This window comes from Salvelinus alpinus, chromosome 10 (assembly GCF_045679555.1).
Source record: "Salvelinus alpinus chromosome 10, SLU_Salpinus.1, whole genome shotgun sequence".
In the NCBI taxonomy this organism is placed as follows: domain Eukaryota; kingdom Metazoa; phylum Chordata; class Actinopteri; order Salmoniformes; family Salmonidae; genus Salvelinus; species Salvelinus alpinus.
In genome coordinates this window covers 69,905,779-70,049,957 of record NC_092095.1, presented here as the reverse complement: position 1 = coordinate 70,049,957, position 144,179 = coordinate 69,905,779, and the positions used below count along the sequence as shown (strand labels likewise).

At 44.3% G+C, this 144,179-nt stretch overlaps 6 protein-coding genes across 13 annotated transcripts in view; 4 read left to right on the top strand and 2 right to left on the bottom strand.

Annotated features, from left to right (window-relative positions):
- Positions 1–18,327, bottom strand: part of nhsb (Nance-Horan syndrome b (congenital cataracts and dental anomalies)) — a 177,711-nt gene extending 159,384 nt beyond the window's left edge. For both annotated transcript variants that reach the window (XM_071330791.1, XM_071330792.1), the window contains exon 1: positions 17,701–18,327. In XM_071330791.1, the coding sequence (XP_071186892.1) occupies positions 17,701–17,983 (283 nt within the window). In that variant the 5' untranslated portion in view covers positions 17,984–18,327. The remainder of the gene's footprint in view (positions 1–17,700) is intronic.
- Positions 18,328–23,525: 5,198 nt separating this feature from the next.
- Positions 23,526–48,001, top strand: ace2 (angiotensin I converting enzyme 2). Of its 2 annotated transcripts, none has more exons than XM_071330787.1 (18): positions 23,526–23,701; positions 29,785–29,943; positions 32,092–32,185; positions 32,826–32,972; positions 33,761–33,873; positions 40,252–40,357; positions 40,466–40,563; positions 40,711–40,883; positions 42,565–42,791; positions 43,126–43,270; positions 43,680–43,778; positions 44,853–44,975; positions 45,084–45,262; positions 45,518–45,576; positions 45,690–45,790; positions 45,989–46,105; positions 46,398–46,592; positions 47,336–48,001. In XM_071330787.1, exons 1-18 carry the CDS (start codon positions 23,648–23,650, stop codon positions 47,430–47,432), a joined length of 2,286 nt encoding a protein of 761 aa, XP_071186888.1. In that variant the 5' UTR covers positions 23,526–23,647; the 3' UTR covers positions 47,433–48,001. The 2 variants fall into 2 exon arrangements, with proteins under 2 accessions (XP_071186888.1, XP_071186887.1); XM_071330786.1 differs by lacking the exon at positions 23,526–23,701 and adding an exon at positions 29,257–29,483.
- On the bottom strand, positions 47,565–80,589 carry LOC139532771 (uncharacterized). Of its 3 annotated transcripts, none has more exons than XM_071330789.1 (8): positions 80,298–80,589; positions 79,973–80,085; positions 78,239–78,335; positions 64,340–64,497; positions 63,368–63,585; positions 60,488–60,625; positions 60,104–60,243; positions 47,565–48,236 (listed from the first exon to the last, which is right to left on the bottom strand). In XM_071330789.1, the coding sequence occupies exons 1-8, from the start codon at positions 80,307–80,309 to the stop codon at positions 48,018–48,020; spliced, it is 1,095 nt and encodes a 364-aa protein (XP_071186890.1). In that variant the 5' UTR covers positions 80,310–80,589; the 3' UTR covers positions 47,565–48,017. The 3 variants fall into 3 exon arrangements, with proteins under 3 accessions (XP_071186890.1, XP_071186889.1, XP_071186891.1); XM_071330788.1 differs by having other exon boundaries at positions 78,239–78,359; positions 80,298–80,522; XM_071330790.1 differs by lacking the exon at positions 60,488–60,625 and having other exon boundaries at positions 78,239–78,359; positions 80,298–80,575.
- An 8,142-nt stretch (positions 80,590–88,731) lies between these two features.
- On the top strand, positions 88,732–106,825 carry LOC139532768 (uncharacterized). 2 transcript variants are annotated; one of them, XM_071330783.1, is made up of 10 exons: positions 88,732–88,986; positions 91,290–91,477; positions 92,001–92,191; positions 93,772–93,987; positions 95,947–96,286; positions 98,695–98,828; positions 99,761–100,000; positions 102,862–103,032; positions 106,109–106,198; positions 106,649–106,825. In XM_071330783.1, exons 2-10 carry the CDS (start codon positions 91,297–91,299, stop codon positions 106,823–106,825), a joined length of 1,740 nt encoding a protein of 579 aa, XP_071186884.1. In that variant the 5' UTR covers positions 88,732–88,986; positions 91,290–91,296. The 2 variants fall into 2 exon arrangements, with proteins under 2 accessions (XP_071186884.1, XP_071186883.1); XM_071330782.1 differs by having other exon boundaries at positions 98,692–98,828.
- A 207-nt stretch (positions 106,826–107,032) lies between these two features.
- Positions 107,033–128,529, top strand: pir (pirin). 2 transcript variants are annotated; one of them, XM_071330784.1, is made up of 10 exons: positions 107,033–107,257; positions 107,754–107,910; positions 108,043–108,135; positions 114,197–114,277; positions 117,459–117,665; positions 124,048–124,132; positions 125,146–125,190; positions 127,831–127,913; positions 127,996–128,062; positions 128,161–128,529. In XM_071330784.1, the coding sequence occupies exons 2-10, from the start codon at positions 107,818–107,820 to the stop codon at positions 128,277–128,279; spliced, it is 873 nt and encodes a 290-aa protein (XP_071186885.1). In that variant the 5' UTR covers positions 107,033–107,257; positions 107,754–107,817; the 3' UTR covers positions 128,280–128,529. The 2 variants fall into 2 exon arrangements, with proteins under 2 accessions (XP_071186885.1, XP_071186886.1); XM_071330785.1 differs by lacking the exon at positions 125,146–125,190.
- Positions 128,530–130,222: 1,693 nt separating this feature from the next.
- Positions 130,223–143,051, top strand: vegfd (vascular endothelial growth factor D). Of its 2 annotated transcripts, XR_011666648.1 has the most exons (7): positions 130,224–131,445; positions 139,005–139,254; positions 139,684–139,874; positions 140,712–140,845; positions 140,956–141,074; positions 142,273–142,461; positions 142,696–143,051. XR_011666648.1 is itself a non-coding variant. In XM_071330781.1 (6 exons), exons 1-6 carry the CDS (start codon positions 131,344–131,346, stop codon positions 142,407–142,409), a joined length of 933 nt encoding a protein of 310 aa, XP_071186882.1. In that variant the 5' UTR covers positions 130,223–131,343; the 3' UTR covers positions 142,410–143,051. The 2 variants fall into 2 exon arrangements, 1 of the variants encoding a protein (XP_071186882.1); XM_071330781.1 differs by having other exon boundaries at positions 130,223–131,445; positions 142,273–143,051.
- The last annotated feature ends 1,128 nt before the right edge of the window (positions 143,052–144,179 follow it).

Here is a 144,179-nt window from a genome sequence, read left to right as displayed (position 1 = left end):
CCTATAGGTTATATTTAGGTTTTACTTACATTATTTTTATCTGGGGTAAGTGCCTAAGATTTAGGGCCTAATCTTTCCAGTTGAGTTTTTGTTGAGTTATTGCATTTTCTCTCCGGTCCCTAAACGTCTGCTGCGTGAGAAAAGCAGAGATGAAAGAGAAAACTTGACGTCAACTTGACTGATTCATTGATTCTATCGATGTATGACACATACACCACTATCCATATGAGTGGTATAGCCATCCCACTGGCACACACGTCAATTCAACATCTATTCCACGTTGGTGGAAACAAAGTTGAAGCTACTACTACTACTACTATACTATTACTATACTACTACTACTATAATATCACTATACTACTACTACTATACTATTACTATACTACTACTACTATACTATTACTATACTACTACTACTACTACTACTACTACTATTACTATACTACTACTACTACTACTACTACTATACTATTACTATACTACTACTACTATTACTATACTACTACTACTATACGACTACTACTACCATTAATACTACTATTACTATGATGTTGTAAGTTCAGTTCCAGCCTCAACATAGTAACGTGACACTCCTCTGGGTCTCCCTCCTCCTCTCCTCAGGCCAGACGACTGAGAAGAAACTAAACACAGACGTTCTCCAGACTGACTCCATCAATTACACCTTCCAGGCCCCTTGAAATACAGTATGATTAAAGAGTTGGAGAAAATGAAAACAGGTATCAGTTGAAAGTGTAAACCTCCCTCGTACCCCCTCCCCTTCCCATAGCCATCCAGCCATCCAAGCAGACCTAACTAACAGTGCCTTCAGAAAGTATTCATACCCCTTGACTTATTACACATTTTGTTGTTACAGCCTGTATTCTAAATGTATTAAATATATGTTTTTCTCACCCATCTACACACAATACCCCATAATGACATCACAATACCCCATAATGACATCACAATACCCCATAATGACATCACAATACCCCATCACAATACCCCATAATGACATCACAATACCCCATAATGAGAAAGTGAAAACATGTTTTATAAAAATGTTGCCAATTTATTTCAAATTAAATACAGAAATATCGAATTGACATAAGTATTCACACCCCTGAGTCAATACATGTTAGAATCACCTTTGGCAGCGATTACAGCTGTGAGTATTTGTGGGTAAGTCTCTAAGACCTTTGCACACCTGGATTGTACAATATTTGCCCATTGTTCTTTTAAAAATCCTTCAAAATTGTTGATCATTGACAGACAGCCATGTTCAAGTCTTGCCATAGATTTTCAAGCTGATTTAAGTCCAAACTGTAACTAGGCCACTCAGGAAAATTCAATGTTGTCTTCGTAAGCAACTCCAGTGTGTTTTAGGTTATTGTCCTGCTGAAATGTGAATTTGTCTTCCAGTGTCTGTTGGAAAGCAGACTGAACCAGGATTTTGCCTGTGTTTAGCTCTATTCTAGGCTGGGTTTCTGTACAGCACTTTGAGATATCAGCTGATGTAAGAAGGGCTAAATAAATACATTTGATTTGATTTGATATTCTGTTTCTTTTTATCCTAAAATACTCCCTAGTCCTTGCCGATGACAAGCATACCAATAACATGATGCAGCCACAACCATGCTTGAAATATGAAGTGGTACTCAGTGTTGTGCTGTGTTGGATTTGCCCCAAACATAACACTTTGTATATAACGTCAATATCTTTGCCACCTTTATTTGCAGTTTTACTTTAGTGCCTTTATTGCAAACCGGATGCCTGTTTTAGAATATGTTTATTCTGTACAGGTTTCCTTCTTTTCACTCTGTCATTTAGGTTAGTATTGTAGAGTAACTACAATGTTGTTAGTCCATCCTCAGGTTTTCTCCTGTCACAGTCATTAATCTCTGTAAGTGTTTTAAAGTAGCCATTGGCCTCATGGTGAAATCCCTGAGCGGTTTCCTTCCTCTCCGGCAACTGAGTTAGGAAGGATGCCTGTATCTTTGTAGTGACACCATCTAAAGTGTAATTAATAACTTCACCATGCTCAAAGGAATATTTAATGTCTTCTTTTTTCCCCATCTACCAATAGGTGCCCTTTCTGAGGCATTGAAAAACCTCCCTGGTCTTTGTGGTTGAATCTGTGTGTCACGATCGTCGTATTGTGGAAGAGAGGAGGACCAAGGCGCAGCGTGATAACAATACATCTTCTTTTAATTATAACGAAGACGAAAAATGAAGAACACTATACAAATTATACAAAACAATAAAACGACAAACGTGAAGCTATAGAACAAATAGTGCTGACACTAAACACTACACATAGACAATCACCCACGAACTACCTAATGAATATGGCTGCCTAAATATGGTTCCCAATCAGAGACAATGATAGACAGCTGTCTCTAATTGAGAACCAATCTAGGCAACCATAGACATACATACACCTAGACTAGACACTATAACCAACTAAACCACAGCACCCATAAACATACAAAAAACCCTAGACAATGCAAAACACATACATCCCTCATGTCACACCCTGACCTAACTAAAATAATAAAGAAAACAAAGATAACTAAGGCCAGGGTGTGACACTGTGATTGAAATTCACTGCTCAACTGTGTGGGGAACAGAAATGAGGCAGTCAGTCAAAACTATTATTGCACACAGAGTGAGTCCATGCAACTTAATATGTGACTTTTTACTCTTATTTAGACTTGCCCTAAAAAGGGGTTGAATACTTATTGATTGGAGAGATGTAAGCTTTTCATTTTTCATTAATTGGTCAAAATGAAGAAAAACCAACAACATAATTCTACTTTGACATTGTGGGGTATTGTGGGTAGGCCAGTGACTCAAATCTAAATGTAATCCATTTTAAATTCAGACTGTAATGCAACAAAATGTGGGAAAAGTCAAGGGGTGTGAATCTTTTCTGAAGGCCCTGTAAGCCTGGAATCCAACCTGAATATTGCACCCCTACACCATTTCAAGAGAAACAACAGTGAAACAGAGTGATATTCTGCTAGTAGTTCCATAGAATGAGATATTAGAACTAATTGAATAGGATCTATGTGAGTAGTTGTACAGTAGAGTTCTGAGGAAGGGAAGACAGTCAGGGCATAAGATCCTGGGTGTTAACATAACAGCGTTGTAATTCACCCTATTCACACAATAACACTGATGACATAGTAACACAGCGTTGTAATTCACCCTATTCACACAATAACACTGATGACATATTAACACTCAGCGTTGTAATTCACCCTATTCACACAATAACACTGATGACATATTAACACTCAGCGTTGTAATTCACCCTATTCACACAATAACACTGATGACATAGTAACACAGCGTTGTAATTCACCCTATTCACACAATAACACTGATGACATATTAACACTCAGCGTTGTAATTCACCCTATTCACACAATAACACTGATGACATATTAACACTCAGCGTTGTAATTCACCCTATTCACACAATAACACTGATGACATATTAACACTCAGCGTTGTAATTCACCCTATTCACACAATAACACTGATGAGATATTAACAGTCGGCTTTATTATCAGACTCTAGGCGTTCTCTAGTCTTATACAGATACGACAGATACGAGAGAAGAGGGGGGATCCAGAGAGAGAGAGAGAGAGAGAGAGAGAGAGAGAGAGGGAGAGAGAAAAGAGATGGGAGACAGAGAGAGAGAGAGAATGAAAGGAGAAACAGAGAAAGGACAACTATCTACCTGTTTAGCCAGGTGTAGAGTGTACAGAGAAAGGACAACTATCTACCTGTTTAGCCAGGTGTAGAGTGTACAGAGAAAGGACAACTATCTACCTGTTTAGCCAGGTGTAGAGTGTACAGAGAAAGGACAACTATCTACCTGTTTAGCCAGGTGTAGAGTGTACAGAGAAAGGACAACTATCTACCTGTTTAGCCAGGTGTAGAGTGTACAGAGAAAGGACAACTATCTACCTGTTTAGCCAGGTGTAGAGTGTACAGAGAAAGGACAACTATCTACCTGTTTAGCCAGGTGTAGAGTGTACAGAGAAAAGACAACTATCTACCTGTTTAGCCAGGTGTAGAGTGTACAGAGAAAGGACAACTATCTACCTGTTTAGCCAGGTGTAGAGTGTACAGAGAAAGGACAACTATCTACCTGTTTAGCCAGGTGTAGAGTGTACAGAGAAAGGACAACTATCTACCTGTTTAGCCAGGTGTAGAGTGTACAGAGAAAGGACAACTATCTACCTGTTTAGCCAGGTGTAGAGTGTACAGAGAAAGGACAACTATCTACCTGTTTAGCCAGGTGTAGAGTGTACAGAGAAAAGGACAACTATCTACCTGTTTAGCCAGGTGTAGAGTGTACAGAGAAAGGACAACTATCTACCTGTTTAGCCAGGTGTAGAGTGTACAGAGAAAGGACAACTATCTAGTACAGAGAAAGGACAACTATCTACCTGTTTAGCCAGGTGTAGAGTGTACAGAGAAAAGACAACTATCTACCTGTTTAGCCAGGTGTAGAGTGTACAGAGAAAGGACAACTATCTACCTGTTTAGCCAGGTGTAGAGTGTACAGAGAAAGGACAACTATCTACCTGTTTAGCCAGGTGTAGAGTGTACAGAGAAAGGACAACTATCTACCTGTTTAGCCAGGTGTAGAGTGTACAGAGAAAGGACAACTATCTACCTGTTTAGCCAGGTGTAGAGTGTACAGAGAAAGGACAACTATCTACCTGTTTAGCCAGGTGTAGAGTGTACAGAGAAAAGACAACTATCTACCTGTTTAGCCAGGTGTAGAGTGTACAGAGAAAGGACAACTATCTACCTGTTTAGCCAGGTGTAGAGTGTACAGAGAAAGGACAACTATCTACCTGTTTAGCCAGGTGTAGAGTGTACAGAGAAAAGACAACTATCTACCTGTTTAGCCAGGTGTAGAGTGTACAGAGAAAGGACAACTATCTACCTGTTTAGCCAGGTGTAGAGTGTACAGAGAAAGGACAACTATCTACCTGTTTAGCCAGGTGTAGAGTGTACAGAGAAAAGACAACTATCTACCTGTTTAGCCAGGTGTAGAGTGTACAGAGAAAGGACAACTATCTACCTGTTTAGCCAGGTGTAGAGTGTACAGAGAAAGGACAACTATCTACCTGTTTAGCCAGGTGTAGAGTGTACAGAGAAAGGACAACTATCTACCTGTTTAGCCAGGTGTAGAGTGTACAGAGAAAGGACAACTATCTACCTGTTTAGCCAGGTGTAGAGTGTACAGAGAAAAGACAACTATCTACCTGTTTAGCCAGGTGTAGAGTGTACAGAGAAAGCGAGGGAACGAGGGAGAGAGAGAGAAGAGATGCTGCAGTGCATGTCTATACTGTACTGTGCTGTGTGTCTGCTGAGGAGGGAGTGGTGTCATCGCTCTCTTTGCTCCCTCTCTCCGCTGCTGCTTCATGTGACCCACTTCCTCATCTAACCAACACCTAGGTAGCTGGCTGGCTTGTCAAGGCTACAACATGCTATTTAGGAGTTGAACAACGTGGCCACTCTGTAACAGACCTCTCATCTTAAAGGCACAATCTGCAATTTAAACAGCCTGACCCTGCTCCACATGATCGTTTTTTAAACGTATTTTGAAGCCATACAGATTTGGGGTTTTGATCGGGTAAGGCAGTTGTAGTAAGTTCGTAATAAGGGATCTATGAGTTCTATTCTTCAAGAAGAAATTTGTTAGTAAATGTGTGGCCTTCTTCAGGAAGCTGGGTGTATGACGAACGTCACTACTTCACAGGAGAGACATTTTCAAAATCAAAATGCATTTTCTTTTTTTCCAGAAATGCCTTCTTGAACATGTGAACTTTAATGTGCCTTAATAATAAACGGGTGTGTCATCTGTAAATATGAATACAATTGTTAAATTACAAGCCTAGTTGGTTTAGCCACAGAAAAAGACAGGAACCTTCCCGCTAGCCATGATTGGTTGAGACAATTGATGGGCTGGACATGCCAAGAGATGAGTTCTGATTGGTCTGCCATGTCACAGGCTTCTTTCTATAACATGAGCTGCTCAGAGAATCCTTGCTACCGGCTTTTAAAAACAAGCCATGGAGAACTGCAAGTGTTGCTACTGCTCTCAATGACATTGCTGCCCTGAATTTAGCAGGCGCCATTGACAAATGTCAGCGGGAAAAAGTTCTGATGGACTACTTTCCGGAGGACGATTGTCCCATGTTGACTGTCTCTGACTCTGTCATGATATCCAATTACGATCTTGTCTCATCACTGCAACTCCCCAAAGGGCTCAGGAGAGGTGAAGGTCAAATCATGTGTCCTCCGAAACATGACCCGCCAAAACGTGCTTTTTAACACCCGCCCAACCCGGAAGCCCAATGTGTCGGAGGAAACACCGTCCAACTGACAAACGGAGTCAGCCGGCAGGCGCCCGGCCCGCCACAAGGAGTCGCTAGAGTGCAATAAGCCAAGTAAAGCCCCGCCGGTCAAACCCTCCCTTAACCTGGACAACACGGGGCCAATTGCCAGTTGTGGCACAGCCTGGGATTGAACCCGGGTCTGTAGTGATGCCTCAAGCAGTGTGATGTATTGCCTTAAACCTCTGCGCCACTTGGGAGGCCAGGGTAAAACTGTGTTTCTTCTTCATTGAACGAGACATTGTAGAGTTTTCTGATGACAGTGATGGGGAAGAAACGGAGATCAACAGTGTTGTTGTCACGGAAGAAATCGACAGAGTTTTGAAATCAGTGGAATGCCCTGTGGAAACCGAGTTTGATTGCTAATGCAGGGGGAGTCAAAAAGAGAACGCAGAAGGCTGTTTTATAAAACACCTGTCTCTAGATTACATCTTCAAACTAAAGGGCAACCATGGCCGTGAAGCATTCATTCCGGTATGTGGGTTAGAGTCTAACTATATTTTCAGATATTACACGTTTCTAAAGACATTTTCATTGCAAGTTAAAGCGTACTGTTAGCTAGCTAGCTAATGTTAGCTGGCTGGCTCACTAGCTAGCTACGTGTATGATATGTGTAGTAATATTACTCAAATCTCAGAAAGCCGTTTCCATTGCTACACTGAACAAAAACATAAACGCAACATGCAACAATTTCAAAGATTTTACTGAGTTACAGTTCATATAAGCAAATCAGTCAATTCGATCCAGTCGATCCTGATCATCCCAAACAAGCTCAATGGGTGACATGGGTGTATGGGTGACATGGGTGACATGGGTGACATTGACGACATGGGTGTATGGGTGACATGGGTGACATTGATGACATGGGTGTATGGGTGACATGGGTGTATGGGTGACATGGGTGACATGGGTGACATTGATGACATGGGTGTATGGGTGACATGGGTGACATTGATGACATGGGTGTATGGGTGACATGGGTGTATGGGTGTATGGGTGACATGGGTGTATGGGTGACATGGGTGTATGGGTGACATGGGTGACATGGGTGACATGGGTGTATGGGTGACATGGGTGTATGGGTGACATGGGTGTATGGGTGACATGGGTGACATGGGTGACATGGGTGACATGGGTGTATGGGTGACATGGGTGTATGGGTGACATGGGTGTATGGGTGACATGGGTGACATGGGTGACATGGGTGTATGGGTGACATGGGTGTATGGGTGACATGGGTGTATGGGTGACATGGGTGACATGGGTGACATGGGTGACATGGGTGTATGGGTGACATGGGTGTATGCAGGTCATGGAGGTTTCCTTCTTTTCACTCTATCATCTAGGTTAGTAGGTTAGGTTATCATCTAGGTTAGTAGGTTAGGTTATCATCTAGGTTAGTAGGTTAGGTTATCATCTAGGTTAGTAGGTTAGGTTATCATCTAGGTTAGTAGGTTAGGTTATCATCTAGGTTAGTAGGTTAGGTTATCATCTAGGTTAGTAGGTTAGGTTATCATCTAGGTTAGTAGGTTAGGTTATCATCTAGGTTAGTAGGTTAGGTTATCATCTAGGTTAGTAGGTTAGGTTATCATCTAGGTTAGTAGGTTAGGTTATCATCTAGGTTAGTAGGTTAGGTTATCATCTAGGTTAGTAGGTTAGGTTATCATCTAGGTTAGTAGGTTAGGTTATCATCTAGGTTAGTAGGTTAGGTTATCATCTAGGTTAGTAGGTTAGGTTATCATCTAGGTTAGTAGGTTAGGTTATCATCTAGGTTAGTAGGTTAGGTTATCATCTAGGTTAGTAGGTTAGGTTATCATCTAGGTTAGTAGGTTAGGTTATCATCTAGGTTAGTAGGTTAGGTTATCATCTAGGTTGTGGAGTAACTACAATGTTGTTAGTCCATCCTCAGTTTTCTCCTGTTACAGCCATTGAACTCTGTAACTATTTTAAAGTCACCATTGGCATCCTGATGAAATCCCTGAGCGGTTTCCTTCCTCTCCGGCAACTGAGTTAGGAAGGACACCTGTATCTATGTAGTGACTGGGTGTATCGATACACCATGCAAAGTGTTAATAATATTTCACCATGCTCAAGGGGATATTCAACGTCTGCTTTTTTTTTTACCCATCTACCAATAGGTGCCCTTCTTTACAAGGAATTGGAAAACCTCCCTGGTCTTTCACGGCTTGACTGAGGGACCTTACAGATAATTGTGTGGGGTACAGAGATGAGGCAGTCATTCTAAAATCATGTTAAACACTGTTATTGCAAACAGTGTGAGTCCCTGCACATTATTATGAGACCAGTTAAGCCAATAATTTTTTGGGGCTTGCAAACTTATTTTGGCTTGCCATAACAAAGGGGTTGAATACTTATTTACTCAAGACATTTCATTTTAATTAATTTGTAAAAAAAAAAAAACATTATTCCACTTGGACATTACGGGTATTGTGTGTAAGCCAGTGACAAACAAAAATCTACATTTAATGCACTTGTAAATTCGGGCTGTAACACAACAAAATGTGGAAAAAGTCAAGTGGTGTGAATACTTTCTGAAGGCCCTGTAAAGTATAAACAACACATATTTTGTGAACAAGGAAGTATAAAAAACTGAGCCAAAACTTTTCAAGGGCCATTTCTCAAAAGTGGGTTTACAAGTTTATCAACTTTCACCGTAGCATTACTTTTCCATTGTTCCTCCAGACGGCAGTGAAGCTCAGAGCCTGAACTTCAACTCAACATCAAAAACACTGCTTCCAATGTGGAACATAGGACCGAAAAGAGATGAGGGGTCACATATGATTGAAATGACCATTGAACAGCAGGAACTCTTATAGACTGTGTCTTTGAGAAAGCCAATCAGATTCTCTACAGTGTATATATCAGTTACAGCAGGGCTCCTGAGCTGAGATCCCAAGTGCTTGTTGATTCTCATGGATTAGATTATCGCTGTGAAAAACGTGGTCATGTGTCATTCTGATTCACACAGGATAGCCAACGACATGACGGCCAGAGTAGAGAGGAGAAGTCATGGCTCTCCATGCTTCAGCATATTGCACTCCTGTTGACCAGATCAAACAGATCATAATGAAGGTAATCAACACCTCTCCTCAACTGTAGTTCAAATGTTGTAAAAAATCTAACACGAGAACAGTAATGTAGTTCAATGTAGCTTATTCATCAACACTCAAACATAGCACTGTAAAGGTATGACTTCGTGATTATAAAATGTATGACACTAACCCCTCTGGACTATGTATCAATCACTAGGGCACATATTGGAGAGAAAAACATAGTTTAGTGAATGAAAAAGTCCACACCTCCACCTCAGGGGCTGATTGACCCTTATGATGCAATGTTGTCAAGAGTACAACGGATCCCTGATTAATCTGTCCTTTCTGTCAACAGCACAACTGATTCCTGAACACTCTGTTCTTTCTGTCAACAGTACAACTGATTCCTGAACAATCTGTTCTTTCTGTCAACAGTACAACTGATTCCTGAACAATCTGTTCTTTCTGTCAACAGCACAACTGATTCCTGAACAATCTGTTCTTTCTGTCAACAGTACAACTGATCCCTGAACACTCTGTTCTTTCTGTCAACAGCACAACTGATTCCTGAACAATCTGTTCTTTCTGTCAACAGTACAACTGATCCCTGAACAATATGTTCTTTCTGTAAACAGCACAACTGATTCCTGAACAATCTGTTCTTTCTGTCAACAGTACAACTGATCCCTGAACAATCTGTCCTTTCTGTCAACAGTACAACTGATCCCTGAACATCCTGTCCTTTCTGTCAACAGTACAACTGATCCCTGAACAATCTGTCCTTTCTGTCAACCGTACAACGGATCCCTGAACATCCTGTCCTTTCTGTCAACAGTACAACTGATCCCTGAACAATCTGTCCTTTCTGTCAACAGCACAACAGATCCCTGAACAATCTGTTCTTTCTGTCAATAGTACAACTGATTCCTGAACACTCTGTTCTTTCTGTCAACAGCACAACTGATCCCTGAACAATCTGTCCTTTCTGTCAACAGTACAACTGATCCCTGAACAATCTGTCCTTTCTGTCAACAGTAAAACTGATCCCTGAACACGCTGTTCTTTCTGTCAACAGCACAACTGATTCCTGAACAATCTGTTCTTTCTGTCAACAGCACAACTGATCCCTGAACAATCTGTCCGTTCTGTCAACAGCACAAATGATCCCTGAACACGCTGTTCTTTCTGTCAACAGCACAACGGATCCCTGAACAATCTGTTCTTTCTGTCAATAGTACAACTGATTCCTGAACACTCTGTTCTTTCTGTCAACAGCACAACTGATTCCTGAACAATCTGTTCTTTCTGTCAACAGTACAACTGATCCCTGAACAATCTGTCCTTTCTGTCAACAGTACAACTGATCCCTGAACAATCTGATCTTTCTGTCAACAGCACAACTGATCCCTGAACAATCTGTTCTTTCTGTCAACAGTACAACTGATTCCTGAACAATCTGTCCTTTCTGTCAACAGTACAACTGATCCCTGAACAATCTGTTCTTTCTGTCAACAGTACAACGGATCCCTGAACAATCTGTTCTTTCTGTCAACAGTACAACTGATCCCTGAACAATCTGTTCTTTCTGTCAACAGTACAACGGATCCCTGAACAATCTGTCCTTTCTGTCAACAGTACAACTGATCCCTGAACAATCTGTTCTTTCTGTCAACAGTACAACTGATCCCTGAACAATCTGTCCTTTCTGTCAACAGTACAACTGATCCCTGAACATCCTGTCCTTTCTGTCAACAGTACAACTGATCCCTGAACAATCTGTTCTTTCTGTCAACAGCACAACGGATTCCTGAACAATCTGTTCTTTCTGTCAACAGCACAACGGATTCCTGAACAATCTGTCCTTTCTGTCAACAGTACAACTGATTCCTGAACAATCTGTTCTTTCTGTCAACAGTACAACTGATTCCTGAACACTCTGTTCTTTCTGTCAACAGCACAACTGATTCCTGAACAATCTGTTCTTTCTGTCAACAGTACAACTGATCCCTGAACAATATGTTATTTCTGTCAACAGCACAACTGATTCGTGAACAATCTGTTCTTTCTGTCAACAGTACAACTGATCCCTGAACAATCTGTCCTTTCTGTCAACAGTACAACTGATCCCTGAACAATCTGTCCTTTCTGTCAACCGTACAACGGATCCCTGAACATCCTGTCCTTTCTGTCAACAGTACAACTGATCCCTGAACAATCTGTCCTTTCTGTCAACAGTACAACTGATTCCTGAACAATCTGTTCTTTCTGTCAACAGCACAACGGATCCCTGAACAATCTGGCCTTTCTGTCAACAGTACAACTGATTCCTGAACAATCTGTCCTCTCTGTCAACAGTACAACTGATTTCTGAACAATCTGTTCCTTCTGTCAACAGCACAACTGATCCCTGAACAATCTGGCCTTTCTGTCAACAGTACAACTGATTCCTGAACAATCTGTCCTCTCTGTCAACAGTACAACTGATCCCTGAACAATCTGTCCTTTCTGTCAACAGTACAACTGATCCCTGAACATCCTGTCCTTTCTGTCAACAGTACAACTGATCCCTGAACAATCTGTCCTTTCTGTCAACCGTACAACTGATCCCTGAACAATCTGTCCTCTCTGTCAACAGTACAACTGATCCCTGAACATCCTGTCCTTTATGTCAACAGTACAACTGATCCCTGAACAATCTGTTCTTTCTGTCAACAGCACAACGGATTCCTGAACAATCTGTCCTTTCTGTCAACAGTACAACTGATTCCTGAACAATCTGTTCTTTCTGTCAACAGTACAACTGATTCCTGAACATCCTGTCCTTTCTGTCAACAGTACTTCCTGTTCTTTAGGATGTATTCCTCAGGGTGTCTTATTCACCTGGCAGACCTCTCAAATAGCACCAGGAGTTTCTGTGTGTGTGTGTGTGTGTGTGTGTGTGTGTGTGTGTGTGTGTGTGTGTGTGTGTGTGTGTGTGTGTGTGTGTGTGTGTGTGTGTGTGTGTGTGTGTGTGTGTGTGTGTGTGTGTGTGTGTGTGTGTGTGTGTGTGTGTGTGTGTGTGTGTGCGCGCGCGCATCCCTGTGTTAGTGTGTGTACCTATCCCCCCCTCAGGGTCAGTTGTCTTTAGTTAAGAAGGAGGAAATCATTAAGAAGCGTTTCAGTTCAGAGAACTAAGAACTGAGGAACATCAGCCACATCATGCCTGGTAGTGGATGGAACTAAGAACTGTGGAACATCAGACACAGCATGCCTGGTAGTGGATGGAACTAAGAACTGAGGAACATCAGCCACATCATGCCTGGTAGTGGATGGAACTAAGAACTGTGGAACATCAGACACAGCATTCCTGGTGGTGGATGGAACTAAGAACTGAGGAACACCAGCCACAGCATGCCTGATAGTGGATGGAACTAAGAACTGAGGAACATCAGACACAGCATGCATGATAGTGGATGGAACTAAGACCTGAGGAACATCAGACACAGCATGCCTGATAGTGGATGGAACTAAGACCTGAGGAACATCAGACACAGCATGCCTGGTAGTGGATGGAACTAAGAACTGAGGAACATCAGCCACAGCATGCCTGATAGTGGATGGAACTAAGAACTGAGGAACATCAGACACAGCATGCCTGATAGTGGATGGAACTAAGAACTGTGGAACATCAGCCACAGCATGCCTGATAGTGGATGGAACTAAGAACTGAGGAACATCAGACACAGCATGCCTGATAGTGGATGGAACTAAGACCTGAGGAACATCAGACACAGCATGCCTGGTAGTGGATGGAACTAAGAACTGAGGAACATCAGCCACAGCATGCCTGGTAGTGGATGGAACTAAGAACTGAGGAACATCAGACACAGCATGCCTGGTATTGGATGGAACTAAGAACTGAGGAACATCAGACACAGCATGCCTGGTAGTGGATGGAACTAAGAACTGAGGAACATCAGACACAGCATGCCTGGTAGTGGATGGAACTAAGAACTGAGGAACATCAGCCACAGCATGCCTGGTAGTGGATGGAACTAAGAACTGAGGAACATCAGCCACAGCATGCCTGGTAGTAGATAGAACTAAGACCTGAGGAACACCAGCCACAGCATGCCTGGTAGTAGATGGAACTAAGAACTGAGGAACATCAGACACAGCATGCCTGGTATTGGATGGAACTAAGAACTGAGGAACATCAGCCACAGCATGCCTGGTAGTGGATGGAACTAAGAACTGAGGAACATCAGCCACAGCATGCCTGGTAGTGGATGGAACTAAGAACTGAGGAACATCAGACACAGCATGCCTGGTAGTGGATGGAACTAAGACCTGAGGAACACCAGCCACAGCATGCCTGGTAGTAGATGGAACTAAGAACTGAGGAACATCAGACACAGCATGCCTGGTATTGGATGGAACTAAGAACTGAGGAACATCAGACACAGCATGCCTGGTAGTGGATGGAACTAAGAACTGAGGAACATCAGACACAGCATGCCTGGTAGTAGATGGAACTAAGAACTGAGGAACATCAGACACCGCATGCCTGGTATTGGATGGAACTAAGACCTGAGGAACACCAGCCACAGCATGCCTGGTAGTAGATGAAACTAAGAACTGAGGAACATCAGACACAGCATGCCTGGTATTGGATGGAACTAAGAACTGAGGAACATCAGCCACAGCATGCCTGGTAGTAGATGAAACTAAGAACTGAGGAACATCAGACACAGCATGCCTGGTATTGGATGGAACTAAGAACTGAGGAACATCAGCCACAGCATGCCTGGTAGTGGATGGAACTAAGAACTGAGGAACATCAGCCACAGCATGCCTAGTAGTGGATGGAACTAAGACCTGAGGAACATCAGCCACAGCATGCCTAGTAGTGGATGGAATTAAGAACTGAGGAACATCAGCCACAGCATGCCTAGTAGTGGATGGCACTAAGACCTGAGGAACATCAGCCACAGCATGCCTAGTAGTGGATGGAACTAAGACCTGAGGAACATCAGCCACAGCATGCCTGGTAGTGGATGGAACTAAGAACTGAGGAACATCAGCCACAGCATGCCTGGTAGTGGATGGAACACATGAATGAATGGCACACTGTAAACTACTGAAACGACTCTCTTCTGAGTTCTCCTTGAGTAGAGTTCATAGTGAAACTCTTCCCTTCTCAGGGCTACGAGGCCAGGGGGTCAGGGAGCCAGGAGGGGGCCAGGTCAGGCTTTGATGCCTTCACATGGCCCGCCCCTCCCCTGTGGAGAAGCAGAGAGACGGTCTGGTCTGTCTGGGTTGCTTGTGGAGAGGGGTAGAGGATTTGGGGATTCCCTGGCCATGTGTCTAGCTAACCCCAGCCTCATCACTCTCACCAACATCACCATTCAGCCTCAGCCTCCACTCCAGCCTCTTTCAAACTAAACTAAGATGACAAGCCAGGTTACCCACCATCTCTGTTGAGATGACATTATAGAAGGCCAGGCCATCACCAACGATAAGGGTAATCATTGTATGAAACTTCAACTGGCTATGACTAACTAAGTGTCAGTGTTAGCAAAGAGGGACACTTCAGGCCAGAGTAGCTGCATTTGAAAGTTCCCTGTCAGTGTTATCAAAGAGGGACACTTCAGGCCAGAGTAGCTGCATTTGAAAGTTCCCTGTCAGTGTTATCAAAGAGGGACACTTCAGGCCAGAGTAGCTACATTTCAAAGTTCCCTGTCAGTGTTAGCAAAGAGGGACACTTCAGGCCAGAGTAGCTGCATTTGAAAGTTCCCTGTCAGTGTTATCAAAGAGGGACACTTCAGGCCAGAGTAGCTACATTTCAAAGTTCCCTGTCAGTGTTAGCAAAGAGGGACACTTCAGGTCAGAGTAGCTACATTTCAAAGTTCCCTGTCAGTGTTAGCAAAGAGGGACACTTCAGGCCAGAGTAGCTACATTTGAAAGTTCCCTGTCAGTGTCAGCAAAGAGGGAGACTTCAGGCCAGAGTAGCTACATTTGAAAGTAATTTATTTTCAACACATTCAAGTTATTTTTAGCAAAAAGTTTGAGTATCTGCTATAACCAACAAATGATTAAATTCAAAACGTGCCAGATCAGATCAGTGGGCTGGAAATAGATCTAAATAAATAGTCTCTAGTCTAGATTCCCAACCTCATTCATTTGCATTGGACAGTAGTCACACCTACCTACAGTACATGTACAAATTACCTCAACTAACCTGTACCCCCGCACACTGACTCGGTATAGCCTCATTATTGTTATTTTATTGATTTTATTTTTTACTTTAGTTTATTTGGTAAATATTTTCTTAACTCTTCTTGAACTGCACTGTTGGTTAAGGGCTTGTAAGTAAGCATTTCACGGTAAGGTCTACACCTGTTGTATTCGGGTCATGTGACAAATAAAGTTTGATTTGATTTGATGCTTAACAGCCATAAACATAGAATTAGGCTTACTGGAACAGGAATCTCCATTCAAGCCAATTGCAATGGCCTGAGGCTTTTTCCTGTTCTAGCTATTATATTTCTTTGAACACAGCATCCCAGAGAGCCAGGGATTAAGTTTAACATCAACACTGGAGAGGAACGATCCTCATCCTCCTCGTCCCTCAAATCCAGCCATTGACAGTCCTCCCTTTCGCCCTTTCACTGGCTTAGTTTAGCCACGCTGCTGCCCAGTCTCGGCTAGCAGCATGGCTACCTACAGCCAAACCCAGACCACATCATCATCACTGCATCCATCCACACCAGAGTTGGCCTCTACCCCCCCCCCCCTCTCTCTCTTACTCTCTGTCTCTCTCACACTCTCTGTCTCTCTCACACTCTCTGTCTCTCTCAATACTCCATGATGATTCACAGTAACAGCAGTAGCACTACAATTTCTAGGCTACAACATCACCATCACATCTCAGCTAGGTGACTGTTAGAAATAGTGGACTATGTGAATGTGTCTCTTCTCCTTATGTAACTAAACCATGGCTTGCATTACACTGACTGCTGTGGCTCGAGGAAGGGAGAGGGAGAGAGGGAGAGAGGGAGGGAGGGAGAAGAGAGAGAAAAGGGAAGAGAGGGAAGAGAGAGGGGAAAAGCCAGGGTGGATGACTGAAATTAATTTTAAAGATGGAGTCTTGTTTTTTTTCCACCCTTCATTTCGCCTGAGGCTTAGAATGCTGTTTAGTTCACTGGAAATAGAAGGCTAGGCTACGGGAATGAATCCACATTATGTTGCTTATGCAGGAACCATTTTCAGACAGCCTATGAATGCATAAGGTCAGTGCAGGGTACCTACCATTCCCTATCTACTACACCATATGATGTGAAAAGGACATCAAACACATAGAACATCAATACATCCAAAACAACATCTAGTCTATTCATATCTATGGGCTTGCAGTCCCTCCAATTGAGGCCACTGGGTTTCTTCCCAAATGCATCCATCCATTGAACAATTGTCTGTGTTTAATCATCATCTTATCTGACATAATTACCAGTCATATACTATCTATCCATGACTTCATATTCGGACTGCAATGTCAATTTCCATATAAAGTCATTATTAATACTAGGACGAGCTGTGCTATCAAGGGTGGGTTTGCCCTAGCGGCAGATAATGTCAACAGTATTACCCTGCATTCTGAGAACGATATTCAACATTCCATATTTATTCCTTAACTTCCATGATAGAATGTTGCGAATTACGCATTCCCGTCACAGCTATATTAGATGCAGGCTACTACCAAGAGATGATGATGATGTGGAGGATACTGCCACTGGTACCACTGCCCATTCCAATGCAGACTACACGCCCCTCTGTGGCATGACTTCTCCGAAGCTCAGAAATTCTACATCAAATTACTTTTAAAAACCCGTCAAGGGAAAAATACGCACGGATGTGAAACTCCAAACAGCACATAATGGGTTTGTGTGGGCGTATATTCATATTTTCGATTCGTTATAACAAATTCACAATATCAGGGCCAGGTCAGTGCAATGCAGGTGTGCGCATGCATCCGTGTGACACATTTCAATGTGGAGAAGATTCTAGTGTGGGCTCGGGCGCCGCGAAAATCGAGGCGTGTGCGTCCTTACGACTTGAACGCACTGCGATGCCTCGGAATGAATGGAATATAAACACAAATCCCACACATTGCAGAAGCAGACGCAACTATATAACATAGCGTACAATTAGGACATTTTAGTCGTGGTGGGTAGGCTACTTACGCACTGCCTCCTTTTTGGGATCTAGACCGCTGATGTTCTGTTGGATCTTCCCTATTTTATTCTGCAGAACCCAGACCCTCTGGTTGGTGGACATGATCTCGTTCTCCAGCTCCTGAAATAGGGAGCAGGCGTGTTTGGCCAGGTCGGAGAGCTGCCGCAAGGTCCGCGAGAGCACCACATTATTGATGGAGCACAGATCCTCAATGTTGAGCGAGCATTCGTCATTTGGAATAGGTAACCTGCACAGTAACTGGGGTTCAACAATCCTTTTGGCAAATGGCATTTTGATCAACCGCAAAAATTATCCAAAATCCCCCCTAGAAAAAGCACACAGAAAATATCCAAGGAAAAAACTGTCGTTCATCGGGCGGTCTTCCGTCCCTCGTCCCCTCCTCTCCTCAATCCAAAGTTCCCCGTGTCTCCTTCAGACCCACCATCCTTTTCGTTGCTGAGATCTTACTCCGTCTGTTCTCCCGAAGCGTGGCGCAGCCTGCCTGCATATAAGGATCCGCGCTGCCCGAATGATCTTGGGTTGCCTCCGTGGCCTCCCCGGTTCTAGTTTTTCATTGCTCCAGAGTAGAGCGTGAGGGCTTTAAAGGAAGAGAACACAAAACCCCGGAGTGTTGTTCTCATGATCCGGATCAGGATTCAGGAATAGGGGAAGCTATACAAGCGGCAGGAGCCTGCCTAGTGTGTTGAGCGCCAAATCAACGGCGAAGCGCGTGCTGCATACTGTCTCTACTATTACAGTCATAACGGGAAGAGCAGCGAATGAAAAATAGAGGTCTGGAATATAGTCAGATCTTTGTCTTTGAGAAAATATTCAGCTTGATCTAATCTTTAGCTGCATTGCTGAGGTCAAGATCATATAAACTGTATAAACCAAAGAAAAGTCCAAAGGCATTGGGCCCGATAACTACAAAAGTCTATTGTTTAAAGAACTGACACACAACACCAATTAATCATTGACATTTATGATAAAAACACGGGTTCATTGTTCCTATGTCATAAAACAAGATATGCCACACCAGCTGTCAGTTCATAGGTCTTCTTTCAGAACCACTGTTTAAAGCCATGCAAGGGCTGACCATCCATGATATCAATATGATACATTTAACCAGGCTATATAGTGTTTATTTAAATGTGCTTTGTTTACAAACATTGGAGTAAAACAATCTTATATTTTGGGTTCTGATGGGTTATGACAGTTAAACTAAGCTCATGAGGCATTTATAAGTTATATTCTTCAAGAATCAATGGGTACATGTCATTCATTTCTGAGTCCAAAAGTGAATGCAGCATCTGCTGATTGCCCCTTTAACACAGCCCTGTTGACCCCTGTCAGGCCTGGTTCTGTATAGTAGTCATTTAACACAGCCCTGTTGACCCCTGTCAGGCCTGGTTCTGTATAGTAGTCATTTAACACAGCCCTGTTGACCCCTGTCAGGCCTGGTTCTGTATAGTAGTCATTTAACACAGCCCTGTTGACCCCTGTCAGGCCTGGTTCTGTATAGTGGTCATTTAACACAGCCCTGTTGACCCCTGGCAGGCCTGGTTCTGTATAGTGGTCATTTAACACAGCCCTGTTGACCCCTGTCAGGCCTGGTTCTGTATAGTAGTCATTTAACACAGCCCTGTTGACCACTGTCAGGCCTGGTTCTGTATAGTGGTAATTTAACACAGCCCTGTTGACCCCTGTCAGGCCTGGTTCTGTATAGTGGTCATTTAACACAGCCCTGTTGACCCCTGCCAGGCCTCGTTCTGTATAGTAGTCAGTTAACACAGCCCTGTTGACCCCTGTCAGGCCTGGTTCTGTATAGTAGTCATTTAACACAGCCCTGTTGACCCCTGTCAGGCCTGGTTCTGTATAGTGGTCATTTAACACAGCCCTGTTGACCCCTGTCAGGCCTGGTTCTGTATAGTGGTCATTTAACACAGCCCTCTTGACCCCTGTCAGGCCTGGTTCTGTATAGTGGTCATTTAACACAGCCCTGTTGACCCCTGTCAGGCCTGGTTCTGTATAGTGGTCATTTAACACAGCCCTGTTGACCCCTGTCAGGCCTGGTTCTGTATAGTGGTCATTTAACACAGCCCTGTTGACCCCTGTCAGGCCTCGTTCTGTATAGTAGTCAGTTAACACAGCCCTGTTGACCCCTGTCAGGCCTGGTTCTGTATAATGGTCAGTTAACACAGCCCTGTTGACCCCTGTCAGGCCTGGTTCTGTATAGTAGTCATTTAACACAGCCCTGTTGACCCCTGTCAGGCCTGGTTCTGTATAGTGGTCCTATCCGCAGACACATTCAAGTTGAATGAATGGATGTTATTCAAGTTCACTCAATAGGGGTTTCCTGGGCGTTCATTCATATTTTTGCTGAACGAGTGTTTCACTTAATCCATACTGTTGTTGTCAGAATCATTCAGAGGGCCTCAGTCTGAGCTCTGTCTATGGTGAGGGTCCCCACCTCTGTACTAGAACAGAACTGCTAATTTAGCAAAGCTGAAGGACAGGCTCTAGAGGTGATCTGCAGTGGTCTAGTGTCCGGTCTCCTACAAAGCTGAGGGACAGGCTGTAGAGGTGATCTGCAGTGGTCTAGTGTCCGGTCTCCTACAAAGCTGAGGGACAGGCTCTAGAGGTGATCTGCAGGGGTCTAGTATCCGGTCTCCTACAAAGCTGAGGGACAGGCTCTAGAGGTGATCTGCAGTGGTCCAGTGTCCGGTCTCCTACAAAGCTGAAGGACAGGCTCTAGAGGTGATCTGCAGTGGTCTAGTGTCCGGTCTCCTACAAAGCTGAGGGACAGGCTCTAGAGGTGATCTGCAGTGGTCTAGTGTCCGGTCTCCTACAAAGCTGAAGGACAGGCTCTAGAGGTGATCTGCAGTGGTCTAGTGTCCGGTCTCCTACAAAGCTGAAGGACAGGCTCTAGAGGTGATCTGCAGTGGTCTAGTGTCCGGTCTCCTACAAAGCTGAAGGACAGGCTCTAGAGGTGATCTGCAGTGGTCTAGTGTCCGGTCTCCTACAAAGCTGAGGGACAGGCTGTAGAGGTGATCTGCAGTGGTCTAGTGTCCAGTTTCCTACAAAGCTGAGGGACAGGCTCTAGAGGTGATCTGCAGTGGTCTAGTGTCCGGTCTCCTACAAAGCTGAGGGACAGGCTCTAGAGGTGATCTGCAGTGGTCTAGTGTCCGGTCTCCTACAAAGCTGAGGGACAGGCTCTAGAGGTGATCTGCAGTGGTTCAGTGTCCAGTCTCCTACAAAGCTGAGGGACAGGCTCTAGAGGTGATCTGCAGGGGTCTAGTGTCCGGTCTCCTACAAAGCTGAGGGACAGGCTCTAGAGGTGATCTGCAGTGGTCTAGTGTCCGGTCTCCTACAAAGCTGAGGGACAGGCTCTAGAGGTGATCTGCAGTGGTCTAGTGTCCGGTCTCCTACAAAGCTGAGGGACAGGCTGTAGAGGTGATCTGCAGTGGTCTAGTGTCCGGTCTCCTACAAAGCTGAGGGACAGGCTCTAGAGGTGATCTGCAGTGGATCAGTGTCCGGTCTCCTACAAAGCTGAGGGACAGGCTGTAGAGGTGATCTGCAGTGGTCTAGTGTCCGGTCTCCTACAAAGCTGAGGGACAGGCTCTAGAGGTGATCTGCAGTGGATCAGTGTCCGGTCTCCTACAAAGCTGAGGGACAGGCTGTAGAGGTGATCTGCAGTGGTCTAGTGTCCGGTCTCCTACAAAGCTGGGTTGAATTCTTTGGGAAATAGGAAGTTGCTTTCAGATATTACAGTCGTTGTTGTTCATGTTGAGATGTGGGATGTGAGCATCTTTCCACCGTCTTTATTAACCTTTTACTGCAGTGGGTTAAACCAGGGGCACACAGAGTGTTTCTTGGTCGTCTTAAACAAATCTACTTTGTAACAAAAGTATCCACCTCACACACATGGTTATGGGTTTAACAAAAGAAGACACCTGTATCATGTCAGATATAGAGTTGAAATGTATTGCAAAGTAACAATGTTTATTGTAACCACAGGAGCAGGCAAACGACAGGTCAAGGCAGGCAGGGGTCGATAATCCAGAGCAGAGACCAAGGTACAGGATGGCAGGCAGGCTCAGGGTCAGGTCAGGCAGTGTTCATGTAACGGATGTGAAATGGCTAGCTAGTTAGCGGGTACGCGCTACTAGCATTTCAATCAGTTACGTCACTTGCTCTGAGACTTAAGTAGGGTTTCCCCTTGCTCTGCAAGGGCCTTGGCCTTTGTGGAGCGATGGGTAACGATGCTTCGTGGGCGACCGTTGTTGATGTGTGCAGAGGGTCCCTGGTTCGCGCCCGTGTCGGGGCGAGGGGACGGTTTAAAGTTATACTGTTACATTGATGCTGTTGACCCGGATCACTGGTTGCTGCGGAAAAGGAGGAGGTTGAAAGGGGGGTGAGTGTAACGGATGTGAAATGGCTAGCTAGTTAGCGGGTACGCGCTACTAGCATTTCAATCAGTTACGTCACTTGCTCTGAGACTTAAGTAGGGTTTCCCCTTGCTCTGCAAGGGCCGTGGCTTTTGTGGAGCGATGGGTAACGATGCTTCGTGGGTGACCGTTGTCGATGTGTGCAGAAGGTCCCTGGTTCGCGCCCGGGTATGGGCGAGGGGACGGTTTAAAGTTATACTGTTACATTCAGGCGGGCGAGAACAGGGTCAGGACAGGCAAAGGTCAAAAACCAGGAAGACGAGAAAAAGAGAGACTAGGGGCAAACAGGAGCTGAGACAAACCACTGGTAGGCTTGAACAAACAAGACGAACTGGCAACAAACAGACAGAAAACACAGGTATAAATACACAGGGGATAATGGGGAAGATGGGCGACACCTGGAGGGGGCTGGAGACAAGCACAAGGACAGGTGAAACAGATCAGGGCGGGACGATTACACTTTATATACATCACAGAAGACTGAAATATAACAAAAATGTTTGACATAGAAACCCTGGATTTCAAATCAAATCAAATTGTATTTGTCACATGCGCCGAATACAACAGGTGTTTTAATTTTTTTTATTTAACCTTTATTTAACTAGGCAAGTCAGTTAAGAACAAATTATTATTTTCAATGACGGCCTAGGAACAGTGGGTTAACTGCCTGTTCAGGGGCAGAACGACAGATTTGTACCTTGTCAGCTCGGGGGACCTTACCGTGAAATGCTTACTTACAAGCCCTTAACCAACAATGCAGTTCAATAAATAGAGTTAAGAAAATATTTACTAAATAAACTAAAGTAAAAAATCTAATAAAAAGTAACACAATAAAATTAAATAACAATAACGAGGCTATATACAGAGGGTAGCGGTACTGAGTCAATGTGCGGGGATACAGGTTAGTCGAGGTAATTTGTACATGTAAGTAGGGGTGAAGTGACTATACATAGATAATAAACAGCGAGTAGCTCAATGTAAATAGTCAATGTAAATAGTCAATGTAAATAGTCCGGGTGGCCATTTGATTAATTGTTCAGCAGTCTTATGGCTTGGGGGTAGAAGCTGTTAAGAAGCCTTTTGGACCTAAACTTGGTGCTCCGGTACCGCTTGCCGTGCGGTAGCAGAGAGAACAGTCTATGACTTGGGTGCCTGGAGTCTTTGACAATTTTTGGGGCCTTCCTCTGACACTGCCTAGGATATTGTGTATAGGTCCTGGATGGCAGGATTTTCAGCTGGTTTAAAATATATATATATGTTACATAACAAACAAATCCCCATCAAAATCAGTCAGTTGAAGCTATAGAGATATGTGTTTTTACATGGGCTGCATCTCAAACCACCGCATCCACCACTTCCGCATCTGTGGTGAAAGGTGACAGAGCTAGAGCGGTGTTTGTCAGACCATGAGATATCCCGAAAATCGGTCTTCTCACGAAAAACGTCTGGAGCATCTGAACGGTTTGACCTAAAAAAACGATTATGACTACTCTAGCTCACGAACACGATGATGTTCTTCGTTTTGCTATACGACCCCCACAAGTGTCACGGGACTCTGAAGGTAACCGGTACCGGATTTTAAAAACTAATGGAAGTCGAAGGTAGTTTTGTGCCTACACCCGAAAAGGGGTTAAATACTGTATGTGATTTAGGACTGACACTTAAAAATCTTGTTTCTTATGATAGATTTTTTGACAGTACTTTTTGCCATGTCTGAATGTGTTATTCAATTAGTTTCTATAGGCTTTAGTACTAAAGGCAAAAATATACATTTCTGTCTGATAAAGCTTTTCTTGGAATACCTAATGTCAGCGCGCGCGCGAGAGAGAGAGGCTGATTCTTCTGTGACACGGCTGTGACTATAGAGCAGCCCCCTCTTGTGGCAGATCTCGGAACTTCATCTTCCTGGAATCAATCACATGCAGCATCACTAACGGAGGTCTCTCTCTCTCTCTCTCTCTCTCTCTCTCTCTCTCTCTCTCTCTCTCTCTCTCTCTCTCTCTCTCTCTCTCTCTCTCTCTCTCTCTCTCTCTCTCTCTCTCTCTCTCTCTCTCTCTCTCTCTCTCTCTCTCTCTCTCTGGGTGTTGTCTAAGTTGCAATGATATCAAGCAGCTACATAATGATAACAACTCAAAAACAGTCATTTCCTGAAAGGACATTAAAAGGGATGGTTTACGATGTTATTGTTTGGCCTGTCAGTCATGACACCAGAAGATGAATCTCTGGGTAACAGTGAGAAGTGAGGGAACTCCTCTGTGTTTTGGCCTGAAGTCACAGACACCAGAAGATGAATCTCTGGGTAACAGTGAGAAGTGAGGGAACTCCTCTGTGTTTTGGCCTGAAGTCACAGACACCAGAAGATGAATCTCTGGGTAACAGTGAGAAGTGAGGGAACTCCTCTGTGTTTTGGCCTGAAGTCACAGACACCAGAAGATGAATCTCTGGGTAACAGTGAGAAGTGAGGGAACTCCTCTGTGTTTTGGCCTGAAGTCACAGACACTAGAAGATGAATCTCTGGGTAACAGTGAGAAGTGAGGGAACTCCTCTGTGTTTTGGCCTGAAGTCACAGACACTAGAAGATGAATCTCTGGGTAACAGTGAGAAGTGAGGGAACTCCTCTGTGTTTTGGCCTGAAGTCACAGACACTAGAAGATGAATCTCTGGGTAACAGTGAGAAGTGAGGGAACTCCTCTGTGTTTTGGCCTGAAGTCACAGACACCAGAAGATGAATCTCTGGGTAACAGTGAGAAGTGAGGGAACTCCTCTGTGTTTTGGCCTGAAGTCACAGACACTAGAAGATGAATCTCTGGGTAACAGTGAGAAGTGAGGGAACTCCTCTGTGTTTTGGCCTGAAGTCACAGACACCAGAAGATGAATCTCTGGGTAACAGTGAGAAGTGAGGGAACTCCTCTGTGTTTTGGCCTGAAGTCACAGACACCAGAAGATGAATCTCTGGGTAACAGTGAGAAGTGAGGGAACTCCTCTGTGTTTTGGCCTGAAGTCACAGACACCAGAAGATGAATCTCTGGGTAACAGTGAGAAGTGAGGGAACTCCTCTGTGTTTTGGCCTGAAGTCACAGACACCAGAAGATGAATCTCTGGGTAACAGTGAGAAGTGAGGGAACTCCTCTGTGTTTTGGCCTGAAGTCACAGACACTTGATATTCGGGTAAACAGCCTGCGTCCCAAATGGCTTCTTATTCTCTATAGAGTGTACAGACGTTGACCAGGGTTCATAGTGCTCTGGTCAAAAGTAACCTAGTGCACTCAATAGGACATAGGGTGTCATTAGGAACGCAGACACTGTCACCTGATCCTCGGGCAGACATGGAGGGAGTGATACGGTTACGCGGTCGAAAAAGCCTGAACAGGTTGAACAGGTATCCTTCCACCACGGCCTAGGGGCCACACAGGAAGTGACTTTATAATGCTGGAGGTCAGTCAGGTAAACTTGCACACAGACAGAAGAAACACCCCATGTGACATTTTGGTCACTAGGCAACACCTTTTAGCTGTTTCATCTCTCTGGATACTCATGCAATACACATTCAGTCCAACATAAACACAACTGCCTTCTGAGGTAAAGAGATTTAAAAAAATATATATAGTGTACTGACAAAATACAAAAAAAGTCCATTAGATGTTTGGTTTCAGTAGACTAATAAAATGAAAGCCAAAGCGTATGATGATATAGTGATATACATCTAAAATGAATGAGTTCCACTAGATGGAACAAACCCCCAATCCCTTTATAGCCGTTCTCCTGCTGATTCAGTTACTGAGACAGAAATACAACACTGGGGACTGCAGCTACTGGGGTCCGATATCTGTTATCATATTGTTGTAATAACAAGTTTAATAATCAACTTTGCCTTGATCTGATCGATACTTATCTCCCTTTAGGGCCCAAAGGTGCATGTCTTGCAGTTTCCATCCTGCCTGTAATAGTCCCTGAGTCTGATAAGGTGTCAACTACAACCAAGAGGCCAATTAAGACCTGACGTTTCTATTTAAATCATGTTCCCCTGCTGAAGTACAGCTAAGGACACAGTACACCAAACAGATGGGAATTGATCTGTTAAAATTAGTTTCCTTCCCTGTGTTAATAAAGTAGTTCCTTATAAACGATCTACTAAAGGCTTATTGACGAACAATAAATATATTGTTATATAAATATTAAGTATTTTTGTTAAGTATTATAAAGTATCTATGTTTTGAAAAAGTTTGATAAACATTCGCAGTGGTGCATTTGAGATGACTAACTGTTAAAAATCCAAACATTTGTGCAGTCATTTTAATGCATTGAACAGAGCTAATACATTTGAAGTTTGGTTTGAGTTCCTTTTAGGTCATGTCCCAAATGGCACCATATTCCCTACATAGTGCACTATGGGCCATAGGGCCTTGGTCAAAAGTAGTGCACTACATAGGGAATAGGGTACCATTTGGGATAAAGCCTTAATGGATGTTTTTTTTAGGCCATACAGTAGTGATGTACTTTAGTGCAGCTGGACCAGGAGATCAGGGATATCAGACCTAGCTGCCATCAGCTGTCTCAATAACCTCTAGTAGTACTGGTAGCTGTGTGTATATTGTAGTATATCAGGAACCACTAGATTCAGCAGCGGGATGCTTTTTTCTTGAGCTGATGGTCAGGGGGCCAGAACATAATTACAAATCATTTGTACATTTTGAAGCCCAGATATAATATTTGAATACAACAAAATCATTTCAAACCTTGCTTATATTTGTACAGTATAAGATCACATATATCTCTCTCTATTATACGTGGCAATAAATTTCCAAAATTAAAATCACTTGGAGACATTTTGCTGGTGCTTTGACAGTATTTTATGAAAATAAAATAAATAATAATTGGCTGAGAAAACTTGGGGGGACATATAAAATCCCTGTGGGCCAAATTCGGCTAGCGTGCCACCAGTTGGGGAACCCTGCGGTATAGTTTTTGTATTTATTTATTGTCATGTGTTCAATGTGTTTTCACTATGTGTGTCACGTTCGTTGGTAGAGAAGGACCAAGGTGCAGCGTGATTACAGTTCCACATAATTTATTAAAGTGAAACTATAAAACAAAACAAGAAACAAACAACGAACCGTGACTACAGAGGTGCTACATACTGTCACGTTCGTCGTAGTGAGGAGACCAAAGCGCAGCGTGAAGTGAATACATATTTTAATACACGACGACTGAACACGAAGAACACTAACAAACTATACAAAATAACAAACGACCGTGAACGCTATAAACACGGAGTGCAGACATGCACCATCAACATAGACAATAACCCACAAACCAAACTGGAAAATGGTCACCTAAATAGGATCCCTAATCAGAGACAACGATAAACAGCTGCCTCTGATTGGGAACCAATCTAGGCCACCATAGACCTACATAATGCCTAGACTACACACACACACACCTAGACATACCAAAACCCTAGACAAGACAAAAACACACATTCCACCCTCGTCACACCCTGACCTGACCAAAATAATAAAGAAAACAAAGAATACTAAGGTCAGGGCGTGACACATACACTAACTCAAAATACAATATTCAATATCCCACAAAACACAGGTGGAAAAAAGGCTACCTAAATATGATCCCCAATTAGAGACAACGTTACCAGCTGCCTCTAATTGGGAACCATATCAAACACACCAACATAGAAATATGACAACTAGAACGCCAAATAGAAATAATAAACCAGAACACCACATAGAGATAATAGACTAGAACACCCCAGTCACGCCCTGACCTACTATACCATAGAGAAACAATGACAATGTGCTGCAAAATGAATTGCCCCCTGTGGATAATAAAGACTCTACTCTGTTCTATTCTACTCTATTCTACTCTGTTCTATTCTATTCTACTCTGTTCTATTCTACTGTACTCTGTTCTATTCTATTCTACTCTGTTATACTCTACTCTGTTCTATTCTGTTCTATTCTATTCTATTCTACTATATTCTGTTCTATTCTACTCTGTTCTATTCTGTTCTATTCTACTCTGTTCTACTCTACTCTACTCTGTTCTATTCTACTCTGTTCTATTCTATTCTACTGTACTCTGTTCTATTCTATTCTACTCTGTTCTACTCTACTCTGTTCTATTCTATTCTACTATATTCTGTTCTATTCTACTCTGTTCTATTCTGTTCTATTCTACTCTGTTCTATTCTACTCTACTTCTACTCTGTTCTATTCTACTCTATTCTGTTCTATTCTATTCTACTCTGTTCTATTCTACTCTGTTCTACTCTACTCTGTTCTATTCTATTCTACTATATTCTGTTCTATTCTATTCTGTTCTATTCTACTCTACTTCTACTCTGTTCTATTCTACTCTGTTCTATTCTATTCTACTCTGTTCTACTCTACTCTGTTCTATTCTGTTCTATTCTACTCTACTCTACTCTGTTCTATTCTATTCTACTATATTCTGTTCTATTCTATTCTGTTCTATTCTACTCTACTTCTACTCTGTTCTATTCTACTCTGTTCTATTCTATTCTACTCTGTTCTACTCTACTCTGTTCTATTCTATTCTGTTCTATTCTACTCTACTTCTACTCTGTTCTACTCTACTCTTTTCTATTCTATTCTGTTCTATTCTACTCTACTTCTACTCTGTTCTATTCTACTCTGTTCTATTCTATTCTACTCTGTTCTACTCTACTCTGTTCTATTCTATTCTGTTCTATTCTACTCTACTTCTACTCTGTTCTATTCTACTCTGTTCTGTTCTACTCTACTCTAGTGTGATGGGTTTGGCACAAACACACACACACACACACCTCAAACATGTACATGTTCACTGTCTCAGCGCAGAAGTTACAGCAAGACTGTCAGTAACTTCAAGACAATATTATAGTTGTAGAACAAAGACAATGTTATAGTTGTAGAACAAAGGCAATGTTATGTTTGAGATAGTAGCCCGTCCGCCGTGCGATAGCTGGCCCACTGACGTACACTGTACCCTTCTATCCACCAATCTGGGTATAAAGGACAAGATACACCCTGGAGTTATGACTCTGACCAAAGGTCGAGGACAGCCCTTAGAGTTAGATATACGTGAATAAGAAACTGAAGCGGTCTCAGTGTGGCCGTAGGGGATATTCATACAGGATGTCTATGACCAGGCTTCTTCTAGTGGGGCTGATTGCTGTGGCCTGTGTGGCAGCACAGTCGGACTTAGAGAGAAGGGCACAGGAGTTTCTGGACCAGTTTGATGGGAACGCTACTCATCTCATGTATCAGTATTCCCTGGCATCATGGGCGTACAACACAGATATTTCCCAGGAGAATTTAGACAAACTGGTGAGTTTTCTGGTCGATTTAAAGTGGCATTAATGAAAGACAGAGTTTCAAAGCCATCTTCAGAGACCCCTATGGCCTATAGCTGGGGTCCACAAGACTGGACTGACAAACACGGTGGATCTAGGGTTCTGGTTCTGAGCAATGTTAATAATGGTATATTGCTGTCAATTCTGGATTGGTAGGCTACATCTCAACACATAACTCCAGACAGACAACTATTTATTTTATATTGTCTAGTGTATGCTATTGTTAATATTATGAATCAAATGTAATTTCTGTCAATGTTTTGTTCTGGTTTCAGGGTGTACAGAGCGCAATCTGGGGAGAATACTACAGCAAAGTATCCAAGGAGTCGGGGAACTTTCCAATCGATCAGATCAGTAATCCATTGATCAAACTCCAGCTGACTTCCCTCCAGGACAAGGGCTCTGGGGTCCTGTCCGCAGACAAAGCGGCACATGTAAGAAACATTCTTTCACTGCTGTCTCTGATCTTTTTCTTCTTCTTGATTTTAATGATTTAACCTTTTAAAATCACAATTCACCTAAAATCATTGACTAGAGGACTTCTTTCCATTGTGGTCCTCTTTCAGTCCACATGTAAGATAGCTTTGTTTTCTGTCCTCATCTCTTCTATTAGTCTGACTGTCCTCATCTCTTCTATTAGTCTGACTGTCCTCATCTCTTCTATTAGTCTGACTGTCCTCATCTCTTCTATTAGTCTGACTGTCCTCATCTCTTCTATTAGTCTGACTGTCCTCATCTCTTCTATTAGTCTGACTGTCCTCATCTCTTCTATTAGTCTGACTGTCCTCATCTCTTCTATTAGTCTGAATGTCCTCATCTCTTCTATTAGTCTGACTGTCCTCATCTCTTCTATTAGTCTGACTGTCCTCATCTCTTCTATTAGTCTGACTGTCCTCATCTCTTCTATTAGTCTGACTGTCCTCATCTCTTCTATTAGTCTGACTGTCCTCATCTCTTCTATTAGTCTGACTGTCCTCATCTCTTCTACTAGTCTGACTGTCCTCATCTCTTCTATTAGTCTGACTGTCCTCATCTCTTCTATTAGTTTGACTGTCCTCATCTCTTCTATTAGTTTGACTGTCCTCATCTCTTCTATTAGTCTGACTCTCCTCATCTCTTCTATTAGTCTGAATGTCCGCATCTCTTCTATTAGTCTGACTGTCCTCATCTCTTCTATTAGTCTGACTGTCCTCATCTCTTCTATTAGTCTGACTGTCCTCATCTCTTCTATTAGTCTGACTGTCCTCATCTCTTCTACTAGTCTGACTGTCCTCATCTCTTCTACTAGTCTGACTGTCCTCATCTCTTCTATTAGTCTGACTGTCCTCATCTCTTCTATTAGTTTGACTGTCCTCATCTCTTCTATTAGTTTGACTGTCCTCATCTCTTCTATTAGTCTAACTGTCCTCATCTCTTCTATTAGTCTGAATGTCCGCATCTCTTCTATTAGTCTGACTGTCCTCATCTCTTCTATTAGTCTGACTGTCCTCATCTCTTCTATTAGTCTGACTGTCCTCATCTCTTCTATTAGTCTGACTGTCCTCATCTCTTCTACTAGTCTGACTGTCCTCATCTCTTCTATTAGTCTGACTGTCCTCATCTCTTCTATTAGTTTGACTGTCCTCATCTCTTCTATTAGTTTGACTGTCCTCATCTCTTCTATTAGTCTGACTGTCCTCATCTCTTCTATTCGTCTGACTGGTCTTCTGTTAATACAATCAATTTAACCAGGAAATCTGTACAAAGGCCAAATACTCACGGGAACAGGCTAGTCAAATACTCACGGGAACAGGCTAGTCAAATACTCAGGGGAACAGGCTAGTCAAATACTCACGGGAACAGGCTAGTCAAATACTCACGGGAACAGGCTAGTCAAATACTCATGGGAACAGGCTAGTCAAATACTCAGGGGAACAGGCTAGCCAAATACTCACGGGAACAGGCTAGTCAAATACTCACGGGAACAGGCTAGTCAAATAGTCACGGGAACAGGCCAGCCAAATACTCACGGGAACAGGCTAGTCAAATACTCACGGGAACAGGCTAGCCAAATACTCACGGGAACAGGCTAGTCAAATACTCACGGGAACAGGCTAGTCAAATAGTCACGGGAACAGGCCAGCCAAATACTCACGGGAACAGGCTAGTCAAATACTCACGGGAACAGGCTAGTCAAATAGTCACGGGAACAGGCCAGCCAAATACTCACGGGAACAGGCTAGTCAAATACTCACGGGAACAGGCTAGTCAAATACTAACGGGAACAGGCTAGTCAAATAGTCACGGGAACAGGCTAGTCAAATAGTCACGGGAACAGGCTAGTCAAATACTCACGGGAACAGGCTAGTCAAATAGTCACGGGAACAGGCTAGTCAAATAGTCACGGGAACAGGCTAGTCAAATACTAACGGGAACAGGCTAGTCAAATACTCACGGGAACAGGCTAGTCAAATACTAACGGGAACAGGCTAGTCAAATACTAACGGGAACAGGCTAGCCAAATCATTGTGATACCACAACATAGCATAACTTGTTTGTGTTGTTGTTGTTAATGTTGTTGTTGTTGTTGTATTTCATGTCAGCTGAACAAAGTGATGAATGAGATGAGCTCCATCTACAGTACAGGCACGGTGTGCAAGAGAGAAGACCCCTTCGACTGTCAAACTTTGGAACCAGGTAAAGGCCGGACTCCCACATGGATCTGGGTGAAAGTAGGACACTAAGTAATGAAGTGGGTGCCATTTGGTATGGGTACAAAGTACCAACTGTCAGCAGCTGTGGCAACCTGACTTTATGACCGACTGCCCTTTTACGGATGTCCAAGGTAATTGACTGAGTTCCAAATGGCACTCTATTCCCTATATAGTGCACTACTTTTGACCAGGGCCCTAGTAGTGTCAAACGTAGAGCAAAATATAGGCTCAAAAGTAGTGCACTATTTAGGGTCAAAAGTAGTGTACTAAATTGTGTACCAGTGGGATGCAGACCCTAGACTTCAACAACAAAAAGCCCTGCCGAAAAACTCCCCTAGTTTTGAAGGAATAGTATTTCTTGTAAAAGGTCTCTCCTCACTTCAGGTTTTGGTGCTTGGATGTCTTGGTGAGGGAGGTGGCTTCAGAAACCTGAGGTCGGATAGTGGTTTAATGTTGTGTATGAAAAAAGGAACCCCAGCTCAATGATATTCCTGTATGCGAGTACACATAAAAGAATAACAAAAATACAAGGGAATGGACAAGAATACTGGTGTGCTGGAGGTTCTATTTCAAATATGAACCATCCTTATTTCAACTGGTTTACTGCTGTGTCTAATGTCTAGGGCTGGAGAGTGTAATGGCCAACATGGACAGTGACTACTATGAGCGTCTGCATGTATGGGAGGGCTGGAGAGTGGAGGTAGGGAAGAAGATGAGGCCTCTATATGAAGACTATGTGGACCTTAAGAACGAAGCTGCCAAACTCAATGGTAGACCTACTAATACTACTACTACTACTACTACCACAGCACATCTACTATACTACTATTACTACTGCTATAATTACTACTACTATTATTACTATACTTATACTACTGTTACTACTACTACTACTACTACTACTACTACTACTACTACTACTATACTACAGCACATCTACTAAACTACTACAACTACTGCTATAATTACCACTACTACTACCACAGCACATCTATTATACTACTACTACTACTGCTATAATTACTACTACTATACTTATACTACTATTACTACTACTACTACAGCACATCTACTATACTGCTATAATTACTACTAATATTATTACTACTACTACTATACTTATACTACTATTACTACTACTACTACTATACTACAGCACATCTACTATACTACTACTACTATGCTTATACTACTAATAATATTATTACTACTATATCACTGCTACTACTACTACTACTATATTACTATTACTACTACTAAAACTACTACTACTACTGCTATAATTAGTACTACTACTATACTTATACTACTACTATGACTACTACTAATACTATTACTACTATATTACTGCTACTACTACTACTACTATATTACGACTACTAAAACTACTACTACAACTACTATATTACTATACTACTACTATCTTACTATACTACAAATAATATATTACCAATATACCACTACTATACTACTACTATATTACTACTATACTACTACTGCACAACTACTATACTACTACTACAAACCTGTCCAACTACTACTATATCTATCGCCACAGGTTATGAGGACTACGGAGATTATTGGAGGTCCAACTATGAAACTACCGATGACAGCCCGTACAACTACGCCAGGGGCCAACTGATGATCGATGTGAGGCGCATTTACAAAGAGGTACGTTGTCGACTGTTGTGGTGCTTTAACTACGCTGAGCTTTTCTCACATACAAATGAAATGTATCGTATGTAGCAAAAACACTGTTAATAAAATATTATTGATACTATTTTGTATTATTGGATGTATTTGTTATTGTATATATTACTTTTATTTATTTATTTTACCCCCTTTTTCTCCCCAATTTCGTGGGATCCAATTGTTAGTAGTTACTGTCTTGTCTCATCGCTACAACTCCCGCACTGACTTGGGAGCGGCGAAGGTCGAGAGCCATGCGTCCTCCGAAACACAACCCAACCAAGCCGCACTGCTTCTTTAACACAGCGCGCATCCAAACCGGAAGCCAGCCGCACCAATGTGTCGGAGGAAACGCCGTACACCTTGAGACCTGGTTAGCGTGCACTGCGCTAATTTTGACTCTGCAGCTGGCCCATCTAGCTGACATCGCTCAGTTCTGCCTCCAGGACAAGACTCATCCCAATAAACGTCAATCTGCTTAAGAGGCATTAGAAGAACTGAACAACATCCATTGCAGGATAAATCAATGTTAGGATAAATCAATGTTAGAGTTTACATAGCTGGCCATATATGGATGTTACATTCTCCTTCATGGGTTGGTTATGTAAGCTTCTTTTAACCCATTGCTTTCTACTACTGTATAGATAATAATAGGATTATATTTTTACATTAAACACCAGAGTCTGACAGATTTCCTGTCATTCCAATTCATTTAATACCCCTTGATCTTAAAGAATAGGACTTGGAAATATGGAAATATAGATTAGTCAAATTGTTTTACCCGAGTATAACCCAATAACTAAGGACTAATTAGCCTACTCTGTTGTTTATGTGTTTGTTTTCATCGACGACTGATTGGGCTTTCTCGTGGTCATCTTAATTTTTTTAGTTTTTTGTTGACAATATGTAGAAAAATACCACGGGGGCGTTGAGAAGGGAGGAACTGCCTCAAACTTTTATTCCATAGGCTGGGATCCGCAATATGAAGCGGTTGCAAGAACGCATTTTATACTGGCTGTGTACTGGCATATTCATTACGCCGAATCTGTTGCAAAACGTTTCTTAAACGGAAGCAAACTGGACGAAACGGGGAGGGACCTACCTGAATTTGTCCAATAGAAACTATTGTTTTGCTCTGTTTGCTTCCGTTTGGTTCTGTCATAAAAACCACGATTGATAGGCAGCTTAAACTTCTTATATTCAACCATTATTGGGTTAAAATACACATATACATTTGTGAACAGCCTCCCACAACATCCACATTCACAACAACCACAATCCGTAAGGCTCTAATAGCTAAATGAGAGCGCAGCAGTGTGATTCATCCATGCGCTATGCAGCCTAGATATCAGTAATAAGTGATATCCGTATCGCTGTAGACTACACCACTACTACTCAAGTTGGACAACCTGTGGTTGCCGACAGCAGTCACTCCATCGGAAGACATAGTTTGGACTGTAGCCTACAAAAGCATATTCCTGCGATCCATCAAACGCATTTGTTGTGTCATCATAGTGGTCTCTAATTTGTGGTCAGACTCGCTCAGGCAGAACAAATAAAAATGACCGAGGTAAAGCCAGTTTCAAGTTGGATATTCGACGGATATTCGCGCATTCAAACCTCAATAGCGTTCAAATTACTTGAGCCACAGACTCCAAATAAGTGTCATGATGTTGGAAAAATTGCGCACACTAGATTTGGACATTAATTCGCTTTCCAAAGCTAATAAACATGTGGAAATGTGAGCAGCATTTTGTATTCCTAGTTGAATTAGTTAGGGAGCATAAACAAAGTACTTTTTTTTAATTTTTTTTAATTTTTTACATTTGAATTTCAATAGCTCCTTGGTCATGTGACCTACTGACTTCAAACAAGATTCAGGATGTCCACTCAGTGGGACTACACATTGCACACCCTTTAGTTTGTCCATTTTCATCTCACATATTTTTACATGAATATTTCCAAATTTAAAATGTCAATAGCTCCTTGGTCATGTGACTTAATGACTTCAAACAAGGTCCAGAATGTCCACTGACTACCCTTCTATATCGCACACCCTTTAGTTTGTCCATTTTCATCTCACAAGATTTTTCATACATTTTTCTAAATTAAAAATGTATATCTTACAGGCCTACATCTTCTCTCACTTCGTTGGTGTGTCACCTCACCAAACCTGAATACCATGATGTTGACATATTTGCTATATTTGCTAGGCCTTTTTTGTCATCTAAACATGTATTTCGATTTACACGACTGAAAGGTGCAGGTGGCCGAGGCACAGAAGTAAGGTGAGGCTTTTTTCCGGCTGTGACTAGCTTTGATATGCTGGTATTTGAATTCCAAGGTGCAGTATGGATTGACCTTATTAAATTCAGAATACAGCACGTCTGTCCACGGCTGTTGTAGATTTGAAGTACCTGGTAAGGGCTTTATTTTCTTCCACCTGTCCATCTTAATAGAAATGGAAAATGGCTTTGCCCCTGGTCTGGTCATTGTTTTAGCATCACTCACTTGTTCTGGCCCTCTGTCTCTGGAGTACTCTTCATCACTTTGTGCTTGTATGTCATCTTTCCTGTCCTCTAGAGCCTCTTCCTCACCTTCTGGCCCTCTGTCTCTGGAGTACTCTTCATCAGGTTGTGCTTGTATGTCATCTTTCCTGTCCTCTAGAGCCTCTTCCTCACCTTCTGGCCCTCTGTCTCTGGAGTACTCTTCATCACTTTGTGCTTGTATGTCATCTTTCCTGTCCTCTAGAGCCTCTTCCTCACCTTCTGGCCCTCTGTCTCTGGAGTACTCTTCATCAGGTTGTGCTTGTATGTCATCTTTCCTGTCCTCTAGAGCCTCTTCCTCACCTTCTGGCCCTCTGTCTCTGGAGTACTCTTCATCACTTTGTGCTTGTATGTCATCTTTCCTGTCCTCTAGAGCCTCTTCCTCACATTCTGGCCCTCTGTCTCTGGAGTACTCTTCATCAGGTTGTGCTTGTATGTCATCTTTCCTGTCCTCTAGAGCCTCTTCCTCACCTTCTGGCCCTCTGTCTCTGGAGTACTCTTCATCACTTTGTGCTTGTATGTCATCTTTCCTGTCCTCTAGAGCCTCTTCCTCACCTTCTGGCCCTCTGTCTCTGGAGTACTCTTCATCAGGTTGTGCTTGTATGTCATCTTTCCTGTCCTCTAGAGCCTCTTCCTCACCTTCTGGCCCTCTGTCTCTGGAGTACTCTTCATCAGGTTGTGCTTGTATGTCATCTTTCCTGTCCTCTAGAGCCTCTTCCTCACCTTCTGGCCCTCTGTCTCCGGAGTACTCTTCATCACTTTGTGCTTGTATGTCATCTTTCCTGTCCTCTAGAGCCTCTGCCCCACATTCTGGCCCTCTGTCTCTGGAGTACTCTTCATCACGTTGTGCTTGTATGTCATCTTTCCTGTCCTCTAGAGCCTCTTCCTCACCTCTGGCCCTCTGTCTCTGGAGTACTCTTCATCACTTTGTGCTTGTATGTCATCTTTCCTGTCCTCTAGAGCCTCTTCCTCACCTTCTGGCCCTCTGTCTCTGGAGTACTCTTCATCAGGTTTTCCTTGTATGTCATCTTTCCTGTCCTCTAGAGCCTCTTCCTCACCTTCTGGCCCTCTGTCTCTGGAGTACTCTTCATCAGGTTGTGCTTGTATGTCATCTTTCCTGTCCTCTAGAGCCTCTTCCTCACCTTCTGGCCCTCTGTCTCTGGAGTACTCTTCATCAGGTTGTGCTTGTATGTCATCTTTCCTGTCCTCTAGAGCCTCTTCCTCACCTTCTGGCCCTCTGTCTCCGGAGTACTCTTCATCACTTTGTGCTTGTATGTCATCTTTCCTGTTCTCTAGAGCCTCTGCCCCACATTCTGGCCCTCTGTCTCTGGAGTACTCTTCATCACGTTGTGCTTGTATGTCATCTTTCCTGTCCTCTAGAGCCTCTTCCTCACCTCTGGCCCTCTGTCTCTGGAGTACTCTTCATCACTTTGTGCTTGTATGTCATCTTTCCTGTCCTCTAGAGCCTCTTCCTCACCTTCTGGCCCTCTGTCTCTGGAGTACTCTTCATCAGGTTTTCCTTGTATGTCATCTTTCCTGTCCTCTAGAGCCTCTTCCTCACCTTCTGGCCCTCTGTCTCTGGAGTACTCTTCATCAGGTTGTGCTTGTATGTCATCTTTCCTGTCCTCTAGAGCCTCTTCCTCACCTTCTGGCCCTCTGTCTCTGGAGTACTCTTCATCAGGTTGTGCTTGTATGTCATCTTTCCTGTCCTCTAGAGCCTCTTCCTCACCTTCTGGCCCTCTGTCTCTGGAGTACTCTTCATCACTTTGTGCTTGTATGTCATCTTTCCTGTCCTCTAGAGCCTCTTCCTCACCTTCTGGCCCTCTGTCTCTGGAGTACTCTTCATCACTTTGTGCTTGTATGTCATCTTTCCTGTCCTCTAGAGCCTCTTCCTCACCTTCTGGCCCTCTGTCTCTGGAGTAATGATCTAGTTGGTGTTGACTGAATTTCTGGCCATCATCAATATTTCCCTTTCCATTAGCATCTTTATTTGTCAGTTTCATGACACGCTCTGTTTCCAATGTGTTGTTAACTCGATCATTTTGTTGTTGTTGTATGTTTTCTGTAATGACATTAAAAGTGAATTAATCACTATGTCGATACCTTTACGTCACTCAGAAATACAAAAAGCTATAAAAATGTAAGTTGATCACAGTGTAACAGTACTGCTGCCGTCCCTCTCCTCACCCCTACCTGGGGTCGAACCAGGAACCCTCTGCACACATAGACAACTGACACCCACGAAGGATCGTTACCCATCGCGCCACAAAAGCCACGGCCTTTGCAGAGCAAGGGGAACAACTACTTCAAGGTCTCAGAGCGAGTGACGTCACTGATTGAAATGCTATTAGCGCGCACCACCGCTAACTAGCTAGCCATTTCACATCGGTTACAACTGCACAGGAAAAAAACTGTAGTTTCAACGTGTAGTTGTGGTGTGAATGTTATACATTTTGGTGTTGCACAAAATATGTAGGAATGTATTTTTCCAGTTAGAAATAGTAGGCCATGCATCACATAACTATTTTCATCAGAAAAACGAACCCTCAAATGCACTATTACATTTTGTAAGTGGTCTGCAGGTGGCTTGTGAATGCACTCAGATATCAAGTCATTATCAGGTGATGTAAACTGTGTTCTAACACTCAACGTAGAAGGATTTGTCTTAATGTACAGTATATGAAAGTGATGCTATGGAAAGGATTCTTTCACGTTATCAATCTCACTCTGACTGACAAATCACTGCCTATTACTGTGATTAAAAAGAGCATATGAAACATTGTTTTTCATGAGGCCTACCTGTGCGCCTTCCTTTAATTTTAGCTCCTCTGTTTGAACACCTCTCCTGTCCTTGATCCATACCACATACAGCAATTTGCGGATCTTTTCAGTGTCCATGTGAAAGATAGTTATTGAGAGGCTGGAACATTTGTTAACTTCCAAAAAATGTTTTAACACCGATGTAAAATGAAGACCTGCAAAGCTTACAGATTTAAGTCTAATAACATGAAATGAAAGTAGACAAACATCAGAGTGTGCGATATGAAGGCAGAGTCAGTGGACATTCTGAACCTTGTTTGAGGTCGGTAGGCCACATGACCAAGGAGCTATTGACATTTTACATTTAGAACATTTCATGTAAAAACGTGTGAGATGAAAATGGACAAACTAGAGGGTGTGCAATATACACGTGTATTCAATGGACATTCTGAACCTTGTTTAAGTCAGTAGGTCATATGACCAATGAGCTATTGAAATTCAAAAATGTAAATAAATAATTTAAAATAGTGCGAGATGTAAATCGACAAAAGAAAGTGTGTGCAATGTGTGTCTATGCCATCGGGTTAGCTACAATCAGTTTTTAACGTTTTAGCAGTAATGGTTAAAGAGCTATTGAAATGTGAAAAATGTGATTTGTCACTGTGTAGACGGTCCCTAACTGCTGTTGGTGGACGTAAGGAAAACTACAGGCGAATATCCGTGGAATATCCAACTTGAAACTGGCTTAACCTAGGTATAAAAATGTGCCCCTTTTATCAATGCTGATTTGAATGTCATTGAGAAACAGAAAGGTGTCAAATAATTTGTTTGTTTCCTTTCTGAATTTAAAAGTAATACTAGAAGTAATCATATCGGTATCGGTAATCTGATTACAATATTCTTGCTGGTAACATAACGAATTAGAGTTAGATTTTTGGAATCCGTTATATGTAATCCGTTACTCCCCAACCAGTATGCTTTCTTTGCATTATGCAAATCGGACTTGCCACATGAAAGATGTGTTTTTATGTTTTATTGCATTGTGTCTGTCCAGATCCTCCCCCTCTACATTGAGCTGCATGCCTATGTGAGGTCTAAGCTGCAGGCCAAACACCCTGAACACATCCACCCAGAGGGAGGCCTACCTGCACATCTACTGGGTAAGGTCACCGGACAGGGCTCAGCTTTTGCCCCAACACTGCTGGAATATGACTGATTCAGTTTATGAAGGTCTTCTCTCTCTCTCTCTCTCTAATGACCTTTTTCAGGTGACATGTGGGGAAGGTTTTGGACAGGTCTTTACCCCATCTCAACCCCTTTTCCAGAGAAAACCGATATTGATGTGACGGACGCTATGATCGCACAGGTTGAGTGAAACTAAATAATGATCTGCTATTTTATGTATCCAATATAAACCTTGAAAATTGTAGACTAGGAATCGTGGGTTCTGTTACTTTCAATTCTTACCCCCTAAAATACACTGTGAGTTAAACACCTTTTCTGTAATTCCCAGAAATGGCCTAAGGACAGACTGTTCCAAGAAGCAGAGAAGTTTTTCATGTCGGTGGGTCTATACAAGATGTTCGATAACTTCTGGAAGGACTCTATGCTGGAGAAACCTACTGATGGCAGGAAGGTGGTGTGCCACCCTACAGCCTGGGACATGGGGAACAGAGAGGACTTCAGGTAACAGGAATCGTATTCATCCTGCATTTAACTAGCCTAGCGGTTAAGAGCATTGGGCCAGTAACCAAAAGGTCGCTGGTTTGACTCCCTGAGCAGGCAAGGTGGACAACTCTGTGTAACGGATGTGAAATGGCTAGCTAGTTAGCGGTGGTGCGCGCTAAGGCCTTTCAATCGGTGATGTCACTTGCTCTGAGACCTTGAAGTAGTGGCTCCCCTTGCTCTGCAAGGGCCGTGGCTTTTGTGGAGCGATGGGTAACGATGCTTCATGGGTGACTGTTGTTGATGTGTGCAGAGGGTCCCTGGTTCGAGCCCGGGTCGGGGCAAGGGGACGGACTAAAGTTAAACTGTTACATTGATGCTGTTGACCCGGATCACTGGTTGCTGCGGAAAAGGAGGAGGTCGAAAGGGGGGTGAGTGTAACCGATGTGAAATGGCTAGCTAGTTAGCGGTGGTGCGCACTAATAGCGTTTCAATCGGTGACGTCACTCGCTTTGAGACCTTGAAGTAGTGGTTCCCCTTGCTTTGGCTTTTGTGGAGCGATGGGTAATGATGCTTCGTGGGTGACTGTTGTTGATGTGTGCAGAGTGCGCCCGGGTCGGGGCGAGGGGACGGAATAAAGTTAAACTGTTACATCTGCTGTTCTGCCTTTGAGCAAGGCAGTTAATCTCCAACAACAACTGCTCCCCGGGTGTTGATGAGGTGGACGGCGATTAAGGCGGCCCTCAGCACCTCTCTAATTCAGAGGGGTTGGGTTAAATCCGGAAGACACATTTTGGTTGAATGCATTCAGTTGTACAACAAACTAGGTATCCCCCTTTCCGTTCACTTAGCCCAGGACATGCAGAGTGACAAGCCTTAGGGAGCGACAGAGAGGACTTCAGGTAACAGGAATCATGTTCGTACTGTATTTATCCCCGGACACGCAGTAAGTAGAGCCTTAGGGAGGGACAGAGACATTGCATGCACTAACTACTGATATAGAATTCATATCCTGTTAGTCACAGCAGCATGTCATAAAGATATGAAGGAATTCTGTTGTGAAACATAAGTCATCAAGGTCAAATCCTCAGCACGTTGAACTTCTTTTCAAAATGCTGCTCACACATGTAGAATTACATCTGAGGGAGTTGATCTGATTTTGTAGGCTATACCTCCTTACACTCAGCATCAATTGTAATGATTAAATATTAATCATAAATATGAACTTATTATACGGTATTGTACTGTATTAAAATGTATTATACTGTATTATATACTGTATTACTGTATTATACTGTATTATTCTTTATTATAACGTATTATACTGTATTATATACTGTATTATGTATTATTCTGTATTATACTGTATTATATACTGTATTATAACGTATTATACTGTATTATGTATTATTCTGTATTATACTGTTTTATAATGTATTATACCCTATTATACTGTATTATACTGTATTATGTATAATTCTGTATTATAACATATTATACTGTATTATACTGTATTATGTATTATACTGTATTATGTATTATTCTGTATTATATACTGTATTTTACATATTATAATGCATTATACTGTATTATATTGTATTATTCTGTATTATACTGTTTTATAATGTATTAATCTGTATTATACTGTATTATACTGTACTTCCCTGACTTTGTCTACTTCTTAAATTTCCCCCATTTCCAGGATCAAGATGTGTACGGAGGTGAACATGGACCACTTCCTGACAGCGCACCATGAGATGGGACACAACCAGTACCAGATGGCCTACAGGAACCTGTCCTACCTGCTGAGAGACGGGGCTAACGAGGGCTTCCACGAGGCCGTGGGGGAGATCATGTCCCTGTCTGCTGCCACCCCCAAACACCTGAAGGCCCTGGGACTCCTGCCAGATGACTTCGTCGAGGATAAAGGTGACACCTGAGTCAGGGGTAGGGGCAGGTAGTGGTAGAAGCAGATCTAGATCTGATGATAACAGTTAGACAACAGTTGTTGTTGTTATAGCTGGTCTATGGAATACCTGAGTTACACCTGAACAGAGTCAGGGTCAGGGTCAGGGTCAGGACAGGGTCAGGGACAGGGTCAGGACAGGGTCAGGGTCAGGACAGGGTCAAGGACAGGGTCAGGGACAGATTCATTTTTTTTTTTACCAGAGACCACTACACTTTATTTTCTATATAGTGTCACCATTTTAGATGTACCCTCTCTCAAACAGCACTTCTTCCTCTTCCTCCTGCCCCAATGCAGAGACTGAGATCAACTTCCTGATGAAGCAGGCCCTGACCATGGTGGCCACCCTGCCTTTCACCTACATGCTGGAGGAGTGGAGGTGGCAGGTCTTCCTGGGGACCATCCCCAAGGACCAGTGGATGCAGCGCTGGTGGGAGATGAAGTAAGGAAGGACCTCTTCTGGAGCTTCTTCAGCTTGTCATAGGTCATAGTTGAATTAGCTTTAGGTGATGGGAGATAAATAATCAGAAACAATATATCAGTGTTGTATATCAATGTAAAGAAGGGGCTCTAGTGGAGGCCTAGCGTTTTTACCTCATAGTTGGTTTAGCGATACACTGTAGGGACATTACAATGCTAACTATTGATGCTAACTCTGTTACCAGGAGGGATATGGTCACTGTAGGGACATTACAATGCTAACTATTGATGCTAACTCTGTTACCAGGAGGGATATGGTCACTGTAGGGACATTACAATGCTAACTATTGATGCTAACTCTGTTACCAGGAGGGATATGGTCACTGTAGGGACATTACAATGCTAACTATTGATGCTAACTCTGTTACCAGGAGGGATATGGTCGGTGTAGTGGAGCCCTTACCCAGAGATGAGACATACTGTGACCCGCCTGCTCTGTTCCACGTGTCCGGAGACTACTCCTTCATCAGGTCTCATCTCAATACCCCTCACATCCAGCCATTCTCAACACTCCTCACATCCAGCCATTCTCAATACCCCTCACATCCAGCTATTCTCAACACTCCTCACATCCAGCCATTCTCAACACTCCTCACATCCAGCCATTCTCAACACCCCTCACATCCAGCCATTCTCAATACCCCTCACATCCAGCAATTCTCAATACCCCTCACACCCAGCCATTCTCAATACCCCTCACACCCAGCCATTCTCAATACCCCTCACATCCAGCCATTCTCAATACCCCTCACATCTAGCTATTCTCGATACCCCTCACATCCAGCCATTCTCAATACCCCTCACATCCAGCCATTCTCAATACCCCTCACATCCAGCCATTCTCAATACCCCTCACATCCAGCCATTCTTGTTGTAATGCCGTATATGTCTCTGTGCAGATTTGGGTCCAATTGCAATTGAGGTTTCGCTTGATTTTAGATTTAGTATTTTGGGGACTATTAAAGTGGTTCCATTGTACCTGGTAAACTAAATCCCACTTAGCTCAGGTATTAGAGCTATATACAGTCCATGTATGAGGAAGGACCTATCCTGGAGCTTCTTCAGCTTGTCATAGGTCATTTAGCTTTAGGTGGTGGGAGATGATGAAGCATAGACATGTATTTGACCCTGGACTGTCTCTGTCTGTCATAGATACTTCACCAGGACATGTACTGTATTTGACCCAGGACTGTCTCTGTCTGTCATAGATACTTCACCAGGACATGTACTGTATTTGACCCAGGACTGTCTCTGTTTGTCATAGATACTTCACCAGGACATGTACTGTATTTGACCCAGGACTGTCTCTGTCTGTCATATATACTTCACCAGGACATGTACTGTATTTGATCCAGGACTGTCTCTGTCTGTCATAGATACTTCACCAGGACATGTACTGTATTTGACCCTGGACTGTCTCTGTCTGTCATAGATACTTCACCAGGACATGTACTGTATTTGACCCAGGACTGTCTCTGTTTGTCATAGATACTTCACCAGGACATGTACTGTATTTGACCCAGGACTGTCTCTGTCTGTCATAGATACTTCACCAGGACTATCTATCAGTTCCAGTTCCAGAAGGCCCTCTGTGAGGCAGCTGGCCACTCTGGACCCTTATTCAAGTGTGACATCACCAACTCTACAGCAGCCGGGGACAAGCTCAGGTGCTCCTACCAAATCTGTTTGTTGTTGCGTCTCTCATGTCTACTTCTAAGAATGCTGAATGGCCAATGAACAAGTCAACAAACTAACAACCAAATCTCATTTTACAGGACGATGCTGGAGTTTGGGAGGTCAAAGTCGTGGACCAGAGCCCTGGAGACGATTTCAGGAAATGCGAAGATGGACTCCGCCCCTCTCCTAGACTACTTCAAGGACCTCCATGTTTGGCTAATAGAAGAAAACAGGAAGAACAACAGGAAGCCAGGATGGAGAGCAGCTGAAGACCCATGTGAGTCCCTATAGTGTCCCTGTAGTGTCCCTATCCATACTAGGGCACTATCTAGTGTGCATAGCCAATATATCGCTTCACACAAAGTAGTACAAAAGTACAGAGGACCCATGTGAGTCCAGATTCTGTATCTAGCTCACTATCTAGTGTGCATAGCCAATATATCGCTTCACACTAAGTTCTATGCAATTTGAGATATAGTTAAAAGTTATATATTCCATATATAATAATGCATATTTTCTATCTGTTCAACAGTCTCAAAGAATGCCTACAAAGTGAGGTTGAGTCTGAAAGCAGCTATGGGTGACAAGGCAGTGAGTACACTAAGCTGAGTTTACTGTGGTTGTAAAACAGCTCCACTACCTTTTCTTTTGGACAATCTCTTCATATAATCCAGTTGAACTGACTTGAATTGTTTCTCTTCCAGTACATTTGGAACGCCAACGAGATGTACCTGTTCAAAGCCAACATGGCCTACGCCATGAGACAGTATTACCTTGAGGTCAACAAGACGGAAGCTCTTTTCACGTAAGTGTTTCACAATAAAAGTCCACAGGTTGCTTCACAATAAAAGTCCGCCTAGACATCACTCTCAGCTTTCCTTCTCTTTATGTCATTCACTCCCATCACATTCCAGAATGAAAATGTATATATATAATTGTATCAATATTATTTATTAGAATCTTCTTGTGACATCACATAATTGTATTATTATCTTTGTTCCAGGACAGAGAACATCCACACCTACAAGGAGACAGCCAGAATCTCTTTCTACTTTGTTGTGACTGACCCTGCCAACCCTGCCGTGGTCATTCCCAAAGCTGAGGTAGAGGCCGCTATCAGGTAAAGGAGTCCACCCTTGAACGTGAGCTGATTACACATGCTAAAACAAACTTTGCCCGATCATATCTGCCAAACTGATTGAGTGACACAAGACTGTCTGAAACAGAGTAATAGCACTTTGTGTAGCATTCTTGATGTGGTTTCTGTAACTACAGCCGTAAACAAAGTTGCATTTTCCCGCCAGCATTCAGTAAATCCTCTTATGGGTGTTTTATTTGTATTGTATTTGTACTTGAAACACTCCTAACATTACCCATAACCCCATGACTCAAGCCATCGTCCATCTCACTAGGATGTCCAGAGGTCGAATCAATGACGCATTCAAACTGGATGATAAAACTCTGGAGTTCGAGGGTCTTCTAGCAACGCTGGCCCCGCCCGTGGAGCAGCCGGTCACCGTCTGGCTGGTGGTGTTTGGGGTGGTCATGGGACTGGTGGTCTGCATGGGCTGTTACCTCATTATCTCTGGCTTCAGAGACAGGAAGAAGTGAGTCTGGGCCGTATTCATAACAGGGTTGATCATCTCTGATTTCAGAGACAGTAAGAAGCGAGTCTGGGCCGTATTCATAACAGGGTTGATCATCTCTGATTTCAGAGACAGGAAGAAGTGAGTCTGGGCCGTATTCATAACAGGGTTGATCATCTCTGATTTCAGAGACAGGAAGAAGTGAGTCTGGGCCGTATTCATAACAGGGTTGATTATCTCTGATTTCAGAGACAGTAAGAAGTGAGTCTGGGCCGTATTCATTATAGGACTGCAAAATTCTTCCAACCAGGATTTCTGGAAAACCAGGGAATTTTGTCAAAGTTATCAGGATTTTGCAACCCTGTTCATAAAGCATACCAGAGTAGGAGTGCTGATCTAGGATCAGGTCCTCCCTGTCCATGTAATCATGTATTCATTATGATTTAAAAGGCAAACCTGATCCTAGGTCAGCACCAACTGAGATGCTATATGTTGTTTTAAGGAATGAAAAGAGGAAAGAGAGGTTCAAGTACAGTTTGAACCAAACTTAATCCTGAACTTAATCCTGAACTTAAATCCTGCTATCTAGTCAACCTAAATCAACAACATCAAGTATTTGACACATGTATTCAACCCAGGTCTGGAAGAGACAAATGAATTGCTACATCACTTGCAAATTGTGAGGTTGTTAATAAAATATGGAAAATGTGTCTTAAAATTGCTTAAATGAACATGACACAGTCCTTTCTCTTCTATATCGCCAGGAAATCTGCAGCGAAAGCTGAAGAGAATGCAGAGAACCCCTACGGCGTGACCAACAAAACATTTGAGGGAGAAGAGGATGAACAGACAGGATTCTGAGTCATTGATTGTCAGTATGAAAGTTTGACAGACGACTTGACAGATCTGAAAACCCCCTACAACAACAGCACTTTCAAGAAGACCACATTAGAATTTGGATCATTCGTTTAAATTATGTATAAATTCAAGACATTTGTAGAGTTTTAGAATACATTTTATTCTAAATAAAAATACTTAAGTCACAGAAAAAGAATATAAAAGCATTACTTATCTGACTAAACTATCAATAAGTGAAAAATACAAACAAATGCTAATTATTTGTGTATGATACATAGCTACTTCTCTCTGCAATAGCAGAATAGCAGGTCACTGCTGCATTATTGTATTACACATACGTACTGTAATATCAGTACACCCCCATACTTTTCCTGGGCTCTGTTTCTCTACATTCAATTCATCTACAGCACATTTATGGTAGCCAGTATAGTCCACTCAGCAATCATCATCGTTTTCCAGGGACTCATGGGATCAATAAAAAAATACAAATGACATGGTATAAAATGGTGGTATAAAATGATGGTATAAAAATACACTATAGAAACTACATAGAGTAACATAACATGCAGAAACAACAAACCCTCTTCATCATTTATGGATGACAAAGAAGAATGACTGGTCCCCTGTCAACCCCTGGGGTTTCCCCAAATCTACTTTAGTCTCGTTAGAAGTGTGGATGAACCAGCCCTGGCAGTAGGCGGACTCAAACCGACGCTGTTTGCTCATTTCAGCCTTCATGTAGAAGACAAACGCCTGGATCTCCTCATCATCCTTCCTGATGCTTTTCAGTCTGTGTTGGTCACAAGCCTGAAAGGACGTGTACATGTTAAAGCTTTCATTATTATTATTATTATTCAACAATTCCTTTTAGTCCTTGTGCATATCTACCTAAATCTGCTTTTAAAGCCTGTACAGTATAGGTAACACTATTCACTACTCAAATTCAGCATGAACATGGATTAACAGTAACATGGAATAACAATAACATAACATGGAATAACAACATGGAATAACATTACATGGGAATAACATTAACATCAGGGAATAACAACATGGAATAACATTACATGGGAATAACAAAAACATCAGGGAATAACATTAACAACAGGGAATAACAACATGGGAATAACATTAACAACAGGGAATAACATTAACAACAGGGAACAACATTAACAACAGGGAATAACATTAACAACAGGGAATAACATTAACAACAGGGAATAACATTAACAACAGGGAATAACATTAACAACAGGGAATAACATTAACAACAGGGAATAACATTAACAGGGAACAACATTAACAACAGGGAATAACATTAACAACAGGGAATAACAACATGGGAATAACATTAACAACAGGGAATAACATTAACAACAGGGAATAACATTAACAGGGAACAACATTAACAACAGGGAATAACATTAACAACAGGGAATAACATTAACAACAGGGAATAACATTAACAACAGGGAATAACATTAATAACATGGGAATAACATTAACAACAGGGAATAACATTAACAACGGGGAATAACATTAACAACAGGGAATAACATTAACAACAGGGAATAACATTAACAACAGGGAATAACAATAGTCCTTGGTCTCATTTCCTTTACTGACTGCGATTAAGTTATTTGAAAAATATGCAATTAGTGGTGAACTAAAAATACATATAGTAGCAATTATATTGAACACATCTTAAATTCTTAAATATTTAAGAGTCTATTGATGCACATCTGTGTGTCAATCTAGTGAACGCAATAAAAAAAATCCCCATCAAAATCCATCAGTTTAAGCGAGAGATATTTGCATGAGTCTCAATCCACCACATCCTCCTCATCTGCGGAGGAAGGTGGCCGAGCTCCAGCTGTGTTTGTCAGACCATGAGACATCCCGAAAATCAGTTCTCTCACCAGAAACGTCTGTAGCATCCGAACGGTTTGGCCTACTAACTCTATGGAAAGATGAGACTCACAAACACCATGGTGTTCTCCGTTTCGCTTTACGACCCACACAAGAGTCTGAGAATCGTCTGAAGGTAACCCATACAAATGAATGGAAGTATAGAAGTAGTTTTGTGCCAACAAAAATAAGGGGTTAAATATGTGTAAAAAAAAACTAAAATATTTCCTAAGCGTTCTTACATCTCGTAGATATAGGACAGATCACTTCAAAACAACGATGGTATAAAAAACTAGAGAAACTAGAGTAACATAACATGCAGAAACAACAAACCCTCATGTATGGACGACAAAGAAGAATGACTGGTCCCCTGTCATCCCTGGGGTTTCCCCAAAACTACTTTAGTCTAGTTAGAAGTGTAGAAGAAACAGCCCTGGCAGTAGGCGGACTCAAACCGACGCTGTTTGCTCATTTCAGCCTTCATGTAGAAGACAAACGGCTGGATCTCCTCATCATCCTTCCTGATGCTTTTCAGTCTGTTTGTCACAAGACTGAAAGGATATGTACAGGTTAAAGCTATCAAAAACGTATTCCTTATGATGTATTTTTTGACTTTTTTAATATTTAAAAAAAAAATCCATTTCTGAATGTTATTCAATGTATTTCTTTCAGCTATAATAGTAAAGGCCAAATTCAATATTTGATCAAATATACCTAAAGAAGTCCTAAAATTCAAAATCAAATAGCTAAAATGATCCATGGTATGTCCATCTTAAAACAATTCCATATGTTAGTTTAGTAGATCTTGGATTAAATGTTGTGTTAAGGTAAACCCAGGAATGATCCTGGATAAAGTAAGGTACATCTGGGTGAGAACTCAAGGTAATAAATGTCAGAGTATGTATTTAAACATTTTTACTATGTATTTTGGGTGCTAGACCCATGGTAAATATCCCTTTATTATACTTTTATGACCTGAACCTAAATACATGCAAATTATGTGAATACCAAATGCAAATATACCCAAAGCGCTCACCAACAATATAGTGCCATCTGTATGTCTCATTGAACTGAAATAGTGAAAATACACCTGAAGATCTCACCAAACTTGTAAAATAAAATAAAAATTCATCTGTTAAAAAACATGGGAGCCTGTAATTGTAAAGAACAGGCTGTTGAGACTGAAGACAAATGGTCTCCGGACAACCAAGTAGCTCAGAGTTGTAGGACTTCTCTCAAGATGAGTAAATGGAGTATTTTCCTAAATCACAAGTTGACGGACACCATCTGGCCAAAGCGTGGTTCCCTGGACCGAGCAAGAATCAAACGCTGCCACAAAAAGTCATTTGAAATGAAACACGGTCGGGACCGTGACCAATGCCTCATGACATTAACATTATTTTACAGTTTGGCTCATTTGAAAACACCAGACTTCGGTGGTTGAATCTCACAAACATAACATCCAAAAACTAGATGACGAACTGGAGTCACAAAGATCTCAAATTCAAGACCTCATCCAATGGGCCATATGCCTACCCCGACAGAACACGCGCCCCACTCCGTAGCAGGGGAAAACTAACCAGGTGCTGACATGGCTGCGAAAGCAGCAGCGGCCATGGTTCCTCCTCCCCTCACGGGACTCGCCCATGGTTCCTCCTCCCCTCACGGGACTCGCCCATGGTTCCTCCTCCCCTCACGGGACTCACCCATGGTTCCTCCTCCCCTCACGGGACTCACCCATGGTTCCTCCTCCCCTCACGGGACTCACCCATGGTTCCTCCTCCCCTCACGGGACTCACCCATGGTTCCTCCTCCCCTCACGGGACTCACCCATGGTTCCTCCTCCCCTCACGGGACTCACCCATGGTTCCTCCTCCCCTCACGGGACTCACCCATGGTGACTGTACATACTTATACTGATGCTGTTAATATGCAAAACAATGCCGATACCGTTGAAGTGGTGTTTGACGTCTTCAGGCTGAAAACCCGATGACGACGGCGTCTGGCGCCACCCAGACGGCCGTACGGTGGCGCCACTCTTACTCCTTCCCTATCTTGCTCACATATAGTATCATGGAACGAGGCATGTGTCCAAGGAGAGATGTTAGGAATTTGTAGGAAAGTTTGGCCCAATTTGCAAAAACAATTGTTAAACTGCCAGATCTGAAACAATATGAAAGCAACCAGTCCAGTTACTGGGATGGGAACCAGATCACTACCATGGGAACCAGATCACTACCATGGGAACCCTTTGGAAAGCTTCAAATCAATGTCATCTATTTACCACCAAGTAAAGGGTAAAAATATTGTTTGGTTGTATTAGATACGTTCTCCACGTGGGTTGAAGTCGCCCCCACTAGGAAGAATGATGCTCCCACCGAAGCTAAAACCCTGTTGAGAGACTATATTCCCAGATGGGGAGTGATGAGAGACTATATTCCCAGATGGGGAGTGATGAGAGACTATATTCCCAGATGGGGAGTGATGAGAGACTATATTCCCAGATGGGGAGTGATGAGAGACTATATTCCCAGATGGGGAGTGATGAGAGACTATATTCCCAGATGGGGAGTGATGAGAGACTATATTCCCAGATGGGGAGTGATGAGAGACTATATTCCCAGATGGGGAGTGATGAGAGACTATATTCCCAGATGGGGAGTGATGAGAGACTATATTCCCAGATGGGGAGTGATGAGAGACTATATTCCCAGATGGGGAGTGATGAGAGACTATATTCCCAGATGGGGAGTGATGAGAGACTATATTCCCAGGTGGGGAGTGATGAGAGACTATATTCCCAGGTGGGGAGTGATGAGAGACTATATTCCCAGATGGGGAGTGATGAGAGACTATATTCCCAGATGGGGAGTGTTGAGAGACTATATTCCCAGATGGGGAGTGATGAGAGACTATATTCACAGATGGGGAGTGATGAGAGACTATATTCCCAGATGGGGAGTGATGAGAGACTATATTCCCAGATGGGGAGTGATGAGAGACTATATTCCCAGATGGGGAGTGATGAGAGACTATATTCCCAGATGGGGAGTGATGAGAGACTATATTCCCAGATGGGGAGTGATGAGAGACTATATTCCCAGATGGGGAGTGATGAGAGACTATATTCCCAGATGGGGAGTGATGAGAGACTATATTCCCAGATGGGGAGTGATGAGAGACTATATTCCCAGATGGGGAGTGATGAGAGACTATATTCCCAGATGGGGAGTGATGAGAGACTATATTCCCAGATGGGGAGTGATGAGAGACTATATTCCCAGATGGGGAGTGATGAGAGACTATATTCCCAGATGGGGAGTGATGAGAGACTATATTCCCAGATGGGGAGTGATGAGAGACTATATTCCCAGATGGGGAGTGATGAGAGACTATATTCCCAGATGGGGAGTGATGAGAGACTATATTCCCAGATGGGGAGTGATGAGAGACTATATTCCCAGATGGGGAGTGATGAGAGACTATATTCCCAGATGGGGAGTGATGAGAGACTATATTCCCAGATGGGGAGTGATGAGAGACTATATTCCCAGATGGGGAGTGATGAGAGACTATATTCCCAGATGGGGAGTGATGAGAGACTATATTCCCAGATGGGGAGTGATGAGAGACTATATTCCCAGATGGGGAGTGATGAGAGACTATATTCCCAGATGGGGAGTGATGAGAGACTATATTCCCAGATGGGGAGTGATGAGAGACTATATTCCCAGATGGGGAGTGATGAGAGACTATATTCCCAGATGGGGAGTGATGAGAGACTATATTCCCAGATGGGGAGTGATGAGAGACTATATTCCCAGATGGGGAGTGATGAGAGACTATATTCCCAGATGGGGAGTGATGAGAGACTATATTCCCAGATGGGGAGTGATGAGAGACTATATTCCCAGATGGGGAGTGATGAGAGACTATATTCCCAGATGGGGAGTGATGAGAGACTATATTCCCAGATGGGGAGTGATGAGAGACTATATTCCCAGATGGGGAGTGATGAGAGACTATATTCCCAGATGGGGAGTGATGAGAGACTATATTCCCAGATGGGGAGTGATGAGAGACTATATTCCCAGATGGGGAGTGATGAGAGACTATATTCCCAGATGGGGAGTGATGAGAGACTATATTCCCAGATGGGGAGTGATGAGAGACTATATTCCCAGATGGGGAGTGATGAGAGACTATATTCCCAGATGGGGAGTGATGAGAGACTATATTCCCAGATGGGGAGTGATGAGAGACTATATTCCCAGATGGGGAGTGATGAGAGACTATATTCCCAGATGGGGAGTGATGAGAGACTATATTCCCAGATGGGGAGTGATGAGAGACTATATTCCCAGATGGGGAGTGATGAGAGACTATATTCCCAGATGGGGAGTGATGAGAGACTATATTCCCAGATGGGGAGTGATGAGAGACTATATTCCCAGATGGGGAGTGATGAGAGACTATATTCCCAGATGGGGAGTGATGAGAGACTATATTCCCAGATGGGGAGTGATGAGAGACTATATTCCCAGATGGGGAGTGATGAGAGACTATATTCCCAGATGGGGAGTGATGAGAGACTATATTCCCAGATGGGGAGTGATGAGAGACTATATTCCCAGATGGGGAGTGATGAGAGACTATATTCCCAGATGGGGAGTGATGAGAGACTATATTCCCAGATGGGGAGTGATGAGAGACTATATTCCCAGATGGGGAGTGATGAGAGACTATATTCCCAGATGGGGAGTGATGAGAGACTATATTCCCAGATGGGGAGTGATGAGAGACTATATTCCCAGATGGGGAGTGATGAGAGACTATATTCCCAGATGGGGAGTGATGAGAGACTATATTCCCAGATGGGGAGTGATGAGAGACTATATTCCCAGATGGGGAGTGATGAGAGACTATATTCCCAGATGGGGAGTGATGAGAGACTATATTCCCAGATGGGGAGTGATGAGAGACTATATTCCCAGATGGGGAGTGATGAGAGACTATATTCCCAGATGGGGAGTGATGAGAGACTATATTCCCAGATGGGGAGTGATGAGAGACTATATTCCCAGATGGGGAGTGATGAGAGACTATATTCCCAGATGGGGAGTGATGAGAGACTATATTCCCAGATGGGGAGTGATGAGAGACTATATTCCCAGATGGGGAGTGATGAGAGACTATATTCCCAGATGGGGAGTGATGAGAGACTATATTCCCAGATGGGGAGTGATGAGAGACTATATTCCCAGATGGGGAGTGATGAGAGACTATATTCCCAGATGGGGAGTGATGAGAGACTATATTCCTGAGCACCTGGAAAGTGACCAGGGCCCAGAATTTATGACTGATAAACAGATGAACTGTCTCCTGTGAGTTTGATGTGTGATTGATAACCAAACAGAGGACTCGTCTTTCTCCTGTGAGTTTGATGTGTGATTGATAACCAAACAGATGAACTCGTCTTTCTCCTGTGAGTTTGATGTGTGATTGATAACCAAACAGAGGACTCGTCTTTCTCCTGTGAGTTTGATGTGTGATTGATAACCAAACAGAGAACTCGTCTTTCTCCTGTGAGTTTGATGTGTGATTGATAACCAAACAGAGGACTCGTCTTTCTCCTGTGAGTTTGATGTGTGATTGATAACCAAACAGAGGACTCGTCTTTCTCCTGTGAGTTTGATGTGTGATTGATAACCAAACAGAGGACTCGTCTTTCTCCTGTGAGTTTGATGTGTGATTGATAACCAAACAGAGGACTCGTCTTTCTCCTGTGAGTTTGATGTGTGATTGATAACCAAACAGAGAACTCGTCTTTCTCCTGTGAGTTTGATGTGTGATTGATAACCAAACAGAGGACTCGTCTTTCTCCTGTGAGTTTGATGTGTGATTGATAACCAAACAGAGGACTCGTCTTTCTCCTGTGAGTTTGATGTGTGATTGATAACCAAACAGAGGACTCGTCTTTCTCCTGTGAGTTTGATGTGTGATTGATAACCAAACAGAGGACTCGTCTTTCTCCTGTGAGTTTGATGTGTGATTGATAACCAAACAGAGGACTCGTCTTTCTCCTGTGAGTTTGATGTGTGATTGATAACCAAACAGAGAACTCGTCTTTCTCCTGTGAGTTTGATGTGTGATTGATAACCAAACAGAGGACTCGTCTTTCTCCTGTGAGTTTGATGTGTGATTGATAACCAAACAGAGGACTCGTCTTTCTCCTGTGAGTTTGATGTGTGATTGATAACCAAACAGAGGACTCGTCTTTCTCCTGTGAGTTTGATGTGTGATTGATAACCAAACAGAGGACTCGTCTTTCTCCTGTGAGTTTGATGTGTGATTGATAACCAAACAGAGAACTCGTCTTTCTCCTGTGAGTTTGATGTGTGATTGATAACCAAACAGAGAACTCGTCTTTCTCCTGTGAGTTTGATGTGTGATTGATAACCAAACAGAGGACTCGTCTTTCTCCTGTGAGTTTGATGTGTGATTGATAACCAAACAGAGGACTCGTCTTTCTCCTGTGAGTTTGATGTGTGATTGATAACCAAACAGAGGACTCGTCTTTCTCCTGTGAGTTTGATGTGTGATTGATAACCAAACAGAGGACTCGTCTTTCTCCTGTGAGTTTGATGTGTGATTGATAACCAAACAGAGGACTCGTCTTTCTCCTGTGAGTTTGATGTGTGATTGATAACCAAACAGAGGACTCGTCTTTCTCCTGTGAGTTTGATGTGTGATTGATAACCAAACAGAGGACTCGTCTTTCTCCTGTGAGTTTGATGTGTGATTGATAACCAAACAGAGGACTCGTCTTTCTCCTGTGAGTTTGATGTGTGATTGATAACCAAACAGAGGACTCGTCTTTCTCCTGTGAGTTTGATGTGTGATTGATAACCAAACAGAGGACTCGTCTTTCTCCTGTGAGTTTGATGTGTGATTGATAACCAAACAGAGGACTCGTCTTTCTCCTGTGAGTTTGATGTGTGATTGATAACCAAACAGAGGACTCGTCTTTCTCCTGTGAGTTTGATGTAGGATGGAGTTACACTCTTGTCAGAATGGAAAGGCACTCCTTTGCCATTTGCTGATCGGGGGGGTGACTGCCAACTTGACCTTTGAGCATAAGTCTTCCCGCCTCATCAATCAGACGGAGACCGCTCAGGGTCTGTGGGATGATAGTGCCACATGGTAACACTGACAGATGTGGTAAAAACGTGGTATGCTAAAACTGTTAACACCCCTATCCTCTTCAGTTGTGACGCTGCATGTGATCGTGCTCTGTTACCACCTATGACACGGACAATTATAAAACTGGGTGGTTCCAGCCCTGAATGCTGATGGGGGGGGGGGGGTATATGGCCAATATACCACGGCTAAAGGCTGTTCTTAGCACGACGATTCGCGGAGTGCCTGGATAGTCATTAGCCGTGGTATATTGTCTATCTCCAACAAACCCTGAGGTGCCTTATTTTTATTATAAACTGGTTACTAAAGTAATTTTGTAATTTTAAACCTTTTGTCAAACCCGTGGTATACGGTCTGATATACTACGGCGGTCAGCCAACCAGCATTCCGCGATGCGTCGTGCCTAAGAACAGCCCTTAGCCGTGGTATATTGGCCATATACCACACCTCCTTGTACCTTACTGCTTAATTATACCACCCCCTTTATCCAGAATCATCCTTGGCTAGCCTGGGGCGGTAACTTCTCAGATGATTGTAGTCACTGGAGGACAGCCCATTTTAATGACATTTCTTCCTCTAATTGGAATCTCACTAACCATTTCACAGTGATTGGTCCACACAGTCTAGATAACGATGTGGTGGCGTGAAACTAAACGCAGGCCCCCACTTCCCCTTCTCACTGCTGGTCGAGAGCAAGACCGCCTTTATTCACTCACTCTTACATAATAATGAGCCCACGAGTGCCAAAGGTCTCTAGGAAGACTACTTGTCCTGCGACACGTGCTCCATCTCCATTCGGTTCAATTCCCATGTCGTTACTGACCAGGGTAGGCTTTGTAACTGTCATTGTAAATAAGAATGTGTCCTTAACTGACTTGCCTAGTTAAATAAAGGTTAAATAAATAAAAAATGTATTTAAAAAAAACACATGGTTTCAGGTGTTTGATGCCATTCTGTTCGCTCCGTTCCAGCCATTGTTGTGAGCCGTTCTCCCCTCAGCAGCCTCCACTGTCTGTGGGAGAAGTTCCTATTGGAGATGGACTCCCGGGGAAGTGGTCACAGGGGCGGGCAATGCAAGTTGAGGGCTTGACTGTAATCACTCCTGTACCTTTCAGCAACGCTACTCATGACCAGATTCTATACCACACTGTCTAACATCTACTGTTCTATTTCAAACCACCAGCTGTTTCCCATGAAGGAACTAATGTCAGCTGCATCCTGGACATGGGAGAGCCCCTCAGCTGGTAACGAACACAGACATGGAAAGTCCCTATTGATTACTGTGTTGAAGTTATCTTTTCCCAACGACGCCACATTTTTTAGTTAACCTTTATTTAACTAGGCAAGTCAGTTAAGAACAAATTCTTATTTACAATGACGGCCTAGGAACAGGGGGTTAACTGCCTTGTTCAGGGGCAGAACGACAGATTTTTACCTTGTGAGCTCAGGGATTCGATCTTGCAACCTTTAGGTTACTGGCCCAACGCGCTAACCACTAGGCTACCTGCCGTCCCTCCACTCTAACCACTAGGCTACCTGCCGTCCCTCCACTCTAACCACTAGGCTACCTGCCACCCCGTTGTTCCCTAGAACAACTGGACATACCCAGTCACTAACAGCAAACATACCTGTTGTGTATATTTCCACTATCCTTAAAGAACTCGCTGAGTTGCATGAATTGACTGAGTCTGCCGTGCCCATACCACCCGGTTGAAGGCTATCTCCATTATACATTCCTCTGGAAATGTCAAGGTGAAAGCTGCAATTGGTTCCTTTAGCAGTGAAAGGGTGATTGGTGAACAAACTGTGACCTCTGGTAAACAACAATACTGTATGTGGGACACAATCTGGTCCTGGAATGACTCACTGCTGGTGAATGCCTGTAAACTGACTGTAGTTGTGCTCCGTACCTTTCATATGGGTTATGACCCGATGTCTGTGCTGCCTAGTGCCTGGCGGTTCAGAGGGCAGGTGTGATGATGTCACTACTGATTGTGAAAATGCTGGTAAAAGTGACCCCTTTGACGATGTAGGGAGTGACGTCTCGGTCCCTTGTACCACTACAATAAGGAGCCAGAGGACTATAGTTCGCCTGAAACACCATAATGTCTATTAGAGGGCTTTGAACCACCTGACCCCAATATCTATTAGAGGGCCTTGAACCACCTGACCCCAATATCTATTAGAGGGCCTTGAACCACCTAAACCCCAATATCTATTAGAGGGCCTTGAACCCCCTAACCCCAATGTCTATTAGAGGGCCTTGAACCACCTGACCCCAATGTCTATTAGAGGGCCTTGAACCACCTAACCCCAATATCTATTAGAGGGCCTTGAACCACCTAACCCTAATATCTATTAGAGGGCCTTGAACCACCTAACCCCAATGTCTATTAGAGGGCCTTGAACCACCTAAACCCAATGTCTATTAGAGGGCCTTGAACCACCTGACCCCAATGTCTATTAGAGGGCCTTGAACCACCTAAACCCCAATGTCTATGAGGGCGTTGAACCACCTAACCCCAATGTCTATTAGAGGGCCTTGAACCCCCTAACCCCAATGTCTATTAGAGGGCCTTGAACCACCTATCCCCAATATCTATTAGAGGGCATTGAACCCCCTAACCCCAATATCTATTAGAGGGCCTTGAACCCCCTAACCCCAATGTCTATTAGAGGGCCTTGAACCCCCTAACCCCAATGTCTATTAGAGGGCCTTGAACCACCTGACCCCAATGTCTATTAGAGGGCCTTGAACCCCCTAACCCCAATGTCTATTAGAGGGCCTTGAACCCCCTAACCCCAATGTCTATTAGAGGGCCTTGAACCCCCTAACCCCAATGTCTATTAGAGGGCCTTGAACCACCTGACCCCAATGTCTATTAGAGGGCCTTGAACCACCTAACCCCAATATCTATTAGAGGGCCATGAACCACCTGACCCCAATGTCTATTAGAGGGCCTTGAACCCCCTAACCCCAATGTCTATGAGGGCCATGAACCACCTCACCCCAATGTCTATTAGAGGGCCTTGAACCCCCTAACCCCAATGTCTATGAGGGCCATGAACCACCTCACCCCAATGTCTATTAGAGGGCCATGAACCACCTGACCCCAATGTCTATTAGAGGGCCATGAACCACCTAAACCCCAATGTCTATTAGAGGGCCTTGAACCACCTGACCCCAATATCTATTAGAGGGCCTTGAACCACATAACCCCGCTTTTGACACCTTGTAGAGTCCATGCCCCGACAAATTGAGGCTGTTCTGAGGGCAAAAGGGGGGACTGGGGGTGCAACTCAGTATTAGAAAGGTGTTCCTAATGTTTAGTATAGTCAGTGTATGCTCATCTGTGACCTTGTGAGGAGTTATTTGTGTATCTGTAGAAATATCTTCTCTTTAGGGAAGTACTATTGTACTGTTTTGGCGCAGACGCTCTCTCCTTGATGCGCTGCAATAAATATAATAAGAGAACCCAACTTGATACTCTCATTTTGTAGTTTCGTTTGTCAGGACCTTGCTAACATTAGTCTTAGCAGCAGAAAGCAGAAGGGTATGTGCTCACCTCAACACAGAGAGAGACTCTCTCTCCGTCCTTAACACACTTGAGGAAACAGTTAGAGCTGGTGAAGTTGAGGACCACAGGGACCCCCCGAAACTCTCCGTCCACACAGTCAGACTTGTAGTGATAGATGGTGATCTTCTCTGGAATAAATCAATCCAAAAACAAATCAATAATCAGTTATTACCATAGTAACAAAAAACATTGGGATAAAGTTAGCGTTCGCAGTCTGTAGTCTAGACAGTTTAGACTGTCCATCATCAAGTTAATATTTGTACAATAATTGCCATTGCAACGTTTAATAAACACAGTTGTATATTTTTTATCACGATAAAAGAATAAGAAAATCGACGGCATAATACAAAAACACATTATTCTATAACAAACCTGGAGTTGCTGACAAACTAGGAATACTCCACATCTTACGTGTAAGTTTACGCCGAAGGTACATGTGGTATAAATAGTTTTCAATAAAGATGTTGTCCAACTGTTTTACTTTTTCCAAGTTGCCCATTCCTCGTGACACTGAACACAAAAAGAGAGAAACAAACAGACCACATGGTCATCAGAAAATACAATGAAGAAGAGGAGGAAACACACCTCAACAAGCTCTTCGTTTGGATGATGTCATTGTTTGGGACCCATGGCAGAGCATTGGTGAAGCTACACAAGTGAAATAATCCCATGGTGCTAAGAGTGGAGGAGATGTGGAAAGGATCCAGTCTAGTTTATAGCTATATAGAGATGTGGAAAGGATCCAGTCTAGTTTATAACTATATAGAGATGTGGAAAGGATCCAGTCTAGTTTATAACTATGTAGAGATGTGGAAAGAATCCAGTCTAGTTTATTACTATGTGGAGGAGATGTGGAAAGGATCCAGTCTAGTTTATTACTATATAGAGATGTGGAAAGGATCCAGTCTAGTTTATAACTATATAGAGATGTGGAAAGGATCCAGTCTAGTTTATTACTATGTGGAGGAGATGTGGAAAGGATCCAGTCTAGTTTATAGCTATATAGAGATGTGGAAAGGATCCAGTCTAGTTTATTACTATGTGGAGGAGATGTGGAAAGGATCCAGTCTAGTTTATACCTATATAGAGATGTGGAAAGGATCCAGTCTAGTTTATTACTGTGTGGAGGAGATGTGGAAGGGATCCAGTCTAGTTTATTACTGTGTGGAGGAGATGTGGAAAGGATCCAGTCTAGATCATAGTTATGTGAGGGAGATGTGGAAAGGATCCAGTCTAGTTTATAACTATATAGAGATGTGGAAAGGATCCAGTCTAGTTTATCACTATATAGAGATGTGGAAAGGATCCAGTCTAGTTTATAACAATGTGGAGGAGATGTGGAAAGGATCCAGTCTAGTTTATTACTATGTGGAGGAGATGTGGAACGGATCCAGTCTAGTTTATAACTATATAGAGATGTGGAAAGGATCCAGTCTAGTTTATAACTATATAGAGATGTGGAAAGGATCCAGTCTAGTTTATTACTATGTGGAGGAGATGTGGAAAGGATCCAGTCTAGTTTATAACTATATAGAGATGTGGAAAGGATCCAGTCTAGTTTATTACTGTGTGGAGGAGATGTGGAAGGGATCCAGTCTAGTTTATTACTGTGTGGAGGAGATGTGGAAAGGATCCAGTCTAGATCATAACTATGTGAGGGAGATGTGGAAAGGATCCAGTCTAGTTTATAACTATATAGAGATGTGGAAAGGATCCAGTCTAGTTTATCACTATATAGAGATGTGGAAAGGATCCAGTCTAGTTTATAACAATGTGGAGGAGATGTGGAAAGGATCCAGTCTAGTTTATTACTATGTGGAGGAGATGTGGAACGGATCCAGTCTAGTTTATAACTATATAGAGATGTGGAAAGGATCCAGTCTAGTTTATAACTATATAGAGATGTGGAAAGGATCCAGTCTAGTTTATTACTATGTGGAGGAAATATGGAAATGATAAAGTCTAGTTTACAACTATGTAAAGGAGATGTGGAAAGGATCCAGTCTAGTTTATTACTGTGTAAAGGATCCAGTCTAGTTTATTACTGTGTAAAGGATCCAGTCTAGTTTATAACTATGTATAGGAGATGTGGAAAGGATCCAGTCTAGTTTATTACTGTGTAAAGGATCCAGTCTAGTTTATTACTGTGTAAAGGATCCAGTCTAGTTTATTACTGTGTAAAGGATCCAGTCTAGTTTATTACTGTGTAAAGGATCCAGTCTAGTTTATTACTATGTGGAGGAGATGTGGAAAGGAACCAGTCTAGTTTATTACTATGTGGAGTAGATAAGAAATGATAATGTCTAGTTTTTTACTATGTGGAGGAGATAAGAAATTATAATGTCTAGTTTTTTACTATGTGGAGGAGATGTGGAAAGGATCAAGTCAGGTTTATAAATATGTGGACATGGTGATTGTGATATGGTATTCATGACCAGGGTTTCACTTCTCTGTCGGAATGGCCATGGGAGATAGGGATGGTAATGAGGGAAGTGTATTTTACATTACAAATTAACCTGTATTTACTCAGAAATTATGTGATGAAATGGTTAATTCACAGTAATAAATGTGAAAATAAAATATGATAGATTCTATAAGCACCACTAGTCACGATTTGGAACTAGTTAGAGTTAAATCAATTGTAATTATACAGTAATAAAATATAAAAATGTAGATTCTATAAGCACCACTAGTCACGATTTGGAACTAGTTAAGAGTTAAATCAATTGTAATTATACAGTAATAAAATATAAAAATGTAAATAAGATTGTTTCTACAAGCACCGCTATTGCCCACGATTTGGAACCAGGTCGAGTTGAGTAAGTAGTATCAGAAAGTATCTGTTGTCACCATACAATGTGTTGTTAAATGCCAGATAAAAACCAGTTAGAACAGCAGAATAAAATGCTACAGCAGCACTGGCAGTACTGATACCATTAATAAAAGGAATAGCCTACTTACCAACCAGACGTGTTCTTTAGGAGTAAGCACCAGAACATTGCCAGGGTACACCCTGGTTAAATGAAAATGAAGGCTGGCCTGCTGTGTTGTAGCTTGTGGTTATATGCTGCCACCCCCCAGTGCTCATGTATCGTGTCTGCCTAGGTACGAAACCATCCCACTATCTATTGAACACAATCTTCTCCTGTCCCCTCTACTCACTGTCCTATCAATTAAAAGCAAGTCAAAAAATACAAGTGGGCTGGGAACTGCCCCCACTGCTTAAAAATACATAATAATATTAAATCTTACCCAAGGTGACTTTGCTGGACTCTGCAACCATGACAACCTCGTTGAAGTTACAATCCGACTTGCCACAGTTGTGACAAGAGCTCCCGTCACCGCAGCCACGCCCCCTCACCACGGAGATTCTGGTGTTTGTCATGGCAACCAGGAACAGATCGTCAACCTCACCATCAGCTTTGTTGACATCCTCTTCTGTGAGGTCTTCCATGGGGCGATAGGAGTCACTTTATATAGGGACGATACATGACATTATTATACATTTTTATGGAGATTCGTGTGAAGCCAATGGTCCATTAAAACAGGGTTTCCCAAACTCGGTCCCGGGGGCCCCCCTGGGTGAATGCTTTGGTTTTTACCCCAGCACTACAAAGCTGATTCAAATCATCAAAGCTTAATGATGAGTTGGTTATTTGAATCAGCTGTGTAGTGCTAGGGCAAAAAACTAAATGTGCCCGTGTTTGGGAAACATTAAAATACATTATACACTAAATATAATATGCGTGTCAACACACGTTCCAGGAATATACAGTGAGCTCCAAAAATATTGGACTGTGACATATTTTTGGGGTAGTTTGACTCTGTACTCAAGCACTTTGGATTTGAAATGATACAATGACTGTGAGGTTAAATTGCAGACTGTCAGCATTAATACAGCTAATGTATTATTTACTATTCATTTCTATTGGGCACAAAATTATCTAAAAAACAACCAAAACAAACAGCAAATGCATCCAACAAATTTGTAGAGTCACAAGCTTCATGTAGTCATTACGTGCTAGGAATATGGGACCAAATATTTAAATATGTATTAAAATAGTAAAAAGTTAAGTAAATTTGTCCCAATACTTTGCTCCCCTAAAATGTGGGGACTATGTACAAAAACAGTTCATGGATGATTGACTGACTGATTGAGTGATTGACTGATTGGTTAACTGACTGAGTGATTGAGTGGTTGGTTAACTGATTGATTCAGCCCACCTCTCCAGGTCATCCAGGTCGTCCAGGTCGTCCTCTCGTCTCATCTCCAGGCTGAAGCTGAGCATGGTGGTCTCCTTGGAGAACGGGTGGAGAGCCCTGGCCTCAGCCTCCTCTGGGCATGTCTCTGGTGGAGGAGCCCTGCTGGCTTGGTGGACAGTCTAGAGAGATGGGAGGAGAACAGACTATCTGAATAACAACACTGATGACATTCCTCTTTCTACCTGGAGGTGAAGAAAACTGTACCATAAACAATGGCATCATCGCTGTCAATTTAAGGGGCTTTATTAGCATGGGAAACATATGTTTACATTGCCAAAGCAAGTGAAATAGATCAAATTTAAATAAACAATTAAAAAAATGAACAGTAAACATTACTCACAAAAGTTCCAAAAGAATAAAGACATTACAAAAGTCATATTATGTCTATATACAGTGTTATAATGACGTGCAAATAGTTAAAGTACAAAATGGAAAATCAATCAGCATGAATATGGGTTGTATTTACAATGGTGTTTGTTCTTCACTGGTTGCCCTTTTCTTGTGGCAACAGGTCACAAATCTTGCTGCTGTGATGTCACACTGTGGTATTTCACCCAGTAGATATGGGAGTTTATCAAAATTGGATTCGTTTTCGAAATCTTTGTGGTTCTGTGTAATCTGAGGGAAATGTGTGTCTCTAATATGGTCATACATTTGGCAGGAGGTTAGGAAGTGCAGCTCAGTTTCCACCTCATTTTGTGGGCAGTGTGCACACAGCCTGTCTTCTCTTGAGAGCCAGGTCTGTCTACCGCGGCCTTTCTCAATAGCATGGCTATGCTCACTGAGTCTGTACATAGTCAAACCTTTCCTTAAGTTTGGGTCAGTCACAGTTGTCAGGTATTCTGCCACTGTGTACTCTCTGTTTAGGGCCAAATAGCATTCTAGTTTGCTCTGTTTTTTTGTAAATTCTTTCCAATGTATCAAGTAATTATCTTTTTGTTTTCTCATTATTTGGCTAGGTCTAATTGTGTTGCTGTCCTGGGGCTCTGTAGGGTGTGTTTCTGTTTGTGAACAGAGCCCCAGGACCAGCTTGCTTAGGGGACTCTTCTCCAGGTTCATCTCTCTGTAGGTGATTGATTTGTTTCCTTGTAACTGCTCTTTTCTGGATTTTGATTATTAGCGGGTATCAGCCAAATTCTGCTCTGCATGCATTATATGGTGATAGGTTTGCAGAATTAAGCATGCAGAGTCTGAATTTTGTGTTTGTCACATTTTGTGAATTCTTGGTTGGTGAGCGGGTAATGTGTTCTATAACTGATTCAAGTATTTTTAGCCAGATGCTAATTGGTATGCCGAATTTTATGTTCCTTTTGATGGCACATGTTCTTTGCCTTGTCTCTCAGATTGTTCACAGCTTTGTGGAAGTTACCTGTGGTCCTGATGTTAGGCCGAGGTATGTATAGTTTTTATGTGCTCTAGGGCAACAGTGTCTAGATGGAATTTGTGTTTGTTGTCCTGGCAACTGAACATCTTTTGGAACACCATTATTTTTGTCTTACTGAGATCTACTGTCAGGGCCCAGGTCTGACTGTCAGGGCCCAGGTCTGACTGTCAGGGCCCAGGTCTGACTGTCAGGGCCCAGGTCTGACTGTCAGGGCCCAGGTCTGACTGTCAGGGCCCAGGTCTGACTGTCAGGGCCCAGGTCTGACTGTCAGGGCCCAGGTCTGACTGTCAGGGCCCAGGTCTGACTGTCAGGGCCCAGGTCTGACTGTCAGGGCCCAGGTCTATTGTCAGGGCCCAGGTCTGACCGTCAGGGCCCAGGTCTGACTGTCAGGGCCCAGGTCTGACTGTCAGGGCCCAGGTCTGACTGTCAGGGCCCAGGTCTGACTGTCAGGGCCCAGATCTACTGTCAGGGCCCAGGTCTGACTGTCAGGGCCCAGGTCTGACTGTCAGGGCCCAGGTCTGACTGTCAGGGCCCAGGTCTGACTGTCAGGGCCCAGGTCTGACTGTCAGGGCCCAGGTCTGACTGTCAGGGCCCAGGTCTGACTGTCAGGGCCCAGGTCTGACTGTCAGGGCCCAGGTCTGACTGTCAGGGCCCAGGTCTGACTGTCAGGGCCCAGGTCTGACTGTCAGGGCCCAGGTCTGACTGTCAGGGCCCAGGTCTGACTGTAAGGGCCCAGGTCTGACTGTCAGGGCCCAGGTCTGACTGTAAGGGCCCAGGTCTGACTGTCAGGGCCCAGGTCTGACTGTCAGGGCCCAGGTCTGACTGTAAGGGCCCAGGTCTGACTGTCAGGGCCCAGGTCTGACTGTCAGGGCCCAGGTCTGACTGTCAGGGCCCAGGTCTGACTGTAAGGGCTGTTGTCCTCCTCCTCCTCAGATGAGGAGAGGAGAGAAGGATCAGTGGACCAATACGCAGCAGTAGGGAAATAAGCCATCTCTTTATTTGAATACGACGGCAACACGAAAACAAAACACTTACAAAATTACAAAACAAGAAAACGACGTAGACGAAACCTGAACATGAACTTACATAACTAAACGTAGAACTCACGGACAGGAACAGACTACATCAAAACGAACGAACAGCCAAACAGTCCCGTATGGTACAGACATGGACGAAACAGGAGACAATCACCCACCAACAAACAGTGAGAACACCCTACCTAAATATGACTCTCAATTAGAGGAAAACGCAAAACACCTGCCTCTAATTAAGAGCCATACCAGGCAACCCAAAACCAACATAGAAACAGAAAACATAGACTGCCCACCCAAAACTCACGCCCTGACCATCATACACATACAAAAACAACAGAAAACAGGTCAGGAACGTGACACTGACAGAATTCCCCCGTCTCTATCTCTCTCTCTGACTAATATTCAGATGAATGGGTTCAAACGGTGACTCAAAACAAAACATCAATTTTGGTCACTTCTGGTAAATATCTTATTCATAGGTTACACCTCAGTCACATCAAGCCATTGCTATGAAAATGATCAATCCGCCCTCTACCAGCAGCATGGTTGCTATGAAAATGATCAATCCGCCCTCTACCAGCAGCATGGTTGCTATGACAATGAGCAAGCCGCCCTCTACCAGCAGCATGGTTGCTATGACAATGAGCAAGCCGCCCTCTACCAGCAGCATGGTTGCTATGACAATGAGCAAGCCGCCCTCTACCAGCAGCATGGTTGCTATGTCCGCGGTTTTCCTTCTAAATTGGGCTATGTTGAAAACAATATCGCGGGTAAAATGTATTTGTCGCAGGTTTTTGAGCTACTTTTACATTTCTTAAAAAATATATTTTACTGTGACCTGCTGCTGCTGACTATCAGGCAGTGAGGCAGACTGTTGCTGAGTGAGTAAAGGAGACTATTTTAACTATTTGCACATCGTTACATCACTGTATATAGACATAATATGACATCTGTAATGTCTATATTCTTTTGGAACTTCTGCGAGTGTAATGTTTACTGTTCATTTGTTATTGTTTATTATCTACTTCACTTGCTTTAGCAATGTTAGCAATATGTATCCTATGCCAATAAAGCCCTTAACATTGAAATTGAGTGAGTGAGTGGTGGAGGAGTGAGTAGGGGAGTGGAGGAGGAGTGGAGGAGTGAGTGGAGGAGTGAGTGGAGGAGTGAGTGAGTGAGTGAGTGGGTGAGTGAGTGGGGGAGTGAGTGAGTGAGTGGTGGGGGAGTGAGTGGAGGAGTGAGTGAGTGAGTGGTGGGGGAGTGAGTGGAGGAGTGAGTGAGTGAGTGGTGGGGGAGTGAGTAGGGGAGTGAGTGAGTGAGTGGTGGAGGAGTGAGTGGAGGAGTGAGTGAGTGAGTGGTGGGGGAGTGAGTGGAGGAGTGAGTGAGTGGTGGGGGAGTGAGTGGAGGAGTGAGTGGAGGAGTGAGTGAGTGGAGGAGTGAGTGAGTGAGTGGTGGGGGAGTGAGTAGGGGAGTGAGTGAGTGAGTGGTGGGGGAGTGAGTGGAGGAGTGAGTGAGTGAGTGGTGGGGGAGTGAGTGGAGGAGTGAGTGGAGGAGTGAGTGAGTGGAGGAGTGAGTGAGTGGTGGGGGAGTGAGTAGGGGAGTGAGTGAGTGAGTGGTGGGGGAGTGAGTGAGTGAGTGAGTGGTGGGGGAGTGAGTGGAGGAGTGAGTGGGGGAGTGAGTGAGTGAGTGAGTGGGGGAGTGAGTGAGTGAGTGGTGGGGGAGTGAGTGGAAGAGTGAGTGAGTGAGTGGTGGGGGAGTGAGTGGAGGAGTGAGTGAGTGAGTGGTGGGGGAGTGAGTAGGGGAGTGAGTGAGTGAGTGGTGGGGGAGTGAGTAGGGGAGTGAGTGAGTGAGTGGTGGGGGAGTGAGTGGAGGAGTGAGTGAGTGAGTGGTGGGGGAGTGAGTGGAGGAGTGAGTGAGTGAGTGGTGGGGGAGTGAGTGGAGGAGTGAGTGAGTGAGTGGTGGGGGAGTGAGTGGAGGAGTGAGTGAGTGAGTGGTGGGGGAGTGAGTGGAGGAGTGAGTGAGTGAGTGAGTGGTGGGGGAGTGAGTGGAGGAGTGAGTGAGTGGTGGGGGAGTGAGTGGAGGAGTGAGTGAGTCATGTGAGTGAGAGGGGGAGTGAGAGGAGCCGGAGCAGCACGTTGTGACACCTTTTTTCCAGTTGTAGGTGGGCTATTTAGTGTCATTATGGAGACACCTACATTATGGAGACACCTACAGTATGGAGACACCTACAGTATGGAGACACCTACAGTATGGAGGTATGGAGACACCTACAGTATGGAGACACCTACAGTATGGAGACACCTACAGTATGGAGACACCTACAGTATGGAGGTATGGAGACACCTACAGTATGGAGACACCTACAGTATGGAGACACCTACAGTATGGAGACACCTACAGTATGGAGACACCTACAGTATGGAGACACCTACAGTATGGAGGTATGGAGACACCTACAGTATGGAGACACCTACAGTATGGAGACACCTACAGTATGGAGACACCTACATTATGGAGACACCTACAGTATGGAGACACCTACAGTATGGAGGTATGGAGACACCTACAGTATGGAGACACCTACAGTATGGAGACACCTACAGTATGGAGACACCTACAGTATGGAGACACCTACAGTATGGAGACACCTACAGTATGGAGGTATGGAGACACCTACAGTATGGAGACACCTACAGTATGGAGACACCTACAGTATGGAGACACCTACAGTATGGAGACACCTACAGTATGGAGGTATGGAGACACCTACAGTATGGAGACACCTACAGTATGGAGACACCTACAGTATGGAGACACCTACAGTATGGAGACACCTACAGTATGGAGACACCTACAGTATGGAGGTATGGAGACACCTACAGTATGGAGACACCTACAGTATGGAGACACCTACAGTATGGAGACACCTACAGTATGGAGACACCTACAGTATGGAGACACCTACAGTATGGAGACACCTACAGTATGGAGGTATGGAGACACCTACAGTATGGAGACACCTACAGTATGGAGACACCTACAGTATGGAGACACCTACAGTATGGAGACACCTACAGTATGGAGACACCTACAGTATGGAGACACGTACAGTATGGAGACACCTACAGTATGGAGGTATGGAGACACCTACAGTATGGTGACACCTACAGTATGGAGACACCTACAGTATGGAGACACCTACAGTATGGAGACACCTACAGTATGGAGACACCTACAGTATGGAGGTATGGAGACACCTACAGTATGGAGGTATGGAGACACCTACAGTATGGAGACACCTACAGTATGGAGGTATGGAGACACCTACAGTATGGAGACACCTACAGTATGGAGACACCTACAGTATGGAGGTATGGAGACACCTACAGTATGGAGACACCTACAGTATGGAGGTATGGAGACACCTACAGTATGGTGACACCTACAGTATGGAGACACCTACAGTATGGAGACACCTACATTATGGAGACACCTACAGTATGGAGGTATGGAGACACCTACAGTATGGAGACACCTACAGTATGGAGACACCTACAGTATGGAGACACCTACAGTATGGAGACACCTACAGTATGGAGACACCTACAGTATGGAGACACCTACAGTATGGAGACACCTACAGTATGGAGGTATGGAGACACCTACAGTATGGAGACACCTACAGTATGGAGACACCTACAGTATGGAGACACCTACAGTATGGAGACACCTACAGTATGGAGGTATGGAGACACCTACAGTATGGAGACACCTACAGTATGGAGACACCTACAGTATGGAGACACCTACAGTATGGAGACACCTACAGTATGGAGACACCTACAGTATGGAGACACCTACAGTATGGAGGTATGGAGACACCTACAGTATGGAGACACCTACAGTATGGAGACACCTACAGTATGGAGACACCTACAGTATGGAGACACCTACAGTATGGAGACACCTACAGTATGGAGACACCTACAGTATTTCTAACACTTTCCCCATAAAACATATTAACACGCTAGAACTGATGCACATAAAGAAATAAGGCGACAAAGCACAGAAACACGACTTTAGGCGCTCTAGAACGCATTAGATACATTCGCTCAGAGGTGGTTTAAACTGCATTCTAATGAGGACTTTGCTTATGGAAAAACATACTGTATGAAGCGAAGAGTGGAAATTTGAAATGGAAGTTAAGGAACTCCCTCGGCTGCTTCTGTTATGGGGAAAAGTTCAATGAAAATTACATTAAAATGTGGAGAATGATACATTTGCATCTGTTGGCCAACAATTAGTATAGTGATTTCTATGCAGGCTACTGTAGCCTACCATTTCATACAATAAATTCATTGAAATGACAATATCACTGGAGCCATTGCAAATCAATTCGTTTTTATTTATGGATAGCCAGGGGCTATCTCCAACACTCAGATAGCATTTAGAAATTAAGCATGTGTGTTTAGTGAGTCTGCCAGATTAGAGGCATTAGGGATGACCAGGGATGTTCTCTTGATACAGTTGAAGTCGGAAGTTCACATACACCTTAGCCAAGTATATTTAAACTGTCACGCCCTGACCATAGAGAGCCCTCGGGGTTCTCTATGGTGTTTGAGGTCAGGGTGTGACTAGGGGGGTTTTCTAGTATTTGTTTTTCTATGTTGGTGTATTAGTATGGATCCCAATTAGAGGAGGCTGTTTATCGTTGTCTCTAAGTGGGGATCATACTTAAGTGGTTCATTGTTCCCACCTGCTTTGTGGGATATTGTTTCAGTTAGTGCCTAGTACTCTCTGTACTTCACGTTCGTTGTTTGTTTATTGTTTTTTTTTTAAGTTTCACTTTAATTACAATTATGTGGAACTCAACTCACGCTGCGCCTTGGTCCATTCATTTTGACGAGCGAGACAAACTCAGTTTCACAATTCCTGAAAATCCCAGTAAAGATTCTCTGTCTTAGGTCAGTTAGGATCACCACTTTATTTTAAGAATGTGGAATAATAGGAGATAGAATTATGCATTTCAGCTTTTATTTCTTTCATCACATTCCCAGTGGGTCAGAAGTTTACATACACTCAATTAGTATTTGGTAGCAATGCCTTTAAATTGTTTAACTTGGGTCAAACGTTTCACGTAGCCTTCCACAATAAGTTGGGTGAATTTTGGCCCATTCCTCCTGACAGAGCTGGTGTAACTGAGTCAGGTTTGTAGGCCTCCTTGCTCGCACATGCTTTTCCAGTTCTGCCTACACATTTTCTATGGGATTGAGGTCAGGGCTTTGTGATGGCCACTCCAATACCTTGACTTTGTTGTCCTTAAGCCATTTTGCCACAACTTTGGAAGTATGCTTGGGGTCATTGTCCATTTGGAAGAACCATTTGCGACCAAGCTTTAACTTCCTGACTGATGTCTTGATGTTGCTTCAATATATCCACATACATTTCCTGCCTCATGATGCCATCTATTTTGGGAAATGCACCTGTCCCTCCTGCAGCAAAGCACCCCCACAACATGATGCTGCCACCCCCATGCTTCACGGTTGGGATGGTGTTCTTCAGCTTGCAAGCATCCCCCTTTTTCCTCCAAACATAACGATGGTCATTATAGCCAAATAGTTATATTTTTGTTATCAGACCAGAGGACATTTCTCCAAAAAGTACGATCTTTGTCCACATGTGCAGTTGCAAACCGTAGTCTGGCTTTTTTATGGCGGTTTTGGAGCAGTGGCTTCTTCCTTGCTGAGCGGCCTTTCAGGTTATGTCGATATAGGACTCATTTTACTGTGGATATAGACACTTTTGTACCCGTTTCCTCCAGCATCTGCACAAGGTCCTTTGCTGTTGTTCTGGGATTGATTTGCACCAAAGTACATTAATCTCTAAGAGACCGAAGGCGTCTCCTTCCTGAGCAGTATGACGGCTGCGTGGTCCCATGGTGTTTATACTTGCGTTTTACTGTTTGTACAGATGAACGTGGTACCTTCAGGCGTTTGGAAATTGTTCCCAAGGATGAACCAGACTTGTGGAGGTCTACAATTCTTTTTCTGAGGTCTTGGCTGATTTCTTTTGATTTTCCCATGATGTCAAGCAAAGAGGCACTGAGTTTGAAGGTAGGCCTTGAAATAGATCCACAGGTACACCTCCAATTGACTCAAATGATGTCAATTAGCCTATCAGAAGCTACTAAAGCCATGACATAATTTTCTGGAATTTTCCAAGCTGTTTAAAGGCAGTCAACTTAGTGTATGTAAACTTCTGACCCACTGGAATTGTGATACAGTGAATTATGAGTGAAATAATCTGTCTGTAAACAATTGTTGGAAAAATTACTTGTGTCATGCACAAAGTAGATGTCCTAACCAACTTGCCAAAACTATAGTTTGTTCACAAGAAATTTGTGGAGTGGTTGAAAAACAAGTTTTAATGACTCCAACCTAAGTGTATGTAAACTTCTGACTTCAACTGTAAGTGCTGAATTGGACAATTTTTTAAAATGTAACGAGTACTTTTGTCAGGGAAAATATATGGTGTAAAAGTACCTACTTTTTTAAAGGAATGTAGTGAAGTAAAAGTTGTCAAAAATATAAATAGTAAAGTACAGATATCCTAAAAAAACGACTTAATACTTTTAATTATTTTTACACCACTGGATTAAATAAATAGGCTATATTATAACTTCAGTGTATTGTTGTTGTAGCCTTATGTTATTATACAAGTATGAATGGCCATGTTTAGTTAATGAAATTGGATGTTATCAATTGTGATCATGGTCCCAGTGCTAACGCAATTGCCAATCAGCTGTTTGTTGGAATTGATTAGATTGAAGGTAACAGTCAGTCAGATTAGACTTCAGGTAAATAAATGAAAACACTGGCTGTTGACAAGCATAGGCCTATTGTTCACATTTGGTTCAGTGATTGAAATTACGACCCCATCCTCAGTAGCCTATTCGGCAACGGAAGCACTTATTACCTTGAAATCGCCTCGATATTCATGTCGAATGAATTAGTCTGTAAATTTGAACAAAGCAAGCTGCTAAATCGTTCATGTTACATCTTGTCGAGGCTACTGTAGGCTGTCTGAAATGAGATGTAGGCCTATCAGGGGCTTTAGGCTACCTGCATCTAGCTAACCAAACCATGGCAAACTTGAATCACAATCATAAACCTGGATTTTAGTCAGTAGGCCTAGCCTACGCTGATTGAAATGACAAGTCAATCTCGCAAATAGGCCATTTATAATGGTTTGTAGTCTAAACATCTGGCACATTTTCCAGAAAATAGCCAAACATTTGTTTTTTAAGTTTAATAAGGGCAAATTATCTTTTCTCTCGCAAAATATAAGATGGCGCCGAGGAGGACGGCGAACGTTTTACATGCTCCTAACCAACTGTGCTATTTTGTTCATTTTTTTGCATTGTTTGTAACTTTTTAATTTTTTATTTATTTTGTACATAATGTTGCTGCTACCGTCTCTTATGACCAAAAATAACTTCTGGACATCAGAACAGCGATTACTCACCACGAACTGGAAGAAGCTTTTTCTTTAACGAGTCCGACGAAAAGGATATACTGCTTTCCCGGGAACAGGCCCAAATCCCCGTTATTTGCGTGAAGAAACGACGGAGGAAAAGAAGGTGCTGAGAATCCGTAGGCCGAGCGAGTAAACTTCCACTGTTATCTGTTCTACTTGCTAACATGCAATCATTGGAAAATAAAATGAATGACCTACGATTACATTTATTCTACCAACGGGACATTAAAAACTGTAATATCTTATGTTTCACCAAGTCGTGGCTGAATGACGACACGGACATATAGAGCTGGCAGGATTTTCCATGCACCGGCAGAACAGAGAAGAAGCTACGTCTGGTAAGACAAGGGGTGGGGGTGTGTGTCTTTTTGTCAATAACAGCTGGTGAGCGATGTTTAAAATATTAAAGAAGTCTCGAGGTATTGCTCGCCTGAGGTAGAGTACCTTATGATAAGCTGTAGACCACACTATCTACCAAGAGAGTTCTCATCTATATTATTCGTAGCCATCTATTTATCACCACAGACCGATGCTGGCACTAAGACACTAAGACCGTAAGCAAACAAGTAAATGCTCATCCAGAAGTGGCGCTCCTAGTGGCCGGGGACTTTAATGCAGGCATACTTAAATCAGTTTTACCACATTTTTACCAGCACGTCACATGTGCAACCAGAGTGGGGACAGTCATGCCCAGTCATGCCCTCTTCATGACTGTCTTGGTGTGTTTGGACCATGATAGTTCGTTGGTGATGTGGACACCAAGGAACTTGAACTCTTGACCCTCTCCACTACAGCCCCGTCAATGTTAATGGGGGCCTGTTTGGCCCTCCTTTTCCTGTAGTCCACGATCAGCTCCTTTGTCTTGCTCACATTGAGGGAGAGGTTGTGTCCTGGCACCACACTGCCAGTTCTCTGACCTCCTCCCTATAGGCTCCCTTATCGTTGTCGGTGATCAGGCCTACCACTGTTGTGTCGTCAGCAAACTTAATGATGGTGTTGATGTCGTGTTTGGCCATGCAGTCGTGGGTGAACAGGGAGTACAGGAGGGGACTAACTACACCGCCTGGTATGGCAACTGCTCGGCATCTGACTGTAAGGCGGCACAGGTTCACTAACTACTTCTCGCCTGGTTCACTAACTACTTCTCAGATAGAGTTCAGTGTGTCAAATCGGAGGGCCTGTTGTCCGGACCTCTGGCAGTCTCTATGGGGGTGCCACAGGGTTCAATTCTCGGGCTGACTCTTTTCTCTGTATATATCAATGATGTCGCTCTTGCTGCGGGTGATTCTTTGATTCAACTCTACGCAGACGACACCATTCTGTATACATCTGGCCCTTCTTTGGACACTGTTAACAAACCTCCAAACGAGCTTCAACGCCATACAACACTCCTTCCGTGGCCTCCAGCTGCTCTTTAATGCTAGTAAAACGAAATGCATGCTCTTCAACCAATCACGGCCCGCACCCCCGACTAGCATCACTACTCTGGACGGTTCTGACTTAGAATATGTGGACAACTATAAATACCTAGGTGTCTGGCTAGACTGTAAACTCTCCTTCCAGACTCACATTAAGCATCTCCAATCCAAAGTTAAATCTAGAATCGGCTTCCTATTTCGCAACAAAGCCTCACTTCACTCATGCTGCCAAACATACCCTCGTAAAACTGACTATCCTACTGATCCTCGACTTTGGTGATGTCATTTACAAAATAGCCTCCAACACTCTACTCAGCAAATTGGATGCAGTCTATCACAGTGCCATCCGTTTTGTCACCAAAGCCCCATATACTACCCACCCCTGCGACTTGTATAATCTCGTTGGCTGGTCCTCGCTACATATTCGTCGCCAAACCCACTGGCTCCAGGTCATCTATAAATCTTTGCTAGGTAAAGCTCCGCCTTATCTCAACTCACTGGTCACCATAGCAACACCCACCCGTCACACGTGCTCCAGCAGGTATATTTCACTGGCCATCCCCAAAGCCAACACCTACTTTGGTCGCCTTTCCTTCCAGTTCTCTGCTGCCAATGACTGGAACTAATTACAAAAATAAATAAATAAAAATCACTGAAGTTGGAGACTTATATCTTCCTCACTAACTTTAAGTGTCAACTGTCAGAGCAGCTTACCGATCGCTGCAGCTGTACACAGCCCATCTGTAAATAGCCCATCCAATCAACTACCTACCTCATCCCCATATTTGTTTTTCTGCTCTTTTGCACACCAGTATTTCTACTTGCACATATCACTCCAGTGTAAGTTGCTAAATTGTAATTACTTCGCTACTATTGGCCTATTTTTTGCCATACCTCCTTACTTCATTTGAACACAGTGTACACAGATTTTTCTATTGTGTTATTGACTGTATGTTTGTTTATCCCCTGTGTATCTGTGTTGTTTTTGTCGCACTGCTTTGCTTTATCTTGGCCAGGTCACAGTTGTAAATGAGAACTTGTTCTCAACTGGCCAACCTGGTAAAATAATGGTGAAATAAAAAATTATAAAATACAGAGGTAGTGCGTACGGCCCAGTACATCACTGGGGCCAAGCTTCCTCCCATCCAGGACCTATATACCAGGCAGTGTCAGAGGAATTGTAGGACACTCCAGTCACCCAAGTTATAGACTGTTTTCTCTGCTACCGCACAGCAAGCGGTACCGGAGCGCCAAGTCTAGGACCAAAAGGCTCCTCAACAGCTTCTACCCCCAAGCCATAAGACTGCTCAGATATTTTCTTCTTGAACTGCACTGTTGGTTAAGGGCTTGCAAGTAAGCATTTCACGGTAAAGTCTACACTTGTTGTATTCGGCGCATGTGACAAATAAAATTTTATTTAATTTTGTACACTGCTGCTACTCGCTGTTTATTATCTATGCATAGTCACTTCAACCCTACCTACATGTACAAATTACCTCAACTAACCTGTACCCAGCACACTGACTCGGTACCGGTACCCCCTGTATATAGCCTCGTTATTGTTATGTTGTTATTGTGTTACTTTTTATTCTTTTTTTACTTTAGTTTATTTTGTAAATATTTTCTTAACTCTTCTTGAACTGCACTGTTGGTTAAGGGCTTGTAAATAATAATTTCACGGTAAGGTCTACAATTGTGATTGATTTGATATTCAAATTCCCTAGCTAGTCATATTAGTTCACAATAATTATTATTTTGATGGAAAACAGAATTTTGCTTCTTAAGTCTTTAGAAGTTAAGTCAATATTCACTCGATAACGTTATTGAAAAATGGTTTATTGGCTAAAAGTGCCAAGCCTTTTCTTGTTGCGAAAAAACGAACAATTGGGCTAGTTTTTAGGCCTTGTTTAGGCCTCGTTTTGAGTAATCAATTTCTGCCATACCTGGTAACCCTGACCGGCGTTTTGAGTAATCAATTTCTGCCAGACCTGGCAACCCTGACCGGGGTACCGGTATAGTAGTGCCCTAAAGTCGTGATAAACCCAGTCATTCTGGACAGAGGGTATGGCTGTTTAGTCTAAATTACACTATAGTGCCTGGAAATAAGATGACATTGCTAAACGAGGCAAATATTTAGTAGTAAACCACTAAATGTCATTAGCTAGCAAAGTTTGTCAAAAATAGCTAGCAATGCTAAACGGCAGCTACCTCAATTTCAGCTAACGTTATACTGCATCTAAAGTCAATCTGGCGACATCAAAATGAGGACAAAAAGTTGTGCTACTAATTATTTGCATCCTTTTGAATGGCATTGTATTTCTAAGCCACTGTAACGCACTTTTGATTAAATCTTAATCAGTGCTCATTGACGATACAGTTTACTAGAATGTTCAGTTGGGCATTAGTTCAAAACAATATTGTGATGAAACATGCAACCCACGAAGAGAGTGAAGTAATATAAGAACTCTCCTCCAGCGATATCACTCACCAACATGGGGTTTCCTTCCGTCAGAATCCTGGCGAAGGCCTCTGGGGATAGATCCTGTAGGGCCACTCCATTGATCGTCAGGAGCTTGTCTCCTTCTCTGAGGATCAACAACACCACACACCTGTTTGTATTAGATATAGATTTTATCTTTTTGCATTGCAACTGCCAACCACAGGAAGAATCTCAATGAGTGTAGACTGCCTGCTGCCGCTCTGATAATCATCAGATGGGGGACGGAGAGGAGGTAGAGGGCCCACGTGGGTAACTGTGGGTGCCCTGCCTTGATTGGGTAACTGATTAATAAAACAATTAAAATAAACTGCATAATAAATAAATGTGATAGGTCAATATGTCGGTATGACATTTTTGTAAATGTTTTATCCAACCACCAGATCCCGATCTCAATGTTCAAAATACACCAGAGATTTAGCTACCGAAAATCAATAGTTTATAAAAAAATAACTGTGAATTAAGTTTTTATCACAAGCACAAAATAAAAATGCCAAAATAAAGGAAACACCAACATAAAATGTCTTGAAGGGTGTTGCGCCACCACGAGCTGCCAGAACAGCTTCAATGCGCCTTGGCATAGATTCTACAAGTGGACCTAAACCATGGCAGGAAATTGCACCTGACACCATAACATGTCATTTGTAGCCAACTATAGGCCACAGATTGTTGCTTGTGTGCATAGACATACAATCCATAGAAGGATTTTGTCACCTCTTACCCTGACAATTTGACTGTTAAACTCATGGGTACGCTAGCAATGGATGCCAGTCCTGACTTGAATGGGAACTGCCATCTATGGATTATACTTCTATGTTTGGTTACGACTGTCGGTTTGCCTTCTGCAGATTTCAAAATACAATATTGCGGGAAAAACGTACAGTTTGGAAAGCAAATGAAAAGAGAAGTGCTGAAAAGAGAAGACTCATCTCTCTGTAGAACCAATAGAAACATTTTTACACAACAACACCCAATGTGTAGCTCATCTTGAGATAGGCTTATGCAACGACGGGCGCAACGGTCATCACCGTGAGTAGCCTATGGCTTCATCTTCATCATTAGGAAAGTCAGTGTGCCACTGGAAATTGTCTTTAGCAGCCTACTGTAGCCTATGATATATATATACTGTACATTGCCTCCAAATATTGTACAATCTGTGTGTCTCTTCATTGGCCGGGGCTGTTGTTTGCTTGAATTCAAGACCAGTTTGATCTCAGTTTGTCAGTGTCAGAGTAGCCAGTCATTTCGGTCATTTGTGTGGTATTTAAAAAGATTCAGCTCATGTCTTCTGGCATGTAAATTATGTAGAATTGCATGATATGCATTTTTAAAAGGCAGATTTTTAAAAAGGGGATCTATAAAAATAAAACGAAGCCCTGGGGCCTATGATTTCTTAATTTGGCCCTGCACAGACCCCGTGGTTCAATCTACACAGACCCCGTGGTTCAATCTACACAGACCCCGTGGTTCAATCTACACAGACCTGGAGAAAAACAATACATCTTTTTATGACATTCAGGGGTGGAATTACCAAATTAAATAACTCTGTGACCCCACCCCTGACATTAAACCAAAAACTATTTCCTTACATCATAAAGGGGTTTTACTACGGGAAGTCCCTCTTGTTTCCCCCTAAAATGTCTCAACTCCTCTATCCTTACAAGGTTTCAACCTACAGTATATTCAAATTCTTCACAGAAAAACAGAGAGGTTATCAGAGGTTACCTGGCGAAGGCTCCTCCTCCGTTCTTGAACTTGAGGATCTTCTCCACCTCATAGCGGTGTTTCCCATCCTCCTCTGTGTGCAGTATAGAGATACCTCCCTTCACAGGTGAATCCTATGGACCGGAATGGAAAACATAGCAACTCACATTACCATACATGGTTGAAAACAAAGCCTTAGCCTCGACATGACGACTACTACTGTATACATTGTTGAAAAGACCAAAGAGCATATCCCTGATCCCTCACATTTCTACTACCCTACATTGTTACAATTCAAATAGAAAAGGACAACATAAACTGGAAGTGATGCAGTCATATCACTTACTTTGATATCCATATCCTTCTCTAGGTCTCCCCACTGGTAGTATGTAGGCAGTCTTCCCACTGGTAGTATGTAGGCAGTCTTCCCACTGGTAGTATGTGGGCAGTCTTCCCACTGCTAGTGAGTGTTAGCAGTCTTCCTACTGGTAGTGTGTAGGCAGTCTTCCGACTGGTAGTGTGTAGGTAGTCTCCCCACTGGTAGTGTGTGGGCAGTGCCACAAGTCCTGACTTAAATAGCTTTGTATAGGAGGGTTGACCAGGCACTTCTGCATCATGTGACCCGAGCAGCCAGAGAGGAAGTAGGTACACTCACACAAGAGGGACTATTATTTTGCCAAAAGAGGATCTTCTGCAGAACGAGGAACTGGTCATGAGTTGTAAAATTGAAAAACAATAGATTACAAGGACACAGCTGTTTGAGTTTTAAACGGACAATTCACAGTCTGCTTGTGTACTAGCTATCCACTCATTAAACTCCTGCCCTGTCCTGTGTAGAAAATGTTGGCTTTCCAGGTATGCCATGGCATCAACATCATCACCACACACAGATCTGTGGCTTCGGTAGCTCCTTGTTAGCCTGGTCCCTAATCACTTTGTGCCGTCAGGCCCAACTCATATGGTCATTGTTTGGCAACACAGCACACACAGACCGGGAAGCAGGCTAGCTCTCTGTTGCAACAGGAAGAAATGACTCACTACAAACAGTTGAAGTCGGAAGTTTACATACACTTAAGTTGGAGTCATTAAAACTCGTTTTTCAACCACTCCACACATTTCTTGTTAACAAACTATAGTTTTGGCAAATCGGTTAGGACATCTACTTTGTGCATGACACGAGTAATTTTTCCAACAATTGTTTACAGACAGATTATTTCATTCATAATTTACTGTATCACAATTCCAGTGGGTCAGAAGTTTACATACACTAAGTTGACTGTGCCTTTAAACAGCTTGGAAAATTCCAGAAAATGATGTCATGGCTTTAGTAGCTTCTGATAGGCTAACTGACATCATTTGAGTCAATTGGAGGTGTACCTGTGGATGTATTTCAAGGCCTACCTTCAAACTCAATGCCTCTTTGCTTGACATCATGGGAAAATCAAAAGAAATTAGCCGAGACCTCAGAAAAATAATTGTGAACCTCCTCAAGTCTGGTTCATCCTCGGGAGCAATTTCCAAACTCCTGAAGGTACCACGTTCATCTGTACAAACAATAGTACGCAAGTATAAACACCATGGGACCACGCAGCCGTCATACCGCTCAGGAAGGAGACGCGTTCTGTCTCCTAGAGAGGAACGCACCTTGGTGCGAAAAGTGCAAATCAATCCCAGAACAACAGCAAAGGACCTCTTGAAGATGCTGGAGGAAACAGGTACAAAAGTGTCTATATCCACAGTAAAATGAGTCCTAAATCGACATAACCTGATAGGTCGCTCAGCAAGGAAGAAGCCACTGCTTCAAAACCGCCATAAAAAAGCCAGACTACGGTTTGCAACTGCACATGTGGACAAAGATCGTACTTTTTGGAGAAATGTCCTCTGGTCTGATGAAACAAAAATAGAACTGTTTGTCCATAATGACCATCGTTATGTTTGAAGGAAAAAGGGGGAGGCTTGCAAGCCGAAGAACACCATCCCAAACGTGAAGAACGGGGGTGGCAGCATCATGTTGTGGGGGTGCTTTGCTGCAGGAGGGCCAGGTGCACTTCACAAAATAGATGGCATCATGAGGCAGGAACATTATGTGGATATATTGAAGCAACATCTCAAGACATCAGTCAGGAAGTTAAAGCTTGGTCGCAAATGGGTCTTCCAAATGAACAATGACCCCAAGCATACTTCCAAAGTTGTGGCCAAATGGCTTAAGGACAACAAAGTCAAGGTATTGGAGTGGCCATCACAAAGCCCTGACCTCAATCCCATAGAAAATGTGTGGGCTGAACTGAAAAAGCGTGTGCGAGCAAGGAGGCCTACAAACCTGACTCAGTTACACCAGCTCTGTCAGGAGGAATGGGCTAAAATTCCCCCAACTTATTGTGGGAAACTTGTGGAAGACTACCCAAAACATTTGACCCAAGTTAACAATTTAAAGGCAATGCAACCAAATACTAATTGAGTGTATGTAAACCTCTGACCCACTGGGAATGTGATGAAAGAAATACAAGCTGGAATAAATCATTCTCTCTACTATTATTCTGACATTTCACATTCTTAAAATAAAGTGGTGATCCTAACTGACCTAAGACAGGACATTTTTACTAGATTTAATATCAGGAATTGTGAAAAACTTAGTTTAAACGTATTTGGCTAAGGTGTATGTGTCACGCCCTGACCATAGAGAGCTCTTGATTCTCTATGGTGTTGTAGGTCAGGGCGTGACTAGGGGGGTGTTCTAGTTTTTTCCTTTTTCTATGTTGGTGAGCTTTGTATGGTTCCCAAGTAGAGGCAGCTGATTATCGTTGTCTCTAATTGGGGATCATACTTAAGTTCTCCATTGTTCCCACCTGGGTTGTGGGATATTGTTTGTGTTAGTGTGTTTGGGCACTACGTCTTCACGTTCTTTGTAGTTTTGTTGTTTTGTTTCTAGTTTCACTTTGTATTAAAAAGATGTGGAACTCAATTCACGCTGCGCCTTGGTCCGCTCATTTTGGAGAACGTGACAGTATGTAAACTTCCGACTTCAACTGTACATCACAATAGAGATGGTTGTTGAAGTGAACCCATGAAAGACCACATGTTTTTGGTTGACCGAGCTTCCTCAAAACATCTATTGACATGATGCTCGATTAGAGTTGTTTACACATTGAAATGCATCCCGTTAGTAACTAGACGTTGGCTGTTTAAAAGCTGAGTGCATTGTTGTTATTTCCAGAAGTGGAATTTAAAAAAAGCAGAAACATTTGAAGTTCTAGATCATTGAAGGTACAGGTGGTGGCTGAATTAACGTACAGAACTGAAGATTAGGGATGTTGATTTAAACAATAAAAGGTTTATGCATATAGGTGAGTGAACACACATGCGCACATGCACTAACACATACAAACACAATGACACACTGCCCCACTACCACAATACAGAGACGTTCCTTCACCTCCATGGGAAAGCCTAGAAAGGGGAACAGAGAGGGGAACTGAGATGATGACCCTGTAGACAGGAAGTCACATCACAATCACAGCTTCCTCTGTGAAGTCAACTGAAAATATGGGGTTCTCCCAGATTAACTTGAACATGTTGACCATTCACGGTGTGTGTGTCTGTGTGTGTCTGTGTAAGATACTTACACTACTGTTCAATAGTTTGTGATCACTTAGAAATGTCCTTGTTTTTTAAAGAAAAGCAAATGTTTTGTTCATCAAAATAACATCAAATTGATCCGAAATACAGTGTAGACATTGTTAATGTTGTAAATTACTATTACTTTTTTAATGGAATATCTACATAGGCCTACAGAGGCCCATTATCAACAACCATCACTCCTGCGTTCCAATGGCACGTTGTGTTAGCTAATGCAAGTTCATCGTTTTAAAAGGCTAATTGATCATTAGAAAACCCTTTTGCAATTATGTTGAAACAGAGAACAGATGAAAACTGTTGTCCTGATTAAAGAAGCAATAAAACTGTCCTTCTTTAGACTAGTTGAGTATCTGGAGCATCAGCATTTGTGGGTTCGATTACAGGCTCAAAATGGCCAGAAACAATGCACTTTCCTCTGAAACTCTTCAGTCTATTCTTGTTCTGAGAAATGAAGGCTATTCCATGCGAGAAATTGCCAAGAAACTGAAGATCTCGTACAACACTGTGTACTACTCCCTTCACAGAACAGCGCAAACTGGCTCTAACCAGAATAGAAAGAGGATTAGGAGGCCCCGGGGCACAACTGAGCAAGAGGACAAGTACATTAGTGTCTAGTTGTAGAAACAGACGCCTCACAAGTCAACTGGCAGCTTCATTAAATAGTACCCGCAAAACTCCAGTCTCAACGTCAACAGTGAAGAGGCGACTCTGGGATACTGGCCTTCTAGGCAGAGTTCCTCTGTCCAGTGTCTGTGTTCTTCTGCCCATCTTAATCTTTTATTTTTATTGGCCAGTCTGAGATATGTATTTTTCTTTGCAACTCTGCCTAGAAGGCCAGCATCCCGGAGTTGCCTCTTCACTGTTGACATTGAGACTGGTGTTTTGCGGGTACTATTTAATGAAGCTGCCAGTTGAGGACTGAACATATCATACAAAATGTAATGCGTAACATATCATACAAATTGGGTGCTGGACATCCACAAAATAATACATACCATACAAAACTTAAAATATCATTGTCACGTTCTGACCTTAGTTCCTTTTTTATGTCTTTATTTTAGTTTGGTCAGGGCGTGAGTTGGGGTGGGCATTCTATGTTGTTTTTCTATGTTTTGTTCTAGTCGTTATATTTCTATGTGTTTGGCCTAGTTATTTTCTGTTTAGTGTTTTTGTTTGCACCTTACAGAACTGTTCGTTTGTCGGTTTGTTGTTTTTGTTCAGTATTCATTCTTTATTAAATTAGTATGAATACGTACCACGCTGCACTTTGGTCCTCTTCTCCTTCCACCAACGACAACCGTTACAGAACTATCCACCAACCAAGGACCAAGCAGCGTGGTAAACGGGAGCAGAGGATTATGGACTCATGGACATGGGAGGAGATACTAGACGGTAAGGGACCCTGGGTACAGGCTGGGGAATATCGCCGCCCCAAGGAAGAACCGGAGGCAGCGAAAGCTGAGCGGCGGCGATATGAGGAGGTAGCACGGCAGCGCAACAGGCACGAGAGGCAGCCCCAACATGTTGGGGGGAAGGGGCATACGGGGGGGGTGGCAGAGTCAGGTTGGAGACCTGAGCCCACTGTTCGTGCTTATCGTAAGCAGCGTTGTACTGGTCAGGCACCGTGTTATCGGTTAAGTGCACAGTGTCGCCAGTACGCGCCCATAGCCCGGTGCGCTATAGGACAGCCCCCCGAAAGTGTCATGCGAGTGTGGGCATCCAGCCAGGGCGTATTGTGCTGGCTCAGCGTGTCTGGTCTCCGGTACGCCGTTTCAGTCCAGGGTATCCTGCACCGGCTCTGCGTGCTGTGTCTCCGGGGCGCTGGGAGGGTGCAGTGCGTCCTATGCCTCCGCTCCATTCGTGCCGGGCGAATGTGGGAATTGAGCCTAAGGGAGAGGTGCGCGCAGTATGCACCAGATCTCCAGTGCTCACCCACAGCCCGGTTCAACCTGTTCCTGCACTCTGGAGGGTCCGGGCTAGAGTAGTCATCCAGCCTGGGGGAGTGGTGCCAAGGCTGCGCACCAGAGCTCCAGTGCTCCCCCACAGCCCGGTCCTGTAGGTCTCCCCAGCCTGGTGGGTCCTGTGGCAGCCCCACGTACCAGGCTGTCTCTCCGTCTCCTCCCTCCAGGTTCTCTCTCCAAGCCAGAGCCGCCCGTCTGTCCTGAGCCGCCTGAGCCGCCTGAGCCGCCCATCTGTCCTGAGCCGCCTGAGCCGCTCTTCAGTCAGGAGCTGCCTGAGCCGCCCTTCAGTCAGGAGCCGCCTGAGCCGCCCTTCAGTCAGGAGCCGCCTGAGCCGCCCTTCAGTCAGGAGCCACCTGAGCCGCCCATCAGTCCAGAGGTGCCCGTCAGTCCAGAGGCGCCCGTCAGTCCAGAGGCGCCCGTCAGTCCAGTGCTGCCCTCTACTAGGGTCTCCAATTCGGGGTCGGTGGCGAGGGTCGCTACTTCTAAGGTGCCACATAAGTGGGCCAAATCAAATCAAATCAAATCAAATTTTATTAGTCACATACACATGGTTAGCAGATGTTAATGCGAGTGTAGCGAAATGCTTGTGCTTCTAGTTCCGACAATGCAGTAATAACAACAAGTAATCTAACCTAACAATTCCACAACTACTACCTTATACACACAAGTGTAAAGGGATAAAGAATATGTACATAAAGATATATGAATGAGTGATGGTACAGAACGGCATAGGCAAGATGCAGTAGATGGTATAGAGTACGGTATATACATATGAGATGAGTACTGTAGGGTATGTAAACATAAAGTGGCATAGTTTAAAGTGGCTAGTGGTACATGTATTACATAAAGATGGCAAGATGCAGTAGATGATATAGAGTACAGTATATACATATACATATGAGATGGGTAATGTAGGGTATGTAAACATTATATTAAGTGGCATTGTTTAAAGTGGCTAGTGGTACATTTTTACATAATTTCCATCAATTCCCATTTTTAAAGTGGCTGGAGTTGAGTCAGTATGTTGGCAGCGGCCGCTAAATGTTAGTGGTGGCTGTTTAACAGTCTGATGGCCTTGAGATAGAAGCTGTTTTTCAGTCTCTCGGTCCCTGCTTTGATGCACCTGTACTGACCTCGCCTTCTGGATGATAGCGGGGTAAACAGGCAGTGGCTTGGGTGGTTGTTGTCCTTGATGATCTTTATGGCCTTCCTGTGACATCGGGTGGTGTAGGTGTCCTGGAGGGCAGGTAGTTTGCCCCCGGTGATGCGTTCTGCAGACCTCACTACCCTCTGGAGAGCCTTACGGTTGTGGGCGGAGCAGTTGCCGTACCAGGCGGTGATACAGCCCGACAGGATGCTCTCGATTGTGCATCTGTAGAAGTTTGTGAGTGCTTTTGGTGACAAGCCGAATTTCTTCAGCCTCCTGAGGTTGAAGAGGCGCTGCTGCGCCTTCTTCACAACGCTGTCTGTGTGGGTGGACCAATTCAGTTTGTCCGTGATGTGTACACCGAGGAACTTAAAACTTTCCACCTTCTCCACTACTGACCCGTCGATGTGGATAGGGGGGTGCTCCCTCTGCTGTTTCCTGAAGTCCACAATCATCTCCTTTGTTTTGTTGACGTTGAGTGTGAGGTTATTTTCCTGACACCACACTCCGAGGGCCCTCACCTCCTCCCTGTAGGCCGTCTCGTCGTTGTTGGTAATCAAGCCTACCACTGTAGTGTCATCCGCAAACTTGATGATTGAGTTGGAGGCGTGCATGGCCACGCAGTCGTGGGTGAACAGGGAGTACAGGAGAGGGCTCAGAACGCACCCTTGTGGGGCCCCAGTGTTGAGGATCAGCGGGGTGGAGATGTTGTTACCTACCCTCACCACCTGGGGGCGGCCCGTCAGGAAGTCCAGGACCCAGTTGCACAGGGCGGGGTCGAGACCCAGGGTCTCGAGCTTGATGACGAGTTTGGAGGGTACTATGGTGTTAAATGCTGAGCTGTAATCGATGAACAGCATTCTCACATAGGTATTCCTCTTGTCCAGATGGGTTAGGGCAGTGTGCAGTGTGCAGTGTGGTTGCGATTGCGTCGTCTGTGGACCTATTGGGTCGGTAAGCAAATTGGAGTGGGTCTAGGGTGTCCGGTAGGGTGGAGGTGATATGGTCCTTGACTAGTCTCTCAAAGCACTTCATGATGACGGAAGTGAGTGCTACGGGGCGGTAGTCGTTTAGGCCGAGACTATGGTGGAGTGGAGTCCCACTCCAGAGCCGTCCCACTCCAGAGCCGCCACCGCGGTAAATGCCCACCCAGACCCTCCCCTATAGGTTCGTGTTTTGCGGCCGGAGTCCGCACCTTTGGGGGGGGGGTACTGTCACGTTCTGACCTTAGTTCCTTTTTTATGTCTTTATTTTAGTTTGGTCAGGGCGTGAGTTGGGGTGGGCATTCTGTTGTTTTTCTATGTTTTGTTCTAGTCGTTATATTTCTGTGTTTAGCCTAGTATGGTTCTCAATCAGAGGCAGGTGTCGATCGTTGTCTCTGATTGAGAATCATACTTAGGTAGCCTGTTTTCCCACTATGGGTTGTGGGTAGTTATTTTCTGTTTAGCGTTTTTGTTTGCACCTTACAGAACTGTTCGTTTGTTGGTTTGTTGTTTTTGTTCAGTATTCATTCTTTATTAAATTATTATGAATACGTACCACGCTGCACTTTGGTCCTCTTCTCCTTCCACCAACGACAACCGTTACAATCATGCTAAATGGAATGTCTCGGACTTACGTAAAGAATAATATGAAATGCTCTGCGACCAGGTTGTGTGTTTACACATGTATCATATTTATAGGACGTCTCTATAGTGCAATTGGTAGGTAGCCAATAGGTTAGAGCCTAATAGCCAGAAGGTTGCTGGTTCAAGTCTAGTGGTCTAAAAAATGACTAAAGTGCTGTTATATTTTTTTCAATATCAATCCTATGATGTTATAGGTTCAGGGAGCACCATTGGTGGACAGTATCAAGTCAGTTTAGATAACAGTGGTAATAAGCTGTGAGAGTGTGAGAGAGTTCAGAACCCCCCCCCCCCCCCTCCCACCCCCCACCCTGCTTTACGGCAAGGCTATTTTGAGAGCCCTCCCGGTAGCCAATGACACTCAACTGTGTCTATAGATGATGCCTGGGGTAGATAGGGTTACAGCCCTGACCAGCTGTGGGCTGGCTACCACCATTTTCATCTTTAGTTGTTTTCAGCCTTAGTTGTTTTCAGCCTTAATTGTTTTCAGCCTTAATTGTTTTCAGCCTTAATTGTTTTCAGCCTTAGTATATGTTGTTTTTAGCCTTAGTATAAATAGTTTTTAGCCTTAGTATATGTTGACTGTTTTATCTTGACACACTGTGACTGTTGGAGGCTTTACGTATTTTGACAAACTGAGTTGACAGACACTGGAATCTTAATAAGGTACTGTGTTTTGTGTTTTGTTTTTGTGTTTGACAAACTGAGTTGACAGATACTGAAAGTTCAACGAGGTACTGTGTTATGTGTTTACTTTGTCTTGGTACTTTTTAGGTAGCTAAATGACTAACTAGCCTGTGGTAAGTGAAAATATATCTGAAGCAGTAGGCTTGTAGTGTTGGCAGGAAATGTTAAACTGCCACACATTCCTGTAGGGCAGAGATCCTTCTGGAAGGCTTAGTGGTTTAACATCACTCACTGTTTTGCTCGGTTGTACTTTGCAGTGGAGAGTTAAGAGATTGACAGTGTGTTTGAGTGTGTGTGTTTGAGTGTGTGTGTGTGTGTGTGTGTGTGTGTGTGTGTGTGTGTGTGTGTGTGTGTGTGTGTGTGTGTGTGTGTGTGTGTGTGTGTGTGTGTGTGTGTGTGTGTGTGTGTGTGTGTGTGTGTGAGTGTGTGAGTGTGTGAGTGTGTGAGTGTGTGAGTGAGTGAGTGAGTGAGTGAGTGAGTGAGTGTGGTTGTGTGGTTGTGTGGTTGTGTGGTTGTGTTATATGAACAGTTTTTACTCCCAAGCCATAAGACTGCTAAATAGTTAGTTAAATAGTTAGTTAAATAGTTAGTTAAATAGCTACCTGACTATCTGAAATAACTATTTTTACACTAACTCTTGACTCATCACTGCTGCTACTGTTTACTATCTATCCTGTTGACTAGTCACTTTAAACCTACCTATATGTACTTATCTACCTCAATTACCTCGTACCTGTGCACATGGACTCGTACTGGTACTCTGTGTATCTAGCCAAGTTATCATTGACTCAGTACTGGTACTCTGTATATATAGCCACGTTATCATTGATTCAGTACTCATACTCTGTGTATCTAGCCAAGTTATCATTGACTCAGTACTGGTACTCTGTGTATATAGCCAAGTTATCATTGACTCAGTACTGGTACTCTGTGTATATAGCCAAGTTATCATTGACTCTGTACTGGTACTCTGTATATATAGCCACGTTATCATTGATTCAGTACTCATATTCTGTGTATCTAGCCAAGTTATCATTGACTCAGTACTGGTACTCTGTGTATCTAGCCAAGTTATCATTGACTCTGTACTGGTACTCTGTATATATAGCCACGTTATCATTGATTCAGTACTCATACTCTGTGTATCTAGCCAAGTTATCATTGACTCAGTACTGGTACTCTGTGTATATAGCCAAGTTATCATTGACTCAGTACTGGTACTCTGTGTATATAGCCAAGTTATCATTGACTCAGTACTGGTACTCTGTGTATATAGCCAAGTTATCATTGACTCTGTACTGGTACTCTGTATATATAGCCACGTTATCATTGATTCAGTACTCATACTCTGTGTATCTAGCCAAGTTATCATTGACTCAGTACTGGTACTCTGTGTATATAGCCAAGTTATCATTGACTCAGTACTGGTACTCTGTGTATATAGCCAAGTTATCATTGACTCTGTACTGGTACTCTGTATATATAGCCACGTTATCATTGATTCAGTACTCATACTCTGTGTATCTAGCCAAGTTATCATTGACTCAGTACTGGTACTCTGTGTATCTAGCCAAGTTATCATTGACGCTGTACTGGTACTCTGTATATATAGCCACGTTATCATTGATTCAGTACTCATACTCTGTGTATCTAGCCAAGTTATCATTGACTCAGTACTGGTACTCTGTGTATCTAGCCAAGTTATCATTGACTCAGTACTGGTACTCTGTGTATATAGCCAAGTTATCATTGACGCTGTACTGGTACTCTGTGTATACAGCCAAGTTATTATTGACTCAGTACTGGTACTCTGTGTATATAGCCAAGTTATCATTGACTCTGTACTGGTACTCTGTGTATATAGCCAAGTTATCATTGACTCTGTACTGGTACTCTGTATATAGCCAAGTTATCATTGACTCTGTACTGGTACTCTGTGTATATAGCCAAGTTATCATTGACTCAGTACTTGTACTCTGTGTATATAGCCAAGTTATCATTGACTCTGTACTGGTACTCTGTGTATATAGCCAAGTTATCATTGACTCAGTACTGGTACTCTGTGTATATAGCCAAGTTATCATTGACTCAGTACTGATACTCTGTGTATATAGCCAAGTTATTGTTACTCATTGTGGATTTATTCCTTGTGTTATTATCTTTCCATTATTTCTATTTCTGTCTCTCTGTATTGGTGGGAAGGACCGTCAGAAAGCATTTCACTGTTAGTTTACACCTGTTGTTTACCAAGGATTAGAATGTTTTTTACATTTGATTTACAGCCGTGTGATGTTGGACGTCCTAATAATAGGTGGAGGACCCCATGCCCTGACCCTGGCCACCCTGCTGTCCCGTCCAGACCAGGCCCTGTCCCCACCTCCCCCCAACACAGACATCCTCCAGGGGATCCAGCTCAGCCAGGGCAGGGCCAAGACCAGCCGCTCTAAGAACAAGAGAGGAGGAGCTACCAGTGAGGATAACTACACTACAGTTCAATGTTTTTACATGAGCTTTCCATAAAGGGCCCAGATGAAGCCTGTTCTCAGGCTAAAGAGTGAATGTTTATTAAAAGGGCGTTTTAGTCAGGGGCTAGACGTCGGCGTGATCTGGGTCCAGGAAAACATCCCATAAAGTAGACAGATGTTTTTCCTCACATTTTGGCCTTTCTTGATTTCAGTTAGGAGAGACATTCCTCTCTAATCTCTCGACACACATAGTGTACAGCATGCTGTTAGTGCTCTCTGTTTGACAGGTCTCTAATGTCTCCCCATCCCCAGGACGACAGCCAGCTGAGGAGCAGGCCGCTCCAAGCCGGGCCCAGACCCAGTCTCTAGACTAAAAAGAACATCTCCATTGAAAGTGCTTTTTTAGTCGAGGTTGAAGGTGTAGGCTTAATTTGAAGTAGACACAGTATAGACTGTATTTTAGTTTCTCCAGTTCACACCATTCTGCTGGTGATGCTGTCTGGTTGACAGGTGTGTAATATGTCCCAGGACAGCAGACAGCCGAGCCCGAGGAGCAGACCGCTCCAGACCCAGAGTCAGTTTCATCCTGCCCTCCGCTGGCCTTCAGAGTGGTGGACTCATACGGAGCATGGACCTCACTGTGGGAGAGCCAGTTCAGAGCACTCAACATCCCTCACCTTCGCTCACACACCCTGGTGCACACAGACCCACTCAATAAGGTACATCCATCACCTTCGCTCACACACCCTGGTGCACACAGACCCACTCAATAAGGTACATCCATCACCTCTGCTCACACACCCTGGTGCACACAGACCCACTCAATAAGGTACATCCATCACCTCTGCTCACACACCCTGGTGCACACAGACACACCCTGGTGCACACAGACCCACTCAATAAGGTACATTCATCACCTTCGCTCACACACCCTGGTGCACACAGACCCACTCAATAAGGTACATCCATCACCTTCGCTCACACACCCTGGTGCACACAGACCCACTCAATAAGGTACATCCATCACCTTCGCTCACACACCCTGGTGCACACAGACCCACTCAATAAGGTACATCCATCACCTTCGCTCACACACCCTGGTGCACACAGACCCACTCAATAAGGTACATCCATCACCTTCGCTCACACACCCTGGTGCACACAGACCCACTCAATAAGGTACATCCATCACCTTCGCTCACACACCCTGGTGCACACAGACCCACTCAATAAGGTACATCAATCACCTTCGCTCACACACCCTGGTGCACACAGACCCACTCAATAAGGTACATCCATCACCTCTGCTCACACACCCTGGTGCACACAGACCCACTCAATAAGGTACATCCCTCACCTTCGCTCACACACCCTGGTGCACACAGACCCACTCAATAAGGTACATCCATCACCTTCGCTCACACACCCTGGTGCACACAGACCCACTCAATAAGGTACATCCATCACCTCTGCTCACACACCCTGGTGCACACAGACCCACTCAATAAGGTACATCCATCACCTTCGCTCACACACCCTGGTGCACACAGACACACCCTGGTGCACACAGACCCACTTAATAAGGTACATCCATCACCTCTGCTCACACACCCTGGTGCACACAGACACACCCTGGTGCACACAGACACACCCTGGTGCACACAGACCCACTCAATAAGGTACATCCATCACCTTCGCTCACACACCCTGGTGCACACAGACCCACTCAATAAGGTACATCCATCACCTCTGCTCACACACCCTGGTGCACACAGACACCCTGGTGCACACAGACCCACTCAATAAGGTACATTCATCACCTTCGCTCACACACCCTGGTGCACACAGACCCACTCAATAAGGTACATCCATCACCTCTGCTCACACACCCTGGTGCACACAGACCCACTCAATAAGGTACATCCATCACCTTCGCTCACACACCCTGGTGCACACAGACCCACTCAATAAGGTACATCCATCACCTTCGCTCACACACCATAGTGCACACAGACCCACTCAATAAGGTACATCCATCACCTTCGCTCACACACCCTGGTGCACACAGACACACCCTGGTGCACACAGACCCACTCAATAAGGTACATCCATCACCTCTGCTCACACACCCTGGTGCACACAGACCCACACCCTCAACAAGGTGATGGTCCCTGCTGTAGGGTTGAATGAATGGTTCCTTCTGGACAACGCGAGTTGAGGTCACTTCAGTTTTCAATCCAGTCAATTCAGGCAGTGTACTTGTTTTTGCCTATAATCCCTTTGTGTTGGTTCCCCCCAGAGGGCTTTGCAGGAGTTTGTTCTGGAGAAGGATCGGACAGCGGAGCTACACTGCCTCCCTGACCACACCTTCATTCTGGATGAGAACGCCTTCTTCAACGACATGCGCCTGGGCAAGAAGGACAGGAGGAGACTGAGCAGCAGCAGAGGCCTGCAGCAGAGCCTGTACTTTAGCCTGCCAGGCACCAGGCTCAGTGTGGACTTCTTCAGGCAGCAGGTCGGAGATGGAGATGCACGCTGGCCGTGGCTTGAGTTGAAGTGAAAAGGCACCACACCATGGTTGGGGTGAATTCCATTTCAATTCAGTCAATTCAGGAAGTTAACTGAACTTCCAATTGGAATTGAAATGGAATTGACCCCAACCCCACACCATACTTAACATAATGTGTGAGTCCCTCCACTACACCAAATTGTGCAATAACAGTGATGCTTCTCTGTGTGACACAAGTAGGACTTAACTGGGAGTGGTCAACTAACCCTCCTGCTGGAGAGCTACTGGGGTTGCAGGCTTTTGTTCCAGACCTGCACTAATACACTTGATGACTACTAATGATAGTGAATGTGAGTTTTACAGTGAATGCTTGCTCTATGGTAGGGTTTATGTACAGCAGCAAGAAAAGGTATGTGAACACTTTGGAAATACCTGGATTTCTGCATAAATTGGTCATAAAATTTGATCTGATCTTCATCTAGGTCACAACAATAGACAAACACAGTCTGCTTAAACTAATAACACACAAACAATTATACATTTTCATGTCTATTTTGAACACACTGTGTAAACATTCACAGTGCAGGGTGGAACAAGTAAGTGAACCCTTGGATTTAATAACTGGTTGACCCTCCTTTGGCAGAAATAACCTCAACCAAACGTTTTCTGTAGTTGCGGATCAGACCTGCACATTGGTCAGGAGGAATTTTGGACAATTCCTTTTTACAAAACTGTTTCAGTTCAGCAATATTCTTGGGATGTCTAGTGTGAACTGCTCTCTTGAGGTCATGCCACAGCATCTCAATCTGGTTGAGGTCAGGACTCTGACTGGGCCACTTCAGAAGGCGTATTTTCATCTGTTGAAGCCATTCTGTTGTTGATTTACTTCTGTGTGTTGGGTCTGTTGCATCACCCACCTTCTGTTGAGCTTCAATTGACGGACAGAGCCTTACATTCTCCTGCAAAATGTCTTGATAAACTTGGGAATTCATTTTTCCGTCGATGATAGCAAGCTGTCCAGGCCCTGCGGCAGCAAAGCAGCCCCAAACCATGATGCTCCCTCCACCATACTTTACAGTTGGGATGAGGTTTGGATGTGGAAACATCATGCTTTGGGGCTGTTTTTCTGCAAAGGGACCAGGACGACTGATCCGGCAACGAAGGAGTGGCTTCGTAAGAAGCATTTCAAGGTCCTGGAGTGGCCTAGCCAGTCTCCAGATCTCAACCCCATAGAAAATCTTTGGAGGGAGTTGAAAGTCCGTGTTGCCCAGCAACAGCCCCAAAACATCACTGCTCTAGAGGAGATCTGCATGGAGGAATGGGCCAAAATACCAGCAACAGTGTGTGAAAACCTTGTGAAGACTTACAGAAAATGTTTGACCTCTGTCATTGCCAACAAAGGGTATATAACAAAGTATTGAGATAAACTTTTGTTATTGACCAAATACTTATTTTCCACCATAATTTGCAAATAAATTTATAAAAAATCCTACAATGTGATTTTCTGGATTTCTTTTTCTCATTTGTCTGTCATAGTTGAAGTGTACCTATGATGAAAATTACAGGCCTCTCTCATCTTTTTAAGTGGGAGAACTTGCACAATTGGTGGCTGACTAAATACTTTTTTGCGCCACTGTACTTTTTCCAACCTACACTGTGAATGTTTAAATTATGTATTCAATATAGACAAGAAAAATACAATCATTTGTGTGTTATTAGTTTAAGCACACTATGTTTGTCTATTGTTGTGACTTAGATGAAGATCAGATCAAATTCTATGACCAATTTATGCAGAAATCCAGGTAATTCCAAAGGGTTCACATACTTTTTCTTGCCACTGTAGTTGTTCATTAAAATCTATGAACTTGTGATATATAATGTAATATGTGTGTGCATGTAATCTATTAGCCATCAACTCAAATCACCCTGAACAAAATAACTATACAACGACAATACTCTATCCAGGTGGACAAATATGGCCTGGACAGTGTCCTGACAAAGGGCACAGTGGACAGACTGACCCCTGTCATGTCAGAAGGAATTGTGACATCATTCAGGGTGTTCCTTCAGAACGAGGACGTCCTCGAGGCAAGGCGGGTAGTCATGGCGACCGGGCCGACCCGTGCCCAGATGGCCAACATTCCTTTCTGGGTGTCGTCCATAGCGGAGAGCTACCCTGAGGAACGCCTGCAGCACACCGTGCAGCTCATGCACCACCACCACCCCGCCTCAAGGTCAGCACGGCAACAGGAACCAAGAAGCCAGAACCAGGAACAGGAAGAGAGTTCTTCTTCTCTCTCATCAGGTGGGTTGAGATGAGAATCCTCTGGTATTGAAAGCTATGGAAGTCACACATCTGTATAGATGGACCATATGTCTCCACATGATACTGTACAATAATGCCCTCTCCTGGTGTAGAGGTGACATGACATGACACTGTACTATAATGCCCTCTCCTGGTGTAGAGGTGACATGACATGACACTGTACTATAATGCCCTCTCCTGGTGTAGAGGTGACATGACATGACACTGTACTATAATGCCCTCTCCTGGTGTAGAGGTGACATGACATGACATTGTGCTATAATGGTCTCTCCTGGTTTAGAGGTGACATGACACTGTGCTATAAGGGTCTCTCCTGGTTTAGAGGTGACATGACATGATACTGTACTATAATGCCCTCTCCTGGTGTAGAGGTGACATGACATGACACTGTACTATAATGCCCTCTCCTGGTGTAGAGGTGACATGACATGACACTGTACTATAATGCCCTCTCCTGGTTTAGAGGTGACATAACATGACACTGTGCTATAATGGCCTCTCCTGGTGTAGAGGTGACTTGACATGCTGTCAAGCCAAAGGCTGCAATACTGTAATATCACACTGACTGGGCATCTGTTTGAGTTATCATATGTAGAAATATGTAGAAGAAGCACAATTAGACCCAAGCAAATCATGAGAAAACAAAAAGATAATTACTTGACACATTGGAAAGAATTAACAAAAAAACAGAGCAAACTAGAATGCTATTTGGCCCTAAACAGAGAGTACACAGTGGCAGAATACCTGACCACTGTGACTGACCCAAACTTAAGGAAAGCTTTGACTATGTACAGACTCAGTGAGCATAGCCTTGCTATTGAGAAAGGCCACCGTAGGCAGACATGGCTCTCAAGAGAAGACAGGTTATGTGCACACTGCCCACAAAATGAGGTGGAAACTGAGCTGCACTTCCTAACCTCCTGCCCAATGTATGACCATATTAGAGACACATATTTCCCTCAGATTACACAGATCCACAAAGAATTCAAAAACAAACCCAATTTTGATAAACTCCCATATCTATTGGGTGAAATACCACAGTGTGACATCACAGCAGCAAGATTTGTGACCTGTTGCCACAAGAAAAGGGCAACCAGTGAAGAACAAACACCATTGGAAATACAACCCATGATTATTTATGATTATTTATTTTCCCTTGTGTACTTTAACCATTTGTACATTGTTACAACACTGTAAATATACATAATATGACATTTGTAATGTCTTCATTGTTTTGAAACGTCTGTATGTGTAATGTTTACTGTTAATTTTTATTGTTTATTTCACTTTTGTATAATATCTACCTCACTTGCTTTGGCAATGTTAACACATGTTTCCCATGCCAATAAAGCCCCTTGAATTGAATTGAATTGAAATTCACTTATTTACTTAGTACTTATTTGTGTTGGACATTCTGTTCCTGTTAAGAGTCAGTTTGATGTCACTAACTCTGTCTCCATCCAGCAGGTCTCTATGTGGTGTCACTAACTCTGTCTCCATCCAGCAGGTCTCTATGTGGTGTCACTAACTCTGTCTCCATCCAGCAGGTCTCTATGTGGTGTCACTAACTCTGTCTCCATCCAGCAGGTCTCTATGTGGTGTCAGTAACTCTGTCTCCATCCAGCAGGTCCCTGCATGGTGTCACTAACTCTGTCTCCATCCAGCAGGTCCCTGCATGGTGTCACTAACTCTGTCTCCATCCAGCAGGTCTCTATGTGGTGTCACTAACTCTGTCTCCATCCAGCAGGTCTCTATGTGGTGTCACTAACTCTGTCTCCATCCAGCAGGTCTCTATGTGGTGTCAGTAACTCTGTCTCCATCCAGCAGGTCTCTATGTGGTGTCACTAACTCTGTCTCCATCCAGCAGGTCTCTATGTGGTGTCACTAACTCTGTCTCCATCCAGCAGGTCCCCATGTGGTGTCAGTAACTCTGTCTCCATCCAGCAGGTCTCTATGCGGTGTCACTAACTCTGTATCCATCCAGCAGGTCTCTATGTGGTGTCACTAACTCTGTCTCCATCCAGCAGGTCCCTGCATGGTGTCACTAACTCTGTCTCCATCCAGCAGGTCTCTATGTGGTGTCACTAACTCTGTCTCCATCCAGCAGGTCTCTATGTGGTGTCACTAACTCTGTCTCCATCCAGCAGGTCTCTATGTGGTGTCACTAACTCTGTCTCCATCCAGCAGGTCCCCATGTGGTGTCACTAACTCTGTCTCCATCCAGCAGGTCTCTATGTGGTGTCACTAACTCTGTCTCCATCCAGCAGGTCTCTATGTGGTGTCACTAACTCTGTCTCCATCCAGCAGGTCCCCATGTGGTGTCAGTAACTCTGTCTCCATCCAGCAGGTCTCTATGTGGTGTCACTAACTCTGTCTCCATCCAGCAGGTCCCCATGTGGTGTGTGAGCCTGGCCAGAGGGTGGTGGTGGTTGGTGGAGGCCTGACTAGCGCTCACGTCATCTCCATCGCTCTGCAACAAGGAGCCAGTCATGTGACCTGGGTGATGCGCAAACACTTACAGGTCTGTTTCTGTTTAGATCTATGGCCATGTCCCAATTATCTTTCCTTCCTCCTGAAGTGGAAACTTGTTAGTTCTGGAAATGATCACATAGAAACTTCATTTGGAGGATCAAGGAGGTTTTAATATGCTTTTACATTTGTAGCACAAACCATTGTTTTGAAAATCCTGGTGAAAATGGCCTTTTTAGACCTATACATGCCTCCTGTAAGACCCTATGATCTGTGAACCGTACATGATACAGACAACATCTCGGTGTCATTACACTCTTCATAGAGTGCTCTAAAATATGGACTATTTTTTATATGTATTTAATATAGTTTGTATATAATGTGAAATACAAATTTACACATGAGTTTATTCAACAGTCAAACTAATAATATGAATATCTCAAAAGTACCCTTTTTGATTTTGTTCATTTTTAGACATGTTTAAAAAAATATACTCTAGAAGTACATCACATTTCCAGAGTGCCGCCACCCCCCCCCCCCCCAGCTGAAATAGTTTGATGTTAAGAGACTGTTATAGTCAGACCACCATGATCTCCAACCCCAACCCCCTCTGCCTCGGTCCTCTCCCCCAGCTGAAGCAGTTTGATGTTAAGAGACTGTTATAGTCAGACCACCATGATCTCCAACCCCAACCCCCTCTGCCTCGGTCCTCTCCCCCAGGTGAAACAGTTTGATGTTAAGAGACTGTTATAGTCAGACCACCATGATCTCCAACCCCAACCCCCTCTGCCTCGGTCCTCTCCCCCAGCTGAAATAGTTTGATGTTAAGAGACTGTTATAGTCAGACCACCATGATCTCCAACCCCAACCCCCTCTGCCTCGGTCCTCTCCCCCAGCTGAAGCAGTTTGATGTTAAGAGACTGTTATAGTCAGACCACCATGATCTCCAACCCCAACCCCCTCTGCCTCGGTCCTCTCCCCCAGCTGAAGCAGTTTGACGTGGGTGACGTGGAGAGCCTGGTGGGGCGGTACTCCCATGTGGAGCATGGCATCAAGATGGACGGCCTGGCCTACCTGCGCCAGTTCTACAACGAGAGCAGCGTCCATAAGAGACTGGCCATGATCAGACAGGCCAGGAAGGGAGGGGCAGTTACACCTGAGGCCTATGCAGCTCTGCAGCCCTACATCCAAACTGGACAGCTGTCTGTCCGAGCATACTGCCAGGTACAGAAATAACAACAACATTGTAATAGTACTAGTCAGAATAATACTGCCAGGTACAGAAATAACAACAACATTGTAATAGTACTAGTCAGAATAATACTGCTAGGTAAATAGATATCAATAATATTAATACTACTGTGACCCCCAGGCACACACGACCTCTGTCCACCCTCTCTACTGTGACCCCCAGGCACACACGACCTCTGTCCACCCTCTCTACTGTGACCCCCAGGCTCACACGACCTCTGTCCACCCTCTCTACTGTGACCCCCAGGCACACACAACCTCTGACCACCCTCTCTACTGTGACCCCCAGGCTCACACGACCTCTGTCCACCCTCTCTACTGTGACCCCCAGGCTCACACGACCTCTGTCCACCCTCTCTACTGTGACCCCCAGGCTCACACGACCTCTGTCCACCCTCTCTACTGTGACCCCCAGGCTCACACGACCTCTGACCACCCTCTCTACTGTGACCCCCAGGCTCACACGACCTCTGTCCACCCTCTCTACTGTGACCCCCAGGCACACACAACCTCTGTCCACCCTCTCTACTGTGACCCCCAGGCACACACGACCTCTGTCCACCCTCTCTACTGTGACCCCCAGGCTCACACAACCTCTGTCCACCCTCTCTACTGTGACCCCCAGGCACACACGACCTCTGTCCACCCTCTCTACTGTGACCCCCAGGCTCACACAACCTCTGTCCACCCTCTCTACTGTGACCCCCAGGCACACACGACCTCTGTCCACCCTCTCTACTGTGACCCCCAGGCTCACACAACCTCTGTCCACCCTCTCTACTGTGACCCCCAGGCTCACACAACCTCTGTCCACCCTCTCTACTGTGACCCCCAGGCACACACGACCTCTGTCCACCCTCTCTACTGTGACCCCCAGGCTCACACAACCTCTGTCCACCCTCTCTACTGTGACCCCCAGGCACACACGACCTCTGTCCACCCTCTCTACTGTGACCCCCAGGCACACACGACCTCTGTCCACCCTCTCTACTGTGACCCCCAGGCACACACTACCTCTGTCCACCCTCTCTACTGTGACCCCCAGGCACACACGACCTCTGTCCACCCTCTCTACTGTGACCCCCAGGCACACACGACCTCTGTCCACCCTCTCTACTGTGACCCCCAGGCATACACGACCTCTGTCCACCCTCTCTACTGTGACCCCCAGGCACACACGACCTCTGTCCACCCTCTCTACTGTGACCCCCAGACACACACTACCTCTGTCCACCCTCTCTACTGTGACCCCCAGGCACACACAACCTCTGTCCACCCTCTCTACTGTGACCCCCAGGCACACACGACCTCTGTCCACCCTCTCTACTGTGACCCCCAGGCACACACGACCTCTGTCCACCCTCTCTACTGTGACCCCCAGGCACACACGACCTCTGTCCACCCTCTCTACTGTGACCCCCAGGCACACACAACCTCTGACCACCCTCTCTACTGTGACCCCCAGGCACACACAACCTCTGCCCACCCTCTCTACTGTGACCCCCAGGCACACACGACCTCTCTCCACCCTCTCTACTGTGACCCCCAGGCACACACAACCTCTGTCCACCCTCTCTACTGTGACCCCCAGACACACACGACCTCTGTCCACCCTCTCTACTGTGACCCCCAGGCACACACGACCTCTGTCCACCCTCTCTACTGTGACCCCCAGGCACACACGACCTCTGTCCACCCTCTCTACTGTGACCCCCAGGCACACACGACCTCTGTCCACCCTCTCTACTGTGACCCCCAGGCACACACGACCTCTGTCCACCCTCTCTACTGTGACCCCCAGGCACACACGACCTCTGTCCACCCTCTCTACTGTGACCCCCAGGCACACACGACCTCTGTCCACCCTCTCTACTGTGACCCCCAGGCTCACACGACCTCTGTCCACCCTCTCTACTGTGACCCCCAGGCTCACACTACCTCTGTCCACCCTCTCTACTGTGACCCCCAGGCACACACTACCTCTGTCCACCCTCTCTACTGTGACCCCCAGGCACACACGACCTCTGTCCACCCTCTCTACTGTGACCCCCAGGCACACACTACCTCTGTCCACCCTCTCTACTGTGACCCCCAGGCACACACTACCTCTGTCCACCCTCTCTACTGTGACCCCCAGGCACACACGACCTCTGTCCACCCTCTCTACTGTGACCCCCAGACACACACGACCTCTGTCCACCCTCTCTACTGTGACCCCCAGGCTCACACGACCTCTGTCCACCCTCTCTACTGTGACCCCCAGGCACACACGACCTCTGTCCACCCTCTCTACTGTGACCCCCAGGCACACACGACCTCTGTCCACCCTCTCTACTGTGACCCCCAGGCACACACGACCTCTGTCCACCCTCTCTACTGTGACCCCCAGGCACACACGACCTCTGTCCACCCTCTCTACTGTGACCCCCAGGCACACACTACCTCTGTCCACCCTCTCTACTGTGACCCCCAGGCTCACACTACCTCTGTCCACCCTCTCTACTGTGACCCCCAGGCACACACGACCTCTGTCCACCCTCTCTACTGTGACCCCCAGGCACACACGACCTCTGTCCACCCTCTCTACTGTGACCCCCAGACACACACGACCTCTGTCCACCCTCTCTACTGTGACCCCCAGGCACACACGACCTCTGTCCACCCTCTCTACTGTGACCCCCAGACACACACGACCTCTGTCCACCCTGGGGGTCGCAGTGGAGAAGTAACATTTGGAAACATAAAATAATACAATCTGGTGAAAGAGAGAAAGTAGAGTCAAGGTATTCACGGTGAACAGTGGTTATGGATTCATGACCTGTTGTGTTCTACAGGTGACTGAAGCTAAGTGGTGCTATGAAAGCCAGGTGTGGAGACTGTCACTGTGTGGACAGAATGGCTGTGAGACTTGGACTGGGGACAGGATATGGCTGGCTACAGGATGTAAACTGGACGTCAACCAAGACCCTATGCTCTCTTCTGTCATCAAGGAATTCCCTATTCAGGTGTGATGCTATCATATCATATCTCAACCTCTGCAAGAATCTTTCATGTGTCTTTAATAAAATCAGTGTCCACAAAATGACTATACTACTATACTATACTACAGTGGTGTAACGTACTTAAGTAAAAATACTTTTTAGTTTTTTGGTGTATCTGTACTTTACTTTACTATTTATATTTTTTTACTACTTTTACTTTTACTTCACTACATTCCTATAGAAAATATTCTACTTTTTTTAAAGTACTTGATACATTTTGAATGCTTAGCAGGACAGGAAAATAGTCAAATTCACGCACTTATCAACCGAACATCCCTGTTCATCCTTACTGCCTCTTATCTGGAGGACTCACTAAACTGAGAACATCCCTGGTCATCCCTACTGCCTCTGATCTGGAGGACTCACTAAACAGAGAACATCCCTGGTCATTCCTACTGCCTCTGATCTGGAGGACTCACTAAACAGAGAACATCCCTGGTCATCCCTACTGCCTCTGATCTGGAGGACTCACTAAACAGAGAACATCCCTGGTCATCCCTACTGCCTCTGATCTGGTGGACTCTCTAAACAGAGAACAACTATACTATGCCACTATGGGCTACTACTATACTATATGCTACTACTATACTATGCTACAATACTACTACACTATAGGCTACTACTATACTTTACCACTATACAATAGGCTGCTACTATACTATACTCCTATAGGATACTGCTATACTATACTTTAGGCTAGTAGAGCCTAGTAGAGCCTATAAGCTACCACACTGATATAGGCTACTGCTATACTGTAGGCTAATAGCATACTATGCAACTATACTATACTACTATAGCATACCACTATACCATACTATACCACACTATACTATACTACTGTGGGGTACTGCTATACTATACCATACTACACCATACTATACTACTATAGGTGACCACAATACTATAATATAGACTGCTGCCATACTATGCTACTATACTATAGGCTGCTACTATACTACCATGCTATACTATAGGATACTACTATACTATGATGCTATGCCATATTAATATAGGCGGTTGCTATACTATGTCATACTATACTACTATACTATACTATTATACTATAGGCCGCTACCATACCATACTACACTATGATACTATACTATTATACTATAGGCTACTACTATACTATACTACTATGCCATAGGATATTACTATGCTACTATACGATAGGCTACTACTATACTATACTACTATGCTATAGGCTATTACTATGCTACTATACGATAGGCTACTACTATACTATACTACTATAGGATACTACTATACTACTATAGGATACTACTAAACTATAATACTATAGGCCACTACTGTACTATACTACCATACAATAGGTTACTACTGTACTACTATATTATACTATTATTCTATAGGCTACTAATATTCTACAATACTGTAGGCTACTACTATACTATACTACTATACTATAGGCTGCTGCCACACTATACTACTATACTAAACTATTCTACTATATGCTACTACGATACTATGCAACTATACTAATATAGGCTACTACTATACAACTGTACTATACTACATAGGCTGCAACTATTATACCATAGGCTACTACTATACTATGCTACTATACTATACGCATATGGGCCACCACTATGCTATACCGGACTTTACTATACTACTATACTATACTACCATACTATGGGCTACAACTATACTATTCTATGATTCTATAGGCTACTACTATACTATACCACTGTACTATGCTACTATACTATGTGCTGCTACTATATTACTATAGGCACTACAATACTATATGCTGCTACCATACCACACCACTATACTACTATAGTATAGGCTACTACTATACTACTACACTACGCTGCTGCTATACTATAGGCTATACTACAGGCTGCTACAATACTACACTACGGTACTACTATGCTACGGGCTACTACTAGCCTAGACTGAAGTACTACTATATGCCAATGCCATACTATACTACTATACTATACGGCACCACAATACTGCTATGCTATAGGCTACTACTATACTATACTACTATATAATGGGTTACTACTATACTATAGGCTACTACTATACTATACTACTATACTATAGGCAACTACTATACCACTGTAGGCCACTACTATACTATATACTACTACTCTACCATACTATTGTGCTATACTACTACTATACTATACTATAGGCTACTGCTATGCTACTATACTCTACTATGGTACTATGGGCTGCCACTATACTATAGGCTACTACTACACTACAATGCTACCATGCGACCATACTGTAGGCTACTACAATACTACACTACTATAGGCTACTGCTATACAATAGGCTACTACTATACTATACTACAATACTGCTATACTATATGCTACTACTATACTATACTGCTATACTATACGCTATTACTATGCTACTATACGATAGGCCGCTACTATACTATGCTATAGGCTATTACTATGCTACTATATGATATGCTACTACTATACTATACTACTATGCTATATGCTATTACTATGCTACTATACGATATGCTACTACTATACTTTACTACTATAGGCTACTACTATACTACTATACTACACTGCTATGCTACTATACTATATGCTGCTACTATACTGCTATACTATATGCTGCTACTATACCATACCACTACATGCTACTACTATACTATACTACTATTGGCTGCTACTATGCTACTTTACTATTCCACTATACTACTACTAGGCAACTACTATACTATACTACTGTAGGCTGCTAATTTCATATATTTCTATAGGATACTACTATACTATAGATTACCACCATACTACTATACTATACTACTATACTATTAATAGGCTACTACTATGCTGTACTACTATATGCTGCTAATTTAATATTCTACTATAGGCTACTACTATACTACTATACTATATGCTACTACTATACTATAATACTGTATGCTACTACTATACTACTATGGACTACTACTATGCTACTATACTATACTATAGACTACTACTATACTACAGTTACCTGCATTTGATCCAAGTCTAATTACAATGTATCTCAACTTTAGGTCCTGGATGGCTGGCCTTGTATATCTGAGAGCTTGCAGTGGGCTCCAGGCTGTCCTCTGTACCTGATGGGACAGTACGCAGCACTTCAGGTATATTGGCATTTCTTGCTAATCACACAATGAAGACCTTTTGTATAAAAATATTAGAATGGAATGTCAGAGAGAGAATATTTCATTCATATAGCTGGGAATTTGTCAACGCATTGACAGACACATGTAATGATAAAATGCTGATATGGATTAAAATAAAAGTAGCTGTTCTGGGTTTTGGAGGGGTGGAAAGATAATCAAATGGAGTGTTGGCAAAGCAGAGGAGGGATAGCCTTTTGATATATTTATACACTTGTATTTTCTTTAGTCTTTCAAGGACGCAATATAGGCTCTGAAATATAGGCAGAAAATACCTACAAAATATGGCTTGGAAAGTAGACCTATGTGAGAATCTCTTTTGTAAGGTACTTGTCGACAGAGACTCAGTTGCTTATGTAACACTGTACAGTCAGTGTGACTCAGCAGTATTACCTTTGTTGTCACAAACAGGTTGGTCCGCACGCGCTGAATCTGGCAGGAGGACAGGCTGCAAGCGCGCGCATCGCGAAGGACATAATATTCCAGCACAGCCAGAGTGGTTACGGAGGGACAGGGACACAATCCACCGTGGAGAGAGCACACACCGAAGAATACATTCAACAGATACACGGGCTGATGTGGTTATGATTAAAGACCTTAGCGCAAATAATGTTGTGATGTCAAAGGGAGATTTACGCAGCGATAGATCATGGATTCGGCTGCCTTCCTAGCTGAGAATAAACTACACCTCACCCCTTCCTAGCTCAGAATAAACTATCCCCCCTTCCTAATAAACTACACCTCACCCCTTCCTATCTGAGAATAAACTAACCCCCCTCTTTTTTTATTCAAACTAATCCCTTGCGGTCAAGCCACGCCCTTCGCGTCCGTACATGCGCAACAGATGCAGTGTTGCCAACCGCGACAACAATATGACTGCGCTTGGAAGATGATAGGCTTCTAATTCTGTTGTTGCCTACACACTGGGAGGATTTGATAGCCTACATTACGTGCTTGTCTGATTGTAGTTGATATTCGGAGTAAATTAGTCTTGTTGAGTCCACATCCAACTTCTGCCAGGTTAGTGACATTGACTTTCATGTATCAAAGTAAACTCCACTCCACGGAGAAGGAAGTTTTTCTTCACCATGGAGTGGAGTTTAGTCCGCTAAACTTAATTTATCCTAGCTAGAGACCGATGCTGTTATTACTCTGTCATGTTGTCTTTTTATCAACCATATTATCCCAATAAAAGTCTTAGCAAAATAAGAAATATTGTAACATCTAATAACAAACACTCGTTGTGGTGTTTGGTATTGACGTGATGTTTTGTATTGACGTGATGTTTGGTATTGACGTGATGTTTTGTATTGACGTGATGTTTGGTATTGACGTGATGTTTGGTATTGACGTGATGTTTTCTATTGACGTGATGTTTGGTATTGACGTGATGTTTTGTATTGAGGTGATGTTTTGTATTGACGTGATGTTTGGTATTGACGTGATGTTTTGTATTGACGTTGAACAATAACGGTGGGTATTTGAATAATGCAGTTATTTTTCATTTTCTCGTCAGTATTTTTGTTCAAGGTGTACCATAATAAATAAGGTACTACTAGTAAATAAACCTATCCTCTACGATGAGGATAAGAAGAGTTGTGAAGACAGTTTTGAGTGTGGAGCAGGTGGAAGGTGTGGGAGCCCATGTCCGCAGAAGCATAGGAAGAAAGGAGGTGCGTTACTGTCATACTGTCTGTCTCACATCTGCCTAGTTTATCATGTTTAATAATATCCTTTTAAAACACCAAACTAAACCACATGTTATGACATGGTAGGCTGATATCTTGTCCATCCATTTATTTCAGCTGATTAACCTGGATCCATTCTTGATGTTGGATGAGTTCAAAGTCAAAAAGCCGTCTGGCTTCCCTGATCACCCCCACAGAGGCTTTGAGACCGTGAGTAGGCTCTCTATTCTCTCTCTCTCGCTGTCTCTCTCTGCTCTCTCTCTCTCTCTCTCTCTCTCTCTCTCTCTCTCTCTCTCTCTCTCTCTCTTCTGTCTCTCTCTCTCTATTCTGTCTCTCTCTGCCTCTGTCTCTTTCTCTCTCTGCCTCTGTCTCTTTCTCTCTCTGTCTCTCTCTCTGTCTCTCTCTCTGTCTCTCTCTCTCTCTGCCTCTGTCTCTCTCTCTCTATATATATATATATATATATATTCTCTCTATTCTATGCCTCTGTCTCGCTCTCTCTCTGTCTCTCTCTCTCTTTCTCTGTCTCTCTCTCTCTCTCTATTCTCTCTCTCTCTGTCTCTCTCTCTTTCTCTCTCTCTCTGTCTCTCTCTGTCTCTCTCTGTCTCTCTCTATTCTCTCTCTCTCTCTCTCTCTCTCTGTCTCTCTCTATTCTCTCTCTCTCTCTCTCTCTCTATTCTGTCTCTCTCGCTAGCGTGATGCAGCATCAATACTGTCTCTCTCTATCTGGAGTGATACAATGTTGTGTTCTGACTGAAACCCTGGCAGGTTCATATGAGGCCGTTGAGGGAGGGTGAGGCACATACACCATTAATGATGAGGGAGGGTGAGGCACATACACCATTAATGGTGAGGAAGGGTGTGGCACATACACCATTAATGACGAGGAAGGGTGAGGCACGTACACCATTAATGATGAGGGAGGGTGAGGCACGTACACCATTAATGACGAGGGAGGGTGAGGCACATACACCATTAATGATGAGGAAGGGTGTGGCACATACACCATTAATGATGAGGGAGGGTGAGGCACGTACACCATTAATGACGAGGGAAGGTGAGGCACATACACCATTAATGATGAGGGAGGGAGGGTGTGGGACATACACCATTAATGATGAGGGAGGGTGTGGCACATACACCATTAATGACGAGGGAGGATGAGGCACATACACCATTAATGATGAGGGAGGGTGAGGCACGTACACCATTAATGATAAGGGAGGAGGAGGCACATACACCATTAATGATGAGGGAGGGTGAGGCACGTACACCATTAATGATAAGGGAGGAGGAGGCACATACACCATTAATGATGAGGGAGGGTGAGGAACATACACCATTAATGATGAGGGAGGGTGAGGCACAAACACCATTAATGATGAGGGAGGATGAGGCACATACACCATTAATGATGAGGGAGGGTGAGGCACATACACCATTAATGATGAGGGAGGGTGAGGCACGTACACCATTAATGACGAGGGAAGGTGAGTTACATACACAATTAATGATGAGGGAGGGTGAGGCACGTACACCATTAATGATGAGGGAGGGTGAGTTACATACACCATTAATGATGAGGGAGGGTGAGGCACGTACACCATTAATGATGAGGGAGGGTGAGTTACATACACCATTAATGATGAGGGAGGGTGAGGCACATACCCCATTAATGATGAGGGAGGGTGAGGCACCTACACCATTAATGATGAGGGAGGATGATGCACATATGATGATGCTATCTAACCTCCAAACGAGCTTCAATTCCATACAACATTCCTTCCGTGGCCTCCAACTGCTCTTAAACGCTAGTAAAACCAAATGCATGCTTTTCAACCGGTCGCTGCCTGCACCCGCACGCCCGACTAGCATCACCACCCTGGATGGTTCCGACCTAGAATATGTGGACATCGATAAGTACCTAGGTGTCTGGCTAGACTGCAAACTCTCCTTCCAGACTCATATCAAACATCTCCAATCCAAAATCAAATCGAGAGTCGGCTTTCTATTTCGCAAAAAAAGCCTCCTTCACTCACGCCGCCAAACTTACCCTAGTAAAACTGACTATCCTACCGATCCTCGACATCGGCGATGTCATCTACAAAATAGCTTCCAATACTCTACTCAGCAAACTGGATGCAGTTTATCACAGTGCCATCCGTTTTGTTACTAAAGCACCTTATACCACCCACCACTGCGACCTGTATGCTCTAGTCGGCTGGCCCTCGCTGCACGTTCGTCGTCAGACCCACTGGCTCCAGGTCATCTACAAGGCTATGCTAGGTAAAGCGCCGCCTTATCTCAGTTCACTGGTCACGATGGCAACACCCACCCGTAGTACGCGCTCCAGCAGGTGTATCTCACTGATCATCCCTAAAGCCAAAACCTCATTTGGCCGCCTTTCCTTCCAGTTCTCTGCTGCCTGCGACTGGAACGAATTGCAAAAATCTCTGAAGTTGGAGACTTTTATCTCCCTCAACAACTTTAAACATCCGCTATCTGAGCAGCTAACCGATCGCTGCAGCTCTACATAGTCCATCGGTATATAGCCCACCTAATTTACCTACCTCATCCCCATACTGTTTTCATTTATTTACTTTTCTGCTCTTTTGCACACCAGTATCTCTATTTGCACATGATCATCTGATGATTTATCACCCCAGTGTTAATCTGCTAAATTGTAATTATTCGCTCCTATGGCCTATTTATTGCCTACCTCCTCATGCCTTTTGCACACATTGTATATAGATTCTCTTTTTTTTTCTTTTTTTTTTCCTACTATGTTATTGACTTGTTTATTGTTTACTCCATGTGTAACTCTGTGTTGTTGTCTGTTCACACTGCTATGCTTTATCTTGGCCAGGTCGCAGTTGCAAATGAGAACTTGTTCTCAACTAGCCTACCTGGTTAAATAAAGGTGAAATAAAGAATAAATAAATAAATAAAACATACACCATTAATGATGAGGGAGGATGAGGCACATACACCATTAATGATGAGGAAGGGTGTGGCACATACACAATTAATGATGCGGAATGGTGAGGCACACATACACCATTAATGATGAGGAAGGGTGAGGCACATACACCATTAATGATGAGGAAGGGTGTGGCACATACACCATTAATGATGCGGAATGGTGAGGCACACATACACCATTCATGATGAGGAAGGGTGTGGCACATACACCATTAATGATGAGGGAGGGTGAGGCACATACACCATTAATGATGAGGGAGGATGAGACACATACACCATTAATGATGAGGGAGGATGAGGCACATACACCATTAATGATGAGGGAGGAAGGTGCACGTACACCATTAATGATGAGGGAGGATGAGGCAGGTACACCATTAATGATGAGGGAGGATGAGGCACGTACACCATTAATGATGAGGGAGGGTGTGGCACATACACCATTAATGATGAGGGAGGAAGGTGCACGTACACCATTCATGACGAGGGACGGAGAGGCATTACACCATTAATGATGAGGGAGGATGAGGCACGTACACCATTAATGATGAGGGAGGATGAGGCACGTACACCATTAATGATGAGGGAGGATGAGGCACATACACCATTAATGATGAGGGAGGATGAGGCACGTACACCATTAATGATGAGGGAGGGTGTGGCACGTACATCATTAATGATGAGGGAGGGTGAGGCACATACACCATTAATGATGAGGGAGGGTGAGGCACATACACCATTAATGATGAGGGAGGGTGAGGCACATACACCATTAATGATGAGGGAGGGTGAGGCACATACACCATTCATGATGAGGGAGGGTGAGGCACATACACCATTCATGATGGAGGGTGAGGCACATACACCATTCATGATGAGGGAGGGTGTGGCACATACACCATTCACGATAAGGGAGGGTGTGGCACATACACCATTAATGATGAGGGAGGGTGAGGCACATACACCATTAATGATGAAGGAGGGTGAGGCACATACACCATTAATGATGAAGGAGGGTGTGGCACATACACCATTAATGATGAGGGAGGGTGAGGAACATACACCATTCATGATGAGGGAGGGTGAGGCACATACACCAATATTGAGGAGGTAGGGTGAGATACCTACACCATTAATGATGAGGGAGGGTGAAGTACATACACCATTAATGAGGCACATACACCATTAACAATGAGGGAGGATGAGGCATGTACACCATTAATGATGAGGGATGGTGATGCACATACACTATTCATGGTGAGGCACATACACCAATATTGAGGAGGTAGGGTGAGGCACATACACCATTAATGATGAGGGAGGGTGAGGTACATACACCATTAATGAGGCACATACACCATTAATGATGAGGGAGGGTGAGGTACATACACCATTAATGAGGCACATACACCATTAACAATGAGGGAGGATGAGGCATGTACACCATTAATGATGAGGGATGGTGATGCACATACACCATTCATGGTGAGGGAGGGTGAGGCACATACACCAATATTGAGGAGGTAGGGTGAGGGACATACACCATTAATGATGAGGGAGGGTGAGGTACATACACCATTAATGAGGCACGTACACCATTAACAATGAGGGAGGATGAGGCATGTACACCATTAATGATGAGGGATGGTGATGCACATACACCATTCATGGTGAGGGAGGGTGAGGCACATACACCAATATTGAGGAGGTAGGGTGAAGCACATACACCATTAATGATGAGGGAGGGTGAGGTACATACACCATTAATGAGGCACGTACACCATTAATGATGAGGGAGGGTGAGGTACATACACCATTAATGAGGCACATACACCATTAATGATGAGGGAGGATGAGGCATGTACACCATTAATGATGAGGGAGGGTGAGTTACATACACCATTAATGATGAAGGAGGGTGAGGCACATACACCAATATTGAGGAGGTAGGGTGAGGCATATACCCCATTAATGATGAGGTAGGGTGAGGCTCATAAACCCTTAGTGATGCGGGAGGGTGAGGCACATACACCATTATTGCACTTCCTGCTAACGCCAGCAGATGGCACTAAAAGGCCTACTGTAGTGTAAGCCTCGTACAGAAAAAGCTTTTCAATAGGTTTGTCATACATAGCATTAGCTTGCTTTTGGATACTGGGGTTTTAATGAAAACCCACCAATATCACATATTTAGACAGACGGGAGGAAGGAAATTAAACTTCTGCTTTGGAAGTGGTGTTGGTGAATCACGGTTTCCTCAACCATAAAGGCGATGGTCCACAGTGGGTGGTGAATTTATAGAGTCAAATCAAGTGTTTTTAATAGAAAGGTATTGGCCTGTGTTTGATACTGTAGATACATGTGTAACCTAACATAGCGTCTATCATGGCCCAGACCAGATGAGGCCATAGGCCCAGCTGATACTATAGATACATGTGTAACCTAGCCTAGTGTCCACCATGGCCCAGACCAGATGATACTGTAGATACATGTGTAACCTAACATAGCATGGCCCAGACCAGATGAGGCCATAGGCCCAGCTGATACTGTATATGTGTAGCTTAGTGTCCAACTGGCCGCGGACTGGACCAGACCTGACGGGGGCGGGGCTGAAGCGCCCACGGCCCAGCATGCCATGCAGCAGGTGTGTTGGCTCACGGTTACATCTCAGAGCTCATAGCCACGTGCACTGCCAGATCAGAGAGAGGCTCTCGCCCCCCTGGCTGGAGGTTTGGAAACATCTCTGAGAGACAGATGTTTACATCTAACCTCTACAGCTTTCTACTTCCTGTCCGTTGTGACCTCAGTCCATGTGGCAGTGGAATGGACACGGAGTGAACACGTGCTCTTGTCTGTCCTGCTCAACGGACACTGCATTACACACACACACACACACACACACACACACACACACACACACACACACACACACACACACACACACACACTGTACATATTTAATCTGTTAGACTTGCATGAGGAAAATATAAAATCAATTCTTTACCATACTATGTTTTCCAGTCTTACAAGCTTTATGATGAGATTTCCTTCCGAAACCATTCATGTTTACAACTGAGATTCATTCATCTCTTTCCTAACCTCGACCTCATTTGGCAAAGACTTAGAGAAAGTTGTTTTCCAGTTGTTTCTCCAGACATGATTGGTATTCGGGGGAGGGATAACTGCAGAGCACAGTGAATGTTTTGTTTTGCCTCTCGGCTGTTATATAAAATCAGCAATGGCTCATCTATGGGTTTGTGAACATATTTTGATCTATTTTGTCTTTGTTTAGGTGACCTACGTTTTGAAAGGCGTTTCAGCCCATGAGGATTTCTGTGGCCACTCTGGACTCCTGAAACCAGGGGATTTACAGGTAGAGAAACATCTTGTGACACTCACACTACTGTATGTAGGTTCCTACTCTTCACCATACTGCCACCAGAACCAATGAAGCATCGTGCCTTCAGGGCATTTCCTGTGTTTTTCCCGTGCAGCAGTCGTAAAGCTGTTGTCCCTGGTCAGTCAGTCAGCATCAACCAGGAAGTGGTTTAATAGACACTAATGCCACTGGCATTAAACAAAGCATGTGTCTATGTATGCTGATGATTCAACCATATACACATCAGAAACCACAGCTAGTGAAGTCACTGAAACCCTTAAAGAGTTGCAGTCTGTTTTGGAATGGGTGGCCAGTAATAAACTGGTCCTGAACATCTCTAAAACTAAGAGCATTGTATTTGGTACAAATCATTCCTTAAGTTCTAGACCTCAACTGAATCTGGTAATGAATGATGTGGCTGTTGAACAAGTTGAGGAGACTAAGTTATGTCATGTTTTGTGTTCTGTGTGGACCCAGGAAGAGTAGCTGCTTCTTTCGCAACAGCTAATGGGGATCCTAATAAAATACTACTACAAGAGACTTGGTGCGTGTGTGTGTGTGTGTGTGCGTGTGCGTGTGCGTGTGTGTGTGTGTATGTGTGTGTGTGTGTGTGTGTGTGTGCGAGAGTTTGTGTGTGTGTGTGTGTGCGAGAGAGAGAGAGACAAACACCATTGGGGGGGGCTGGAGCTACTAACTCAGGGCAGACGGGTTTCCTCACAGTGGAACAGGAAGGGGAAAGCTGCTGACGAAACTTTAAGTGTTATTGCTCAATTAGCTTCCCACAGCAATGCTGCATCACCCTCAGGGCACTGAAAAGTTGCATCAGAATTGGCTCCCTATTCCCTATGTAGTGCACTACTTTTGGCTAAAACCCCTATTCCCTGAGCCCTTATTCTCTAGACCAGGGGTGCTCAACTCTTACCCTACGAGGTCCGGAGCCTGCTGTTTTTCTGTTTTACCTGATAATGAATTGCACACACCTGGTTTCCCAGGACGAAATCAGTCCCTGGTTAGAGGGGACAATGAGAACATGCAGTGGAACTGGCTTCGAGGTCCAACGTTGAGTTGGAGGGCTCTAGACCCTATTTAGTGCACAGCTTAGCCCCTAGACCAAAAGTAGTAGCAGCCATTTTGAACACAACCTTCCAGTGTGTTATTTTGATGTTAGCGGAGCTTTGAGAAGAACAATGGACATCCACTAGGTACATATCACAGCAGTGGGGAAGATGGACATCCACTAGGTACATATCACAGCAGTGGGGAAGATGGACATCCACTAGGTACATATCACAGCAGTGGGGAAGATGGACATCCACTAGGTACATATCACAGCAGTGGGGAAGATGGACATCCACTAGGTACATATCACAGCAGTGGGGAAGATGGACATCCACTAGGTACATATCACAGCAGTGGGGAAGATGGACATCCACTAGGTACATATCACAGCAGTGGGGAAGAGGGACATCCACTAGGTACATATCACAGCAGTGGGGAAGATGGACATCCACTAGGTACATATCACAGCAGTGGGGAAGATGGACATCCACTAGGTACATATCACAGCAGTGGGGAAGATGGACATCCATTAGGTACATATCACAGCAGTGGGGAAGATGGACATCCACTAGGTACATATCACAGCAGTGGGGAAGATGGACATCTACTAGGTACATATCACAGCAGTGGGGAAGATGGACATCCACTAGGTACATATCACAGCAGTGGGGAAGATGGACATCCACTAGGTACATATCACAGCAGTGGGGAAGATGGACATCCACTAGGTACATATCACAGCAGTGGGGAAGATGGACATCCACTAGGTACATATCACAGCAGTGGGGAAGATGGACATCCACTAGGTACATATCACAGCAGTGGGGAAGATGGACATCCACTAGGTACATATCACAGCAGTGGGGAAGATGGACATCCACTAGGTACATATCACAGCAGTGGGGAAGATGACATCCACTAGGTACATATCACAGCAGTGGGGAAGATGGACATCCACTAGGTACATATCACAGCAGTGGGGAAGATAGACATCCACTAGGTACATATCACAGCAGTGGGGAATATGGACATCTACTAGGTACATATCACAGCAGTGGGGAAGATAGACATCCACTAGGTACATATCACAGCAGTGGGGAATATGGACATCTACTAGGTACATATCACAGCAGTGGGGAAGATGGACATCCACTAGGTACATATCACAGCAGTGGGGAAGATGGACATCCACTAGGTACATATCACAGCAGTGGGGAAGATGGACATCCACTAGGTACATATCACAGCAGTGGGGAAGATGGAAATCCACTAGGTACATATCACAGCAGTGGGGAAGGAAAGGTGTAAATGTGAAGTTAATTTCCTCCTAGAAACCAGTTAGTTCCACTATTAAGTCCACATGGGTGATTTATTATGGAAATCATATCAGACAACATTGATTTCATGTATATTATACTGTACAATTCACCTTTATGTGGTTAGTAATTGTGTTTTGTGTGTGTGTGTGTCTATGCCTCTCTGTATCTGTGTGTGTGTCTATGCCTCTCTGTATCTGTGTGTGTGTGTGTGTCTATGCCTCTCTGTATCTGTGTGTGTGTGTGTGTCTATGCCTCTCTGTATCTGTGTGTGTGTGTGTGTCTATGCCTCTCTGTATCTGTGTGTGTGTGTGTGTCTATGCCTCTCTGTATCTGTGTGTCTATGCCTCTCTGTATCTGTGTGTGTGTGTGTCTATGCCTCTCTGTATCTGTGTGTGTGTGTGTCTATGCCTCTCTGTATCTGTGTGTGTGTGTGTCTGTGCCTCTCTGTATCTGTGTGTGTGTGTGTCTATGCCTCTCTGTATCTGTGTGTGTGTGTGTGTCTGTGCCTCTCTGTATCTGTGTGTGTGTGTGTCTGTGCCTCTCTGTATCTGTGTGTGTGTGTGTGTCTGTGCCTCTCTGTATCTGTGTGTGTGTGTGTCTGTGCCTCTCTGTATCTGTGTGTGTGTGTGTCTGTGCCTCTCTGTATCTGTGTGTGTGTGTGTCTATGCCTCTCTGTATCTGTGTGTGTGTGTGTCTATGCCTCTCTGTATCTGTGTGTGTGTGTGTCTATGCCTCTCTGTATCTGTGTGTGTTTCTGTGTCCGTCTCTGTGTGTCTATGTCCATGTCTCTTCATAAGTGGATGACGGCAGGCCGAGGGGTGGTCCATGCAGAGATGCCTGTGTCTGAGGAGCCCGTTCAGGGCCTGCAGCTGTGGGTCAACCTGAGGAGGGAGGACAAGATGGTGGAGCCCCAGTACCAGGAGCTGAAGGACAGCCAGGTCCCCAAGCCCAGCAGGGAGGGTGTCACTGTGGCCGTCATCTCTGGACAGGCCCTGGGTGTACAGGTCAGGAGCACCATACTAACCATAACCCTGGGTGTACAGGTCAGGAGCACCATACTAACCATAATCCTGGGTGTACAGGTCAGGAGCACCATACTAACCATAACCCTGGGTGTACAGGTCAGGAGCACCATACTAACCATAATCCTGGGTGTACAGGTCAGGAGCACCATACTAACCATAACCCTGGCTGTACAGGTCAGCAGCACCATACTAACCATAACCCTGGGTGTACAGGTCAGCAGCACCATACTAACCATAACCCTGGGTGTACAGGTCAGGAGCACCATACTAACCATAACCCTGGGTGTACAGGTCAGGAGCACCATACTAACCATAACCCTGGGTGTACAGGTCAGGAGCACCATACTAACCATAATCCTGGGTGTACAGGTCAGGAGCACCATACTAACCATAATCCTGGGTGTACAGGTCAGGAGCACCATACTAACCATAACCCTGGGTGTACAGGTCAGCAGCACCATACTAACCATAACCCTGGGTGTACAGGTCAGGAGCACCATACTAACCATAACCCTGGGTGTACAGGTCAGGAGCACCATACTAACCATAACCCTGGGTGTACAGGTCAGGAGCACCATACTAACCATAACCCTGGGTGTACAGGTCAGGAGCACCATACTAACCATAACCCTGGGTGTACAGGTCAGGAGCACCATATTAACCATAACCCTGGGTGTACAGGTCAGGAGCACCATACTAACCATAACCCTGGGTGTACAGGTCAGGAGCACCATACTAACCATAACCCTGGGTATACAGGTCAGGAGCACCATATTAACCATAACCCTGGGTGTACAGGTCAGGAGCACCATACTAACCATAACCCTGGGTGTACAGGTCAGGAGCACCATACTAACCATAACCCGGGTGGTGGTAGTGGGTGTGGCCAGTGGTACGGTTTTAGAGGCCCTCTTCTTGGCCGCAGAGACAAACTGCTGCTGTTTTAAAGCTAAATTCCTGCAATTCTACACATTTTGCCGTGGAGCAGAGAGAACATTGTACTGTTTTTTAAAGCTAATTTCATGCCATTCAAAAACATGTGCCATTGGGCTGAGAGAAGATTTTAAAGCTGAATTCATTCAATTCTACACATTTTGCCGTGGCTTATGTCTTGTTCTTATGCTATCTGCATGACTCAAACATTATAACAGAATCAATGTGGGGCCCCGTGACATGACATTTTAAAAATGTTAGATTCTCCCTGACTGTTTCATTTTTATTTTGGGGATTGTTAGTTCTCAGAGGTAATCTTTAAAAAGTATATATTGCTCTATTATATTTTCTACATATTTAACTGGGTTTTAGTTATTTAAGTTTATACAAGTTCTTATGGCTGTTTGTTCTGACTTCCACATGACATCAACCAGTGTTTCCCATATATGCACTTAGCAGCGGTGCACCACGGGATGGTAAAACGATTTCTTAATTTTATATATATTTTTTGGTGGCGTCCACGAATTAGCAACGGCATTGCGCCGCTGCTAAACGCATATAGGGGAAACACTGGTTGATGTCATGTGGAAGTCATAACAAACATAAGAACACTTAAACGACTAAAAATCGATTCATATATTTCTCACCCTACAAAGTAACGCATTTGTAATCACAGGTCCAAAACCACAGTGGATGAAGAAGGGGGGGAGTTTATCATCGCCATCATTGTCATCATCATTGTTCCTTTGTCACTGTGTTATACAGAATGAATACTTAGTGTCGGCTGTTGATATGATGTGCTGGGGTCTTGCCCATATCAAGCCAGAAAACCTTATACAATACAATGACTGAGATGTTGAAAGCCTCAGGCCTAGATACGCCTCGCCAGAAATCCCAACCAACCACAAGACATTCAGCTTCATCATGTGACGTTTGCAGGCAATTACATCTTCAGGAGTATCTACCCCCCCCCCCCCCTTCTCCTCCTTATTTTCTCTGTGTCTGTCTGCTGAGTTAGACGAGACAGGAAATGAGTAGCAGGTTTCTGGGGAAGTGGGTTTGTCATGTTTCAGATGTAAATTTGACCGGGGCCGGTTGGGTTGGGGTTACTCTAGGGCAGGAGAGGAGACTGGCAGACAGAGTTTCTCATGACGTCTATAAGGTTTGTCATGTTTCAGATGTAAATTTGACCGGGACCCGTTGGGTTGGGGGTTACTCTAGGGCAGGAGAGGAGACTGGCAGACAGAGTTTCTCATGACGTCTATAAGGTTTGTCATGTTTCAGATGTAAATTTGACCGGGGCCGGGGCCTGGGTAGGGGTTACTCTAGGGCAGGAGAGGAGACTGGCAGACAGAGTTTCTCATGACGTCTATAAGGTTAGTTATTTTACAGATGAAAATGTGTTGAAACTGGGAAAGGGGCGGGGCATCGCTGGGACCGCTGGTATGTTAGCTAGCTACCTAATGTTAGTTGGCTACTAATACATTGAACTTTCCAGTATATTAACTATATGCTATCTAACTACCTACCCAACATTTATTAACTTGATTATTCACGTCATTCTTAGCTTAGCTAAGTGGTATAGTCTTGGTGCGTTCTCAATGGACATTGTTAATGAAGTCGTAAGATGTCTAGCTATTCATTTGTTATCTATGCTAACAGACTAGCAAGAAGTTACATAGCAACAGCATCAACTTCCGGTAGACAGGCGAAGCGCTACTACACTCAACTGAAAGGATACCGTTTGTTTACAGTATACTAAAATTAACTAATATTATGTAGTATATATACTCATTAAGTATGTAGTTTACAGTATGTTATTATGGGTATTCAAACACAGCTATGGTTGTTGCATTCATCCATTTTCTGTCCTGTGGCCTTCACCAAGTGAGATCCTAAGCGATTATGTTATCATTAAAATTGTATTATTTAACACAATACAACACATCATTCATAAGGCCTTATTTTTGAGGGCTTAGTTTTACTATAATACAGTGGCCTGAAACTCATGGTTTACAAGAAAAATGTAGGCCTGCAAATCACATTATGCTGGCTTGCAAAGTGATGTGTAATTCCTATTGGAATCCAGCCAGAGTGGGGATATTACATTTACATTTAAGGATATCCAACATTTAGAATTTTTATTCACCTGCAACCTGATTCAGAATGACTGCCGGGATGGGAAGACTAAGTTAGGAGAATACCTTAAGCATCTAAACTGGATCAACCATTTCAGTAATGGGTGCAGTGAATCGATATAACATATTGGATTAGCTTAGAAAAATGTATGTTATTTATATTTAATTAATAAATAAATGTACATTCAAAACATAGATATTGAAACAAACAATTCTAAAAATCTAACTGCAGTAGAGCATGCTGGGAAATATGATAATGACGGGCGTGGTTTTTGTTCAACACTAGGTATTAACACCAACACTGGGTTTCTTCTAAACCAATGAGTGTTTAACACTTACAGAGCTACTTTAACACCTTAATCAACACTAGAAATGTTACACTGAAAAATCAACACTAGGTAACACTGGCTAACACCCTGATTTAAACAACAGTATTTTTTAACAACAGCAACAGTATTTTATAACAACAGCTTAAAACGCAACACCAGCTGGGCGTTCAGTCCGTTCATAGTAACACAAAGTAACACTACATCAACACCTAAACTGCTTAGACCAGGATATGAACCCTGACCATTTACTGTGTGGTAGAGTTACTCTAGGATGGGAGAGGATACAGACAGCGAGACAGAGTAATGACTTCCAAAAGGGGTTAATACAGCTGGGTTTGGCCTGCCGCTGACTGACAGGGTTACAGAGTAATGACTTCCAACAGGGGTTAATACAGCTGGGTTTGGCCTGCCGCTGACTGACAGGGTTACAGAGTAATGACTTCCAACAGGGGTTAATACAGCTGGGTTTGGGCTGCCGCTGACTGACAGGGTTACAGAGTAATGACTTCCAACAGGGGTTAATACAGCTGGGTTTGGGCTGCCGCTGACTGACAGGGTTACAGAGTAATGACTTCCAACAGGGGTTAATACAGCTGGGTTTGGGCTGCCGCTGACTGACAGGGTTACAGAGTAATGACTTCCAACAGGGGTTAATACAGGTCAGATAGATAGACTGCCCATTGAGTTTGACTGGAACCTGGACTAGTCTAGAGTATGAAACATTCACGTATGTACAGCTGGTCTGGTCCTCCCTCACAGTAGGGCTGGTCTTCTCTCACAGTAGGGCTGGTCTGATCTTCCATCACAGTAGGGCTGGTCTTCCCTCACAGTAGGGCTGGTCTGGTCTCCCATCACAGTAGGGCTGGTCTTCTCTCACAGTAGGGCTGGTCTGGTCTCCCATCACAGTAGGGCTGGTCTGGTCTTCCATCACAGTAGGGCTGGTCTGGTCCTCCATCACAGTAGGGCTGGTCTGGTCTTCCATCACAGTAGGGCTGGTCTGGTCTTCCATCACAGTAGGGCTGGTCTTCTCTCACAGTAGGGCTGGTCTGGTCTCCCATCACAGTAGGGCTGGTCTTCTCTCACAGTAGGGCTGGTCTGGTCTCCCATCACAGTAGGGCTGGTCTGGTCTTCCATCACAGTAGGGCTGGTCTTCCCTCACAGTAGGGCTGGTCTGGTCTTCCATCACAGTAGGGCTGGCGTGCCGTGTCCTCTTCACAGACTATCCTTATGACTTCCTATGACTCTTCCTATGACTGCGGGTGATAAAGGGCAACTCCTCCACTTTCAACCTCATGTTTATTATCTCCAGCACCATACCAGTGTCTACATATGTGAAGACATCACATGAATATGAGGTTGAAAAGTTGTGGAATTGCCCTTTTTAAAGAGGCTGTGGGAAGGGTAACACCAACAGATCAGGGTGCTAGGTGTTAAAAGAGGAAGTGGGAAAGGTAACACCAACAGATCAGGGTGCTAGGTGTTAAAAGAGGAAGTGGGAAAGGTAACACCAACGGACCAGGGTGCTAGGTGTTAAAAGAGGAAGTGGGAAAGGTAACACCAACGGACCAGGGTGCTAGGTGTTAGAAGAGGAAGTGGGAAAGGTAACACCAATGGATCAGGGTGCTAGGTATTAAAAGAGGAAGTGGGAAAGGTAACACCAACAGATCAGGGTGCTAGGTGTTAAAAGAGGAAGTGGGAAAGGTAACACCAACAGATCAGGGTGCTAGGTGTTAAAAGAGGAAGTGGGAAAGGTAACACCAATGGACCAGGGCGCTAGGTGTTGAAAGAGGAAGTGGGAAAGGTAACACCAATGGATCAGGGTGCTAGGTGTTAAAAGAGGAAGTGGGAAAGGTAACACCAACGGACCAGGGTGCTAGGTGTTAAAAGAGGAAGTGGGAAAGGTAACACCAACGGACCAGGGTGCTAGGTGTTAAAAGAGGAAGTGGGAAAGGTAACACCAATGGATCAGGGTGCTAGGTGTTAAAAGAGGAAGTGGGAAAGGTAACACCAACGGATCAGGGTGCTAGGTGTTAAAAGAGGAAGTGAAAAAGGTAACACCAACGGATCAGGGTGCTAGGTGTTAAAAGAGGAAGTGGGAAAGGTAACACCAATGGATCAGGGTGCTAGGTGTTAAAAGAGGAAGTGGGAAAGGTAACACCAACGGATCAGGGTGCTAGGTGTTAAAAGAGGAAGTGGGAAAGGTAACACCAACGGACCAGGGTGCTAGGTGTTAAAAGAGGAAGTGGGAAAGGTAACACCAACGGATCAGGGTGCTAGGTGTTAAAAGAGGAAGTGTGAAAGGTAACACCAATGGATCAGGGTGCTAGGTGTTAAAAGAGGAAGTGGGAAAGGTAACACCAACGGATCAGGGTGCTAGGTGTTAAAAGAGGAAGTGGGAAAGGTAACACCAATGGATCAGGGTGCTAGGTGTTAAAAGAGGAAGTGGGAAAGGTAACACCAACGGACCAGGGTGCTAGGTGTTAAAAGAGGAAGTGGGAAAGGTAACACCAACGGACCAGGGTGCTAGGTGTTAAAAGAGGAAGTGGGAAAGGTAACACCAATGGATCAGGGTGCTAGGTGTTAAAAGAGGAAGTGGGAAAGGTAACACCAACAGATCAGGGTGCTAGGTGTTAAAAGAGGAAGTGGGAAAGGTAACACCAACAGATCAGGGTGCTAGGTGTTAAAAGAGGAAGTGGGAAAGATAACACCAATGGATCAGGGTGCTAGGTGTTAAAAGAGGAAGTGGGAAAGGTAACACCAATGGATCAGGGTGCTCACAATTTGTCTCACAATTTGCAGACAGAGTATATAGACAAAGAATTTACACAAATAACATACAGCAATAAACACTATTCTTTGTAACGCTCCATGCCCATGAGAGAACTCGATGAGTGGGGTGCTGCCTGGGGGTCAATGAAACTCAGAAATACTATAAATGTCTTGTCCTTTTTTTTTGTCCAGTCAAAAATCTTCACCAGGACTCCAACAATGTATCTGGACTTCAAGCTGGATGGAGGAGCCAAGCATGTCCAACCAGTTCCTTCAGGTTAAACCATCTTTACTGAGTAGGCCTTCTGTGGCTCTGGTCCAGGGCGTTACGTCCTCCTTGAAGAAGGCTCAAGCTGCATGTAACACCATGGACCAGAACTTGTCCTTCTGTAGCTATAGTGTTCTGTGTGCTCCATTCATCCACAATCTGGCACCAAATCTGTTGACCTTTTCAGTAAAGTTAGCAGAACCTTTCAACTCAAACCCGAGCTAAGTGCTATGTGGTTTGTATGACACAAGCTTTCTCATTCTGGGAACTGTACTGCACCTGACGTTGGTTTGTGGTGGGAGAGAATTGCTATCTACTGTCTGTGCCAAACAGAAGTCCTCCAGGGGTTGGGAGTCTTCTAAAGTTTATACAACTGGCTTGGTTTCCATGGTCACCCTGCCTGTTCTCTATGGAGTCTGGTTCTGTGTGGTTGCTATGGAGTCAGTGGTGTTGTGTGGTTGCTATGGAGTCAGTGGTGCTGTGGGGTTGCTATGGAGTCAGTGGTGCTGTGGGGTTGCTATGGAGTCAGTGGTGCTGTGGGGTTGCTATGGAGTCAGTGGTGCTGTGGGGTTGCTATGGAGTCAGTGGTGCTGTGTGGTTGCTATGGAGTCAGTGGTGCTGTGTTGAATGGTCACACTATACAACTATACAAAAAAAATAAACGTAAACTATACAACGTAAGACGTTAAGTTTTGTGTGTGTGTGTGTGTGTGTGTGTGTGTGTGTGTGTACACACAGGCAGTGTTGGTGTGTTGAATGGATGGCTCCCACGTCATCGTACTACAGGGCTCTATGGTGGATTAGATAGTAGACCATCTCAGTGTTATGGCCCACAGCTCACATGGCAAGACGTTGGTATACCAAGTGGTCAGACTCCCCCACCAAGTCACATCATTTAGAATAGGATGCTTTATAAATGTCATGATTGTTGTGTATACTGTGGCAGTTAACTTGTTAATGAGGTGACAAAATGCATTATCAATGCCAGCCCAAAACAACAGTTTTTCTATCATCTCTGCTAGGATGGACCTCGTTTATCTACACACTGGCAGGATCTGTTTGTGTTGGTGAGTTTCCTCTATTTAGTTTGTGTTGAACAGTTTTCCATGAGGTCCTAACTGCCCTGCAGCCTCATGTTGACGGTCATCCAGAACAGTGTTGTGTTTGGTAGTGGTTCAGAAACACTCTGCATCTTGTTGCTGTCCCTCGTCCAGAGAGAGGGACAATCAAACAGAGCAGGTGCATTTATTTATTTATTTTCCCTTCCCATTCTCCTCTCCGCCATCCTCTCTGGGATGTTCCCTTCCTCTTCTCCTCTCCTCCGTCCTCTCTGGGATGTTCCCTTCCTCTTCTCTCCTCCGTCCTCTCTGGGATGTTCCCTTCCTCTTCTCGTCTCCTCCGTCCTCTCTGGGATGTTCCCTTCCTCTTCTCCTCTCCTCCGTCCTCTCTGGGATGTTCCCTTCCTCTTCTCCTCTCCTCTGACCTCTCTGGGATGTTCCCTTCCTCCTCTCCTCTCCTCTGACCTCTCTGGGATGTTCCCTTCCTCTTCTCCTCTCCTCTGACCTCTCTGGGATGTTCCCTTCCTCCTCTCCTCCGTCCTGTCTGGGATGTTCCCTTCCTCTTCTCCTCTCCTCCGTCCTCTCTGGGATGTTCCCTTCCTCTTCTCCTCTCCTCTGACCTCTCTGGGATGTTCCCTTCCTCCTCTCCTCTCCTCTGACCTCTCTGGGATGTTCCCTTCCTCCTCTCCTCCGTCCTGTCTGGGATGTTCCCTTCCTCTTCTCCTCTCCTCCGTCCTCTCTGGGATGTTCCCTTCCTCCTCTCCACCGTCCTCTCTGGGATGTTCCCTTCCTCCTCTCCACCGTCCTCTCTGGGTTGTCATGTCAACGTTGGGATGTAGCCTTGTGATCTGAAGCCAATAGCAACTGTAGGAATGGTTTAGGAACGAGACACAATCACACTGGAACCCTTCATGTTGTGGTTCATGTTCTAGGGCAACCTTTTCCCTCTATAGTGCCCTATGGGGCCTGGCCAAAGGTAGTGCACTATGTAGGGAATAGGGTGCCATATGGGACGCAAGCCATGTCTTATGGCACTATACCTGTAACAAATGGTTTCACCTACAGTCCTGTGACACCCTGCTATACAGAGTTGAACTATTCCCTACAGTCCTGTGACACCCTGCTATACAGAGTTGAACTGTTCCCTACAGTCCTGTGACACCCTGCTATACAGAGTTGAACTGTTCCCTACAGTCCTGTGACACCCTGCTATACAGAGTTGAACTGTTCCCTACAGTCCTGTGACACCCTGCTATACAGAGTTGAACTGTCCCCTACAGTCCTGTGACACCCTGCTATACAGAGTTGAACTGTTCCCTACAGTCCTGTGACACCCTGCTATACAGAGTTGAACTGTTCCCTACAGTCCTGTGACACCCTGCTATACAGAGTTGAACTATTCCCTACAGTCCTGTGACACCCTGCTATACAGAGTTGAACTGTTCCCTACAGTCCTGTGACACCCTGCTATACAGAGTTGAACTGTCCCCTACAGTCCTGTGACACCCTGCTATACAGAGTTGAACTGTCCCCTACAGTCCTGTGACACCCTGCTATACAGAGTTGAACTGTCCCCTACAGTCCTGTGACACCCTGCTATACAGAGTTGAACTATTCCCTACAGTCCTGTGACACCCTGCTATACAGAGTTGAACTGTCCCCTACAGTCCTGTGACACCCTGCTATACAGAGTTGAACTGTCCCCTACAGTCCTGTGACACCCTGCTATACAGAGTTGAACTGTTCCCTACAGTCCTGTGACACCCTGCTATACAGAGTTGAACTGTTCCCTACAGTCCTGTGACACCCTGCTATACAGAGTTGAACTGTCCCCTACAGTCCTGTGACACCCTGCTATACAGAGTTGAACTGTCCCCTACAGTCCTGTGACACCCTGCTATACAGAGTTGAACTGTCCCCTACAGTGTTTGTCTATACAGGACATGTTAGGCCTGTCCTTTTTCATGTGTAAAAATGAACGTTTCTTTTGTTTGTCAATGGGAAGCACATATTTGAGTAGGAGGAGTTGTATTTTCATTATGATAGATGTTAGCTAGCGTGAGAAGGAGTTATTTAACACTCCTCACTCATTCAGAAAGGGCTTTTGTTACATTTCATACATAGTTGATATTTGTTTCTACAGGAAACAAGCATTATGATCTGATTAAATGGAATCGTTGCTTCGTAGGATGTCACGGAAAGCTCCTTTTTTAATTGTAGACAGATGTTTTGAAAGCAGAATAAAGTTGAACCGTTTGCTGGAACTAAGATTACGGTGGGTTTGAACCGAGATGCCACTGAATCGACGGAGTGTAGTCTGTGAGGCAAATCAAGCACAGCTGTGTCTGATAAATATATCCACCACAACTTGAAGCGTTTGGCGTTTCAGCATTTCTTTTGACTATAGTATTCAGATGAAGGAAGCAGATTTAACCATGTCAGATGGAGAGGAAATGCACATTTTCTTTGGTTCTTGATTTCAGTGTTTCCCTCGGGTTAAAATCTGACAGAAATTCCTCAAATGAATGTTGTTTGGTTTGCCATTTCTTTTGAGGTAATAAACTGTAGAGTTCTGTAGAGTTCAGTAGAGTTCTGTAGAGTTCTGTAGAGTTCTGTAGAGTTCTATTCTGTTTTCCATTGCTCTTTCAGGCCCAGATGCAGAGCAGCAGAAAGTGGAGCCACATCACACCATAGTGTTTGATGATGGAGACTGCATAGCAGTAGAAAATCAGGTAGGCTGTCTGAGCTTCTTACAGACTCTAACACAGTTTTCAGGAATTGTACATTCATTACAACTCAAATTCCTTTCTCCAGACATCAGAGGTCTCTCATTTTGTCTTGATTGCGGGACAGCCGATCAATGAACCGGTGGTCCAACATGGTAAGACCTTCCTTTCTTTACATTACTGAACTCCAGTCAGTTACCACAATATTGGATTGTTCTTGTATGACACACTACACTTTCCTCTTTCTCTCCAGGCCCGTTTGTGATGAACACGGAAGAGGAGATCAACCAGGCAGTCACAGACTACAGGACAGGGACCAATGGGTTCGAGAGGACTAAGGCTTGGAGGTCTAAGATCAGCGATTCCTTCTAAGAATCAGAAGACATCTTCTAATCATGTTATAGGTCTTGTCTTGTTATGATCATGTGACCAAAGTCTATTTTAATAATGAACCAGCTTGATGTGTGTTTGTCTCTTTTTAAATCATTAAGTTCTCATTTTATACAGATTTTCTTGTTGCTCAAATAGATGTTTTGTCACTGTGCCTCCAAGCCATTAAACTGAAATGTAATGATGAAAAAGGCACTTTTAATTCAACCTCAATAAAACGATCGTGCCGTGATGTCTCCAGAAGCTATCTAATGGAACCACTGATTAGTTCCAGTCATTATGTCTTTAGACAGACCTCAGAAGAGATGGGACTATCCTTTACAGGAAGGACCAACCACGTCTCACATTTCAAGGCCATTTGCATCTGGCAGAATGACGTCTCAGGCTGCGAAACAGCGGGTCTCCCCTCCTCCCTCCTCTATCACATCTCCTGTTTCTCCCTCCTCCCTCTCTATCACATCTCCTGTTTCTCCCTCCTCCCTCTCTATCACATCGCCTGTTTCTCCTCTCCCTCCATCCCTCCTCCCTCTCTATCACATCTCCTGTTTCTCCTCTCCCTCCATCCCTCCTCCCTCTATCACATCTCCTGTTTCTCCTCTCCCTCCATCCCTCCTCCCTCTCTATCACATCTCCTGTTTCTCCTCTCCCTCCATCCCTCCTCCCTCTATCACATCTCCTGTTTCTCCTCTCCCTCCATCCCTCCTCCATCTCTATTACATCTCCTGTTTCTCCTCTCCCTCCATCCCTCCTCCCTCTCTATCACATCTCCTGTTTCTCCTCTCCCTCCATCCCTCCTCCCTCTATCACATCTCCTGTTTCTCCTCTCCCTCCATCCCTCCTCCCTCTCTATCACATCTCCTGTTTCTCCCTCCATCCCTCCTCCCTCTATCACATCTCCTGTTTCTCCTCTCCCTCCATCCCTCCTCCATCTCTATTACATCTCCTGTTTCTCCCTCCTCCAACCCTCCCCCCTCTCTATCACATCTCCTGTTTCTCCTCTCCCTCCATCCATCCTCCCTCTCTATCACATCTCCTGTTTCTCCCCTCCATCCATCCTCCCTCTCTATCACATCTCCTGTTTCTCCCTCCATCCATCCTCCCTCTCTATCACATCTCCTGTTTCTCCTCTCCCTCCATCCATCCTCCCTCTCTATCACATCTCCTGTTTCTCCTCTCCCTCCATCCCTCCTCCATCTCTATCACATCTCCTGTTTCTCCCTCCTCCAACCCTCCCCCCTCTCTATCACATCGCCTGTTTCTCCCTCCTCCATCCCTCCTCCCTCTCTATCACATGTCCTGTTTCTCCTCTCCCTCCATCCCTCCTCCCTCTCTATCACATGTCCTGTTTCTCCTCTCCCTCCATCCCTCCTCCCTCTCTATCACATCGCCTGTTTCTCCCTCCTCCATCCATCCTCCCTCCTCCAACCCTCCTCCCTCTCTATCACATCGCCTGTTTCTCCCTCCATCCATCCTCCCTCTCTATCACATCTCCTGTTTCTCCTCTCCCTCCATCCCTCCTCCCTCTCTATCACATCTCCTGTTTCTCCTATCCCTCCTCCCTCTCTATCACATCTCCTGTTTCTCCTCTCCCTCCATCCCTCCTCCCTCTATCACATCTCCTGTTTCTCCTCTCCCTCCTCCCTCTCTATCACATCTCCTGTTTCTCCCTCCTCCATCCCTCCTCCCTCTATCACATCGCCTGTTTCTCCCTCCTCCATCCCTCCCTCCACAGACAATCAAACCCCTGGGCACACACTGGTTGAATCAATGTTGTTTCCTCGTAATTAGACGTTGAGATGAAGTCTGTTCCCTGTGGGAAGTGAGTTTTGGCTGGGATGGGAAAGGGGTGGGGTGGAGAGTGGGAGCGTCCCTCCCTGGCCCATGTATCCATGCTGCGTAGCTGAGGTCTGGATCACATTTAAAACACATGTTCATGCTGCTCCAGATAAGCTGAACTCTGTGGAAATACAGTGGCATTGGATTTAACAGCCAAGGCAGGGGCAGACAGAACAGACTTACAGACAGACAGAGCAAGGCAACATCAGACAGACAGACAGACCCAGGGAGACAAGGCAGAGACAGACGGACAGAGCCAGGCAGCAAAGGTATGGACAGAGAGACAGACAGACCCAGGGAGACAAGGCAGGGACAGAGACAGACGGACAGAGCCAGGTAGCAAAGGTAGGGACAGAGAGACAGACAGACAGAGCCAGGGAGACAAGGCGGGGACAGACAGAGCCAGGGAGACAAGGTGGGGACAGAGAGACAGACAGACAGCCCTCTCAACCCTGAAGGACAGGAACTAAGTGCGGGGCCATGCTCGCTCGATGTGACAAGCAGGCCCTTCAACGCAGAGGCTGAGACACAGTGGATAATGAGATCTGAAGAGGTCTGGACTAACTGGGGAGAAGAGGGGATAGTCAAGACAGGCAAAAGAAAGAGAGACAGTCTTAAGAGTCCTTGCTTGTAGTTGGACCAATAGAGAGACAGTCTTGAGAGTCCTTGAGGCAGTCTCAAGTGACTGAGTGAAACTTTAAGTGTCCTTGCTGTGTGTAGTTGGGGGGAGAGAGAGAGAGGTGTGTCTGTGACCAGACGGAGAAAGAGAGAGGTGTCTGTGACCGGGGGGAGAGAGGGAGAGGTGTCTGTGACTGGGGGGAAGAGAGGGAGAGGTGTCTGTGACCAGACGGAGAGGGAGAGAGGTGTCTGTGACCGGGGAGAGAGAGGGAGAGGTGTCTGTGACCAGACGGAGAGGGAGAGAGGTGTCTGTAACCACAGGGACCGTGACAGGAGCTTGTGTGTGGTCTGAGGAGTCAGCGCCGGTCTGAGAGGGGCTGGTCTGTAGTGAGGAGACTCCTTCCTCTGGCTCTGCTCTCTATTATAGAGGATTACCCAATACAGAAACATCTCTCTGTTACAGCGGATTACCCATTAGAGAAACGGCTCTCTGTTATAGAACTTCTGTCCAGAGACTGAAGGATTGACCGTACAGAGACAGAAGGAGAACTTTGAACACAAGAGAGATTGAGATACAGCATTGAACCAGAAGATGCAGAGTATGCTTGATGCCAGTGTTGGAATGATGCTGGTGTTGGTGTTGGTGAACTTGGGAATGGCAGAAAAGGTTCAGGATGATCCCAGCTCTCTCAGGGTAAGTGTCCAGTGTCTATGTACTTAATTTCTGTATGGCTTCAATGTCCAGACCAGGCACTGTTTCATCTGCAACTCATGTTCTGCTCAGGCTCTCATTCTGTGGATTCAATGTCCAGACCAGGCACTGTTTCATCTGCAACTCATGTTCTGCTCAGGCTCTCATTCTGTGGATTCAATGTCCAGACCAGGCACTGTTTCATCTGCAACTCATGTTCTGCTCAGGCTCTCATTCTGTGGATTCAATGCACGAGTCATCACCATCATCAAGAGGCTATTTATTAATGACCAGTATGTCATGAAATGCAGACACGTGTCTCCCACTGGAGACACCGAGTTTGAGTCCATTTTTGTGTTCCAAAGAACCGAATCAACTCTCCTTACAACTCACCATGTGAGCTAATAAAACTAGCGCTGACCAGTTGGCAGGGGGCGTAGAGAAACCACACACACACCACCTGTGAGCTGTCCATGAAGTGTGTGTGCCTCTTATGTAAACGGTGCATATGTATTGGAAGTGCAAATGCATGCGTCACCGGTAACAAGATCTCACTGACCTGGAGAGAGGAGCGTTTGAACTTCCAAAATTATCAATCACTTCTTTCTCTTTCTCTTCTTCGCTCTCTCCTCTCTCTTGTTCGCTGTCTGTCTCTCTCCCCCCTCACTCACTTTCTCTCTTGTTCGCTGTCTGTCTCTCTCCCCCCTCACTCAATCTCCCGATATCTCCCATTGGGCCCTGCTTTCCCCCGGGTCTAAATTGCAGAAGAGGGAAAAGAAAACTCCTTGTCTGTCTGGTTTAAGAGGAAGCAGCCAGCTACACCCTAACGTCACAATCCTCACATAGAGGAAGCAGCCAGCTACACCCTAACGTCACAATCCTCACATAGAGGAAGCAGCCAGCTACACCCTAACGTTACAATCCTCACATAGAGGAAGCAGCCAGCTACACCCTAACGTCTCAATCCTCACATAGAGGAAGCAGCCAGCTACACCCTAACGTTACAATCCTCACATAGAGGAAGCAGCCAGCTACACCCTAACGTCACAATCCTCACATAGAGGAAGCAGCCAGCTACACCCTAACGTCTCAATCCTCACATAGAGGAAGCAGCCAGCTACACCCTAACGTCACAATCCTCACATAGAGGAAGCAGCCAGCTACACCCTAACGTCACAATCCTCACATAGAGGAAGCAGCCAGCTACACCCTAACATCACAATCCTCACATAGAGGAAGCAGCCAGCTACACCCTAACGTCACAATCGTCACATAGAGGAAGCAGCCAGCTACACCATAACGTCTCAATCCTCACATAGAGGAAGCAGCCAGCTACACCCTAACGTCACAATCCTCACATAGAGGAAGCAGCCAGCTACACCCTAACGTCACAATCCTCACATAGAGGAAGCAGCCAGCTACACCCTAACGTCTCAATCCTCACATAGAGGAAGCAGCCAGCTACACCCTAACGTCACAATCGTCACATAGAGGAAGCAGCCAGCTACACCCTAACGTCACAATCCTCACATAGAGGAAGCAGCCAGCTACACCCTAACGTCACAATCCTCACATAGAGGAAGCAGCCAGCTACACCCTAACGTCTCAATCCTCACATAGAGGAAGCAGCCAGCTACACCCTAACGTCACAATCCTCACATAGAGGAAGCAGCCAGCTACACCCTAACGTCACAATCCTCACATAGAGGAAGCAGCCAGCTACACCCTAACGTCACAATCCTCACATAGAGGAAGCAGCCAGCTACACCCTAACGTCACAATCCTCACATAGAGGAAGCAGCCAGCTACACCCTAACGTCACAATCCTCACATAGAGGAAGCAGCCAGCTACACCCTAACGTCTCAATCCTCACATAGAGGAAGCAGCCAGCTACACCCTAACGTCTCAATCCTCACATAGAGGAAGCAGCCAGCTACACCCTAATGTCACAATCCTCACATAGAGGAAGCAGCCAGCTACACCCTAACGTCTCAATCCTCACATAGAGGAAGCAGCCAGCTACACCCTAATGTCACAATCCTCACATAGAGGAAGCAGCCAGCTACACACTAACGTCTCAATCCTCACATAGAGGAAGCAGCCAGCTACACCCTAACGTCACAATCCTCACATAGAGGAAGCAGCCAGCTACACCCTAACATCTCAATCCTCACATAGAGGAAGCAGCCAGCTACACCCTAATGTCACAATCCTCACATAGAGGAAGCAGCCAGCTACACCCTAACGTCTCAATCCTCACATAGCGGAAACAGCCAGCTACACCCTAACGTCTCAATCCTCACATAGAGGAAACAGCCAGCTACACCCTAACGTCTCAATCCTCACATAGAGGAAGCAGCCAGCTACACCCTAATGTCACAATCCTCACATAGAGGAAGCAGCCAGCTACACCCTAACGTCTCAATCCTCATATAGAGGAAGCAGCCAGCTACACACTAACGTCACAATCCTCACATAGAGGAAGCAGCCAGCTACACCCTAATGTCACAATCCTCACATAGAGGAAGCAGCCAGCTACACCCTAACGTCACAATCCTCACATAGAGGAAGCAGCCAGCTACACCCTAACGTCTCAATCCTCACATAGAGGAAGCAGCCAGCTACACCCTAACGTCACAATCCTCACATAGAGGAAGCAGCCAGCTACACCCTAACGTCACAATCCTCACATAGAGGAAGCAGCCAGCTACACCCTAACGTCACAATCCTCACATAGAGGAAGCAGCCAGCTACACCCTAACGTCACAATCCTCACATAGAGGAAGCAGCCAGCTACACCCTAACGTCACAATCCTCACATAGAGGAAGCAGCCAGCTACACCCTAACGTCACAATCCTCACATAGAGGAAGCAGCCAGCTACACCCTAACGTCACAATCCTCACATAGAGGAAGCAGCCAGCTACACCCTAACGTCACAATCCTCACATAGAGGAAGCAGCCAGCTACACCCTAACGTCACAATCCTCACATAGAGGAAGCAGCCAGCTACACCCTAACGTCACAATCCTCACATAGAGGAAGCAGCCAGCTACACCCTAACGTCACAATCCTCACATAGAGGAAGCAGCCAGCTACACCCTAACGTCTCAATCCTCACATAGAGGAAGCAGCCAGCTACACCCTAATGTCACAATCCTCACATAGAGGAAGCAGCCAGCTACACCCTAACGTCTCAATCCTCACATAGAGGAAGCAGCCAGCTACACCCTAATGTCACAATCCTCACATAGAGGAAGCAGCCAGCTACACACTAACGTCTCAATCCTCACATAGAGGAAGCAGCCAGCTACACCCTAACGTCACAATCCTCACATAGAGGAAGCAGCCAGCTACACCCTAACATCTCAATCCTCACATAGAGGAAGCAGCCAGCTACACCCTAATGTCACAATCCTCACATAGAGGAAGCAGCCAGCTACACCCTAACGTCTCAATCCTCACATAGCGGAAACAGCCAGCTACACCCTAACGTCTCAATCCTCACATAGAGGAAACAGCCAGCTACACCCTAACGTCTCAATCCTCACATAGAGGAAGCAGCCAGCTACACCCTAATGTCACAATCCTCACATAGAGGAAGCAGCCAGCTACACCCTAACGTCTCAATCCTCATATAGAGGAAGCAGCCAGCTACACACTAACGTCACAATCCTCACATAGAGGAAGCAGCCAGCTACACCCTAATGTCACAATCCTCACATAGAGGAAGCAGCCAGCTACACCCTAACGTCACAATCCTCACATAGAGGAAGCAGCCAGCTACACCCTAACGTCTCAATCCTCACATAGAGGAAGCAGCCAGCTACACCCTAACGTCACAATCCTCACATAGAGGAAGCAGCCAGCTACACCCTAACGTCACAATCCTCACATAGAGGAAGCAGCCAGCTACACCCTAACGTCACAATCCTCACATAGAGGAAGCAGCCAGCTACACCCTAACGTCACAATCCTCACATAGAGGAAGCAGCCAGCTACACCCTAACGTCACAATCCTCACATAGAGGAAGCAGCCAGCTACACCCTAACGTCACAATCCTCACATAGAGGAAGCAGCCAGCTACACCCTAACGTCACAATCCTCACATAGAGGAAGCAGCCAGCTACACCCTAACGTCACAATCCTCACATAGAGGAAGCAGCCAGCTACACACTAACGTCACAATCCTCACATAGAGGAAGCAGCCAGCTACACACTAACGTCACAATCCTCACATAGAGGAAGCAGCCAGCTACACGCTAACGTCACAATCCTCACATATTGAACAGATCAGTGGCGGCTCATGTCGTTACGACGACTGGAAGAAATTAAAGCAAACCGTTTCTGTTTGGCAAGTTTTATATTGCATAACAGTCCTTTTCTCTGCCTCTGACCCGGCCTCTCCTCTCCTCTCCTCTCCTCTCCTCTCCTCTCCTCTCCTCTCCTCTCCTCTCCTCTCCTCTCCTCTCCTCTCCTCTCCTCTCCTCTCCTCTCCTCTCCTCTCCTCTCCTCTCCTCTCCTCTCCTCTCCTCTCCTCTCCTCTCCCTCCTCTCCTCTCCTCTCCTCTCCTCTCCGTTGTTTATTAAACTGTCCATCTGTTCTGTGGGTTTCCCTTCCCGTCTCATAAATGAATGGAAGTCCCTTATTCCCTCGCTATTCGTCTTTCTCAACAAATCCGACCGCACCCTTTTTATATTGTAAATGTTTAAAAGGTTATTATGATTTTGAACTTTTACAATTGGCAACAATAGACCATTTAAATTGCAACATTTCGTTGTTATATTTACATTACACCAACACAGTCATAATGTAATGTCTTAGTTTTTTGGGTAATAGTGTGCAGAGGGTGAATTAAGATATGATTTGAACAATATAAGTGGAGGCAGGGAAGAAGCCACAGCTCCATAGGACTGGTCAGCTGTAATACCAGACTCAGAGGGGTTTCCTCCAATGTGTTTGGAGTTGTACACGTGACTGTTCCCATTCTCCATGTTGGCCTGTAGGGCACTGAGAGAGACCACACAAGTTTCTGAATTATTGTGGTCTGATTTTCCTACCTGCTTGTTATCTGCAGTAACACAGTATATTAGTTAGTTTGTGACCTACCTGCTTGTTATCTGCAGTAACACAGTATATTAGTTAGTTTGTGACCTACCTGCTTGTTATCTGCAGTAGTACTGTATATTTGTTAGTTTGTGATCTACCTGCTTGTTATCTGCAGTAGTACTGTATATTAGTTAGTTTGTGATCTACCTGCTTGTTATCTGCAGTACTACTGTATATTAGTTAGTTTGTGACCTACCTGCTTATTATCTGCAGTAGTACTGTATATTAGTTAGTTTGTGACCTACCTGCTTGTTATCTGCAGTACTACTGTATATTTGTTAGTTTGTGACCTACCTGCTTGTTATCTGCAGTACTACTGTATATTTGTTAGTTTGTGACCTACCTGCTTGTTATTTGCAGCAGTACTGTATATGTGTTAGTGATCTACCTGCTTGTTATATGCAGTAGTACTGTATATTTGTTAGTGATCTACCTGCTTGTTATATGCAGTAGTACTGTATATTTGTTAGTGATCTACCTGCTTGTTATATGCAGTAGTACTGTATATTTGTTAGTGATCTACCTGCTTGTTATATGCAGTAGTACTGTATATTTGTTAGTGATCTACCTGCTTGTTATATGCAGTAGTACTGTATATTTGTTAGTGATCTACCTGCTTGTTATATGCAGTAGTACTGTATATTTGTTAGTGATCTACCTGCTTGTTATATGCAGTAGTACTGTATATTTGTTAGTGATCTACCTGCTTGTTATATGCAGTAGTACTGTATATTTGTTAGTGATCTACCTGCTTGTTATATGCAGTAGTACTGTATATTTGTTAGTGATCTACCTGCTTGTTATATGCAGTAGTACTGTATATTTGTTAGTGATCTACCTGCTTGTTATATGCAGTAGTACTGTATATTTGTTAGTGATCTACCTGCATGTTATATGCAGTAGTACTGTATATTTGTTAGTGATCTACCTGCATGTTATATGCAGTAGTACTGTATATTTGTTAGTGATCTACCTGCTTGTTATATGCAGTAGTACTGTGTATTTGTTAGTTAGTGACCTACCTGCTTGTTATCTGCAGTAACACAGTATATTAGTTAGCTTGTGACCTACCTGCTTGTTAAATGCAGAAGTACTGTATATTTGTTAGTTAGTGACCTACCTGCTTGTTATCTGCAGTAGTACTGTATATTTGTTAGTTAGTGATCTACCTGCTTGTTATCTGCAGTAGTACTGTATATTTGTTAGTTAGTTATCTACCTGCTTGTTATCTGCAGTAGTACTGTATATTTGTTAGTTATTGATCTACCTGCCTGTTATCTGCAGTAGTACTGTATATTTGTTAGTTAGTGACCTACCTGCTTGTTATCTGCAGTACTACTGTATATTTGTTAGTTAGTGACCTACCTGCTTGTTATCTGCAGTAGTACTGTATATTAGTTAGTTAGTGACCTACCTGCTTGTTATCTGCAGTAGCATGTGCAGCAGCAGTTGTTAGCTTGTCTCTGTGGGAAACAGTAGCTAGGTCTCCTGATGTTCTGTGTCTCTCCTCCATCCTCTGCTCCATGGGAAGGAGGAAGCTTGTCTTCTCAGAGCTCCTAAAGCTCCTCAACAGGTGGACCCTGGGAACTCCTGCCCCCCACTACCCCTTAATGCCACCCCAGCCAACTCCACATTCCCAGCTGTTATGTTGTCTATGGGCTGATGCCAGGGGATCTACTGTGCATTTGGGGTACAATGGGCATCCTCTCATCCCAGCTATAAACAGTCATGGGAATGAGAAGAAGTAATGATTACACACGTAGTACTACAATACTGCAGTACTATAAAACTGTAGTACTATAATACTATTACACTGTATTACTATAATACTGTAGTACTATACTACTGTAGTGCTATAATACTGTAGTACCATAATACTACAATACTGTGGCACTATAATACTGCAGTACTATAATACTATAATACCATAGTACTATAATATTGTAGTACTATACTACCGAGGTGCTATAGTACTATAATACTGTGGTACTTAAATACTACAATACTGTGGTACTATAATACTGTAGTACTATAGTAATGTAGTGCTATAATACTATAATACACAGAAGCACTGATTGTTTTTGTATCTGTTGTGATCTAAATGATGATAGTCTAAATCTTAAATCCCAGGACAGCTGTTAATGGTCTGTGGGACCTGGCTTTGGGCAATAATAGCACAGTCAGAGGTGGATGTGAGTGTGAGGAATCAGACTGACTTGCATGTATCATCAGCTCAGTCCAGTCCTTGTAAGCCGGCCTCAATGGCATCTACAGTTTATCCTGACTTGGATGTAAGAGTGCTGCCCTCTTGTGGTGAGACTGTTGACTCTCACAAACCAACTAACAATGTTTTTCAACACTTTACCAGCGTGTTGGAGCTTATTTTCTATCCTGTCTTTAAAACAACATATATCATTAAATGATTTGTGTCCTCCTCCTCTCCTCCCTGCAGGTGATCAACCAGGAGAAGTGGGAGAGGGATGTGCGTTCGGCCTCCAGTCTGGACGAGCTGCTCATGCTGACAGATTTCCCTGACTGGAAGCTGTGGAAGTGTCGTCTGAAACTCAAACACCTGGAGACGTCGCCCTCATCCTCTTCCTCTCAGCAGCCCAACCCCCGTTCCTCCTCCTCCTCCGCTGGATCTGGGTCACACCGCTCCACGCGCTACGCTGTAGCATCCTACAGCCTGGAGATACTCAAAGGTATGTGGGTTCGAAACCTGGGTCTCCTCAAAACTGTGTTGGCTCTCTAAGCTAAAGCTTTGGTATTGTTTGTTGAGATATGCTGCTGGCTCCTACAGCCTCGGGATACTCAAAGGTATGTGGGTTCAATATCTGCGTCGACTGTGTACTACAAGAATATGTTAGACCTCTGAGCTAAAGGCTGGGCATTATTTAATGTTCTCCCTGGAGATAGTCATAAAGTATGAGACAGACTGGTTTGAACCCTGGGTCTTCTCGAGACTGTGTTAACCCTCCAAGCAAAAGCCAAGACATTAATTCCAGGTTGCTAATGCATGTTTTGAGGTTAGAATGTGAGTGTACCCAGACGGTACCCAAAGCAAGTCTCTATAGTGGCTATTAGTTTTGTTCTGTGTGTAACTGTTGGTGTTGTGTGTATGTGATCATCAGCTATAGACGATGAGTGGCAGAAGACCCAGTGCATGCCCAGAGAGACGTGTGTAGACGTGGCAAAGGAACTGGGCACCACGACCTCCATGTTCTTCAAGCCCCCCTGCGTGTCCGTCTTCAGGTGTAACGGATGCTGCAACAAAGAGGGTGTCTCGTGCAGAAACACAAGTACTGCCTATGTTAATAAAACAGTGAGCATTTCCTCTTTAAATATCTGTTAGAAAGTGTATTACAAATAAAATGCATTATTAATATTATTCTTAATAAATGGCAATGATTTATGGCAGGGGTCGGCAACAGGCAGTGCGCGGGCCCAAAGTTGTTAGTAAATAAATATACTTTTAAAAAATATGATTTTAGTTTTTGGTCTAAAAAATACCTTTTAAAATCACCAGGAATTCAGCTAAAATGTGTTTAATTTAGGAAATCTGTTCCCACGTATTCCTACTAATAAAAAAATTAATATTTAATCGTGTCTCAATGTAATCAATGTATGAAATTGTCTATTTTCAAATACAACCTCTTTTTGGATGTTTGCAGTGTACAAATGATTGTAATTATGTTCCGGCCCCTCGACCATCCGCTCCAACAAAAATCGTCCTGCGGCCATAGTTGGGGACCCCTGATGTAGTTGGGGACCCCTGATGTAGTTGGGGACCCCTGATGTAGTTGGGGACCCCTGATATAGTTGGGGACCCCTGATATAGTTGGGGACCCCTGATATAGTTGGGGACCCCTGATATAGTTGGGGACCCCTGATGTAGTTGGGGACCCCTGATATAGTTGGGGACCCCTGATGTAGTTGGGGACCCCTGATTTATGTTTTAAGACAATTGTGATTATGATAAGTGCTCCTAAGTTACAAGGATTTTGGAGAATGTGAATATATACAGAACGTATAGACTACGTAATGTACACTATGACATCATTGGGCCATCAATGAGTCAAATAAAATACACCTCTCTCTACAAAATGGATCGCTGACTCCAGAAACGGACTAATGTGTTCTGACACTTTTCGTCCTGCAGCTGCTGAGTGTGATACCGTTCAAATACGGACCTGAGCCGGTGTTGATAAAGGTAGCCAATCACACAGAGTGTAAGTGTATGGAACCACCCCTGATCCGACGGCAAGCCCATATACGCTCTCACAGGAGGAGCGGGTGAGTCCAGATATACAGATACACACACACACACTAACATAAACACACACACACACTCTCTCTCTAGTCGTACCCTTATAGCACTAACCAGGCTGTGTGTTTGTCTGCAGGTGCTCTCCGATGCGTCAGCTCTCTAAATCAGAGGACTCCAGGCGCCTGTGTGCCAGTGGGTTGATCTGGGACTGCATGGCCGACCGTTGTGTGTCCTACCCCTCCACTGAACAACCAGGTTAGTCTACCACTGTGTCCTACCCCTCCACTAAACAACCAGGTTAGTCTACCACTGTGTCCTTCCCCTCCACTAAACAACCAGGTTAGTCTACCACTGTGTCCTACCCCTCCACTGAACAACCAGGTTAGTACCACTGTGTCCTTCCCCTCCACTGAACAACCAGGTTAGTCTACCACTGTGTCCTACCCCTCCACTGAACAACCAGGTTAGTCTACCACTGTGTCCTACCCCTCCACTGAACAACCAGGTTAGTCTACCACTGTGTCCTACCCCTCCACTGAACAACCAGGTTAGTCTACCACTGTGTCCTACCCCTCCACTGAACAACCAGGTTAGTCTACCACTGTGTCCTACCCCTCCACTGAACAACCAGGTTAGTCTACCACTGTGTCCTACCCCTCCACTGAACAACCAGGTTAGTCTACCACTGTATCCTTCCCCTCCACTGAACAACCAGGTTAGTCTACCACTGTGTCCTACCCCTCCACTGAACAACCAGGTTAGTCTACCACTGTGTCCTACCCCTCCACTGAACAACCAGGTTAGTCTACCACTGTATCCTTCCCCTCCACTGAACAACCAGGTTAGTCTACCACTGTGTTCTACCCCTCCACTGAACAACCAGGTTAGTCTACCACTGTATCCTACCCCTCCACTGAACAACCAGGTTAGTCTACCACTGTGTCCTACCCCTCCACTGACCAACCAGGTTAGTCTACCACTGTGTCCTTCCCCTCCACTAAACAACCAGGTTAGTCTACCACTGTGTCCTTCCCCTCCACTGAACAACCAGGTTAGTACTACTGTGTCCTACCCCTCCACTGAACAACCAGGTTAGTCTACCACTGTATCCTACCCCTCCACTGAACAACCAGGTTAGTCTACCACTGTATCCTACCCCTCCACTGAACAACCAGGTTAGTCTACCACTGGTAGATATATCAACTATCCAGCCCAGTAGATGCAATAGATTTAGCTGGTATGCAGCACCGGGTTTGGGCAGTGTTTGCACTTTGGGGACCATTCCATTGTAATGCGCTGGGGATGCTAAATCAGGGTGTTATTCAGGATATTATATAGCCTCTGTAGGAAGTCGTTATTCTCATGTTTTGTTTTGTTCTCGTTCCATTTTCCCTGGTCTGGTCCCTGTAGTAATATTAAGTCATTCCTATGTTTTTCTCTCTGTTTGTTCCAGACTTCTCTCCCAATATGAGAACGGTGGACTGTGACATAGATGTTGACAGGTGTGACTGTGTCCCAGACCACACTAACCTGTCCCCACAGCCCACCCTAACCCAGGACTCAGACCATCCTACCCTGCATGTCACCTGAACCACACTGCCTGTGCTAACAACAAACAGCACTTCAACCATGCCTCTTGCAGGTAGAGTGCAACTTGAGACACACCCCTTTTGACTCGTTAGTTTGATCGTTTTGATAGTAGTTAATTGATAAATGTATGCCATTACTTGGCCAGAAAGTCCACTCAGCTGATGTTCAAGGTGTGAATGAATCCGTCCCTGATGTACATCAGAAATGTTTGTGTCCTCAGAGACCGCGGTTGAACAGCCATATTATAACACATGTAATAACACCGTTTCATTCTTTTGATCCAAAGATGCCAGTGATACTAAGAAGAATATAACCTTTGACATCTGCTTGGCTTTGAAGTTTGGAAGCAGAGAAAAAGTTCATAATTTATTTATATCGCTATTTATATATCTAACTTCAAATAAAATAGTTTATCTTTCTAACCTACATAAATGACCCTGTTAATTTTTTTTTTTTAAACGCTTTACATGTTTTATTTACATGTGTAAATTATTTGTATTTCTATGCACTGAACATGTATTTTAAGCTAAAGAACGATATTTTTGTAACAATTGCTTCCAACATTTGTAAATATAATCGAAGTTTGTCCTTTTGGTGTCTATCCTTCATATTTATAATTAAAGTTTTAACAGTTTTGTTCAACGTTCTCTCACCTTGTTTAGTATGGGTCGCGACCGGACCTGTTAATGGTGGGTCGCGACGTGTTAGAGCAAATTTATCATTATTTCATTAATTACTGGAATTGATTTGGCCAAGTACAAATGGCCTCTGTTCATTGCGCTCTCTGCTTAGCAGCCGTGTCAGTTCGGCAGCTGCGCGAGTGAGAGGGAGAAGCCGGTGTGCTTCGCGGTTTACCGGATCTTTTTTCTGCAGTTTTCTTGAAGATCACTCCGCGACCCTCCCGATGCAGCGCTGTCGTTCAGCAGCAGATGATGCGCTGTCAGCCAATGACTTGTTATTCTCACTCGCCGCTGTCATCAAATGTAGTCAAGCTAGCCATAAATTCTGACAGCTCAATCGTCATTAAACGCAAATACAGCGATACGTTTCTCTCTCTTGGTTTCATACAAACTTTGAGAAATAACGAGGAGCGCCCACCAATGTCTTTTGTGCGGGGAAGTGCTTAGTAAATGAGTCTCTCAAAACGAACACATTAAAACAACACATTCTGACCAAACATCCACAGCATGATGGTAAACCCAGGGAGTTATTTCAGAGCAGGGCAGAATGCTTCAGGAAACAGTGCTCCGACAGTGGAAAAGTAAGTCAACTAGCTTATTGTCATTTTATAACAGGTAAGCAGAAATAAGGGAGTACAATCTCTCAAAGTAGTAACTTAGATGTGAGTTTCCCTTTCAAACAATTCCATTGTACACAGCTATTAACGTTAGTTAGATTGCTAATATTAGCCAAAGCAAGCAAGCTAGCTAGCTACTGTGCAACCCTTAAGTTACAGTACTGTATATTTTGAAGATAAAATGATCGGGCCTACTGTACAACTTACTGTAGAAAGGATTGTTGAAAACAACAAGTCTAGGTTGGAACTGTTGCTGTTAAAATACAATTAATCATTTTTATTCTGAACTGGAATAAACTGATTGATGCTGTTTGAGGCAAACCCACACACAGTTCTGGGTTGCTCATCTACAGCAGGAAGTGGTCTCCTGCCTGACTGAGAAAGCAGTAGATGTTCTGGTCCAGTTTGGCACCACATACCGATGTGAGTCAGGGTTCTCAACTCTGGCATACTTAAAAAACAAGTACAGAAAC

Bases quoted from the DNA above. Each gene is read 5' to 3' on its own strand.
- LOC139532771 (XM_071330788.1), bottom strand. The intron at 78,360-79,972 runs GTAACCTCTGAT...TAATACAAACAG, and splicing joins GGAGGAGGAGCCTTCGCCAG to GTGTGTGGTGTTGTTGATCC. The intron at 48,237-60,103 runs GTGAGCACATAC...ACGTCCTTTCAG, and splicing joins GAGTCTCTCTCTGTGTTGAG to GCTTGTGACCAACACAGACT.
- vegfd (XM_071330781.1), top strand. From the start codon at position 131,344: ATGCAGAGTATGCTTGATGCCAGTGTTGGAATGATGCTGGTGTTGGTG. The intron at 139,875-140,711 runs GTGAGCATTTCC...TTCGTCCTGCAG, and splicing joins CTGCCTATGTTAATAAAACA to CTGCTGAGTGTGATACCGTT. The intron at 140,846-140,955 runs GTGAGTCCAGAT...GTTTGTCTGCAG, and splicing joins CGCTCTCACAGGAGGAGCGG to GTGCTCTCCGATGCGTCAGC.
- pir (XM_071330784.1), top strand. From the start codon at position 107,818: ATGAGGATAAGAAGAGTTGTGAAGACAGTTTTGAGTGTGGAGCAGGTG. The intron at 108,136-114,196 runs GTGAGTAGGCTC...GTCTTTGTTTAG, and splicing joins CCCACAGAGGCTTTGAGACC to GTGACCTACGTTTTGAAAGG. The intron at 114,278-117,458 runs GTAGAGAAACAT...TCTCTTCATAAG, and splicing joins TGAAACCAGGGGATTTACAG to TGGATGACGGCAGGCCGAGG.
- LOC139532768 (XM_071330782.1), top strand. From the start codon at position 91,297: ATGTTGGACGTCCTAATAATAGGTGGAGGACCCCATGCCCTGACCCTG. The intron at 93,988-95,946 runs GTCGGAGATGGA...TACTCTATCCAG, and splicing joins TGGACTTCTTCAGGCAGCAG to GTGGACAAATATGGCCTGGA. The intron at 96,287-98,691 runs GTGGGTTGAGAT...GTCTCCATCCAG, and splicing joins TTCTTCTTCTCTCTCATCAG to CAGGTCCCCATGTGGTGTGT.
- ace2 (XM_071330786.1), top strand. From the start codon at position 29,292: ATGTCTATGACCAGGCTTCTTCTAGTGGGGCTGATTGCTGTGGCCTGT. The intron at 40,884-42,564 runs GTAACAGGAATC...CCCCATTTCCAG, and splicing joins GGGAACAGAGAGGACTTCAG to GATCAAGATGTGTACGGAGG. The intron at 45,791-45,988 runs GTAAGTGTTTCA...TCTTTGTTCCAG, and splicing joins AAGACGGAAGCTCTTTTCAC to GACAGAGAACATCCACACCT.